This window comes from Scleropages formosus, chromosome 7 (assembly GCF_900964775.1).
Source record: "Scleropages formosus chromosome 7, fSclFor1.1, whole genome shotgun sequence".
Classification (NCBI taxonomy): domain Eukaryota; kingdom Metazoa; phylum Chordata; class Actinopteri; order Osteoglossiformes; family Osteoglossidae; genus Scleropages; species Scleropages formosus.
Window position 1 is genome coordinate 10,538,292 of NC_041812.1, and position 121,896 is coordinate 10,660,187.

Consider the following 121,896-nt stretch of genomic DNA (forward strand, 5'->3'; position numbering starts at 1 on the left):
CGTCTGTACTGATCTATCAATAAAGTGCAGAAATGTAAGCTTAGTACCACGCTCGAGGCTTCCATGCATGTGGGAGGAGGTTCAACCCGCAGAAACTGAAAACATGAGGCCGGCAGTGTCATGGTTGCGAGGAGGCGACGGACCCAAGTGCGGCGACACCGTTTTCCTTTGCTGTCGGACCGACAAGGGACAGGCGGAGAGAATCGTCAACAGCGGGCAGGGGTCACAGCGAACGTCGAAGCAAAAAGGAGAATCTGAAAACCGTAATCCAGGAACGAAGCGAAAAGATCAAAACACCGGGAAAATGCTGGGACAGGGACACAGGGTCAGGGGTTAGGAACACAGGCGATAGCACAGGAGAGCACACGCGGGTGAGCAGATGGCTCGAAGAGGTTCCACAATCTGGGCAGTTTGGCGTCGTCCTGTTGTGCTCCATCTCCCTAATCAGCCACAGGTGCGTCGGGTCGTTGCAAGGCCGTGGGCGTGACAGGCAGTTTCGTTGCCCTTGCAGGTCAACACTGAAGCCTGTCTACATTCTGTCTTTCGTACAGATGTCTCATGCTGTCCTTCAAATTACATTAAAAAAGATTTGAAAATAAAAGCAAAGGTCGAGGAAGTGCTGAGAAGGTCTTGCCAGAAGAACGATTCTCATTTCAGACACTTTAATCTATATAACTGTCAATCGCATTATTCTTACCACATTCAAAGGGTGAAACTTAATTGTAATTTTTCTACACTTTTGAAATTAATAAAATAAGTTAAAATAAGTACTTTTTGTGTGTACCAAATCCAGCGAACAATCAGAGCAAAAGAAACTTTTTAAAACATAATTGTCAGTTTCAAGTTCAACAAGTTCAAGTTCAACAAGTCTCAGCATCACCCTCCCCGGTTTGCGCTGGACCTCCCTGCAAAGTCATACTCTCCGAATCTGAAATCTCCAACCTCCTGTTATCACGTAGAGTCACGACCTGCTTGCTTGATCCGATCTCATCGTCACTCCTACAGAACATCTCCCCGCAACTCTCCACCTTCATCTCTAAGATCATTAACTCATCTCTAAGATCATTAACTTCTCGCTCTCCTCTGGCTGCTTCCCATCTGCCTTCAAAACTGCTCTCATTTCACCTTTGTTAAAGAAACCCTCCCTGGATCCCAACTCAGTCCAAAACTACAGACCAGTCTCCCTCCTCTCCTTCCTGTCTAAAACTCTAGAGCAGGCGGCCTGTGATCAACTATCTGAATTCCTTACTTGGAACAATCTCCTTGATGGATATCAGTCTGATTTCAAAGTTAGTCACTCCACAGAGAGGGTGCTTCTGGCGGTGTCTGATGCTCTTCAATCTGCTAGAGCCGCCTCCCTTTCCTTGGTCCTCATCCTTCTCGATCTGTCTGCAGCATTCGACACACCGGATTCCACTCTCCTCTCTTAGCTTGGGATCAAAGGAGCACTAAGATGGTTTGAGTCCTACCTATCTGACAGATCCTCTCAAGTGGTCTGGTGGAGCTCCCGTTCTTCTCCTCTGCCTCTCTCAACCGGTGTCCCACAGGGCTTGGTTTTGGGTCCTCTTCTCTTCTCAATTTACAGCTCCTCCCTCGGTCTGGTCATAGACTCCCATGGATTCAAATCCCACTGCTATGCTGATGATAACCAGGTCTTCCTTTGCTTTCCACCTGGAGCATCAGACATTTCCGTACACATCGCTGCCTGCCTGTTGGACATCTCTGCATGGATGTCTGATCACCACGTCCAACTCAACCTCTCCAAAACAGAGATTCTGAACCTCCCAACTGACCTGTCCTTCTGTCACGATCTATCGATCAAACTGGACAACTCATTCATTTTGCCTACCTCCTCAGCTAAGAGTCTGGGAGTGACGATTGACTCAAGTCTATCGTTCTCTCAGCACATCAAAGCCACAACCCGGACCTACAGATAACATCCTCAGGATCCGTCCCTACCTCACAACAGACTCTGCCCAACTACTTGTCCAGGTGACATCCCGTCTGGACTACTGCAACTCTCTCCTGTGTGGCCTTCCTGCTACTACCATCAAACCTCTACAGCTGATACAGAATGCTGCTGCACGAGTTGTGTTTGATTTGCCAAAGTGTTCCCATGTATCCCCTCTACTCATTTCTCTGCACTGTCTTCCTATAGCTGCCTGGATCAAATTCAGGACCCTAGTTATAGCCTACAAATGCATCAATTAAACTGCTCCCTGCTATTTACAAGACTTGACCAACTGCTACACCCCAATCAGACCACTTCACTCGCCTGCTTCTGCTCGCCTGGTGGTCCTATGCATGAAAGGTAAAGTGTGGAGGTTCTCGGTTCTGGCTCCGTTGTGGTGGAATGACTTCCCCCTCTCACTCAGAACTGCTGAAACTCTGTCTACATTCAGGAAGGGTCTGAAAACTCACCTTTTCCGGTCTCACTTCTCCCAAGATCTCTCCAGCTCAGGTATGGTGTAAATGTTCATGCACTGGAAGTTTATGATCATACCCAGATAAGTCTTTACACAGTCGCTACTCCTGTATTGTATGTAAATGTTTGTGTACCTTAATTTAAAAAAATGTAGGAAGATGATCAGGATTAGTCTGTCCTGAGTTTTGCGCACCTACTCAAGTGATGAACATCGCTGCATCAAGTGGAAAAAAAACAAACTAGGTTTACATAAGAATCACATGTCTGCAACCGTCTCTTTATCCTAATGTAAAGTAGACATTGTATTTTCTCTGAGATGTATGCTGCTTTGGAGAAAAGCGTCTGCTAAATGAATAAATGTAAATATAAACATAAATGTAAACTACATGTAATGTAATGGATGCAAATGTGTGTAATGTATGTAAATCAGTATGTAAATGTATGTAAATACGATGTATGTAAATGTAATTTACATTTAATATAATTTGCATAACTGTGTTCCATCGTCACTAGTTTTGGGTGCAGTAAACGGTTGTGGCCACATGGAGGCACTATAGTCATAGTGCAAGGCTCATACATTTACTCTACTGTCCTGATATCTACTTTGAAAGGCAGCAACTCTCTGCAGAAACCTCTACTGTATGGAATAACTGAGCTATCCTTTTGTCGACAGTGATGGGGTGTGATTCGCTCAGCTGCTGCACAGATGGGTCTTACTGTAAGAGCAGCAGCGGCATGCGGTCAGTATTTGTGCGGCATCACCCAGCTTCTCTAAGGCACCATGGGATCTGGACCTGCTGACGGGTGCATGTGACATCACATGCCCATCTTTGCAGAAAGGCTCTTTGGTGGGACACACTCCGCCCACTCGGTCTGAACTGGGGCATTTCCTGGGGACCACAGTGAAGCACAACAACAACAGGGCTGGAAAAACACGCCAACGCCTTCTTGTGAAACCTGTCAGACGTGCATCCCCTCTCCTGGGTGGTGGACCTGAGACACGAAATGCAACCTGTGGAAATTCCCTCTTTGGCTCTAGATCTTTCCTCTGCTGACCTGGCCAGCGATCAGAGAGGGGAGAAAAACAATAGAAATGATTCCACTCTCCTTGTGACACATCTTGATTCTATGCATTTAGGGGTTGCATCCAAACAAGTGCAACTGTCCCAAAGCTGAAGACAATGAGACTTACCACGGTACCCCCAAACTCCACCCTCAATCCTCTAGATAACAGCTGCTATGGTGCCCTGAGCCCCCTGCATTCTGCCCAAAATCACAAAAACAAACAAGCAAGCAAACAAATAAAACATCACAGAGACTTTCTAAATCAGCTCAAATGTTGCTGTAATGGAGACAAAATAAAAAATCGCTCATTATCGATTCCCTCAAAGCGTATTCATGGAGAACAGGGAGCAAAAACTCAGAAGTTGTCAGTTTTATTCTAATGTTGTTTCGCAGTTACAGCATGATTACAGACTTGCCGCAGTGTTATTTCAGTGTTATCAGTGTTGCTAGTGTAAATGTGACTTATAGTGTTGTTACATTGTTCTTACAGCGTTCGTATGACGTTATCAGAGTATTACCGCAGTGCTGCTACAATATTATTACGATGTTAGTTGTAGACGATGTCCACCTGCTTATGAGGGACTTGACCGGCTGCTGTTCGACACTGTAATAAAGTGCACGGAGTGTAGGAACAACCTGGTAAATCAGCCTTCAGAGTAAACAAATCATATTTAAAATACCACATCTTACTGGACATAACAAGTAACGGCAGCTTTAATCTTTTTTCGCTGTTTAACTGCATCTGAGCCCTGGACGTCATGAGGACTGTCCTGACTACCACAGTGTTTATACTCTTAATTCATGTGTCATATGTGTTTTTCACCCCAGCAGAACAAGTGAAATGCAGTGAACAGGAGATGGTTTGTCAGCAGAGGCTCCACCTCTGGGTGAGAAAGAGCGACGGAGGGGCCGGTGCTTCTTCAGTGTACAGCTACACCTTGACATGGGATGGAGTCTCCTCCCCAACCTCCTCCACTTACAGCCAGTCAGGGACCTGCTGCAGGTGCCGCCACCGGCGAGATGGACCTTCTCCTCAGCCCAGTGGACACAGAGATCATCAACGTGGTAGACACGTGTCATCCCCTTGGGGAGCAAGGGGCATCGCGGGAAGAGCGCCTCTCTCAGGGGGACACGGTTGACCAAGGGGAGACTCAGAATTTGGGAGGCAGGAAACCCGTGGCGGGAATCCAGTGGATGGACGGCGTCACCTATGGGACTGTCTTCGACCTGCTCTACTTTGTCAACCTGATTTCTAATGGACAGACAGAGTCCCTCGCACACCTGGCCAGAGAGACGGGAGTGCTGCTGAACAAGGTGGGTCCACCAGGATGTGTTTGTCCTTCACTGGGGACTGAGGACTGTCCGTTGGTATGGGGAACATCTTTCAAATAGTTAAGTTACTGTTTGCATTCAGTTCCACACCTACCTGTATTAATTGACGTACGTTTTAACTTTAGAAATGTATAAATAAATTTATCATTGTCACATGAAACATAGGGGCCTGGGACGGCTGGACCCAAGTGCGGCGTCGTTTGTCCGGAGGCGATGGATGAGGCAAGTTCTCGGTGTTGGGGAGAGGCGAAGGGTCGGTCGATCGGCGGTCAGGGTCAGAGCGAAGATCCATGGGCGAGGTCAGAGGAATTAGCGAAGGGTCGGTCGAACGGCGAACGGGACAGGAATGAGGATCCGTGGACGTGGTCGGGAAACAAAGCAAAGAGTCAGAAACCGGAGGACGTGAACGAAGAGCTAGCGATGCTTGTGAACGAAGAGTCGCGAGAAAGGGCGGTTGTCCCTGACGAGATTCTGCAAAGGTCTCTGAGTTGTGTCTTTTAAAGGGTAGGTGCTGAACTAGAGTCAGGTGCTGTCGAATGAGTTGTGGGCGTGAACGTGACAATCCTGAATCCCTCCATCATCAATGAATTTTTACAAGATAATTTCAGAGTCACTGCTCTTATGGAGCTGCTTTAATTCTCACAACCTGTTGCCCTCCTTACAGCAGGGCTAACTCTGTGTGTGTGTGTGTGTGTGTGTGTGTGTGTGTGTGTGCGCGCATGCTGTTCTCTGCAGCCTTTGGGGAAGTTGAGCTGTGGTTTTCCTCCTCGCTGTCTATGTAGCTCTGCTCAGAGTGCTGCCCACCTGCTGGCTCTTCGCCTCCGCCTCCTCGGTGCGCCGCAGTCACATGGAACCCCTACGATGGCGAGTGTGTTTTTCTGTGCCGCTGCGCAGGCTGGGAGTGGTTGCCGGGGGAACTGATGCGAATGGCAGATAAAAGTGTAGCTGCGGCGCTGATCTCGATGAAGCCCTCGAGAGGGAGCGATGCTGCTCAGAACGTGCACCTCTCAGGCGCTCGCTGTGGTGCTCTGTGGTTGGCCAGCGGTCAACGGTCACGCCGGGATGGCGCTAACTTCAGTCGCTCCCGTTTCCACGCAGGCTGACTTGGTCCCGAAGGAGGGGCGGTACCGCATCAACTCAGATGTGTTCCTGTTTCCGTGGAAGCCGACCTTCCGGAACCCCTGGCGGGGCCATGTCCCCAAGGGGACTTTCGGAAGAGTCCACCTGGCACAGGATACAGAGACGGGCAAGCGAATGGCCTGCAAGCTGGTCAGTAATACCATCGAACACCTCTGCGACTGCGAACGTGAGGAATTATGGGAAACTGGTGGAGCTGGACTTGCTTCAATGAGCAGCTTAGACTCTCACATTTACAATTAATCCTCGCTCGGGGGGGGGGGTCTGGCCATGCAGTCATTTGACCGACAAGTCATTCTGATATATCTGATATGTGATTTTTTAAAAATAATTTGAAATGGACAGTAATCTTATTATTATTAAATACTTACATATTGTTCAATTTAACATATATTATGAATTTTATGCATGGAAAAGACTTCAATATTTAAATCATTATTTACATATCTATATATTTAACAATTCGGGTTTCATTTTGCTGATTAACAAACCAAAAATTGATAATGATCATTATGCCGTGTTGGAAGGTGGCACGGTGTCAATTACTACAATTCCTTACCAGATCCCCATCTATAATTTTATTTATAATAATATGTAAAGTAAATTGGTTGAAATATTGAAACAAGTGATTTTCAAAAAGCAATTTTTGTTACGCTTATGACATTTTTCCCATTTTTTGAAAATTCTGGTAAGTGTATTTAAAAAAACAGCATCATGATGCACTGGACTGTCCAGCCATTCCAGCATTCAGTCGCCTGAGGTTCGGTCATGTGCTGATCAACTGTATGGGAATAAACAGCAACTGATTATCATCTGGCACAGTTAAGTTGCCATTTACTTCAGGAGTTAAAAAAAATGAAAAACCATAAGACATTCAACGTTTGGCCCGTGCACGTCGGCAGATACCTTTGAAGGACTTCAGATCATCCGAAGTGGAGATCCAAGCCCGTCTCCGGCACACGAACGTGGCGCAGCTCTACGGCGCCGTGCTCTGGAACGGGACTGTGCACCTGTTCATGGAGGCTGCCGAAGGGGGCTCCGTGCAGGAGAAGCTGGACACCTGGGGACCCATGAGGGAGACGGAGATCATCTGGATCACCAAGCAGATCCTCGGGGCCCTGGACTACCTGCACTGCCGCCGAGTCATCCACCACGACACCAAGCGTACGCTGAAATGGGTCATGGGGGGCCTTCTTTCACCTTTACTGCTGTTTAGGTGTACCATGCTAGACATCAAGCACGAACAACCGCTGAGTTCGCACGTGCTACGTGTGGTTCGGACAGAACCTGCCAGAGGAAACTAGTTGAAACGGAAAAACGTTCATTGTTCGTTCTATAATACTCACATTGTAGTAATGGACATATGATATAATATGAATCCTTCAGTCAATTCCTGCAGTGAGCATTTCGCCCTGCTCTGAGGTGTCCAACTCGACCACATTAACTACAAGGCGGGAGGAGAAGCAGGTGGCCGGCAGGTGGTGTAGTGGTTAGAGCTGCTGCCTGATAACCAAGGGACCCAGATTCGATCCCTGCTCCTGCTGTAGCACCCTTGATCGAGGTACTCATCCTGAGCTGACAGAGTAAAAATTACTCCGTGGTATAAATGGGTAAATCACTGTAAAGTTGATTATTAGACAGTAACCTTGGACAAATGGGATGTTCAACTGAATGAGTGTAAAAGGAATCCGCTGCGATTTTCTGTTCCTCAAACGTATTCACACCACTAGGACACTTTCGGACCTCCGACTGTCTGCGCTCTAAATTTCGCTCCGTCTCTCCTCGGCAGCCAGCAACATTGTCCTCATGTCTTCCAAAGCAGTCCTGGTGGACTTTGGGCTCTCGGTGCAAATGAGTGGGGACATTTTCTATCCAAAGGACTTTCGAGGGACGGAGGTGAGTCCCACAGCAGGGGGGTATGGACAGAACATGCAGCAAACTCTAAGAACCTCTGGCGTGCGTTGGCCTCAGCGCACCTCTCCGGCAGGCCGTCCCCGAGGGATTCTCCGCTTTACCGAGATGCTCCGTTTGTCCGCAGATGTATATGAGTCCAGAGGTGGTCGTCTGCAGGGGTCACAACACCAAGGCTGACATCTACAGCCTGGGGGCCACCATCATCCACATGCAGACTGGCTACCCGCCCTGGGTCAGAAGATACCCCCGGCCCGCCTACCCCTCCTACCTCTACATAGTAGGTGTCTTCTGTGACTGGTAAATAACAGTTCCTGCAAGGTGCACTTCCTCTGTACGACCTCACATCTAATATCTACTATGATAACTGGATGTTAGAATTATTTCCAGCATCAGCATGTTAGCGTGGGTGTGTCCCCTCCCCCTCCAGCCTTTCGTCCTGTGTTGCTGGGTTAAGCTCCGGCTCCCCGCGATCCCGTACGGGACAAGCGGTTTCAGATGGTGTGTGTGCATGTTAGCATTTACTAATAACAGGTAACAGAGCTGATTTTCCCAGTGGCTTGCAATCAAAGGACCTGGATTCAAATCCCACTCCTGCTGATTATGACACTGTGAATCAATACAGTAAAAGTACCCTGCTGTAAAAAAGGCTCAATCAGTATACAAATCTCACACTAAGTTGATTTGGAGAAGTGTCAAACAAATGAAAAAAAGAGTAATGAATAAATGAATAAATTAAAAAAAAAAAACTATGACCATACTCTGACTATGACAAGTCAGTTATGACCATTAAACTCTAACTTATCTGGTAATGTGTAAAAATGTGCATATTAACAGATTACAAACATAATTTAACTAGATAATTAATGATAAATTGTGCACAGAATGCAGCAATTTCTTACCGTGGTGTTTGAAAGATCAGTGTGTATATGGAAAGCAGGACAACCCAGCAGTGGGCAGTTCCGCTGAAATCTTACCCTCTCCACTGACCGCAAATGCAGCGCAAAAAAGAACAACATACTTCTCAGATTCTTAACACAAGGATGCAGCTGGAAAATATACATGATTAATGCACAGATTATACATATAATATAAATGTTGCGTTACTATTGGAGGGATGAGGGGGTGCGGTGGGTTGGACCGGGTCCTGCTCTCTGGTGGGTCTGGGGTTCAAGTCCCACTTGGGGTGCCTTGCGACGGACTGGCGTCCCGTCCTGGGTGTGTCCCCTCCCCCTCTGGCCTTATGCCCTGAGTTGCCGGGTTAGGCTCCGTGACCCCGTATGGGACAAGCGGTTCAGAAGATGTGTGTGTGTACTACTGGAGGTTACTTGGGATGTCAGTATGTAGGGGGATTTCAGTATATTTAAATATTTTATTAAATGGAAAATCAGTCTGTTCAAAATTGCATTGAAATTACATTGAAATCAAAGACTTGAGTTTTATTTATTCATCTTAATAGTAAATTATTAGTAAAACTTGATAACTAAAAATTATGGTCTATGGCACATCTTCCTGATGAATTTTAATAACTGTGCAAATAATTTCATCTGCATGATGGCTCAGGTGCTCTGGATGCTTTTTTTGGACAATGGACTTGGACAGTGGTTGCTTCACTTCTGAGAAACACTGTAACTTGTTATCCTGGTTTTGTGCTGATTGCTTCCAAAAATAAAATAAAATAAAATAAAAAGTTTAATAAATGTAAGCGCTATTTTTAACTCTGCAAATTATCTAGGTTTCCTGGACTGAGGTTTGATGTCTGAATTGTAGGAATTTCCACAGAAGAGGACGGTGCTGCACTTGTGAACCCATAAAGACAGATTTCTTTTCATTCACGTCGTAAAAGAGAGCGTGTCCCTTTCTCATGACCATGGAGATGGAAACTAATGGATGAAAGTCCACTAAAGCATGGAGTCCACTAGAAAAAGTCACAGTGCGGGGTATCTTTTTACCTTCAGTACTAGGGTAAGTGCATGCTGCTCTTCCCTGCAGATCCACAAGCAGGCGCCACCCCTGGAGGACATCGCGGACGACTGCAGCCCTGCAATGCGCTCTTTTCTGCAGCTTGCTCTGGAGAGGCACCCTGGGCAGCGTGGCACCGCAAAGCGGCTCCTGCGCGACAAGGCCCTCCACCCCCTGCGGGAGCAGCACCCCCGCTGCTGGAGCCTCGACTCGGTCCTTGGAGAGGGGTCCCGTCACCCGGGACAGCAGCGCAGCCAACTGTGTGACACTCTTAAAGGTACAGACCATTACAACCAGCTGTGTGACAGTGTACCACGGTAAGTTCACGGTTGACCCTTTGATGTTCTGTCCACTCTTTTTCCTGTAGACTTCTCCCTGTCCACCATGAGGACATGAGGATGATGAGGATATGAGGACTTCACGATGACGAGGACAGAGGACGAGGACTCCCTGTTTGCTGAGCTGGACTCTCTGGGCGACGATTACGCCCCCCTGCGCACACCGCCGGCCTCAGGCTACGGTTGAAGCCAGAGACGATGGGTGGAAGGGGTGGGGACAGCTGTCCTTCACAGAGCTGGAGGTCCTGGCCGTCCCAGTAGCCCTGGTGCTTGAGGGACGAAACACACCAAGATGAGATAAGAGACACATGAGTCGAGTGTAAACGTCACCGGCGCCTGCTTATAGCTTCCTGTGATTTCACTCACGGGGTCCAAAGCAGCACTTCACACATGAAGAACAACTTTAAAAACAAGTTGTGTGTGTGGCCAGAAAGCAGATTTTTTTTTTTTTTTTTTTTTTTTTTGTTAATGATTTTTCGTAGTGACAGTTTTATTCATCGTGCTGGAAATGGGAATCACACAGAATAAATAAGAAATAACCCTGGGAAGCGTCGCTGTAGCCCTGCACAAACTATCTTACAGCACAAAGAGCTCCAGGGCTTCTGAAATACCGGGAAAATATTCCATTTGTCTCCACATTTCCCCAATCTGCCGTTCATAACCATATGCAGGAACACGTATTTGCAGCAGAGACCAAAACAGCTGTGCCAAAACCGTTACTGAAAAGGAGCAGTTACGCACCAGGTGGTGCAAATGTGTGTGTTCTGCGCTGAAAAGATCACACACACTTTCTGTTCGCACCTCTGTGACACGCTCGAACCTTCAACCCCCCACGGAGACGCACTAATCATCGGGCTAGTTTACCCAGGTGTTGAAGCGTACGATTGCTGTGCTTCCTGTGTGTACTGCGGTAAGGATGTTCTGCTGAAGTCTCAGGCCAGGCCTGCTTAGCCAACGGCAGGGGACACGTTCCCCTCCCCCGCGGTGTTTCCAGGTACCGTGTTCCGCTACCTTGTCTTGCGTTACAGCACAACACATCATATCGTGTCGGGGCAGCCGAGCCGAGCCGTGAATAATTCATTGTTCCTTCACCCTTTCACAAACACCGGGTTCCTTTGTGGAAACAGGACTCTTATCTGCTTCCTGTGTGTCTCGGTGATGGTACCCCCCCAGGTTGTTGGTTCGAGGCTCATCCAGAAGCACAAATAAAAACAGCAGCAGACTGAGAAAAGTGAAAAAACAGATGAAGGAAAAATTGGTTGCATCTCCGCACACACGTCTGTCCAGCCCGAGTTGAAATCTGCACAAACGGTCCAAGGACGGCGCCCCCTGGCTGTGAGAAGCAGACTTCAGGAAGGAGGTGAATGGAAGTAAAAGTCGTGCCGAGCCTCAACATCACACCGCATCACTGAGATGATATTTGCTTAGCTGACGTTTCTCTCCAAAGTGACTTACTGTGTAGTTTTTAAACTGAAGCAATTCAGGGTAAGTACCTTGATCAAGGGTTCTAGAGCACGAGCACAGATTTGAGCCCAAGTGTTTTGAGTGAAAGGCGGCAGCCCTAACCACTGCACCACCTGCTGCCCGCACACTTACGTTACAGACTCAGTCGGCTCCAATCTAGGGAAAGAAGGACGGTGACTACTCTGTCACTTAACCCTGGCGAATATTTTAGTTGTGACTGTCTTGTTAGACATACAAAGAGGTTCGGATGAGGGAAGAATAGCAGACAAACGAGTCTGTCCATCACAACGTGCAAAAAGAACAGTCCTTTCTGTGGTGAAGGGATCTCCGGTATGATGGACAAATTGTAGATATGTCTCCATCTTCAACCATATCTCCATAATCAGTTAGAAGACTTATCTCCGTAACCCTCCTGCAACCTGGATGGACAAATGTGATTCATCTTTTCCAGTTTCCTTGTCTGGGCATCTTATAAGCACTACAACACGCCTCAAGCCGAGAATCTAACTGAATGCCAGTGACAGGTTAACACAGTATTTTTCCATAGCTGTGCCCCCCCCCCCACCAGCTGATCAATCAGGCCAGCGGGAAATAGACAAAATCAAAGCTGCTGTTCCGTGGTTCTGGAGAGCCTGGTTGCCTTTCTGGTTGCTCCACCCCGCAGTTTCTCACAGTGTGCTGCACCGTGGCAGGTCCACATGAGATGCGGAGACCATCCCGTGCACAACCTCGCGCTGTTACAAGCGAGACTGAACCACTCCCTGATCAATAGACGCACAGGGAGAGGCAATGAAGACCATGATTCTACAGTCCATTCAATCTATGGCTTTTCAGTTCAGACCTAATTTTATTCTGGTACTGACTTCAAACTGACTTAAGCGCAGTAAACAGATCTCAGTATGCCCCCTGAAATACAAATTGAATCATTAGTTCACTGGACAATGAAAAATCATGCTTAATTTTGTGAATTTGATACAGAGTTATGATTATTAAGGACATAATAAATAAAACAAAGGCGCTCATAAGTCACAGGACCATCATAATAAGTTTGTTCTGATTGTAGGGTGGGGGGTGCGGTAGCACGGTGGCGCAGTGGGTTAGACCAGGTCCTGCTCTCCAGTGGGTCTGGGGTTCGAGTTCTGCTTGGGGTGCCTTGCGATGGACTGGCGTCCCATCCTGGGTGCATCTCCTCCCTCTCCGGCCCTACGCCCTGAGTTGCTAGGTAGGATCTGGTTCCCCGCAACCCTGTATGGGACAAGCGGTTCAGAAAGTGTGTGTGTGTGTGTGTGTGTGTGATTGTAGGGTTATGTTGTATTTTCACCAGCAGGGGGCAGTATTTGATAACTTGCAAATGGTGCTCAGGTAAGAGGCAGCATTTCACTTTTATTCAAATGTGAGAAACAAAGGCCACCAGTGGCTTCTCCATCAGGGCCCTAACCCCTGAAAGAGAGTCAAACCCTGACTTCCACAGTCCGCAATGCAAGGAGTGCCAATGGCTGCCAACGGCCCTGGTGACCCCTGACTTCTGTAACTGCGGCAAACTGGTACGGTAAAGAAACACAGCGTGACCTGTCCACCTGAGACAAGAATCAGCTGAAGCTGCAGCTTTCTGGTGTGAGCACGTACCCATCCTCTGACGGCACCGGCAAAATTGTGAGGTTCCAGGTGACACAGAAAAGCTTTGCGGTGCCTTTGCAGTGACAGACACAGGCTTTCCGTGTAGATCTCTGCTGTTAACAGGGCGCTGAGCTTAAGTGTCATGGGAAAGGAAAAGAACCACCAAGCACTAAGGACACAAAGCGGAGGACAGAACTTTCTGGAAGGACTCCATCAGTGTGGTCAACAAGAGCGAACATAAATTCGGTGGAAGTTTGGGGGGGTTTGATTCCTTCCTACCGATTCGACTGTAGACCTTCCAATTTCAGCATGTTGCTTCACGATATACTGTCACCTGGGGAAGAAGTTTGTTAACTGTACTGAACTAAACAGGGACTGTACAGTGACCATACAGTATGGTCCCATGAGGCTCCCCTCCTCGGCTCTCTCCACCGCCTTCTTGTAGCTGCCCGTGTCACGTTCAGCACTTGGTTATGGTCGACAAAACGGTTGCAGAATCCACACTGCGATATCTACAGGACTGATCACTCCTTATACCTCAGCAAGAGCACTGTGGTCCTCCAGCTCTGGTTGCTTCGTGGTCCCGCTCACAAAGGGTTCAAAACTGAAACTCTGTAGGTCACTTTTGTTCCTGATATAGTGAGATGAGCTCCCTCTGTTCCTCAGAGCTGCTGAATCCCTGCTAGCGTTCAAAGAGGAACTCAAACCCATCTCTTTCAAACCCATTTCTCTCCTGATCTCCTGACAGCTACATAAATGAGTCCAACACCATCTGCTAAGGTTACCTATGTATTTGCTATTTGAATGTCTCTTTTATGGGCAGCTACTTGAGGGATGTGAACCAGCAACATGGTGGTAATTGACAGACAAGCTGTGCTTTGATTATTCCATGTCTGTGTCTCAAGCTCTTAGTCTGTTGTTGATCCACTTTGTTTACTCTAAGTTGTACGTTGCTTTGGATGAAAGTGTGTGATTAATGTAGACCTTGTCAAGATGCAGTTTTCCAGGTACCACAGAACCAGAGGGTCCATCATAGTAGTTTGTGCACCGTTCAGGAGACAGGACTTATTCTCAGTTGGAGGCCTAATATAAAGTATGTGGTTAAGGCCCTCTGTGACTCGAACCTGTGCGTGGTGAGTGTTGAACCAGACTTGGAATCAACCGTACAGGGGGCACCACAGAGCCAGTCTCCTGTAGCAGTGACCCAACGGGGCCCGTCTAGCCAGGACTGCACTTCGAGGATAAGTCGCCAGCCTGGAAGGAAGAAGAACTGCCATCAGGGGAGAGGTCAGAGGTCACAGAATGAAGAGCTTTCATACTATTCATACCTTCTCCCATCCCGTCTGTGGAGCAGGAGACAGGAAGACTTCCTCTGGAGCCAGGAGCCTGAATCAGACTCTATATCCTCCAAGCGCCAGAAAAACATGTGTGGGAAATGATAACGTGCCACTGGCATTTTTATACGTTAACAATGAGAATTATCTGCTAACCCGTCAGATGACCTCACGCGACCTGCCAACGGATGGTTTTAATTTACTCCTTGTTTCACTGTGCTACGGTCGTACAGAACGGACGGGTTTTGCGGATCTTCATTCTTCTTTTCTGCCTGACTTTATGTTCAGAGATTTCACACTTCAGGCATTTCCCCCATATGTCCATCAGCTGTTAATGTGACGGATCCAGCTCCTCTGGTCCATGGGGTTCGCCACATAGGTCAAAGGTCAGCCCTGTCTTGACCACACTTTCTGTGAGAAGAGCCCGAACGTAAATGGGAGCTGGACCAGGCGGTCCTCACTGAGGCCTGACACAAGATCAGATGAGATGGACAGATGAGGCGTGTGTGCTTGAGTGTCTGTTATTAAAATCAATGAAAATAAAACATTTTAATTATTATGATAGGATTGCTCTCCTGTCAAAAAGTAAAAAAAAAGAAACAGATGTGATGTAGGGCTGGACCCCCCCCCCCAATAAGTCCAGTCACATGAGGATGAAATGTATATAGAAATTTTGGGAAAAATGTGAGACATACTTTTAATTATGCCAACCTTTATTCTAATAAAATAACCGAACATGAGGAAATGCATTCAAATTTATTTGTAACCTACACAATTCACAACCAGTTGTAAGCTGTATGATTGCAGGATGGATGTTGAGGTTATTGCACTAATTTTTTCTTGCTGACACGATGGGAGAGGAAACAGGTTCTGCTGCCTGGGAGCTAATCGAGCCTCAGTGCCCCCTCCCGATCACCCTGGGGCAAAGAAGGACTGGGGGGGTCTCTCTACTCCACTTCCTCTACCATCTAAGCTCCCATTTCCACCACTGGCCATTGCTTATTTTTCTTCCACTTTCTTTCGTCTGCCTGATGGACGTCCATCGTAGACACCGCCGGGAGGGCAATCGCTCTGCCGGATCCTCCTGTCTGACCTTTGGTGCGGCCCAGGGGCTCAGAGGGTACGGAGAGGTCTGACCTCTTCGCTCCTGGGTTTGATGGGCCTTTCTAGCAGAAAGCAGGGGGTCGAGGTCCTTTCGCTTGTGTTATTTGTGGAGTCAAATTGCAGCATCACCTCCTGTGGACACGTGGTGTTGTGCTTTTGGCTCAAAGGCCAAGTTCACCCAGTGCTGACGTTCTACAGCATCTGGAAGCGCCGGGCGCAAGTGGCATGCGACCGGTGTGCAGCAGTCACGTTCTCCGGCCGCCCAGAAGATGGCAGCCGCAAATGGGATGCGGCGCTGTGATCATCCCGGACCTGAGCAGCTTTCTGGAAATTATTGACATTGATGTATGTTTCAACTGCTTTGTGTCGCTCAAAAGCAGTGGACGCTCTTTCAAAGAAGGCTGAAGAAAAACAAATATTTACATAGACGTAATTTATTTTCTATTATGTTTCCAAAGGATTACTTGGATCCATGGAAATTCCTGCGGGATTAAAATTCTTGTGCCGTGTTTCTTTGTGTTTGCTAGATGGGATTTGGGTGGCAGGCTTCCTACATGCTCCATCACAAATGAACCAACGTCCCACTGGTGACCAGAGGAGACCAGAGCAGAAACTTGAGAACATCTTCTATTGTTTGTTGGTCTGCAGTTTTTCCAGCTGACATCCATACCAGAAACTGGATTGCCCATATCAGTGGGCTCCGCTCAGGCATTTTTGCATCTATTGTAAAACCACAAGTTTTCATCTTTGCATATTTATGAATTCAGCTGGTAACCAGCAGGAGCAAAGCCTAAGAAGGCAGATGATATTTTAGCAGAAGCAGAAGATGATTCCGGAGGCTCTGGCAATGAAGAAGCTGCTGTTGTGTTGGTTGTCACTTTACACCACGGTTAACCATGTCGTCTGTCACATGACGCACTTCCTCAGCGCTGCAGCTCCACGGACAGTGATGGCAACATGTGGAAAATGGTCTTTCTGGAGTCATGCATTGACCTCACCTGGGCGAAAATAAGTCCCGTGTAGAAGATAACGATACCGCCCTTGATCTCGCAGTGGAAGATCTCAGCTCTCTTCACACTGTTGTCTGAATGCTTTATCAGCGTGGGGTAGAAACACAACCTCAGGCTGGAATCCCGTTGTTCTCAGTGGCGTTTTCACTGGACGCCAGTGGTCGAGTCTTTAAGGGATCATATTTCCTATTTGGGATTTCTTCGGCTCTCCAAGTGGCTCTTTGCCGTAAAGATGGCAAAAGAAGGGCTTTTTTCAGGTTTCAATATGGACATCAGCCTTGTTGCACCCAGTCTGAGCGCTGCGCTGGGACGAGGGCCTTGCTGTTTGTCTCTCTCTTTGCACAAACGTCTCAGTGGCTGGAAGAGCAGCCGAGTCCCCGGTGATCGCTGCGGCGATAAGAGAACCAGTCAGTCTTCCTCATCCACTGTTTCCCAGTAGCCTCCTCGAAATATACACATTGCGGGAATGTGCAAAACACTGTCAGTCAAGGAGGAGGTGCCATCCTTGCTCACTGCATAACTGCAACCAATTTAATGTCGTTCATACCTAAAGAAAAAACTTGGTTTTATACGCATTACGCAAGTGTATTCAGCCGACATCCAAAGAACCGGCGCCCTAAGGTGGAACTGCTGATGAACAGTTAACTCACATTTACATTTATTAATGCAGAAGTTGCCTGTTTCCAAAGAGACGTACAGTGATTATTAACCGGTATTTCGCTCACACACCTCTGTCCGAGGTGACTGGTTAGGGTTAGATACACTACAGTAAAGTACTTACAGTCATCCACACATTTATACAGTACAACACACATATGTCCCGATCAGGGTCGAGGCGAACCGGAGCCTAACCCGGTAACAGAGGGTGCAAGGGACACATCCCGGATGGGACGTCAGTCCGCCACAAAGCACTTCAGGCAGGACTCAAACCCCAGACCCGCCACACAGCAGACCCCGGCCAAACCCGTTGCGCCACCGCACCCCCCTCCACACACTCACTTTGGTAATTTAGAGTCACCGTCCCACCTGAAACACAAGTCTTTGGACTGTGGGATTGAACCCATGTGAACACAAGGGGAACCTTTATGGTTGAAATACGGTCAGAGGTACGATCACTCATGTGAAGACCTCAGTCCCGTGTGTGAACAAATGTAACGGTACAACTTTAATTAGAGTGACTGCTTGAAAACTTCTGCCAGAGCCCTTCTGCACGTCACCTCCAGCTACTCTTTTGCAGACAAAAGCCAGATGCTCACATATGCGTTCCTGAGGTTCATTTAGGAAGCTCACAAAATTATGTCAAATTGCATAAAGTCAAGAGAGAGCCCAGGCCAGGCTTGGGGGGAGGGGGGAGCGGGTGCTCTGATCCACCCCCACAGATGATCACGCTCCTCTGTACAAAGATTATATTGTCCTCCTTTGGTGCCACCATCTGAGTCTCAGTCAGCTTGGACGTGGCTCCAGCCCCCCGCCGGGCGGACATCCATTTCTTGGGACGTGTGCAAGAACCTTCCTGGATTAAGGCCAACGAAACACTGCGCTGCACATGCTCTGCAAACATCATGTAATTTTACATCTCATTTTAAGTCATTCTGCTGCTATATATATTTAAATTATACAGTATATACATTTAAGACACACATTTTTTTGTGGGTGTTGCTCCGTTCAAACTCTTCATGGTCCGACTTACTGCAGATGGAGACGGTAACGTGGTACCGGAGGCTGAGCCGCAGCGGGTTGAGTGCGGAAGAGAACAAGGAAGGGTCGCTCCGAGTTGCGAGAAGGACAGCGAAGGATGACACACGCTGGGGACAACGTCCACTGCAAACCCTTGTGATGTGCAAAGCAGTATGGGAGATGACTGTGCTGTGGGGTCTCAGACTCCGGTTGAGAGAACGGCAGAAAATGTCACCCACAAAGATAGGCCAAGAGCATAAGGAGGTCTGGAAGATGAGGTTGGAGACCCAAACAGAAAAAGTATTGTAATAATGTGCATGATGCCACTGGTAGCCGATCAAGAAAGGTCTCAAACCCATCTCTTTCAGAGCCGGCGCTTTCCTGATCTCCTCCCGACAGCTACATAAATGAGTCCAACACCATCTGCTATGACTATCTATGTACTTGCTACTTGAATGTCACTCCTCTAGGCAGCTACCTGAGGGATGTGAACCAGCAACATGGTGGTATCAGACAGACAAGCTATGTGTCAATAATCGTGCGTCTGTGGCGGAAGCTCTTCATCGGTTGTTAATGCACTTCCGTCTACTCTGAGTTGTTTGTCTATTGGGGTGAAGTGTCTGATAACTGTAATGTACATGTAACAGCTACAGGTCAGTATGGGAGCTCTCACATCATCTCTGTGGGAGATGTTCTCATAGCTGAGGGTCCTTGTCTCGCCCCTCGTTCACCCTCTGCGGAGGAGATGTCTGCACCGGATGCTTTCGACCCGGAGCGGCAAGAACGCCTGTGGCAGACGTTTCACTTCACATCTCTCTCTCATCGACTGCCAGAAGCAGGAAACTCTCACACATGAAGTCAGGCCACCAATTTCTTATTAAAAACACGTGGCTTTGATGGCTACTGTTCCGGAACAATCCCACCGTGCCCTGCGACTTGGCTACTGGGGTTCAGCACAGAGATCTGCGACACGATGCCTTTTCCAGCCCTGCCGTCCCTCATGATTCATCTCAGATGCACGGAGCGCGACCTGGCTGGTGTGTCGCCGGGTCCCTGGAGCCACCAGCGTCTGCAGAACTCATCAGAACCGCCTGGAACACACACACACACACACACACACACACACACACACACTCACACCCTTTCCAGCTCTGTCACTTATCACACCATAAACTATTTCCTTTGCAATAACCGCCTTCTTTACGCCCAGCAATACTGACCTCGTCTTTATATAACTTTACCACATTACATCGCTACATTCCCTAAAAACTGCCTTTTCCATCTGTATAAAATGAAAAAAGACTGAAAGTGCACATGAATGAGGTCAGCGGGTGGGGAAGTGGCAGTACAGTGGCTACCGCATTCCACTCAAAAGACCGGGGTTTGAATCCCACCTCCCACTGTAGCACCTTTAATCAATAGCGCTTACCCTGAACTGATACAGTGACAAATACCCTGCTGCATGCATGAGTGAATGAGTGCAAATAGTTTAACAGAGGACAAAAGTATCAGAAAAATGAATAAATGCAAATTTGATGATGACAGTACATCTTGAAAGTTGGGCACAGTCCAAGAGTCAAGGGCAACTTCATGAATTGCGCATACTTGCTTCGCCAAGGCCGTTTCTTATCAGCGCTCACCAGCATGAGACGCTGCGGGAGACGTCCTCGCCCACACGTCCAAGTCCTCGCTCCGCTGCCCCACGTCTGACTGTCGCCGGGCTGCGATACGAAACAACATGGGCATCATGTGAGTGCGCTGCTCTTCTTATCTCCAGGCGCATTAATCATCTGTATTTAGTGCACAGACGCAACGCATGAATAAATGTCAAGGATCTGGTTTATAATTTGCGACTGCAGAGACGCTGACAGATTTATGGAGCCCTAAACTGAACTAATGACTCACAGGCATCCATTCAATTTTTCACTGCTTGTATGAAGCAAATTTCTTTATTTCTCTGTTAAGCATCACTCATCCCCCCTCCCAAGAAAGCTATATGTCTTTGATACATTAAATAAAAAACACTCTGTCCATCCATCCGTAGGAATACTACATAACATTTTTGGTTGATAAATATATTATGGAATAAAAGGCAGAATAAAACTGTCACCCTAACATGCAGGTGTGCAAACACTGCAGGCAACCACACACACCTGGACCCTGTGTACAAACGTGCTCAAACCGCACCACTGCAGACCTCATAGGCAAAAACATACACATGCAAACAGGCATGTAAAATCACAGCAGGGTTCACATACAAATACATGATGTGCAAACACGCACACGCACTCGCAATAATAGTAACAGCTCGACAATAGTACAAGAAAACCATGGCATTGACTTCCACATGATCTGCGTATTCTCTTTGTGACACGCACAGACACACCCACACACACACACACACACACACACACACACACACACACAAGGAAATTATAAGAACTGCGGATCTAGCATTCTATAAAAAACCCGTTCATCAAAGACAGCCATTTATTTAATAAGGATGTCCGAGTAACTGCACTTTACAGAGTAATAAAAGCAGCCAAAAGCTTTCATTCACCACAAGATCCGGTTTCCACACAGGGCTGTGATTAGATATCATACTTCTCCGGATCTTCACGTCTTCCCACAACTTGAGCGCATTAACCACCTAGGAAGTTTTCGTTTTCTCTAAACTCCGTGTTTTGCCTCTAATAATGAAATGGAAAAAGGCAGAAGGGACAGGAATCCAAGCTGGTGCTTTTACCGCGCCGCAGTCTGGGTTCGGAGTCAACGTACAATGGAGCTCACGTGCTGGACGCAGTTTGTGCATGAAAACATTATAAAAGGGTATTATTGAACAACTGGGTATAGAACTGCTTTTAGTATAGACAAATTGAAAAAATACGTTCAGAAAATTAATAAAGAGATCACTTTGCCAAAACCAGGTATGCGTAATAGAAATTGTAATAAATTCCCTTGGAGGGAGGGGCTGTTCTCACATTTTCTATTTTCTACTAATGAAATATATTATGTGTGGTTTTCACTGGGCCAAGGAACACAATTACATTATTCAGTTGCACAGTAGACTCAATAGCTGGAGAAGAAGTGGCTGTTCGGATCACGGCAGGGGGACAGCGCAACGGGAGGGTCCGCAGCAGAGTCCAGCCCTGTAGGGCCTGCTGCTGTCGCTTATCATCTTTGAGCAAACACCGCCGTGCCCGTCGCGTGCTAGCCGGACTATAAATATTCCACCATTGTCGATATTACGGACAGGTGGGGCTTCGCCGAGCCTTTCTTTTTTCCATGGATGCCATCACAGAGGCGTTGCCGTGGCAGCGCATTGCGGTCATTTCACTGTGCTGAGTCGAGTACAGGTACAGTGACATGAAGTCCAGGAATCCTTGAATGTAGTCACATTTAACAGTTATTTAACGTTACCTTCCTCCCAGGTGACTTAGGCCTGCATGCTTAGCTACTTCCCTTGATTTATCCACTTACATGGAAGGGTTATTTTTACTGTACTGGTCCAGGGTAAGTGGCTTGGTCAACAGTAGCACAGTGGGTTCAAGCCGGGATTTTACAACTGCTAGATGACAACTCTAAGCATGATGCCACCCTCTGTCCTTAGTTAACTGCCATACTAACCCTACAGGTCATGTAGAGTAAAAACACTTGTGAACTGTGTATAAGGGGGGCTTGCTGTGCGTATCTATGAGGTCTTTAGCTTGGACTCCACTGTAGGAGTCCTTCCTGGTGATCTGGAAGAGCTGCACGGAGCCCCCTGTTCGGGCACTGTGAAATAGGACTAATGTGAAGAAAGGGGCAGAAGAGCAATGTTGTCATGTGGTTGTTGGCATCTGTGACTGTTTTAAGGTTTCATACGCAGGGCTTTACGTAGGAGCTGGGGAATGGCAAGAAAAACATAGTGCATCTACAGTGAAAACCCCAACCTGAATCCTAACCCTGAGGGCCAACCACCTTGGTCTAGTACAGACTCTTAGTACTGTTTCTGCCAACACACAGCCTGAAAACAGCGTTGGAAAATTTTGTCCTGTGTATAGCGTGCACCTTTCAGACATTTTTATGGATATGATATGATTTACAGTTATCTGAGTGTATTCCAGTGGGCAGAGGGGTGCCTGTTTTCAGTGACCAGCCTGCGGGGGATGGCCAAGAAAAAAATGGAAAACTGAGATGCTTGGGAGGAAAACATTTTATCGGCCGGTAACAAAAGTGTATTGTAAGTGAGGGGGCCGGTGTTGAGTCCCTGGGGCTCCAGAGGCCCTGTTTGTGGTTCCACCCCGAGGCCTGGGGCTTGCCCACGCAATTCCTCCTGGCACCAGGCTGTCCAGGGTGGGGAGGCACGCCTCGGTCCCTGTCGCAGTATTACTGCTCCCTTTGTTTCCAGCGATGCCCCACGTGTTGCTTTTCCTGGGGTGGGGGGGCTACTTTAAAATAACCATCGAGGACAAACGTCTGTCCGTGTGTCTGTCCTGGGGAGCCCGAATCCTGCCGTGCTCGCCTGTGCGCGGCAACCGCAGAAATTCGCTCAGGATTCCCAGGCTCCATGGACTTAATTCCCCTTTAACGATCACAGGACAGAAGGAAGTGGAGATTTTCAGAAAGAAAGAAAAAAACACCGAAGTTCACGTGGGAAAGTACACTGATTCCAACTGTGCTGGCATTATCAGCAGACTGGAATCAGCGAGGGGACAAAAACATATTTAGAGCTGTGATAAGTGAGTAAAACACTACTGGTGAGCTCACCTGTAGTCGTTTGTTCGGGGCATCATATCACCAGGAAAAGTATTAAACGTATATCCAAGTGTTTCACCTGACCCCTTTCCACAGAGCAACTGACCATGTGGTTTGTACACTAAACAGTTTACAGTGATTTACCCATTTAAACTGCAGTGTGATTTTTACTGTACCGGTTCAAGATAAATATCAAGGGTACTACAGTAGGGGGTGGTACTCAAACCCAGGTCCTTTGAACGCGAGGAGACAGTTGTAATCGCTACGCCACCTGCTGCCCCGACATACAGCGTGCCAGCGAGCATATATCAGTATGGAAGTGCTGTATGTGGGTGGCATGGTGGCGTAGCGAGTAGTGCTACTGTCTCACAGCATGTGGAAGGTATGAGAGGTTGCGGGTTTGATCCCCACTCAGTCTGTGTGGAGTTCACATGTTCTCCCTGTGTCTCTGTGGGTTTTCTTTGGGTGCTCTGGTTTCCTCCCACACTCCAAAGACATACTGTTCAGGTTCACCCGCAGTGTGTGAGTGACAGAGAGAGTGTGTTCCACTGATGTATGGATGAGTGACCCAGTGTAAGTAGTGTATCTAGCAGTGTAAGCTACCTTGGTGAATAAGGTGTGTGGGCTCATAACACTACAGAGAGTTCATTGGAAGTTGCTTTGGTGAAAAGTGTCTGTTAAATAAATAAATGCACGAAACTGAAGTAAACATTCATTTTCAACACAGGGTTGTTATTTTCCTGTCCTGTCTTCCACATTTTTCTGCCTCTTTTAAACCAAAACTCTTCCAAATGAAACCATTAATTAGCTGGTTTGGAAGAAACATGAATTGGAGCTGTTGAACCCTCTTCCTCTGTCGTCCTTCACCTGTCATGTTGTGACCCATATGAATGAATCACTGAAATGAAATGAATCATTGTCATATTCAGTTTCAGTACAAATAAAAACAAACAAACAACACCAGGTGTCATCATCCTGTTTATACGGTAAAGTCTTTAATATGTACCTGCATGATAGATCGTTTCCACCCAAAGCCTTTAATAACTTTAATTTGGCTGGAAGCTCAGTCTGCCAGTTGTGTTGTACTGAAAAGGCACGTCGGGACCCACGGACGGCCGCTGTCTGTGCAGTGACCGTCAGTCGTGCAGCAGTGTACGCAGGGAGACACGCAGTTCCAGTTTATCCACTATTTCTAGTTCGCAAAACAAAACAAAATTCAAACCTTGCTGACTTTTTCTTGATGTCCAGGGACCTACAATACAGTCACATTTAACGATTTGGCTTAGACTTTTTTTCTAAAGCAACTCACAGTGCTAAGCTGCTTACACTGATTCCAATTTATACACACACACACACACACACAGTCTGAAACCGCTTGTCCTGAGTGGGGTCATGGCGAACCGGAGCCTAACCCAGCAACACAGGGTACAAGGCTGGAGGGGACACACCCAGGACGGGATGCCAATCCATTGCAAGGCACCCCAAGCGGGACTCGAACCCCAGACCCACCGGTGACTGGGACCCAGCCAAACCCGCTGTACTACCGCACCCCCTAGCCATTTATACAGAGTAGCTTCAAGTGTAGCATTCAGAGAAAGTACGTCGATCAAGGCTACTGCAGCATAAAATGAGATTTGAACCAGATCCTTCAAGTCCAAAGACAGCAGTATTAACCACTACGCCACCTGCTGCCCTTACAATACAATTTACTCTTGTATATTCTGGAAAACAGGCTCTTTCACAAGGTTACAGACAAATAAGACACCATTACGTGTAGCATATTTATTATTATAAGAAATATTTATATTTACATTTATTCATTTAGGTGATACTTCTCTCCAAAGCAACCTACAATGTTAAGCTAATTACAGTTATTCATTATTACTATTATTATTACTAATGTCCTTGAAAGTTTCTGTCCTTGAAAGACCAAAAACCTAAAACAGAAGGACCTCATTTAAGGCAAAACATTACGCAGAATTTCTCAGTTTGTCTTTAATGATACAAAGCTGACTGTTTATCGCCCGGCGACCATGAGCCGCCGGCGAGATGTACAAGGCTTGAGGACGGCCTTGCAGAGAGATGAAAGAGTGTGTGAAGGGGCGCGGAGGAAGGCTCCCTGCGCCGGGCCCTCAGCCGACACACATTCCTCCGGCTGCTGATCTAATCGGAGGAGAAGCGTCGCCTCCAGGTCACGGAGGGCCGCGATCCCACCCTCGGACGGGGACCTCAGCCATCACTCGCCCGCACAGCTAGGGATGCTTTCAGGTCACTGCCTGAGCCGCAGCTGTGTGCTTTCACTCGTGTACGCACACGCACACACGCAAATCTATGGCCATGATCTGATGATCACTGCACAGTGAACATCAAACAAAGCTCTTTGTCTTATTAACCGCAAACTCCCACAGGGGTGACCAGTCCCGGGTCCTGGTCCAGCAGCACATTTTTCGTTACTGGGGTGTCGGAAAAGATCTGTACTTTATTTCCGGGCGCCGGATTTTGTTTGCGGCTCCGAGTGCGCGACCGCGAGATAAGGCCCCGTTCATGTGAAACTCTGCCCTCCTTAGCACGGAAGCCCCGGCTCTGAGGATCTCCATCATCTGCCGCTTCCTCCACACATTCTCCCTGAGAAACATGTGCCGCAAAGTTCGAATCCCACCTCTCGCTAATCGAGTCACTTCCGCCGAAATGATACAGTAAAAACGACCCTGCTGTATAAACGGCTAAATCACTGCATGTAGCTTAACAGTGTAATTCACTTTGGAGAAGCGCATGAGTTATGTAAATAAACAGTTAATTAAATACACAACCAGCTATAAAGATGATGAACACACTGAATTCTGCAGGACTTCTAATGTTACTTTGCAGCTGTGTTATATTCTACAGCTGGGATTTATATGTATACTCAAATTGCATTCCATTGACATGTATTTACTCTACATATCTATTAACCGCTGTATCTGCTCCTCATCCCAAGGACCTCACACTATGGATTCTGACCAAGTGAATGCAGGAGTTTTTATTATCACTAGCTCAGAAATAAGTGACTCATGTTCTGATGCAGTGCTTGCAGTGTGGCACCAGGCTGGCTTATGTTCACCCTGAACCTGCGCAGACCATATTTTGCTTCTGGACACCCGTGTGGTGAGACGCTAATTTAAATGAACATTAAATGTCGCCAAGTCGACTCTTGGTGACGGTTTGAGCGGTTCGCTGCCGCCTTCTTCCATGCACGTCCGTGAACCGTGAGATGACACACACGCGAACACGTGGCGACCGCGCCAGCTCTACACGCAGAGAGCCGAACCGGAATCCGAGATCTAACAGCACGGTCCAGGAGCTACGGGGCACCCATGCGCCACAACCCGTATTAGTAAAAATATCATGTTTTAATATCATATTCCTCTGTCATTTTGCTAAGAATGAGAATAGTTGGTGGGAATTATGTATGAGCTACTTTATAACTGACTACTTTAAGCGCCCAGGACTCAGTCCTGTCTCCCCTAAAATGAGAGGGCAAAATTGTGAGCGCTGACCTAAAGGCACCCGGAGACGGTTAACGCTCTGACAGACAAGTCACTTGACACACGGAGATGTCTGTGTCGCCAGCTCAGTGGCTCTGATGGCTCGATAAGGTCTTATTTTATCTTGCACTGCTCTTGTGTTTGTGTGAAAATAAGCGTTCTCTCCCAGCAAACAATAAATCGGTTTGACAGCAGTACTGAGACTAAACATTTAGAAGGAAATTTATTACTGAACAGCCATAAACAAGCCATTTTAACATTTTCCAATACATTTCTTTTCAAAGATTCAAATGTGAAAAAAAATGTATTTTAAGCTGAAATTTTTTTTTATTGTACCAGATGGTAAATGTGATGCGGAGCCAGGCACGCGGTGAATATGAAGTTGAATGCTTGTAAAACAAATATGCAGAGACATACATGTGCAGGGAGGCCCTGCCTAAACAAACTGTATGAGTTTCGTCAGGGAAAATTAAATTTACTCTGTGTAGACAGTAGAAAGAGTCAGACAAAGGGAGGACAAACAGGAGATCCTTGTCTGTGACCTGGTCTGATTGATCACAACACGACAGGGTCAACAGTCAAAGGAGTGTTACCTGAGCTGCATGCAGTGTGTGTGTGTGTGTGGGGGGGGGGGGGGGACAGAGAGTTTCCACACTGGTCAGGGAAAAGAATGATCAGATGGCCACTACCTGTTGCCTGACTGTAGGGGATAGCAGGGGAGGATATGAGAGCTGCGGGGCTGGGGTGCTGGGGGTTGGAGCGGTTAAGGAGCGAAGGTCACTAATGCACTTTGGAACGCCTGGCTCCAGTCTGTGCATTTATCAGACGGCTCAGGAGAGCCAGGCAGCTGACCGTGTGTGTGTGTGTGTGTGTGTGTGTGTGTGTGTGTGTGTGTTGTAGCTGACTGGGATAATCACAGTGCTGTGAGGAAGGGAAGGCTTGGGGGTGTGGTCATCACATGTACAGGGGCCAATGAATGCTGGTGAACAGCACGCGGTTAACGTCATCCACTGAATGTGCCTCCAATAGCACCATCCCCACTCCACAAACCCTTTTGTTCCTGCAGCTTTTCTGTAATGTCATTTCTGTTGATACTTTTGAATCTTTATTCTCTCCCTCCTCAAAGGGTAATAATCTCACGCGCACAGTCTGAAACCGCTTGACCCAAGGAGGCCCGTGGCAAACCGGAGCCTAACTCGGCAACACGGGGCATAAGGCTGGAGGGGGAAGGGACGCAACTAGGATGGGACACCACTCTGTCACAAGGCACCCCGAGCGGGACTTGAAACCCAGACCCGCCAGAGAGCAGGACCTGGCCAAACCCGTTGCGCCACCGTGCCCCCCACCAAAGGTAATAATAAAAATATAAACAATTTTTAATTATCTCATGCCTTTGATCAAGGCAGCTAACCATGCAAGATACAATACACTACTTATGAGTATCAAGAGAGCAGTTTAACACACATTACGGGCTCTTTAAAGTCACTAATCCACCTGAAATACCTGGGAGGAAACCAGAGCATGTACAGAAAATTCATGAGAACACGAGGAGATCATGCAAACGATACTTACACCAAGCCAGATTTGAATCTAAATCCAAAGCCACAGCCCAGGAGTTATGAGGCACTAGTACTACCTGCTGTGCCAGCATGTTGCCCTCCCTCTGAGGGTGGTATCTTGGACTCCAAGACTGGTGTCCCAGACATCCTCGACTCTTTAGCAGTGGTGTACGAAGACGGGATGGGTGTGAGAGGGAGGGTGAAGCCAAGCTGTCTGGCCCCCACATCAGAATCTCCAGACCACCTACGGACGTGAGGCTGCAGCACGCTTCACACCCGCGGGGCACCCCTCAGGCCGGCTCCCGCGTCTGCAGTTCGCACCTCCAGGGAGGCCGTTAGCACGTATGCGGCAGGTACTGAGATCAGGGCGCCGGCTCCGCTTGGCCCTTTCCAGTGCTTTGTGAGGCCCCTCCCAGTCGAGACACAACCTACTTTTGAAGTTCTTCGCACCACTCATCCACCATCGTTCCGTCTACTCGTGGCTTGGCGAGAAATGATTGGATGCTTTCAATCACTTTTCCTTTTATAGAGCTGGGGAAATTAAGCGTCTAGCAGAACCTTCTCCCCAAAACACCGATTCCTGGAGCCCGTGTGGATCTTGTTCTAGGGCTTCGTGACTGACAACAGTTACGTTTACATTCACATTTATTCCCTTAATAGACGCTTTTCGTCAAAGCGATTTCCAATGAACTCTGTGTAGTGTTATCAGCCCACGCACCTCATTCACCGTGGTGACTTACACTGCTAGATACACAACTTACACTGGATCACTCATCCATACACCAGTGAAACACACTCTGTGTCACTCACACAGACACTTTTAGAGTCAATAATCCACCTAAACAGCGCTGCGGAACGGCCTGGAAAGGGGCACATCCCCCAGGAGCGAATGGCACAGACAAACTGACCGAACCAGCAGGCTGAGAAAGTGCAGTCAGTGTTTCTTCACAGAAACGAGCTGCCAGAAAGGAAAATATATCTTAAATATTTTTCCAGCAATGTAACTTCTTTATTGAATCTGGGTGAGATTTTTCTTTGCCAACTCTAAACTGAGTTTGGCGGATGTGTCCCGGAGGGCGAACAAGCAAGGAACTGTTTTGCTGTTGTTTCCCAGCCAACCGCGGCTGGTCGGGAGAGCTTAAGCCCCAGAACAGACTGGCCATCATCGCTGTCGCCGTCTAGCCACCGCCCTGGTTGGCAGGTTGTTTCCGGAAAAGCCAGGTGTTCGTTCATCTTTTGTTTGACAAAGCGAAGAGTGGTTTTACTGCCCGCTTTACTGACCGAGAGGCGCCCGTGTGGCCCTTTCTCGGTACACTTTGATATTTCACAAGGTTTGCTGAGAAAGATGTCCCTGGTGACCATGTGGACAAATGCTGGGAAACATGGGAAGATGGTCACAATTCAAACAAATATAATTTTAATACAATTACGGCGGGTCTTGTTCTGTCGGCTCATTGGAATCTAAACACTCCCACGCCATGTCGGAAATCTGCCCTTTCCGCATCAAACCTTTATGATCTGCACTTCGGGAATAAACATCCAATCTATTTGCTAGAGGCATATTTTGTCAATTATGAACAAATAAATGTTTGTTTAAAATTAAGGGTGAGAGACAAAAACATGGGGCTGTTAACAATAACAGAGGCCGGACGTTTCCCACACCGTCGCAATTTTTTCGGTTCACGTTAGGGGCCTCCCGCGGGTGGGGTTGTGTTCGCGAGGCCCGGAAAAGGGGAGCAGAACGGAGCTTTGAACCCTTGGCTGCTTTCCTCCGCACCCGAGGCCACATGGGGCTCCGGCGTGTTACGCTACGTGTCTCTTCCCATTTCCCCTTCCTCTCTGGGCTCTCCAGCTCCATGTGAAACCGAAGGTCGACATGTTCCATGGCGGCAACCGCCCCGGTGCGGCGTCCTCCCAGCACTCGGTGTGCTGTACAAATTAATGGAAGCAACCAGGGAGGAAAAAACATCACGCTTATGGAAAAATATGTACAATTTGTGACCTCTGCACTCGTAATTTCTCTTAATCCAATGAGTTCTCCCTGCACAGCCCCTATCCTCTTCCCAGGCACCCCATCCCAAGGGTGGCAGTGTAAACAGAGTATGAAAGTTTTTGTACGGTTGTGAAATGGACTTTTTCTGAGAATGAGTACAAGCAGAAAGAGGCATATGGAAACTCTGTATTATTATTATTGCTGCCCTAAAATTGACTGTTGTCTCATACATGTTGAATCCTGTCTCACATTCTATGCGTCCGGGATAGGCTCTGGAGAATGGAACTGGACAAATGGTCAGCGATACCGGATGGACAGATTGATTATTATGCTCCAATAGGGTGATAGTGACTCAACATTTGGTGGCATCACTGAGTGTTTGCTGAGGAACGTGGCCCCACTAATGTTTTGCCCTCATAACTTGCTGTTTCAGTATAAAATGCAGTTATAAATGTCAGCAAAACCTATGGCGTGTGACATAAACACAAGGGCCATGTGATGAGTTATTTTTTTGCTCACCTGAGCTGAACCCATCTCCCAGGTATCGGGATGTCAATGGCCAAGACCAGGCTGCTCATATCTTACATCATCATATCCCTGAAGGAGACTTCACTTTTAACAGTTGCACTTCAACACTTCTGAGAATGTCCTCCCAGCATTAAGACAGACACCCTCGATTAATCTAAGAGAGTCACGTGGCCCGACTGCCGCTTCCCAACTGTGTCACCGACTGCCCGGGGCCTCCTAAGTGGAGTTATTAAAGCGGATGTTTTGGGGTGAGTGTGTTTAATTTAAAGGGCCCCTATTTACAGCCGTAATTAAGTGATTTACACTCCCCTGCTTTCAGCAGTTGACCCACCTCCGTTTCCAGAGACGTCCGTCATCTACGGAGCTCATTCTCTGAACGCACAGTTTTGGGCAGGGGTGAATCTGTTTCTGATTTGAGGACACATTGAAAGAATGGAAGAAAAAAAAAAACACAGTGCAGCTACCACCGAGGAGCTAAACGCTTCCATGTGCTTGTTTTTCTGCAGGGAAGTTTCTGTTTTAGCTAAACAGGCTATAAAGCAAACGGGGCACATTGATGGGAGGGAGCTGTCAAGAGGGAGCTGCCGGACCCTGCCAATCAGACGGTGCGCCGTACGACTCCCTCGCAGCCTCATTGGCTGCCCGCAGTGCCCAGATGTCAGCGTTTTAATTATTTTTTCACCCATTAGCGTAGTCGTTGTTTATGGTTGTGAAACGCAGGAATGTGGGCATGCGGGGGAAGGGGGACGACATGGGAGCGAGCTGGTTGGTAAGCTGAGGGTGAGCTGGACTGCAGCACTGTTCAAACACGCAGGATTAAAGAGTCAACCACTAGTTCCTCTCATGGGGACCCCGGGTGTCTCATGGGAACCTGAAGCATGCTTTACCACGGTAACCAATGTACCTTCATGCATGCACAAGTCTAGGCATGTCAAAGAAAGAAATGATCAGGTCACCCAAATACAACTGATCCTGGGCAGCAGGTGCTGCACTGGTGAATGAAGTGGTTGCAGGTTCGAGTCCCAAGACTGGGAATAAGATCAGTGCGAAACGGTGGCAGGACCAGACCTCAGTCTTCATCATAGTACGAACTGCGGCTGGGAGAGATGGCTGGCGTGGAAGGTCCTGTACTTCCTACCCTTTAAATGTGGGTAGTGGAGCTGTCCTCTGTGCAGCGCTAACACAAACCTTCTGTTGGAACCAAATAAAAGAAGCCCTCATAGCGCTGCATTTGCCTGTGGTAAAAACACAGTGGAGACCTCCTTATGCCAGTTCTTCACAGGACTCTTGGCTCAGCTCTATGTCCCATCCACAGGTTCTCTCCCATTAGCAGCAGGGAGCACAGTGGTTAATGAGTTGAACTTGTGATCAGGGCAAAGGACAAAAACTGTTGATTTACCCTTGAGCAATGTCTATATATCTATCTATCAATCGATCTATCTGTACTATAATGGGTCAAAACCCATGTTCGAGCTCACAGAACAGAAATGTTGAGGGTAGTCTTGTGCCACCGTGCCATCCAAGAACATGACATTGCAAAAAATAAACATAGAAGAGTGAGACAGAGGCCATACCAAACAAAAAGCAGTTTTGTTGTGTCTAAGTAATTTTGAACATGTGTGTAATGGACTGACCACCTTCTCATGCTGTCTTGGGATCTGTCATAAAAGTAACGAGAGGAAGAGATACAACCCTGATCTTGCTTGCCTCACTGCTCCAGATGGGACTCCCTGGTGTCTCCTGGGGTTTCATGATCCCTTCCCTTGGCTTTGTTTTTGTGTAAATAAACTCAGGACTTGAGTAAGCCTCAGTCCCCAGCCCTGTGTTGGTAAGAATGTGGGTCTTAAGATTGCATTACTGGCCACATTGAAGGTGTCCAGAGCAGTTACGACACTGGACAATGTTTTTCCACAAGATTTTCTACATGTTTTAAAGATTAAGCAGACATTTTGCAACTTTGACACATAAGTGTAACCAGGATATACATTTCTCTGCTGTTTTTGGAACTACATTTCCCACGCTCCCCTTCTTCCTTCTGTCATTCATCACAGATGTAATGAAGTATTGACACAGTCTGGATGTAGAGGAACTTTTTTCAGCTCAGAAACATGTGGAAATAAGGAGTTCTATTTATTTTACCCCAGTTGTCATGAATACAGTTCATTGTACAAGCAGATCTTCAGGAATATGTGTATTATCTACAGTAATTAGTAATATATTTTATACACAGGGGCAGTGCAGGGGCACAGTGGGTTTGGCCTGTGCCTGCTATCTGGTGGGTCTGGGGTTCGAGTCCCACTTGGGGTCCTAGTTCCACTTGGGGAACCATCCTGGGTGTGTCCCCCTGACCCCCAGCCTTGCGCTCTGTGGGGCCGGGTTAGGCTCCAGCTCCCTGCAACCCTGTTTGGGACAAGTGGCTTCAGACAGCGTGTGTGTGTGTGTGTGTGTGTGTGTGTGTGTGTCTTGCTTAAGGGTATTACAGCAGGAGGTGTGAACTGAACCTGTCTGCTAGGGATCCTACCACCACATTACCTGCTTGAAAGGCACAACAGCCAGCAGCACGTCAGGAAGGAAGAGAAAGGAGGGGGAGACAAATGCACTGAAATCATGCTTCGGCCAAGCCGCCCAGGTGGCATCAGACACAGGTGAGTGTGTGAGGAGGCTGTCTGGGAGAGCATGGCCCTCTAATTCAGCCAGGCCCTGAAACACATTATTAGGAGATACGCTGATCTGCCTGGGCCTTTTCTTTAGCTCCTTTCATCCACAATTCTGCCTGAGATCTCCTAAGGGTACTTAGCTCGGAAAGGGGTGTGTTTCAGAGCAACACCTTTCTTTTTGGTGGGAAATAAGAAGCTGAGACTGTATGATGATATGAAGTACAGTAGTGATATAATAATCCATAGCCAAACTTGAACACCGGACATTAAAATACCAGCGGCAGCATGCAGGTAGAAACTAATTTAACACAGATACACCTGTATATTTGTAATCCTTTTGCTGTTTCCGACTCTAGGCCCAGTTTACTTAGATATAATAAGATACATCCCTGCAATTAAATATATTGTACTCTTTGCACGCACACACAGTCTATAACCGCTTATCCCCAGTGGGGTCGCAGCAAACCGGAACCTAACCCAGCAACACAGGGCGTAAGGCTGGAGGGGGAGAGGGTCACACCCTGGATGGGACGCCAGTCCCCTGCAAGGCGAGTCAAGCAGGACTCGAACCCCAGATCCACCCGAGAGCAGGCCCCGGCTGAACCCGCTGCACCACCGCACTCTCTGTCTGATGTTCAGTTTGTCGAAATTGTGCGAAGAAGCAACCTTTGTGTCAAATTCCCCATCAAATTATATATGTGTGTTTGGGGGCAGTTTCCACGTATACCTGTGTGCGTTTCTGCGAGCGTGGTAAGCAGGTATTGGAAGTGTGTTCGGGTTTTGGGGGAAGAAGATCAGTGCAGTTCTTATTCTTCATTACTCTGGGTGCAGATGCAGAGGACTGTAGTAACCTTGTGTCCTTTGAAAAGAGGAGCACTAATAAGTGTTTGCAGAAGGATCCAGCAGAGAGAGAGAGAGAGAGAGAGAGAGAGAGAGAGTTAAAGAGTTAACAACACAGCAAAGCAGACACAGGCGTGCCAGTAAGCAGATCCCTGCAGGCCAGAACCAGGTTACCATCATCCACGTAGACCACTCATTACACTGGACAGTAATGACAGGTAGACACAATCAATGGAGGAGAGGCGGTGGTTCCTCAACTACATGTTGTTGAATTATCCTGAGCGCTCAAAGGACGAGAGCAGTCCTTTCAGGGACTCACATGCCTGCTGTGTTTTATATTCTGCCCGTCATGGAAAATAACAGAGCTGGGAGATTTAGAAAATAAATGCTCTCACCCTACCCACCCCACCCACACCGCTGTGAGACCTCCCCAACCTGCAGTTCTACCTTTGTGCCTTGACGCTCACCGGTTTAATTATAAACTTGGGCACAAAACACATATTCAGCCTGGAGTCTCCTGGTCTGAAATGAGAGACAAATATAACCCCTTTAGATTTTAAGCAGTCATAACAGCCCCACCCACTCTTCAATCTTGCACATGCGCGCGCTCGCTCGCTCTCTCTCTCTCTCTCTCTCTCTCTCTCACCCACACACACACCGCTTAGTGTCAAGTCTTCCAGAGGCTCCTGTTTCTGTTCCTTGTGATTTCAAACCTCCAGCGGTGCTTTTGTTTAGAGTTCCGCTCTCGAAATGACGAAACGTGAAACGAAGGTTAGGGTTACCAAGGAAACCACAGACTCTAGTCGGACCTGGAGCATCCGGCTGTCCAGCCGCCTGACTGTCAGGGAGGGTCATCCTCACACAGATGGTGATTCTTGCCTGAAGCACCATCAGCAATTCTAACCATCCGTACAGCAAGAGAGTCTCCTCTGTAGGTACCAGTGAAGGAAAACCAATAGGAACTCGTTCATGTGGCCATATTTTTTTGCTCTACTATTAACCATTGTTCAACTAACGCTTTTCTTCAGGTACGATGTTAGACATGTACTTTAAGACTGAACAATACAGTAAAAACTCAGGGAGTTCACCACCAAGGCCTGAGATCCCAGTCAATCAGGCACTGGGGTGTTTTATACTCACCCGTTGACCCCAAGCGGTACCCATGTTCCTGAGGTAGCCCTTGAGGTGGGAGGAGGTGGGAGGGGGTGGGAAGGCCTGGTGGAGATACTGAGCAGAGCCCTGTAAAGCCACAGGGCTAAGAGGCAGATGTTTTAGAGCTGTTGCAAGGGGCGCACGCACGCATTAGCACTGCATGGGATGTCTTCCATTAGGGCCATGCTGCAGGAGCTCTTTAGGCTTCCAGACAGATAACAGCCACTTAAGTCCTGTTAGCCTCACCTGTTCCTCATTACGTGCTCCTGCAGGGATCGTGGCCCCGCCTGCAGGGGGCATCGTGTCCTCCCCGCTTCTGAGAGACCAAATGACTTTTCGATCTCCCGCTGGGCCGATCCCTGGAGGATGGGCCCCGTTCCTTTCCGACGGGGCTGCTGCCGTTCTGCGTGCTTCCCACGTTCCTCCAGGCTCAGAAGGGACCACCAGGTGCGACTGTACTGCGAGTGCTCACTGAAACGTCTCCACGCGCATCTCAGGCCTGGGATTGTGGACTCTGCACCTGAACTTTCTAAAACACCAGGATCAAAACAGGCAGCAGCATCAACAGCAGGGTGGGTGTGTGTGTATAAAAGATGAGAATGACATCCTGCATTGTCCCGGGGGGACAAACTTTTTGATGTTTCAATGAAACTTCCCACGATTGGGAGAAGAGTAGAGAACCTGAATTCTGACTTCGGTCCAGGTCTGGATAGTATTTACATCTGGACCAATAAACAGAAGAGAGACTTTGAGTTCAGTGTAGAGCCATGCATCTGCAGTTGACATAACCTGTTTACCCAGCATGCACTGCAAACCATGCTGCACCTTCACTTCAGAACAGTGGAAGGGCACACTTTGCGAGAAGACAGGGTGGAGTCAGCAGCTGGGGGTGGGTTTGAATCAGGAGATGTTTTATAACCCCGAGGCAGGGCATTCTGCTGCTTTGGTGAAGTGCTGTGCAAGTTGCCCTTATCTGGGGAGATTAAGGCTCGTCTCCCTGGGCTTGAGGAAGGACGTCCTGCAGAGAACCAAGGGGCCTTTTAAAACCCATTATACATAAAAACCACCTGGGGGGGTTATTTCTTTAGGCCTATATGACTTTATGTAAGATTTCAGTGCATTTGTCTCCCCCTCCTTTCCCTTCCTTCCTGACATGCTGCTGGCTGTTGAGCCTTTCAAGCAGGTAATGTAGTGGTAGGATCCCCAGCACACAGGTTCAATTCACACCTCCTGCTGTAATACCCTTAAGCAAGACACACACACACACACACACACACACAGTCTGAAGCCACTTGTCCCAAGCAGGGTTGCAGTGAGATGTTGCCTAACCTGGCAACACAGGGCCCAAGGCTGGAGGGGCGGCAGTCTGGCGCAAGGCACCCCAAGCAGGACTCGAACCCCAGACCCACCAGAGAGCACGACCCCGCCAAACCCACTGCACCCCCTTGAGCAAGATACTTACCCTGCAATTCTTCCAGTGAACAAAGAAAGAATTTCCCTGCTACAGAAATGGGGAATCACTGTAAGTAGCTTCACAAGTCAAATTAGAGAAGAACATTAGATAAATATAAAGAGTACAAGTCAGGGCATGCTTATCCCCTTATGATCCCCCTTAATGGGGGGGATGCACTCTCATTCTAGTGTATCACACTGCACAGGAAAGAGCAGCATCCTGGAAATCACTGATGCTTCCTCACCAATTAGCATTTAATAAAATTCACCTTATTTTTATAGAGTGCTCTTCTCACACAGTGAGAATGTTGAACAAAGAATCAGACAATACACAAAGGTTGGCTATACATTAAGTTACTACAGTAACTTGTAAATGCCAACTGGCCAAAGAGGGGAGGAGAGAGGTAGGAGAAGAGGAAAAAAAAAAAAAAAAAAATCCCAAACAAAAGTCAAGGGAAAAAGGAAAAAACCCTCCAGGGGTCCAAGTGCCAGTGGCTCCCCTCCCTTCCCCTCCTGGCCATTCTAGATAGTACTTTTAAGCTATTTATAGCAGCACCATGGTTCGTAGATGCTAATAAGTTAACAGTAGAAAGAAATAGTACTCTAACTCACTGGACTACCTGGGCCTTCCCCCTGCTCAGTAAAAGTACAGCTGAACTCATTATTACAGATATGATTTCCTATAGCTCTGTTTTTTTCTTCTGGAAAACTTCACATTAACCATCTTTCTCAGGGCAGAACAGCAAACAACTTCATGCACTAGTAACAGTCTTGGCTTCTGCGGTTAGGCAGCGGTCACATGTTGGCTTGACAGACACACAGCTCTCTGAAATTAGAGAGTCTGTTGACATGTTGACGCCTTGAACCCGCTCAGTTATAGCAACCAGGTGTGTGGCTCACAGCAGGATGCGAGGCATAGATGGCACAGCAAGTAGCGCTGTTGTCCCATAGTACCTGGATGGTGCAAGAGGACATGGGTTCGATCGCTGCTAGGTCCGCGTGGAGTGTGCATGTCCTCCCTGTCTGCATGGTTTTCTGCAGCTTCCTCCCACAGTCCAAAGACATACTGTTCAGGTGGATTGGTGACCAAGTCCTCCATAGCGTGGGACATCGTTTCACCAGTGTATGGCCGAGTAACTCATTGCAAGCAACGTATCAGTGCAGGTCACCTTGGGTGAATAAGGTGTGGGCTCATAACGCTACATGATGTTCATCAGAAGTCACTTTAGAGAAAAGCATCTTGTAAATGAAATAAACACGGCGGGAGGGGGAGAGACACCGAGGGCCACAAGAGCTCACTTCTTATCCGGAGCTAGGAAGGCATTCCATGGTGCGAGGACCTCCCGTCTCCCCCCGTTCACTGGGGTGTCCCACTACTCCAGAGTCACAGGCCGGTTCAGCTGACGTGTGTTCAACCAGCAGCCCTGCTGTGTCAAAGCAGGCAGGCGGCAGGGAACTTGAGAACTGGTTTCTACCACACTGCACGTTCAAGAAATCAGATAAAGTAAATGAGGAGAAAACTGAACACACACACACACACACACACACACACACACACACACACACACACACACACACACACACACACACACACACACACACACACACACACCTCACTCAACACAGATGCAGGGCTCTATTTCTCTGCTGTTTGGACAGGATAGCCTCAAACCCTGCAATCTTCTCAGCCCATAATTAGGCTAAGGCCTTGACTCCCTCGCCGGTGGTTTGGCTGCATTCGGTGTGTGTCAGAGTGTGTGTATGTTTGTGGGGGGGGGGTAGGGCCCTGGTTTCAAGGCTAAATTACAGCCCTCCTGCTGAGGCGCCAGTTCAGTCCTTGTATTATTTCTGTCTTCTCAAGGAGGAGTTGGAGGGAGGGGGGGGGGGGGCGTCATTTTGTGTCTGACGACGTTTTCTACTTTGCGATCATGGGTGCAGGATTCACAAGTGCCTGACCTGGGGCAGCAGACTGGTGTTCAGTGACCAGGCCACCCGTCGCACACGTAAACTATTCCAGAACCGTTACTTTCATTGCCCCTGCGATAGCATTACTTCCTGCCCCTCAACCCACCCCCACAGACCCCCACTGACAGGCCACACATCCATCATCCACAGAAACAGATCTCCCATCCAGTAGCCGAATTTCATCTGTATGAAACAGATGAATGAAAAATTTGGACAGCTTTGCAAGCCTATTCAAACAGTGAAAACATTTGCAGTCAAGAGTTTTATGAGAACCAAATGAATCTAGTCGTTCCAGAACTAAAGCGATATGGACAATTCAGTGCTAAATATGGAGCAGAGGCACAGGAACGGGAGCTGACTAGAGCCCATCGCCAATACCGTGGTATAGGGCCCTACCTAAGAGTAGGACCTTCAGGCAGGTTGCAGCAGGATTTATGCAGAGGCCACTAGGCGTTTCATAATTAGCTGGTATAATTCTGCTCTCCATTTATAACAATGGATTAATTTTTTAATTAAGCAAATGAGCATCGCAAACTTGTCATCTACTGATTTAAATTTTTTTTAAGCCAGAAGACATTCTGAAACTTTAGCACTGCACAGGCCTGCAGAATCATTTATTAGAAGTAGTGTTGGGTCATAATCCAGGACATGGGCCTGCACACAGCACATTTCTGAGGGAGCCACAGTATTTTAATTTTCATATAAAGAGCTTTGGCAGCAGCAAATACCTATTTAGAGAACAGCGGTGAAGACTTATGGTCAGTGCAGGATTGCATCAGAGAAAACATCACGAGTTATATTAAAATGGGTTGAAAATGACAGAGGGAGGAGGAGGAGATGGAAATAGACTTCATTACAGTGGAAGAGACATTACAACAGCCCTGCAGGCACTCACTTCTATAGACCTGTGCCACCACCTTAAGAGATATGCAAAAATGGCCCAAATAAAATAGACTTCCATAAAGTCAATATTTTAAAAATTATGTACACCAGCTGTGTTGCAGCAGTCAAGATTCAAGTTTCCTAAAGGTATAAACATCCAGTAGATTTTTGAAAGCTTTCATCACTAATCCATTGCCTAAAATTTCTTTGCAAAACAAATGTGACCTGTTTTATACATTCAGTCTTCTCAGTACCCATCTCAAGCATTCAACAGTGTGGACAGACAGACCCTCTGGAAACCGCTGAGGCTTTATGGAGTGCCAGAGAAAAAGGACCAACATCAGGAAGTCCTATGAAGGACTGACCTGCAGAGTGCTCCATGGGCATCAACTCACAGAGGCCTTCCAAGTGCAGACAGGAAGGAAGCAAGGACATTTGCTGTTGCCTATCAGCTGGGTCATAAAAGCATCCATAGGCCAAAAATGAAGTGGGATCCAGTGGACTCCTTAGAGTAGACAATCTAGCACTTCTCTCTCCCACACACACACACACACACACACACACACAAGACCAGCACAGTTGTAGAAAACTCAGCATACCTGGGCCTTAACATCCACAAAGGGAAGAGCAAGATCCTAAAGATCAATGCTGCTGCCAACAGAAGCCCCATCACACTAGAAGAGGGGAATGTCATATCTTGGCAACATTGTCAATACAAAAGGTGTAATGATATTAGAGTATGGATTGGGAAGACAAGGGCAGCTTTCCTCCAGCTGAAGAAAGTTGGGAGATCAACTGATCTGAACATCAACACGAAGATCAGGCTCTTCAACACGATCGTGAAGCCTGTCCTACTTTATGGAGCGGAGACCTGAAGAACCACTGCCACAACCATGAGGAGAATCCAGGCATTCAACACTAGTCTTAGAATGTTTCTTCAGATTCACTGGTCCAAAACCATTAACAGCACAGAACTTTGGCAGCAACCGGTGAAGGACACACACACATTTTCTGAACCGCTTGTCCCATGCGGGGTTGCGGAGAGCCGGAGCCTACCCGGCAACACAGGGCGTAAGGCCGGAGGGGGAGGGGACACACCCAGGACGGGACGCCAGTCCGTCGCAAGGCATCCCAAGCGGGACTCGAACCCCAGACCCACTGGAGAGCAGGACCCGGTCCAACCCACCGCGTCCCCCTACCTGGTGAAGGACAAAATACTCTAAAGATGCTAGAAATGAGTCAGCCACACCCTTCAAAAACTTGCTTTCAGTGTCACATGGCAAGCCCTCACCCGGAACCCAGAAGGGAAGAGAAATCAAGGCCAAACAAAAAAAAAAGCTTGCACTGCAACAGAGGCAGACACAAAGGAGATAGGATACACCTGGAGACAAGAGATTGGCTCCAGACCAGGATGCCTGGAAAGCTCTTATCAGTGGCCTATGCCTCAGATGGGGCCAAAGGAGATGACACAGCCAGCCAGTAGATGGCAATAGCAAGTACCCAAACAGAGGTGGAGTGTGAGACCACCTTAATTCAACTTACTTCCACAGTGTTTACAGCTCCTGTTTGCTTTTGTTGTCTGTCAGTGATAAATGAAATGAGAAATATGTCTCATGTTTAAGGACTTAATTTACTTTAAACAAACCTTTACAGCCCATAGTATTAAAGTTATGTAAATTTGCTCATAATATGCATCTAAATAGCTTCATATATTAGCTGCAAATACAAAGAAGCGCTGCAACAAATAACACCCATTCCTACCAGAATATCACACTCACTGTAAGAAGCCAAAACCCTTCCTAACCCAGACACACAGCAACTCCCCCGTTTTTTTAATTCCACTATCACAGTTCTCAGGTGTCCCCAGTTAGCCAATCAGATATTTGCACCAGATGAATCCAAATTAATTCAAATGGATTTAATCCAAAAATGATGTAAAAAGAAATATATCTGTAAAATGAAATATTAATTAAGGATATGTTTTAAAGAGCTGCCAATTACTAAGTGTTATTGCTATAGTACTGTAATTATAATTATTATATTGGTGTAATTTGCATCTCATTAAAATATAAGAATATCACTAGTGATTTGTGATTAGCAGTGATTACTTGTTTGGAGTAACAAACAGTAAGCAGGTTCTCTTAAATTTATAAATCCAGCAGGGAATAAATCATATTTCTACAAAGAGTTTTCACAACATCTTTAACCTCGTGTTGTTTCAAATGGAGTGTGGGTATATTACAAAATTGTATAAATAAATGTCATAACAGGTAATTGGGTTTTTCATTTTTCCAGCTGTCTCTTACTGCCAATGTTTAATGTGTTATTTGGATAATAAATTAATTTGAAGATATTAAAACACATACACATCCTTCTTCCAATCGTTGATGTGTAAGGCTGCTTGTGGGGATTTGTGGTTTAGTATTATATTGCAGGGATTTATATGAAATTACACTGCAAATACCAAAATTTACAACACAATTACAACATTATAAGAAGCATTTGCTCCAAAACAGTAGATACGAGCTTATGACTATTTATTGAAAAAGTAGCACTTTTTACACTCCTGTATCATTACCATACTGCATACATAGCCGCATGGTCTCGTTTCCAAGTTCTCGCACCCCAGACACTGGCATTCTTAGCTGTGCTGATGAGGGGAACGGGTGTTACACACACTTTCTCACGGGATTAAAGAGAAAAACATATGGACACGTTGAGTTGCTCACCAGGTGCGCACTCACATCCTGCCGATGTTTACAGACTTTCATATGAGGGGACAGTCTTGGCTGCGTCCTTCAGCTGATACCGACTCAAACTGGACTCTCCCCTCCCCCAGCCAGGGGTCTAAAGGAAAACCACGGTGCACACATTAGTAAATCAAACTATTCTGAAAGAGGATCATCTGTGTTGAGATGAAAAATTATGCCTTAATGTATAGGAGTTGGAGCATCACATTTGCATACAATTTGAATATTATTTGCATTTCCGATGAGCCTTAAAATAACATAGGTATACATGCACACACATAGACACACCGGCTGAAACCGCTTGTCTCGAGCAGGGTCGCGGCAAGCCGGGGCCTAACCCGGCAACACAGGGCGTAAGGCTGGAGGGGGAGGGAGCACAACCAGGACGGGATGCTAGTCCATTGCAGAGCACCCCAAGCAGGACTTGAACCCAGACTCACCAGAGAACAAACCCTGGCCAAACCCACTGCGCCACTGCAGCCCCCAAAATATGTATATTATTCTATAAATTACACAAATTACTGCATACCTCAAGCACTATTAGAGGTCAACTTTCCTGTCGGTCAGGGGAAGTGGGCAGGGCCTGTGACTGACCTCTGACCTGATTTACAGCCATGCCCATCCCCCACCCCCACCCCACACCCTACTGTGAAAACTTCATAATAGAAGAGACCGGACGCCCTCCTCCTGTCTTCAATTTTTGCCATCAGAATGACCGTAAAAGCAGCAACCTGCAGGCACAGGAAGCACGTACATCCAGAGGAGCAAATATTTATATGAGACGCCTGCTTAACCAATGTCCGTCGGGGGTACGGTTGCATCCGAAGGCCTGCGGACACCCAGAGCCTCCCAGCAGGGCAGCGTGGGCGATGATTCATCTGGGTTGTTTACCCAGTCGTGTCCTTTGACATTTCAACTACTCAAAAGCTGTCTTGGAAGAACTCTTTTCCATTACAAAAATTCTAGTCCAACTTTATTTGAAATTTATAGCCAGATGCTTTTCTCCAAAGTGACGTACATCTCAGTGGACAGAGGAGCATCAACAACCGATGAAGAGCTTGAGACAAAGACACATTATTATTTGCACACAGCTTGTCTGTCTGGTACCACCATGTTGCTGGTTCACATCCCTCAAGTAGCTGCCTATAGAAAATTTTCAAACAGCAAATACATAGACAATGACAACAGATGGTGTTGAGCTCATTTATGTAGCTGTCAGGAGATCAGGAGAGAAGTGGTTCTGAAAGAGAGAGTTTTGAGTCCCCCTTGGAATGCTTGCTGGGATTCAGCAGCTTTGAATGACGGAGGGAGCTCATTCCACCACCAAATTAGGGGCAAAGCTGAGAACTGACAGATTTTGCAATTTTGAATAGTCATGGGAAGGATTCAGCAGTTCTGAAGCACTTATGCTGAACCTTTGATTCTCAGTCTTACTAACTTAAAAAAAGCACTTTTTAAACATTCATATCATATAATGACTCACCCATCTGGCAGCAAATGGAACAAACATGGCGTTTAGCCTTCAATTCACTGGGAACCACAGCAGTGGAATGCAAGAAAGAAGCAGCGACTGCAGCGGGACTCCTTCCAATAACCAGTATGACTTTTTAAATAGATTAAATTGTTTAAGTCAGAATCAGACGCGATCACTAGTTATTTAGGTCAGTGTTTTATGGGGTACCGGGTCATGGTAGACCATACACACTCTCCAGCTGAGATCCCTAGGTTAACGCAACACGGAGCTCATGGATTGTTTAACCTCTTTGGTGTGTTATTACTAGCGGGATAACAGTCCTGACGGAGATGAGCTGCATTGACTGAGGGACTAATAAAGGCTGTAGGATGACGGGTGGTGGTGGTGGGGGGGTCCGTGCGTCTCCTGATGTGACCACATACCCAGGCATTTAAAAGCCCAGCTGTGATTTCAGCTTTCTTTCCTCTCCAAACCATGACAGACACACACATACACAGCGGTAGCAGGGTTATAGTCAGGCCGCTCCCCCAGGGGGTTGGAGCTACATTTGCAATAATGGAAAATGAATGTGACATCTTGAATTGTTTTTTTTTTTTTTTTAAAAAAAAAAGAAACCTCACTGAAATATGTCACTGCAAAAGTGTGACGACAGAAACTCGTTACACATAAAAGGGGCTCATCAGCAGCATATGAATTAGTTTTGCATTAACAAATATGTCCAGAGCAAAGTATTAATGAATGAATGAAGCAAAGGAGGAATAAATAAGTGAATAAACACACTACTACAAAGTAGAAGCAGCTGGTAGAGTTGTTGTCAGAGCAGTTGTGTTTGGACCCAAAGGTTGCAGGTTTGAATCCCACTGCTACTCTTCTTGAGCAAGATACTTTAAATTGTTACAATTACCAAAAAACCCAACTCTATAAAAGAATAAATAGTCATAAGTCTCTTAACATTATAAGCTGCTTTATAGGAAAGTGTCAACTAAATATATTACATATAATAAATGTAAATATGATTGAAGGGGGGATAAGGCACAAAAAGCAGTGAAATTAGAACACATCCCCCATCAATCACACAATATATGAACACCCTCTAACCTTCAATGTTCCTGCAGACCCACCACCCCATCTCCCCCTGTTTCGTCCAAAGCTGTCCCAATCGAGAAGCTCAACAGCCTTGCTTGGCAGTAGGTGAGACCCCCAGCAAAGACCATGTGTAAAGTACACTAATCATATACCCAAATACATGATTAGTCTATCACTTCCAACCCTTAAAAACTGAATTCTGCTGTTAGAAATTGAAGCCTGCTGTTCCACTGAAGATGCAAGTCACCTGCAACACACACACACACACACACACACACACACACACGTTCCAAGCCAAATAAGCAACACCGGAGCTTATATCTAATTTCCAGCTTCATCCTCTGAAAAGTATCATAAGAGTTGCTTGAGTTTGGTAATCTAAAGTTATGCATGCTGGATCCCTGTGTTGCTCGCAAGTTATAAATTTTAATTGCACCCCCCCACTTATTTTCATTATAGTTTGCTGTGGGGCAAACTATTTTCACCTCCCCAACACATGGCAATAAAGAGCACCCAAATACAGTAGAGGTGTGGACTCCATTCCAACGTGTTTATGGCTGATACCTGGTGTTCCTGAGTGCCTGTAATCAACAACATAATGAAGAATATCGCATGTTCATAGGGCAAAACAACCAACAACTGGTATTGAAAGGAGAAAGTATTTTTATTTTCAGCCATTTTAAATTAGTTTCAGTGCATCTTCAAGTTGAAAAGGTTTAGAAAATTTGTCATAGCTGTATTTGAGATTTTTACAAAACCAGATGACCAATTGTTTTGTTATAAACCTTTTGTTGACTTATGTCCATTCTGATGGCAGATGGGTTTTTAAGAAGCCAGTTTATGTTCTGATGTTCGCTAAAGAAATAAAGCAAACTGAGGTTATTTATGAAAACAATATATTTTCAAAATATTTACAAACAGAATCCAACCAGTGACAACTGTGTACAAACTAACACTGATTTATACACCTTCAGATCCTTGAGTTCGACACCCTGCTCAGCTTAAATGTCCCGTTTTCTGCACAAGCAGGTTATTTCATATTAATGTGCAAATAAAACAAACATCTGAATCCTTCAGTGATCAGCAGAACTCCAGGACCTGGCTGGATCACAGATCTTCTCGAGCATGCTCAAGCTCACTTATAGCTCCTTGTGGGATCAGCTCTTATTTCAAGGAAAAGGCTCCTCAGAATAAAGAATTAACCAGGAAGGACGACAAAGTAGGCGATCAGACAGGAGCTCCGGTTTAGTCCAGAAGGTAGATCAGACCAGCTCCACCTTGCCCTGGTGGTTGTACACACCCCATTGCACTAATGAGAGGATCCCGTCCCTGCTGAGGTCTGGCGGCCGTGTGCCATCGCAGGCCAGACACACGCTATCTTGAGTCCCCACAGGGGTCCCAATGGGCTTCAGCTTGGTCAGAGGGGCCCCCTTCCTGGTGCTGTGGAAGCTGTGGTGGAGGTGGGCCACTGCGTGCTGCCGATGGACGCGCAGGCGGCGGTTCTCACTGCGCAGCATGCGCAGGGCCAGCATCACCAGCAGTGCCAGGATGAGGCCCCCTGCAACAGGCACAGCGATCACGGCGGCGCGGAACCACACCTCTTTGGCCGACGCCAGCTCCTGCACCTTGGTCACGAGGTTGTGGCTGCTGTCCGACTGGTGCCGGCTCCCGACATCTAGGGAGGAGAAACAGACGAGGCGTTGAGGGCAATGACGTGTCAAGAGTGGTGGCGTAGTGATTACGGCTGCTGCCTTTGGACTCTAAGGCTGCAGGCTCCAATTGCACCTCCTGGTGAAGGTACTTACGCCAAACTGACCCAGTTGTATAGAAGAATAAATCACTGCAAGTCACTTCGTGGAAAAGCAGCAGCTAAATGAATAAATGCAAGTGAATTAACATGCTACTTCGCATATAATCTCCATAAGTCAAACTTTATCCACTGACCTCCGCCTCGTACTCAACAGTACAATGGTAGATTCCTTCTCCCTGTACCTGAAGGAATATTCAGTCCCAGCTTTCAAAAGACAACTAAGGAAAGGACATATTTACACAGGACACCGCTGCAGTTTTATCTAATGGACACAGACCACTTACTGTTTCCAAAAAAAAAAAAAAAAACAGGGAGAGGCTGTGGCTTTCAGCTTCTCTCTTCACATATTTATACAGCTGGGTGCTTCTCAGAAGAACTTTGTTCAAAGTGAAACATCTTTTTGGAACTACAGTTCAACCCCCCCCCCCAAGATTAGACTAATATGGAAGGGGGCTGTCTTGATGTCTGACTGGGATGTTACAATGTGTTACGTAGCTGACTTATAAAAATGATTGTCATAACATTTATAGAAGAAAATTAAATTCATGCATCAAACAGGTGAAGCAGAAGTGCTGTAATATATTGTAGGCATATCTCCATTTGCTGCAGGAATGTGTCAGTATTGCATTATAGGATGTGCACGGAATTCCACGGAACTGGAATTTCATGCACTTCCCATAATCATAATTCACGCACATGGAGTGTCAGTCATATTGGATGTGTTATTTAATCAAATGATTGCAGACACAACAAATTAGCAGGATGGTTCTTTGGGGCATGTACGCACATTTCAGCAACAGTGTGCACTTTTAGGAGGTTGTTCACAAATGTGACATGCTCAGGGGATCTCTGCTCGGTTTATTTCTCATCCTGTGGAGAACTGATCAATTAACAAGAAGCGGGAATTACCCCGGAGCAGTAACTCTGACCTGGACTTTTCAAGAGAGACAAAACTGCCCCGGATTTTTCCTGTGAATGGTCTGGAAGCCGGAAAGCAAACGCAAGAGGTGTAACGCATTTTGTATTGTTTTCAGGGTTGCATGTCACTTTGGAGAAAAACATCTGCTAAATGAATAGATGCAAATGCCAATGTGTTTTATATTGTGCTATCATGGGCTGGTAGTTTTATAGGTGTTTTACAGGGGTTTAGCGATATTTCTAAAAAAATTTGTTTGGTGAATTTGGGATGGCCTGGGTACACATCCTGCCATTTAAATTAGGCTTTTAATATCAAAATTTATATTGGCACCATTTACAGCAAGATATTAATTTTTGTAAATCAAGAGATACCTGTACAGACAGTTGTATGTGTAAATATCAATAAGTGATTGTTATAAAAAGCACAATTTTTTGTTTTTTTTTTTTTTTATTTCCTGTTATCACTTTTTCCTATTTTTTGTAAATTCTGAAAAATAATATTGTGATGGACCATACTGTCCACTCATTACAGTATCTGGTCACCTGAGGTATGGCCATGCATGGATATACTAATTACATCATTATTTCCCTCAGGTGCTCTGACTTCCTCCCACAGTCCAAAGACTGGTTTCAGCTGCTCAATGTGTGTGTTATACTGCTCCGATACAGAAATGTGCGCATATATATGACTGTAAAGTTTACTAGTGTATCCAACACTGAAAATTACCTTGGATAAAGGTGTCAAAATAAAAATTACAAATGAATAATCAGGTCAGCTGGGGGCATGGTGGCACAGCGAATAGTGCTGCTGTCTTACAGCACCTGGGTGGTGAAAGAACGTGGGTTCGATCCCTGCTCAATCTGTGTGGAGTTTGCATGTTCTCCCCGTGTCTGTGTGGGTTTCCTCTGGATGCTCTGGTTTCCTCCCACAGTCTAAAGACATGCTGTTCAGGTTCCACCATAGTGTGTGAGTGACAGAGAGAGTGTGTTCTACTGATGTATGGATGAGTGACACAGTGTAAGTAGTGTATCTACTAGCAGTGCAAGTCATCCTGGAAGTTGCTTTGGAGAAAATGTCTTCTAAATAAATGGAAATGTTGTCATTATGAAAGAAAGATAAGCAGTTTGAATAAATCAATTTAATTCTCTATTTTCTCCGGTCCCTTAGAGAAGAAGCATGTAAATATGACAGTGCTCTTACCTGAATGTTCGCCCCTGGGATGCGCCAAGTCATGAAGGCCCCGATAGTTACACATGTCTTCATGACAACACCGGAGCACGGAAGGGCCTGGGGAGGTGCACATGCTGGCTGAGGGGTCCACGGGGTCCACACACCCGTGGATGAGAGGGGAGTTCACGCTGTGAGGGTCCAGCACCCTGGTGAAACACGCACCGAGTGCCGACTTGCACATGTAACCAGTGGCCACGCAGTGGGGAGCGTCGCAGTAGCACCTTATTTCTCCTGCCAAAGAAAAACACCAATTACAGACAAAAAACAGGGCACAATTATAAAATACACATTACTCTTTCATACAGCATTATTAACAGTCACCGGGGCAGCAGGTTAAAGATATCCCTTGATTATCAAGGTCCAGGTTATTACTCACAATATAATTCAGCTATTTATGTTATTGATTCAGACAGTTTCACCAGGCCTCTTTGTAATACACAAACACAGAGCAGTCGAAAGCTTTGAGAAGAGAAGGTGCCTTTGGCCTTTCCATAGAAACACAGTATTTAGAGGAATCCAAGGCTTCAAAGATAGGCAGTTGTTATGGAAAGTAATAAAACGCAGAGTGACTAGTTTGTTCATAAAGGGAGCAGCAGTCCGGTTTCACATTCCATCCTCAGGTCGGCTCGTCCAACACCCATGATTTACATTTATACGTATATCTACTTTCCCCCTCTGTGATTTATTGTGTTAATCTGCTTACGCTGATTTGCCCAGTTTACTCAGATGAGTATGTTTTACTTTATCAGTTCAGGGTAAGTGCCTGAGGAAGGGCACCACAGCCTTCGATTGCAAGCTGGGACCAACTAACCCTAGACCATCTATCCCCCCCCCCCCAGCTCTGATCAGTACTGGACAGAGTGACAAACTGTGGCCCATACATACCTCACTTTACTGTAAATTCACAGGGGTCAGATTCAATGGTCATTTATAATTACCCTGGCAATGACCTGGTAAATGCTTGATTTCAACAAAGAGCTAAGCTGCTTATTTGTAATCAAGGACTCTTTGGACAGTGAGTGAGTGGGTCACACAGGAGCATCCCAGTGTGCAAAGACCAATTAAATTAGGTCTACTACAATAACCCAACTATTTTACACTTTACTTTTTCTTAAAAGAAAGAATCCAGGAAGCAATATGGAGACAGCTACGTGACATAATAATAAGTAATAATAAAGTTACCTTTTGTGAGAAGAACAGCCATAGCGCAAAGTTCCAGCTGAATCCAAATGGACATTAAACTAGAAGAATGACGACCCATTTAGAAAGGAGAGAAGGACCAAAAATCCACTTTTGTTTTGCCTTCGTCCTTAAGGAAGGTTTCCTTCGAGATGCATTGGGCTTCACAGAGGCTGTGGACTCCCCAGCGCGTCTCCGGACGAAACCAGGCAACTTCGCCCGACTTTTACAGCTCTGCGTTAGGCTGCATTTTTGTTCGGAATTCGAGTAAGGACGATGTTCGTAAATAGAGGACACCTATAATTAAGTAACATTTAATGATTCCGTGAAGCCTCCGTGATGATGATGTTCAAAAACAGCCCAGGGGAGTCTCAATACATTCTCCATCTACGAACCCCACATTTAAAAACTTCGCACACAACGCGTCCTTCCCCTCCCGCAGTCCAGGGTTCGAAGATTTGAGAGTTTCAGCGTCGCCTCTGCTCCTCCTACATGACAATCAGAACCCCGCCCCTTAATTTAATATTCATGAGCATCGAGACGCTGATTGGTTCGCATTGCGGTTCCTATCAGTCGCGGAAAGAATGACATCTCCAGAGGCATGCGCATGGTGCCGAGTAGCGATATCCGAAAACATCTGATGTGGAAAATGACACGACCGATGTAGTGTGTTTCAATGAGGTTGGGAAGGTGTTATATCTTAAACCTTACCCTGTAAAGTAGCCTGAGTGTGTTAATTTATAGACTTCAAACAAAATTTCGTATATTAAATTTATCCTAATATCATGGTTTTTGGTTCATAATGCTGCAGCGCGCTTGTTTGATTTCACATTATTATTACTATCTTCTGCTGAATGTCCGGGTTGTTCTGGTTAAGGGCCATTCCTCACCTGCTCTCGGGCGGACATCTTCTACAGAGCTCATCTCCAGTTTATCATCCGTCTCCTGTTGTGTAAACGGGCGGCGATGAAGCTTGTGGCGCCAAGGAGGCGCGTACACGCACACGCACAGATAGCGCCTCGCAGCCCTTTATTACACAGACAAAAACAATTCCGTGTAAAGCACGTGTCTGATCGATATCAAGAGCGAAGGCGGTGGCCCCATAGAGCGGCTCTCGGTGCGATATATGATATAGCGCCTTTCATCCAACGAACAAAATGATAATGGCCTGATCGATAGCAGCAACACATACAGTAACAAACTAACAAAAGCACTTTTTACAGAATGCATCTAGGTTATGTCTAAAATATAAATAGTTTCCGGAAGGTGTGTCTCTGAGGTTTATCCCAGCCCATTGTAACTACGTTAAATCCTAACATTGTTTCCTAATTTTCGGTTAACATAGTGAATTAAATAGACAATGTTCATATTCCCGCTTTTTTTCTGCCTTGCACAAGGTTTAATATTTTCCACTTAACTATTAAATTAAGCTTTGAAAGCATATATCATCCGGACTTCTGAAAAGTGCAGTGAGGAGCAGCCTCTGTACGATGTTTGAACTGAATTGATATAAATGTACATATAGAGATGTGTAACTAGACTGCATACTGCCCTCTACTGGCCGGTACAGTAGGTTCCCAGTTATTTAAAACTAGGTTGCTCAGAAATTTATTTTAAATGTCAAACTTTCAGCATTATCTACGGGAATCAAACATACAATGTGGCTGTAAATCTTACACTTAAAATTTTGCTCTTTTAAAACATCTGAGCTACTAAATTAGTCCAAATGCAGGCTTTGCAGCAGGGCACTGGCTCTGCCTGACCCCCAGCTACCTGGGGGAAAACACATGGATCAAACCTGCAGGGCTAAAATGGAGAGAGAAAAAAAAAGTGTTCACATGTACAAGAAAAGCCATATTTTAGTCTGTGTTGCTTGTGTCAGATTTTTGAATTCACAGTAATTCATATTCTCCCATTTAGAAAAAAACTCTTCATCCCACTGAATGTTTAGGGTAGCAGAGGGTATAGCAATGACAGCCATGGCTTAGCAACAAAAGGACCTGGATTTGAACCCCCCTCCTACTGTCATAACCGTGTTCAAGGTCCTTACTCTGACTTGACAGAAAAGTTTCCCTGCTGTACAAATGGGTAAATAGCTTAGGTTTGTACACTAAATTTCACCAAGACACAAAGATTTTAATTACAACTTGGGTCCACTAACTGCTTCCTTCATACTCCTGCAGTTTAACACTATAAACTTGTGCCCCCTGTGGGAGTTAGAATGCACCTCTAAACAACCAAAATAACCAGAGTATTAGCTTGTTTAGCATGTTTATTACATTACATACATTTCACATTTGACCTTGTGACCTCACTGCCCAGTCCCTGCCATGTGAGGTTCTGTGACAGAGTTGCCTTCTCGGGGGTGTACCCAGCAGCACACTTATTCCATCGTTTCAGGGTGCAAAGGAAAATGTGTAGCAATAATTTATGAATACAACATATCAGATATACTAGTAATCACTGCAACTATTCATAAAACTTACCTCTTACCACTTGAGCAACTGTACATAGGAATGAAATCTTGGTTTAACCCAAGGTGCCTTGAGAACCTAAAATTTGCTTGCTTGGTTACTTTGAAAGTACAGTGAAAAACAAACCGGGAGATGGGAAATAAAAGAGGGGTTAAACACAGTAGGTGGACCCTGCCCTCCTTAGGCCCTGGAAAAGTATGGCGTTACACACGGGTGGATGGGGATGCTGTTCTCATCTAACTTGTTTGGATGACACTCGTCAACATGGGCCACTGGGCGACCCTCTGACTCCTGGCTGGTAGGGTCCCATCTGTGAACCACTATGGATGCACAGTGACAGTCCCGACATGTGGAACAAGGCAGTAGTCGGGGAGGGTCTTCTGTTGCAGCCATTTCTGCTCTTCCCCTTCCAGGATTTATTTGTTAGTCACAGAAAGGTTTATTTAAAAAAAAAAAAAAAAAAAAAAAGGAAAAAAAAAAAATTTCAAGTTGGAGGTTGGATAAAAGCAGATCAATACAGCAGCCCAGTCACTGGACTCTGGCTTTCCAGCCTCTCTTGGTTTTCTCATACCCCCAGCAATGGTTCAATCGTCTGCTGACAGACAAGTTTACAGGCAGGTTAACATGCGGAGTGCCTTAAACAAGTTGACCGCCTTGGCATTGGTCAGTCTGGAAGTCAAAGCCCTGGTCAGCATGGCTTTGAGGCCTCACTCTAGAAAACATATTTACAGCATGGACACATCTACAGGAAATCTACATGTCCAAGGCCTTTCACAAAGCACACCTGGCATGACCTGGCAGCTTCCCCACCCATCCCCTCCACTGCCCAGGGTCTGAGGCCCATCAAACTGCAGCTCACAAGTATTAAGACTGGGCACAGACAGTTCCCGAAGTCTGTCAGATGACTCCACCTGTTTTTCACACCATGAAGGAGTTTTGATTCTTCAGCTTCTCAAGCTCCTTAATCTGTTGTCGCAAAAACAGTATCCTGTTTGAATGAAGAGCATAAAAAAAAAAAGTTTACACACTCAAGGAAAGTCAATCCCATCACACAATGGTCTTGTTCCTCAACAAGCAAAACCACAATTTTCTATTCAAGCAAATAGGACAAATACAGCCCAAAAGACTGCATACCCATTGCCATTTAGACAGTAGTCCAACAGCTCCAACTACACACCACAAGAACAGTCAGTTACCCCCTGAAAACCAGAGGTCTAAAACAACCACCTATTCACACTGCTAAAAGGCTCAGGGAATTTAGAAATGGCCCTGGTAGTCAGGCACACCATTGATTATAGGAAGACAGACTACAAAATACAAACCATATGAGTTATAAAGAACAACAGTGGCACATAGAGTCAAAACCTCAACCCAAGAAAACCTCTTAATGAGGTGGAATGCAGAGCCTCTTCACTGGTGGAACACACTAATGTAGCAAAGGAAGAATGGAGCTCCAGTTCAGCAGCTTTCTATCAAAAATGACTGGAAACCCCATGTGCTAAAGCCTCTTTTTAAAGGCCAAGAATTTATTTACTACATTACAGACAGGTTTTACTTATAAACACCTTTAAAACTATGTAAGTTCTGCACCCAAAGACAAACCTTTATCAAAAAGAATTATATTCAAGCAGAAGATTGTATGCTTGGCTTACACAACAAATGGCACAAGGATTTATTACCTCTGCTCACGCAGCGTGGCCTGGATCTCACACACCCGCACTAAGGATCGCAAGTTTTTCAGTTCTGTGCAAATTTCTGACATATAGATGCTTCCCATATTGAAGGCTTCTTCTCGTAACCGTGATGCCTGAAATGGCAGACATGGTATGCATTACGATATCAACCCAATGTTAGTTTCTGAGAAAAGAGCAACTGCCGCATGATCAAAACTTCCCACTTTCAGTGAAAAACCAGGACCTTATTTGCGCAGAGGGAGCTTCACTGAAGGTGTGAATACCTGCTTCTCAGCATGGTCGGCTGGCCAGCCCTGCACATGCTTGATTAGATTCTCATTGAAGTGAGATGCCAACGTAGATGTGAAGGTGCATGGGGGCCTCACAAGTGCTGCGCTTGGTAATGCTGCTGTGCTGGGAGCTGCGCTGTTGCTGCTGCTGGGGACGTGATTTGGACCTGGGGACGGACTCCTCTGACTGCTGCAGAAAACAAAGAAAATCGGTCCTAAACCATCATAAATTACATATATAAAGTTCTAGTAGGGAAGCATGACATGTTTCAAAAGGTATGCTATATGCCACAGGAGCCCTCAGATAGAAACTGCAGCTAGGTGGGAAGCACTAATAGACTGTGTGAGACCGATAAAATGAGCAAGTTTACTTTTCCACTAAAAGGTCATGTTTTCCCCTTCAGCTGTAAGAAGCTGTACAAAGTCATTCTTTCTTTTATTCCCTTGCATATCATATCTGGGAGAAACATCAAGCACTTTTACAATATGGGATACCTCTGCCTCTGGAGGCTATGTGGAGACTCCCGCTCAAGCTGCCTGTCGACTGGGGCTGGCTGCTGTGGTACAGGCTGGGGTACTGGTCCTGGTTTCACCACCGGTGTGCTGACCTGGACAGAGACAAAGACAAACCATAATTGCTGTACTGCATGTCTACACCACAAGAGCGTGTGGAAAATCCTGATGAAAGACAGAGCATGTCTTGGTGTGGGCTCACCTTCGGCTGCGACGAGACAGGAGGTGTGTTGACAAGAGGCTTGATCGGCACAGTGTTGGTCTGTGGCGTGCTGATCCTTGGAGAGACATATGATCTCGGTGACGAGGCATCTGATGTTAAGGACATCGGGGACTGGTTGGACTGCTGGGCTGTTTAATCAGGTTGGGTTAAGTATGTGGTAAAAGTGTAAATTAAAACAAATGCAAATGGAAAGTTCACATTTTACCGTCAGCAGTTAAACTCAAAGACTAACAATACTAATAAAACAAATGCAGGACACTTAGAGAAGCTCCCATGCTTCCTTCACAGATCAAGATGAACACAGTTGTTAATTTGCAGATTGCAAATAAAACGTTAGCAATAACCGGACTATTAAGTTAACTCAGATTTTAATGAACTCCAGCTGCATATCACTGCAGTTTTAAACTCAGCATTACTAGCAGGAGCCAAATAGTTTAGCATGAGTACACCTCAAGTCATGCACTGACAGACTCAAAAGTTTTCTAATAGAAGCAACTAACTCGTACTTATTTTCAAAACAAAATGACAACACAGAAACAGGAACGTGATCAGAACTTATTTGACAATTATATTTGTTAAACATTGAAAGTAACAAAAGTCACGACTGAAGTTTTACAACAGACAAATTAAGCTGCTCTCAAAAGCTAGAGGTGTGTGACTGAAGTCTTCCAAAATGTGATGGTACCTGGACCCTTTACTACAACTTTGCATTTTAATATACAATTTAAGACAATACACCAACTCCTCAACTTACAAGCACAATTGGGACTGGCCATCTGTTGACAACCTGTTGTGTTCACAGCTCCAAGGGCACAAACTTTTATAGACCGTGTCTAAGTGTTACATAGATGACTCGATTCATGTGGAGTTTGCTTCAGGAAAAAAAGGGCGACTATAGTAATAATACTACCTACAGATTACTTTCATTAAATCTGAAGTACAACTGCTTATTGAAAAATGCGGCAAACACCAATTCAATCGCACTTGACTGATTCATGCGCAAGCTTCTTGCCACTTTCAGCTTTGTTTACCACCGCTTTGGTCTCCATGGTAACAAAATCTGTTACAATAACCAATACTTAAGAAAACCAGACAAGGTTTGAACACTGGAAGTGAATTGAATTTAGGCAGTCCCACATTCCTACTGTTTTGGTGCAATTTACTGGCATAAAGTGTCTCAGTGTGTAAACCCAATAGTTACATTACAAATTCAAATAAATCACGTTGAGCAAGTCCATACATAATTAACTAAAACACCCTATTTATTTTACAATGAAGACTTAAGTTCTCTTTAGCTTATGTTTTTGTAAGTATATTACTCAAAATCATAAAATGTGATACTTTTGTTAATGTGAAATGTTTCACATTTCAAAAAAAACAAGCTTGAATCTAAAGTCAAAACAGCTACGAATAACAGAATCTTCCGAGGAGTTGACCACAAAACACTGACCAAATACCTGAAACGTGTATGACCTTGACTGCTGTCATACCTTGAGTGGACAGCTGCGCAGCTTGGGAAAGCAAAGTAGTGATGTTGAAAGCAGACGGTCCTGCCGTGAGAATCTTATGAAGCATAGACTGCAATGAAGCTTGCGTGACAGCGGCTGTGAGAACTAAAAGGAAACAGGGAACAAATACAGAAAGACAGAGAGGGAGGGAGAGAGACACATACAAACGTAAGAAAGGCTGCTCTTCACAGGTCCAAGCAGCTCTGGTTCAACATGGAGGTTTACACATACTGGAGTACACACTGTGCAGCCAGCTGTTGCTCTCAGAACCGAAGCAGAACTAGAGACCGTTTGGGGTCACAGTGTTCCGATCTGAGTGCATTCAAGTGAGTTTGTTGAAAGGTGAGCAGAAAGTCATGCATATCTGCTACAAACACACACACACAAACAGTCCAAGCATAGTCACCTAGTCACCGCTGGAATTACAGACCAACTGAATGTCCGGCTGGGAACCTAACCCACGAGCCACTTTTAGAGACCATGAAACCTGTAAGTGCAAACAGGACTGAACCACAACTCTACTCGTTTTGAGGGCAAGCAGGAGGAGGCAGGGGGAAAAAAGGCACTGATCCAGGTAGACAGGTGCACACATTATCTACACAAATATTTCAACAATATTTAAGATGGGAAATTTGAAGACAACCAACAAACAGATGACCAATAAAAACCCAAACTGCTAACTACATCCAACAGTGCAGAAACAAACTGGACCATGATTTATTTCAAAGCAAAGTTTTGTGAATTTGACGTTCATCATACTGTGCTCCGACTGCATATATAAGTAGATAAAGAATAGCCTGAAGTCATGCACATCAAGTTATGATAAACACTTTCTTTACATCAATAAGCGACATCTCAATACCACAAACATGAGAATGCAATTGATTTGAGCATCTAAAACACGACTTAGGCATTCCAAGCTTTTGATCTGATATACTTCAGTCTTGAGGACAAAACAAATGTAAATCTTCCAGGCTTCCGCAGACTGCTCTGGACTTACTCATTGTCCCCTTGATCAATGTACCTTAAAATGCTATGGAAAAAATTGCCCATGTGTATAAATGGGTAATACTACACAATAATTTCACAGACCCCTGGATTTACTCCAAGTAAAATTAAAGTCAGACTTCAAGAGCTTACCATTTACTGCTCCTACCTTTAGAATGTTCCATTCTCTGCCACTCTGTCCCTGCCACTCTTGTTTTAAATAGCACTATCACACATCTGTTTCATAAATATATATTAACAAAACTTACAAAAACTAATTCAATTTAACCTTGAAATGAAAGGGATGGACATGATAGCACGATGGATAGTGCAGAACCTGCACAGTGAAATAAGCTCAATCCTTGCTCAATCTGTATTGGGGATCACAATCATTACTACAAATATTCACATGCCACCAAACCAAATAGTAGTAAGAATTGCTTCAGGCTCCTAAAAACATAGGACTCACAATAACCCACACACATGCATACACAGTGAGGAATGACATGCAGGAAATAGAGAAGGCAGACAGATGTAAGCAGCGCTCAGCTGGAGGGGGAGCTAGGTACATGGTGGGCAGGGTCAAGGTGTGGACAGAATGGAGCCAAGGTTTGGGCAGGGTAGAGCTGCATAGTATACCCTGAAGGGTGCTATGCACAGACCATACAATGTTTTTTTTTTCCTTGGCTTCAGCCAAAAACATGAAAAAAAAAATCAATTCAAAAGTCAAAAAGTCAAAAATAAAGCTGATTCTAAGATCAAGTGTGGGGGGGGGGGGGGAATATAATTTCCCATTGTGTGGCTACTGTTCAGTTCTTCTATTTGTAAGCGTTTGATTAAACAAACTAATGACAATTTTTAAGTGCAGCTGAAGCCCATCTAACTTCCAGATAAGTTAGCCAACACAACCTATTCAAGACAAACTCAGACCATTCAATTCAGCATCTCCACAGATTCCAGTGAACAGATAAGTTGTGAGTGCAGCACCATGAATGGATCCCACTCCCCAATCCCCCCGAGCTCCCTGTTCTTTTTCACCTCCAACTACTGGCCCACCCATGCTACTACTTCAAGCATGGTATGAAGGGTAGTCTCACCTTCATTGATCTTGGCCACATCCACACTGGCATTGTTGAGCTGCAGTGTAGCCTGCAGGGCAGGCAGTAGCTGACGAAGAAGCCCTGGATCCTGCAGTATGGGCGGGGGTGCTGGTGACTGTGGAACTGGGGAGACTGGTACCGCTGTGGTTGCTGTTGCCGTGCTTGCGGGGGTCAGGCACACGCCTGACACTGAGGACGTCGACTGGGATGTGCAGGAATGAGATGTTGATTTGTCCAATGGCGCACACTCTGTGGACAGGACAAAGGTAAAGCAAAGTTCCAATCCAAAGGTGTATGACTGCATTCTCCCTAGCAAATTCCACACCATACCTTAAACAGGAAGTGAAGCTAGAGTTTCAGGAATGTGATACTACAAAATCTCTCCTCCTGCATCACTTCAAGAGTGCACTTGGCAGCACGTGTATTATTTACACACCTTCTCCAGCAAAACTTCATTGGTAGCTGTGATTTAGATTACCAACACCGTATGTTGGAAGTCAACCACTCTAACATGCGGAGCCAAACTTACTGGTTGTGCTGAAGCCACTACCACTGCTGGCTGCCACAGCCGTGGCTTGCAGCGCTTCCCGTCTGTAATCGCGGTCCTTAGGGAAGCTGTTGACCACAGCGGGCTTGGTAGCTTCTCTTTGCCGCTGCTCTCTGTGACGAAAACAAATAAGTAAACGAAAACAGAATCACGAGGCCCCCCTTGTATGACTCCACAGAAAGGTAATTAAATATAAGACACCTTTCCAGCCACTCTTTGGGCTTTTCCCACTGGGAAACCTCAGTCCTGCAGTTGTAGTAGTACTTTTTCCCAGAAGAGCTGATGTGTTCAGACCAATCATCTGCTGGATCATAGGACTGAAGGGCAGAGATACAAAATACCAGTTATACATTATTTAAAATAATAAAAGAACTCAGATTTAAGGAGGTTTCAAACATGATGCAAGATCCTGCAAGACTCCACCAAACCAACATGGCGGATTTATGCATCCATCTGCATCAAGTGTCTTCTATGGAATACAGAAAAAGGGAAGCATTTACAACTGTTTGCCTCGAGACAGCCAAACAATTTCTTTTTTTTAAAACTATTACTGTAAACTAATCTACTACTTTAAAAAATGTGTATTCAGCCACATTGTGAAGGTCCAGTGGAAAAATACAAATGCCACCAAATTGGAAAATGAACCAGGTACAACCTTATAATTCAAGAATAAATTACAACCTTGTAATTCAACAACAAATCAAGAAGCTGCTGTTATAAATTTACTTAGATTTTATAAATCTCCATAGCACGGGAGGAAACGGTATCATAATCCTTATTCTATGATGTGGACCCTATGCATTCTAAGCTGAATCTAGCTCCGCAGGAAGCTTTAACTATTTGTGACAATCACTGTAAGTCAAAAGCATCAGGGGAAAAAACAATAGAGTATTATTCATCTATGGTTAAGAGTACTTATCAGATGGTCTTGTCCATCCTACATTTGCTATTTAGAGCTGGGTGATATTTCTGACCATTGCCCTCACCACAGAAACAATGCAAATAGTCACCTACAGCAACAGTACAAATTCACACCAAAGAATCTGAGGTTTACCAGCAAAATCAACATCTTAGTCTACATGAACTGTCAGTAACACTCTTTCCAATCTGCTTAAAGAAAAGGCATGTGTCAGGCTACGAGCGAGAATATATGACACCGGCAGAACAGCTACGATATTGTAGATATATAAATGGTGAGATTAACTGAATATGGCAAAAAGCTACAACAGCAGCTAGCAACTTTGAAGCATGTCTCAAATCTGAATCTGCCTGAAGAAAAATGCCTCATTAAGACAAAAACTCCCCAAGTGCTTTCAGAGGTTTACTATACCTGCCTAACACTTTTGCTGCTGGGAAAACTTCAAGAAAACTAACAACTCTAATTCTGATCAGTTTAATAAATAATAATTTAACAGGGAGCAATACTGGTAGACACCTAGAAAAAATATTGCTGCGGTTTCACTTGAAAGCTGGCACCCAGAAACAAGGTACACGTCACAGAGGGGCAAGACTTCTCTGTTCACTCAGTAGAAAGAACTGGGAGATGAGATAACAGGCACGGCACACAGTAGTGTGCTTCACAGTGCCTGGGCTGTTTCTGGATGCAAGTCCAAGTCCAGTTGATTCTGTAATTAATCCAATTACAATGGCAGACAAAAAAACCTTCACCTTATTATCACTTTATAACTGAATAGGTCAGAAAATTATGGTTGTGTTGAATGAGGAAAGAAGTGAGGGCAAAGAGTTTGCTTTCATGTAGGGGCAAAGGAGCAAAGCAGGTTCACATGTAGCAGAGTGAAGGCATGCAATTCAAAGGTTAGAAGCTGAAAGAAAACCTTCCAAGGTGGGGGGGGGGGGAATCAACTTTCTGCTCAATGACAGCAAAACACTTGTCAGAGAAATCGCTTCACTATAAAATGATCAACTGCTGACACACAAAAACTTATGTCAAATGTTTACGCTACAAAAGCAGCCAACTGAAAAAGAGGACGATACCAGAAAGTAGTCATGTATTCAATGAGACATACTTGGCTGAAAATGGTACCGAGAACTAGACGCATAAGTAAATCTTGGGTGAGAGTGCTGTTAAAGTTTACTATCAATATCAGCAATAAAAGTGGACTTAAACTTTGCTATATTGAGGAAATAGGCGTTGGGGTCACTAATTTAAAATACACATATCCATTACTATTCAGTTAATGGCTACAAACTCTTCTAATTAAAAGAGACTTTAAATCCTAACACATACTATAATACCCTGAATCTGAATGGCCAGAAAATAATTTTCAAAAATGGCCAGTTTTTTTTCATTTTCAAACATTCAAGCAATTATTTTTGTTCATTTGCTTTTAGAGAATTTAATCTGAAGACTCAAACCAAAGCACTTATGAAATGGATTCAAATGTACACAGCTACCACTCGGTAATTAGGTTTCTGATAAACAATTTCAAAATACAACTATATGCTGTCTTCATGCACTTGAGAAACAAATGACTGAAGACCTCAAAAAATCCAGAATCCCCAACATTACCGCAGAACTGGTGATTGCCAAAAATACAACCACATCGGCAAGGCAATGAACCCCCCCACCCTCTTGGAGATAGTCTTAACAGCAAGAACACCTTAGTGTTAGTCAAACAGGTGCAATCTCCCCTCAACCACCATTCACAAGAGGCAAGGACACATCTCCAGTGCTATGAAGGCTGCAGGAGTAAGGTCACACTTGTTTTTGGAGTCTGGGCTAAGCCCTGATTGCAACAGGCAAGAGATGCCATCTTAACCATTCAAACAGGGAGATCCAAAGAGTGCACTGCACACCCTGATGCAGAAAAAGAACAAACGTCCCAGGAGTCAGGGAGGGGGCACACTCCACACTTTTCCATTTACTCTCAATTTGAGTGAAAGACAGTACTATGTCAGGATCAGGCTGTTTAGAAGGGATACTTACAGTCTCTGAGGTTTTGCCTGGATTAGAATTTGCACTGTGAAGAGTGCTGTGATTGTGTGAATTTTCTTGTGGAGAATAACTGGTCCCTAAAAGAGAAGGAACAGAAATATAAGGATCTCCATCTATCTTCAGACTTTAGATCACCAAAAAAAAATGAAGTCCACAAATAATGGCTTGTATGACCCATTCACTGATAATGCCTTCAACGTTGAAATTTACAAAGAACTGCAGAAATTAAATCGCATTTTAGCACCATACTGATGAAAAGGGAGCAATTAGCAAACCAAGTCCCTAGACAGATGGAGGTAAATGCAGCCTCTCGCCACTGGGGCCTCGTAACTCTGGCAACACCAAAGGTAGGGCCATGAGAATTCGTTTCAACAGCTCATCTACGCTGAAAGAATAACTACTTGTAAAACAATAATAAAACACACTGCAGACCTTGCTTTCCCTCATTTTTAAGCTTTTTTTTTTTTTTTTTTTAACTAAGTTTAATGATTGGCTAAACATACTCCAAAAGAACTAATTTGCTTTAATAGCAAATTTGAACAATTCTAAAACATTCCTTAAAACTGCCATACATGGTTTGCTCTGCCAATAAAGCACATGCAATCTGACCCATCTAAGTTTGATTATATTTAAATGTTTATTCAAATTATAATTAACATTAATTTAGCAGAAAAACTCAGAACTTTGGTTAATTAAATATTACCCAATTATTTGTTTTATACAGACAGATTCCTGCATCAACTCAGGACAGGTATCCTGATCAGTCTTACAGAGGGAGGTGGAATTAAAATAAGGGATCTTTCTGCTTTTAAGGTGATGATCTAAATTCCTAAAAGCAATGCCTAAATTAGCTACACGAGGTCTGAGATATCTAAAATAAAATCAGTTCTCCATTAAATTATATTTGCAAATGAAATGACAAGGAGTGCTACCTTACCTATTCCACTGACTTCAGAACTTGCGTACAACTACTTTAATGGGCAATACAAGAATTTTTTGGTTCAAAACAACGATTGTTGAGAGGAAAAAACTAAAGCAGGAGAGCTATTCATGAATGTTTAGAGAAATTAGACACTATATATCCCATTTAAATTTCTTTGAGTAAAGCTGTTTTCTGGCTGTTCTCTGCTCAGGATGACAGGAACTAGGCTGGCAGTTCGATTTGAACAGACAGGCTATTGTTCATATTTAATTCAAGAACAACACAGCCAGTTCCTTCAGCGTTATGGAGATTAAGAAAGGCGAAAACAAGGTACCAAATAAACCGTTATTGGTCACCTGTATAGATACAGACCTTAACTTCTTGTACTCTGTCTTAAAAAGATCTACAGATTTGTAGACAATACCAAGATTCCTTTACTAGCTATTAAACCCAAGAAACCTGCAAGCTGCGAATGCTGTCTTCAAAATTGTACATTAGTCTCATAATATCCATGATCAGACTGACAGCAGAGAAACCAGTTCAATACTGTACAACAACATTCTGAAAATAATCTTCCAAATGCTTTCTTAATATAACAATACACTATTCTATATCAGCTTCATAAGTTATAAACAATGTTTTACTCAAGTTACTATCCTGTATTAAAAGGGACTAAAGATTACTAATGAGGGCCTTCGGACTTGTTTCAATCCCTACACCCTTGTGAGAAGTGTTCCACCTCTGACTGGCTCTTTTGTCTCACTCGAAAGGCACCAAATTCAAAAGTCTGAGGATGTAGGTGAACCAACTCACTCAGAACAGCTGAAACACTCCCAGCATTCAAGAAGGGTCTGAAACCCATCTTTCACACCCATTTGTCTCCTGATAGCTACATAAATGAGTTCAACAGCATCTGCTATGATTAAGTATTTGCTATCTCAATGTTATTTCTATAGGCAGCTACTTGAGTGAAGTGAACCAGCAACATGGTGGTATTAGACAAAGAAGTGGTGCTTTAATAATTCTGTGTCTAAAGATCTGTCTTTATTTGAAAAACTTATTTATTCTGAGTTGTATACTACTTTAGATAAAAGTAACCATCAAACCAAATGTAAATGTTTAAATCATAGCCATTTAGAAGCCCAGCAAAATCCCACTATTTATGTTTCTCCTGCAGAGTGGATATCGTTTCAATGTTGGATAATTTGGCAGTCTAACCAGAACAAGATGCAACTACTGGAAATTACCTAAGTGAATGCTGCACTCTCGTGAAGGTACTCAGTGCTTTTAAAATGGACAGGTTAGCGATAAATTTCCGGTGAGAACAAAATTGTTCATAGTCCCGCAGCGTCTATTCCTGTCTCACCTCCGTCCCTCTCTCTGAGCCGGTGCGCCTGGACTGGTTTGGCCCTGCTGTGCCCTGTACCAACATTGTGCTTGCCGTCTGGACTGTCAGACCGCCGAAGCACTTTGCAGGGTGGGGTGGTGTCCGAGGCCTCTCGTGTCTTCTCATGACGATCACTGCTGGGGTGACTCTTTGACGGGTACTTAAGGCTCTGCAACACAAGGACACCATAACACCTCACGTACAACAACATTAAGACACCATAATTCAGTAACTATGACTAAATGAGAAAATACTCATCAGAAATGCAGATAAAAAAAATGGGGCCAGCAGGTGGCAACAAGGCCAGAGGTGTCAACTTGTAATGAAATGATCTCCTTCAATAAACTACTCTGCTCTTCTGCCCTTGAGGTACTTACCTTTAACTGTACATACAAAAAAACAAATACTTTAAAAATTACTCTGAGAAATGGGAAAACCATAAGACTCAGTGTGCAAACCTCACAGCTTCAGTTGTGTAAGTAAATGTAAATAATGTCTCAAGTGACACTGCGCAGTATCTATACATACTCAACTAGTACAGAGTATATTATGTGTAGAAAACATTACAATAAATCAACATATATTATTGCCCTGAGATTGTCGTACCTGTAGCCCTTTACCCATGATTCTTTTAATTAATAAGTAGTAGTACTACAGTTGTCAGAGAAAATGCAAACCTGACAATAGCGAAATTTAACTGTTTTATGTTAGTTTGGGAAATGTCAACCGACTTGCTGTATTAGGTAAGCAGTTACAAAGCATTCTAAAGTAATTTAAAACGCTGTCAGGCTACCGTGACCATGAGCTAGTTTCCCTCACAGGCCTAGGACGTACGAAAATACCACAACAAATCACATGAGACCGAAATTCGACGCCCAAAATTGCTAAAGACAATATGAAAACGGCAATGTCACATTATGATACAGTTAAAGACTGAAAATGTGATTAATGACATGGAAAGGAACTCTTCTGGCCGTGCTCTCCCGCACTGAGGCCTACACGCCCTGGCGAAGCCTGCGGTCTCAGTGACATGTCTACGCCGTGTTCATCTGCCACTTTCCGGACTCAATTCCTTTACACCCACCTGGTAGGGCTGCGGGTCCCTGCGCTCGGTACACCTGTAAAACCCAAAAGCAAAAAGCGAGTCAAAGAAAGAGAAAAGGGCGCAACGTCGGTGTTCGGAGGCGCTTTTTTAAAGCAGCTTCCTCCGCCAAGTTTCCACTTATTTTGGTTTCGACAAAAATGGCGGATTCATAAGGAGCGAAAGACGCGAAGCTCTTTACCCATCACTGAGTCTCGGCGGTTTCCTCGCATGCATTACCATCAATGCCCTGTTAGTGTGTGTGGAGTGGAGGTGAAAGGTGGCTAGCTTGTTCTTTCGTCCTGTTGCGGCCTGTTTCGCTTTCTTGCTGCTTTTTTGTCTCCCAGCGACTCGAGCTCACTTCGCTGGTCGGAAAAGCGCCCTCAGCCCCCTCGCACTCGCACATACTGAAACTACAGCCCCGCCTACGCCTGCGCAAAGGCGACGTGCGTCGGGACGCCCGACATGACGCAATCAATGTCGGGCGTCCCGACGCATGGCGCGACGCACTAGCTCCACCCACACGCTCTGTCACGACCACAGTCACGTCTCGGACACTGACAGTGACCATTCAGAAGAGGGATTGGATAATGATGTCATAATAGGGCGTGGCTTGCTACAGAACAAGTTCTGAGAGATGAAAGTTGTGTCAGTGTGTCTGAATGGTACTAAACCGGGCCCGGTCATTATTAGTAAACTCACAAAATGCCTCGTCTGTCTTAATAATTGCATTCCGTGCTTGTCGTTAGCATTCCTGTATAGGAATGTGTACAAGTTGAAACGATTTAAATTGAAAAGTTCGTAAAATTGGTGCTTTTCGTTGAAGATCTCTTGACACCCGGCTAGTATGATTATACGCAATTCAACTAGTAAGCATTTTATGTTACATCCCGGGAAAACATTATGAAAATTGCGTTTTTGTTTTGGCACAAAACGACATACAGGAGATAAAATCAGAACGTTAAAATATGCATCTTTTCCCTTCTATAAAAGTGAAGTGCACATTCATCCGAAGTTATGTATTCCTATGTCACAAAAGGCTCTTACCATTTTCACAGCCGCTGTACCTTGAAACACCTGATCTTCTTTGCCGCCCCGCGCTCCTCCGTAGCCGTTGCTCTTTTCATTTCGCGTGTGACAATATTGACATCTAGTGGACACTTGCGAACATTGCACCCTGACCCGCTGGTGAAAAACAGTCACTGACAGGGTGGAAACTTGCAGACAGATCAATATGAAAAAGCCCCATCTGAGGGTAGACAATGAAATAAATAAATATGTTATGTTAAATGTGGAAATAGATTTTTATCAAGGCTTACTATGTAGTATAATAATAATGCTAATAATAATGCTAATAATAATAATAATGATAACATGATAATATTTCCAGGTAAACTGTTTTATTATAGAGCTGGGAAGGGTGGATTTTCAGTTCAACAGGATCACTCTGGTGACATAAATCCAGCATGCTGCTCTCTCTCTCTCACACACACACACACACACACACACACAGAGAGAGAGAGAGAGAGAGAGAGAGAGGATTTGGGAAAGGCAACAGATTTATCTGAGCTAGAGCCTGTGACCAGCATCAGAAAACCATAAAAGAATTAAGAGAAGCAGGTATCACATGAGGTAAGTTACTTTATTCCATCTGAAGATGAAATACTAATTTGTCAGCAAACTTACTTTTGGTTGGATGGCGGGTAACAACTAAAATCGTTGTCCAAATTACATTCAGTCAGAATATGCATTATATTATGTGATTTTTGTTTGTTGGGCTTTCTTATGCAGGATTATTTTGAAGACTGAATTGCAAAGAGTTGTTTATGGTCTATGTATATATGAACAGTACATTTCTGATTTGTGTTTTTTTCATTTTTGTAGTCAGTGATCTTAATTAAAATACCAGCACCTGCTTTAATCTGGTTATATTGTTTGCTGGGTAAATGGCTGTGTGATTGTTTCCATATTTTATGTGTCTTCATGCAGCAGATGCCTCATATGAATAATGTGTGATAGCAGTGTGTCTTCGAAGGGACGCAGCCTGATGTATTTACAACTACCTCAACATACAGTATATATTGTTTACACAAATGCTGACAAAAGTTGAATGCCACTATGGTCCTGTATATACACAAGCATCTGAGGACTTTTTTTCCCATAACTTTGGATATGAAAAGTACTTTGGCACAGAGGTGTCAGCGAGCCTTTGCACTTTATGTGGCCAAATGACCATTAAGCTTTTATATTATTTTGGAAAATGGTGTGTCAGGTGAGACATTTTAAAGACCTTTAAATAATTTAAATTGCTAAAAATGTTTCAGATAAAAAACAACAACAAGATGATGATGATAATAATAATAATAATAATAATTTCACATATAAGTTGCTTAAAAAGGATCAATGAAATAATAAAATAAGCAGTCAAACAGTCATCCGGCTGTATATGTGAGTAAATATGCTGCTGAAACAGGGCAGTGGCACTGGAGCGGCACTGGATGATCATCCCCTCCTCCTCCCGACCCCAGGCGCTCCTCTGTCCCAGTTCAGAGAGGATGTTAAACCAGAGAGGCGCAAACAGGCAATGCATTAATCTGTATTCCGTCTCAGACCCAATTTGGGCAGTTCACAGTACCCGCTGTACCGGCTCAGACCAGACGGATGTCATCACGCTAATCGATGTGTCTCCATCAGCAGAGAGACGAGGCCACAGTCATGGTCGGACTCTTCCCTAAAATTGGGACTCGTCTCATGTGTCCCATTTCAGCTGCTGCAGATTCAATTGAATAAACTCTGGTTATTTCCCCTTGAGCTGAATTTCTCAGCAAGGAGCTTGAGCTCAGAAAGTTAGTTTCTTTGAATCTTCTCCTCTTGTCAACCTGCATTAGCAATAACCAGCAGCCCAGTGTAGGGCCACAGTGGTCCAGACTCTATCCCAGAAGGATAGGGCAGGAGGCAGGATTCACTCCGGGCCCCTCAGCTCACAATTTCCTATTGTGAACCGAGACACCGCTGTATTTTCTGGTTGCATCTATTCATAATTTTGGATTAAAATGCAAAAATGCACACAAAGTCACAAATACATGAATCAAACCTGTTTGAAAATAAAAATACACACATTGTGCGATGCTGACAGTGAGCTCAGCCACCTCTGCTCTGTTAGATTTCTTCAGTCTCTGAGATGTTATTATTACTGTATTGCTCCCTGACTCTGTCCAATGATTTGTGAAAATAAAACAAAAAACTGACTTCATTCATGACGTTTGAGGTGGACGCTTGAGCCATGCTGCAGGGGCTTTAGGGATCCTGACAGATGGATACTGACCTGGCCTCCTATCTGTTTAAGTTTACCTCAGGTGTCCACTAGGTGGGGGTAGCATCCCAGGAAGTGGCTCATTGTACCTGTCCAGGGAGTCCGCTGGGGGTAGTTCGGTCAAACTGTTGGCGGGGCCGGGGTAAAGGGGAGTTGCTCGGGTGCAGCCCCTGCCCAGCCGCACTAAAAGAGCACTGCTGTATGGAAACTTCAGAGGTCAAAGGTCACATACAGACTTGGGGGTGACATTCACATTCAGGCTTCCGGATAAGGATATTCTTCAACCTTATCCATTTCAGCTAAACTGTTTTTTTCGTCTGCAGTTCCACCATTCTATTTTTATTATTTTTGTGGAGTTTCTCCACATTCATGAGAGCTCTACTCTCTTTCATATGGCAGAACGGTGTTATTTCTAGACCTTCCTGACATGTGATTTCATCTTTTCTTTCCTGTGTTTTGCTGTCAGAGGCCAGTGCTGTGTTCAGGCAAACAGTTGTTATTTTTGTGTAATTTTAATGTTATTTTTGTTATTTCCTTACAGTTTGATCTCTGCTTTTTCTGTCCGGAAAACCCTCACACCAGCGTTTTGTGTTGGTCCCACACGTGTCCCGTGTGTGATGTTTTGACACAAGGGCAGCTCAATTCTGCTCTCGTTCCTTCAAGGTGGAACTGCTGTTGGAGGGAAGGCATACTGACTCGAGCTGAACAGAATTGCCCTGCCCGCAATCCCGTGTGATACTCTGAAGATAGGAATCATGCCAGCCTTATCCTCCAGGCATGGAGGTGATACAGGTAAATACTGTGATTTTCTCTAGAGCGCTGCCCTGGAGGCTGCTGACCTCAAGAGGCCTGACAGCTGCATGAATTCAAACCCACAGCCCACAAGCTGTGAGGCACCAAGTGCTATCTGCTGCACCACCATGCCTCCCCTGATTTTGGACAGCATTCAATTAAATTTATTTTTATAGAGTGCTCTTCTCACACAATGAAACAAAGCACAAGATTAGCTGTACATTAAATTATTAAATTAGGAATTAAAACAATAAAGTAAGCCAACTGGCCAAGTAGGAAAAGAAAACAAAAAACTCCCAGGCAAAAGGCAAGGAAGAAAAATAAACCTCTTGGGGTCCAAATTCTAGGGGCTGCTCACCCCTCCAAACTGGCTGGTCTCCTCAGGCCTTTTCGGAGGGGAAACAATGCTCAGAAAAAAGAAAAGACTAATTACTGTTTTACATTCAAAGACAACACACAGAGTTACAGCAAACAGGAACTGACATGATGGATGGTTATGATGCATATGCCAAAGCGAACAGATGAGTCTTAAGCCTGGATTTAAAGGCTGAGACAGATGGGGTGTTCCAGACAACATCTGGCAGACTATTCCAAAGTTTTGGCTCTCTATAGCTAAAAGCATCGCCTTCTACGGAAACCTCATTACGCACAGGTACTTTAAGGTAACCCACATCTGATGAACAAAGACAACGTTTTGGAACATAAATGTCAACAGTCTTATCGAGGTAAACTGGAGCAGTGCCATTTACTACCTTAAATGTCATGAGTAAGATTTCATAATCTACATTTAACCGGAAGCCTATACAGCAATTTTAAGAACTGGTGTTATATGGTCATACTTCATATTTCTTGTGACAGATCTGGCAGCAGCAATTTGTATTAGCTGTAGCCTAGATATAGTGTTGCATGGATAGCGTGATAACAGAACATTAAGATAGTCAAACCTGCTTGAAACAGTTTCTCAGCATTCTGTCTACAGAAAAATCATCTTACGTTAGTTACATTGCTCAACTGAAGGAAACATAACAGAATGGATTATAAACTCATGCACTTGTGTGTACTGATAAGGACGTCTATACAGCAGGGTACTTTTTACTGTACTAATTCAGGGTAAATACCTTCCTCGAGGGTACTACAGACAGAGGTGGGATTTGAATCCAGATCCTTTGAGTACTTGACAGCATCTCTAACTCCTGCACCGCCTAAATTTAAATGAATAAAAGTAAATGTAATAATTTAGATGACTAATATTTACCCTGTGACTCTGGTTATTAGTACTTAATCTGAAAATAACAATTTATGAACAATTGCCAAACACAATACCTATAGTTAGAAAAAAAAAAAAAACAAATGAAATGTTCTTATTACGGAATAAAATAATTTTCATGCTAGACTACATATTTTTGTATTTTCTAATGCAGGTTGTGCTTTTAATATTGCATTGACAATATCTATAGTAAAACAACCTCAGACTGTAAAATCTGGCATGTAACAAATTCACTTCATAATATGGTTTTCAGTTTTCTGTGCACTTGCACAAAACTTTCCAAATTAAGCTCCAATAAATGAAACCAAGAAGTAAAAAATAATCTAAAAAAATCTGAAAACCTGCTTATGGGGTCTCACCGCCAGAGCTGTGGAAAGAGTCTCCCAGCATCGTTTCACTTTTTTTTGTACTGTTTGCAGCTGTGGTGTAGTGTTCTTTGGACCCACAGAGAGGAATTCTTTGGTTAATGGCACCGTGGGTGTCGGAGGAGAGAAACCTGTCTGGTACAGTAAGGTCTGCAGCCTAGATGGCAGCTTTCCGTACTGGAACCCCCAGAAATTTATACTCAGTAAAGTGATATTTTCTGCTAGTGAAGATAGATAGATAGCTAGATAGATAGATAGACTGGTGCAAGGCTATGTTAGAGCGCAATGTGAAAAGTGCAGAGCAGAAGGTGTGAAGCCACGTGGTTTCTGGTCCAAAGGCTTTTCATTGTGGCCATGTGTGTTTCAGTGGTCCCGATTAAACTTTGGAGCAGTTTCTGTTTTGTTTTCAGAAAAAGAGGGGCAGGCAGTGGCGTAGTTCAGGAGGAGCGTAGTCGACAGAAGCTGCAGCCACCTGCTGCTCCGACAGCCGTCTCCACCCGCTTCGGAAAGTCTGGGATCTCATGTAGTCTCTGCGGCCTCATGGTTGGCTCTAGCCATGATGGAATCGCTTACATTAGGCATGTTTGATATTGGAGGTGCTGATGGAAACGTGATGCTGTTGGAGCAGCGATGTGGTGGTTTGCAATGTCTGGGTCTGCGGGTTCTTCTCTTTTCATTTCCAGCCTTCACAAGGGTTTGATAATTTTTTTGTGTCATTCTGCCCTGACCCTTTGGGAGTATTTGACCCCACCTCTCACTCCCTGAACACTGAACCGGGGAATGTCTACCAACTAACACTGACTAACACTGACAAGCAGCTGTTAATGTGGTAATCAACATGAAACTGCCCTCCCAGTTTTCCCTATAGCTCAGTATATGATTATTGATTATGTATTCATACATAAAATAATGCAAGACAAGGGAAACTGTAAGTGCTTTTGTGATGGAGTGCAGGAGTAAAACCTGCGGTAGACTCCCCACCTCCAGATTTGTTTCCTCATGAGTGTGAAGGCTTTTAAGTCCCCCCCACATATCCTACCATTCAATAATTGAAAAATAATTTTGTTTTAATGAATCACAGTCTTTACTTAAAACCATCAAAGTTAAGGGCTTCCTTAGGCTCATGCTAACAAGTGCAATTTTTAGAGAGGTGGCACAAAATGGGGATGTTCACTGAAACAAGGCCCGGCGGTTACTTTTTCTGTGTTGCTGTGCTAAAAAAATGCCAGGCATCTGGAACCCTTGACGCTAGTGCGGGCTCATGGCAGACAGCAGGTTATCGATTTCCAGCGGAGTTCTGGTGCAATGCCACGCTACTGTAACAACATGTCCACGTCGCTCTTTCCAGCTGCTGTGTATCAGGATGGAAATTTCCATCTTCTCAACAAACAGGGCGAGGGGTGGCAAATTAAAAACACGCATTTGTACTTATTCGTTTCTCCTTTATAGCGTAGCGTTTGCCTGGAGGGAGGTGGGATGTTACACTGGTGGAAGAAGTGGGATAATCCATTCTGTCCTTGCTTTTCTCCTCCTATGCTGGGACACTGCGCTGGGGTATTAAAGGACTGAACCAATGTCCTGTCGTTGAATCCTAGAGTGGTGCTCCATAATATAATATACAGATTATATTAGCCACTGTGGATTAGAGTATTTCTTGTGTGGCCCAATAGAGAACTGTTCTGATCAGAACCAGTCCTGGATGAGACATGCTTTCAAAAGGGACAGTGAAAACCAAATGCAGCAATTTAACCATTGTGGTAATCGTGATGTTTGCCAAACCTGTGCGGGTGGAATTCTGGTGCCTCCCCAGCCCCCCAGTGCATCTGGTCCAAATGCGGAATCCCACCTGATAGCTGTGGAGAAGGGGGACCAAAACTGCTTAATTGCTGATTTAAATCAGATTTTAATGTGATTTTATTAATTTCTGCTGTTTAAACATTTTTTCCTTTCCTGTGATTTTAGTTATTAGTCAAGCATGAATATCATCTCAATGTTTTTACATTAAAGAATAAATAGTGACCGCAGATTTTTAAAGAAATGTAATGTCCATTTAAGTCTGACAGGTTTTTAGGGCTTGGGCCTTTTGGTGACTCTTTTCACACTGGTAAATTTGATTGACCTTAATAACTTGTTTTACTTGTGCTTTTACATACTGTCAAAGGGACACATTTTGGTTTTTAAATTTTGAATTGCACTTTATGCAACATGGTTTTCATGTGGTTTCTTGAAAACATATTAGTATCTGTCATTTTTAAAGAAGCAGTAACAGAAAACACACACACACACACACACACACACACACACACACACACACACACTCTTTCTAAACCGCTTGTCCCATACGGGGTCGTGGGGAACCGGAGCCTAACCCGGCAACTCAGGGCATAAGGCCAGAGAGGGAGGGGACACACCCAGGACGGGACGCCAGTCTGTCGCAAGGCACCCCAAGCAGGACTCGAACCCCAGACCCACCGGAGAGCAGGACCTGGTCCAACCCACTGCGCCACCACGCCCCCTGTAACAGAAAATTATTAGTATAAATGTGCAAACTGAAGTCAGTACCATAAATGCTGATTTCAATGTCAATACCATAAAAAGGGATCTATTTTGGCAGGTAAACTGTCGCTGGACTCTGGTAACTTAGAGATGATATTTACCTAAAAACTGATCAAAACAAAAGGCTTTGTTTAAATTTGTGTAAATTACTCACTTTAATTAATAAATGGAGTGTTCATTAACACGAACACAAATGCGCAGGCCCTGCGGCTCTCTCAGGGGACAGTCCGAGTGCTGCTCTCCAGTGACTCCGTTCTGAACTGGCGTCGGGGTCCAAGGTTTTACCTTAAATGAAGTTAAAAAGTGTTTGTCTGAAGCGCAGCTCTAACTGAGAGCACAGCTCATCTTTCCTCCCTCTTTTCGATATATTGGATTGCAAAAGCAAACATCTTGAAAAATCATGTTTCAAATATCCCCCTCAACTGCATCCAAATGCTTTTTGGTGAAGCTTTGGAACTGTGCACCTTTTCATTTATTAACCCCCGACAGAATTATGATCCAGCTTAATCACTTTCTCAGCACCTGCAGATGGTAAAGTTAGATATTTATTTTTATATTTATTATCCGTGTCACATTCCTTTAGCCAGACAAATTATGTAATTACTTAGGGATTTATGATTTTTTCTACAGGTTGGAAAATGTATTATTATTTTTCACTGCAAAAATACCATAGAAGAACATTACCAAAAAAAGATGCATAGAAGCATTAATAAACGGCATTATGATATTATTTTTAGCACAACTAAGTCAACACTACACGTCTTTGTACTTTTAAATCATTTATGACAAGTAAAATGTACTCGCGGTTGGGTGTACTTTATTTTATTTAAGTGTTCTATGTAGGACTTATGGCTGTAACTTTTATCACTTCCTCACACCACTGAGGCAGTTCCCCTCATTAAACCGTGACATCAGAGGGAGGGGCTTCGGATATACAAAGAAGCTCCACCCACTGTTTCACATGGCAAAATTGTGATATTTTGTCTTTTTCTATTCTCATAGCGGAAAAGCTGTCACATGTACTTTTCACATGTGCACAAGGACTCCTCTTGCATGAGATGTGGTACTCAGTGAAAGTAAAGTGAAATTTAAGCGAAACATTGCAAATGTGTAACTTCATTAAACAGCGATATCATGATTGATAGAGAAGGGTTTTGCAATGTAATGCTGTCAGAAAAAAAAATAAAAAAACACTTTTAATACCAAGACCAAGTCTCAGGAGAGCTTGACAAAATTCAGTTTATGCATTTTAATCTCATGTGACCCTAATGAGCTTTAAAAATCAAACGAAAAAAAAGTGCCCCCCCCCCCCCCCCCCCCCCCCCGGCTGCAATGAAAAAATGTGTTTTCTCCCAGTTTTCAGGTCAAGAGCAGGGCAGTGCACAGGTCCTGGTGAACAGGGGGGATATGCTTCTACCATACCCCAGCCCTAGTCTCACCCGCCCCCCTGTTCTACGAGGACCTGTTCAGATTGCTTTTCCTCTCTTCCTATCCCGTCCTATCATGCAATGTCCTTCTAAATCTTTCATGGTGTGACGTTCACACCTCCTGGGAACTTGTGAGTGAGGGTTCTGCACTCGACCCCCAGCACCTGCTTTAATGCGTTCCCGGCTGCCGTTCGGCGAACCCAGCGGTGCACTTCGCACCTCTCGACCTCTTGGTTAAGGGCTACATTTCCTGTCCCAAGTCTCCCTCGTCTCTCGCTCACTTGTACCCGAGAGTCAGGGGCTACCGTCCAACTGTGTTTATTTTAAAGTGTGCTAAAAAGCTGTTCTATCACTAGTGTCCAGTTGGGGGCGATCATAGATGATGTAATTTTTTTCTCCTGTCCATCCATGCCAAGCTGGAAATTTGATTCTGTAATCAGAAACTCCTTCAAGGTCTGTTGCATCATAATGTTGTACTTCCAGAGAGAAGGTTTTACGCTGGACATGCCTGCCTTATTGTGAGTTCAGAGTGAACAGGTACAGCCCTGCGGTTCTTGTGCACGTGATGCATAATTCCCACCTGGACCAAGAGCGTGTGTCTGCAGTCTTGTGAACAGAGAGGCCCTTGCTGTGTGGGACAGAGTGAGGACTGACCCTCTCTCCTCCCTGTCTGTAGGCCCCCGTAAGCTCCTGGACTCCCTGCTGCTGCTCGCCCACAGCCACGAGGAAGGCCTCTTTCTGCAGGAGCTGTTCAGGGAGCCGAGTCTCCACCTGCTCCTCATAGTAAGCTGTGCTCAACCTGTCCTTTGCTCCAGAAGGAGTGTGTTTGATGCTCTGTGTACATGCATGTATTTAGCAGATGCTTTTCTCTAAAGAGACTCATAATTTTTTTTTAACCCACATTTGGATAACTTTACTGAAGCAATTAGGGGAAATACCATGCTTAAGGGTATTACAGCTACAGGCGGGATTTGAACCTGCAACCTTTGGGTCCAAAGAGAACCACTATACCACCACAAATTGTCTGTTGTCCACAATTTGCTCTTTAGACAAAAGTGATACAATAGACAGACAGAGAAGGAGGTCAGCATGGGTGGCATGGTGGTGCAGCAAGCAGTGCTGCTGTCTCACAGCGCCTTGGGTGGTGTGAGAGGATGTGGGTTTGATCCCTGCTTGGTCTGTGTGGCTCTATTTTCAAGCAAGCAGCAAATCTATACATAAAGCTATGTATGATTAAAGATCCATGGTGGAGGGTGAAGTGAAGAAGAACATCTCAGTGGGCAGTATACTGGCACAGTGAGTAGTGCTGCTATCTCACAGTACCTCAGTGGTGCAAGAGGACATGGGTTCAATCCCTGCTCAGTCTGTGTGGAGTTTGCATGTTCTCGCTGTGTCTGTATGGATTTTCTCCAGGTGCTCTGGTTTCCTCCCACAGTCCAAAGACATGCTGTTCAGGTTCCCCCATAGTGTGTGAGTGACAGAGAGAGTGTGTGTGTCCCACTGATGGCTGGATGAGTGTAAGTGTAACCCAGTGTAAGTAGTGTATCTAGCAGTGTAAGTCACCCTGGTGAATAAGTTGTGTGGACTGATAACACTACATAGAGTTCATTGGAAGTCGCTTTGGAGAGAAGTATCTGTTAAAATAAATATCTAGATAGATAGTGATGCTGAACTCTGACATAAAGACAGATGTGCACTTCAAACCCCTGTTCTGTTTATGTGACCCCCCCCCCTTTACTCTTCTTCCTGTCTCTGTGCCTTGGTCTTCCTCGCTGTCTATCTCTCGCACTCACAATGGCTCTTTATGTGAGCTGTACATACAGCGCCAGTCAGACCGCGTGGCCCGGCGATGAGCTCGCTCGCTAGCTGCCCTGTCTGGCAGCCTCCGCCACTAATGGATGAACCACATGTTGTCTGTGCTCGTCTGGAGGAGTGATGGGAGGGACGCCAAACCCCACCTCCCCCACTCTTCCCACAATGCCCCACCAGTGACAGCAGCTTCGCTTAGGCTGCCAGTCTGAGATTCTGGGGCAGAAGCCCATCATTTATGTGGACAGGTTGATTAAACTCAGCAGCACATAATAAATTTAATATATTGTATATATTATTATCAAGCGGCACTGTGGCACAGTGGGTTGCACTGGTGTCTCACAACTCCTGGCCTGTGGGTGTTTGAATCTGTGTTAGAATCTCGCTCAGCCCATGTGGAGTTTGCATGTTCTTCCTGTGTTCATGTAAGGTTCCACCAGGTGCCCTGGTTTCCTCCCACAATCCAAAGATATGTGTTTCAGGTGGATTGGTGACTGTAAATTAATTGCAGTGAGTGTGAGTGAATGAGTGTGCGATTGCCCTGCGGTGGACTGGTGTCCTATCAAATATGTTTCCTGGTTCACACGCTTTGCTTCCAGGATAGACTCTGGGCCACCATGACCCTGCGCTGGACAAGTGATTTGACAATAAATGACTGGATAGATATTATATGAAAATATATATGTCTGTGATTTCAGTAGGTGCTCATTACACTTAATTTATTAATTTAGCAGATGCATTTCTCCACTGATGATGATGATTATTATTATTATTAACAACAACAACAATAATAATAAAAATAATACACACACACATTTTCCAAACCGCTTATCCCATATGGGGTCGCGTGGAACCGGAGCCTAACCCGGCAACCCAGGGCGTAAGGCTGGAGGGGACACACCCAGGATGGGACGCCAGTCCGTCGCAAGGCACCTCAAGCGGGACTTGAACCCCAAACCCACCGAAGAGCAGGACCAGGACCAACCCACTGCGCCACCACACCCCCCATACTACTACTTGCACACTTCTAAAAAAGTAGAATTGCGTACAGACTCGATCTAGGCAACATGTTTGTTAGTTTGTAATGTGCAGCTTTTGCTATAAAACAGCTGTCTGGCTGAAGGATGCTTTCAGGGGAAGGTCCACTTGTGAGAGCACAGTGGGTGAGAGCCAGGGGCTGTGTCAGGGACAGGGTCCTGAGGCAGTCAGGTGACCCAGAGGGGTGGAGCCAGAGGTCCAGCCTAAGTGCAAGCAAGAGGGAAATACCAGAGCAGAGGTGTCACTAGCAAGGAACTGATGGCCATCTGAGCGGCGATGCAAACAGGCCAGAACCTTCTGGACGAGTTCATCGTTATACCTTCCTCAGGCTCACTGAAGAATTTGGCAGTGTATGCAGCCAGTTGTGGGCTCCTGCTAAAAGATTTGAATCTCACGAAATGCTGCAGGACCTTCTGGAGTAATGTTGATGTTTATTTATTGCAAAGAGTGCAGTCTTTTTATGTTCCTTTTAGTTTCTATTTTTATTTTTTTTGTATTTGATCTGCACTTTTCTTTGTCTGTGAAGGAGGAAACACTTTGAAGGTCTACACTGGTTTGCATGCCTTTGCAGCCACAAATAAGAAGACTTGAAACCCAGGACTGTATCCATTGCTGGCTGGATATTTAGCTATAAAAAAAATACCTGGAAGAAATAAAACCCTGGTGGTTCCTTAAAGGGTTCTCTCCATCCATTATCAATACTGGTTATCCAATTTAGGGCCATGTTGGTCCAAAGTCTATCCCGGAAGCACAGGGTGTGATACAGTGTATACCCTGGACGGGATGCCAATACATCACAGAGCAATTGCACATATTGATTCACTTACGCACACACACACACACACACACACAAGAAAATGTCCAAGAAGATCAGATCTGCCCTAACTGGCAGATCTCACTGCCCATTATGGTCTTTCTTTGGTTTGTCTTAACCAGGATTACGTCGCTATTTTTTGTATTTCCCCTTCTGATGTTCTAACATTGTTTACAGCCCGGCAGCAGTCATAAATCACTGCAACTCACTTGTTTAATAAGTTCTGAACGGGCAGGACGTTTCTTTCACACACTTTATTTTATGAGTAATGAAACTGGATCCAAAAGCTAACAAGCTAACTCAACACAGAAGTTGTGTGTATATTGCTACAGGGGTCGCAGGGGAATGGCAGTCCCCCAGACTGGTTATAACCTGGCTCTTGATTGGACGTCACTGTGTCTGTGTCGTATGTTAAACACACGAGGCCTCATTAACCTCGTTAGCCTCATTAGCCTCATTAGCCTCATTCTTCAAACATGGCTCCCGCTCAGGACACCGGGGCGTGCAATTTCTTGTTGCTCTTTTTCCCCTTCTAAGTCGATACAGTGCCAGTTTCAGTAGTTTGGAAACTGGCTCGTGGTAAAATGGGTAAAATTTTCCAGTCACTTTTAACGATAGTGGTAGGAAATTGAGGGTAGAATGTAGAAGACGTCCATCAACTAATTCACAGTAGTTCTCAGAAGGGGTACAAAATCAGAAGTCCCAAAGCTCTCAGTTTTAGTTGATGTGGTGCAATGAGCTCCTTCTAGCCCTCAGAACTGCTGAATCCCTCCCACCATTCAAGGAGGGTTTCAAAACATATTTTTTCAGACTCATTTATCTCCTCATAGCTTCATAAGCTTGTCGCTACTTGTGTAGTGTGTGCGGGCAAAAATGGTGGTATTGACCGTTTAACTGTACTTTGAGAATTGTGTATCTGTGTCTAAAGCTCTTCATCTGTTGGTGATGCGCTTTTGTTTACCTGAGTTGTAGGTTGATTTGGAGAAAAGGCCCTGCCAAATAAATAAATATAAATGTAAACCTAATGCTGGCATCAAAAATTAAAAAAACCCTCAAAGCACTTCTTTTCATTCTGTCTGCTAATATTATCCGAAGCTGTTAATGCAGGACCACAGGGAACAAGGCTGTCAATTTGAAACGTTCCCTCCATCAGTATAGAGATGGGGATATTCCCTGAGTCCTGAGTGCAGATTCAGTGAGATGGCAGCAGGACAGTCTTTCCAGGCACTGATGGATGGATGAGCCAAAATCTGACTGCAGTTAGGGCCTCCAAACTCTGTCTGTCTTCTGTGCCTGGTTCCTTCCCCTTGCATGGCATTCAGCAGATATTCGGTCCGTGTGTGAACGTGCATAGTGAAGCGTTTGCCAGATTCGCTGCTGGAATACCGAAAGCACTTTGCGAAACCCAGAAATCGAAGGACTTTCAAAGTCTCCAGACTTACGACATTCGACTTACAATTTTTTCGACTTTATGATAGTGAGCTAGCTGGGAAGCATCAAAAGAGAGTATCGCTCCGCAAATTGCTTGCCCGGGAAAAATCTAAATTTGCCGTACGGTTTCTACTGAATGTCTATCGCTAGCTCACCATCATAAAGTTGAAAAAATTGTAAGTCGAACCATCGTAAATTGGGGACCACCTGTACATTTATGCATTTAGCAGATGCTTTTATCCAAAGTGATACACTTCAGAGAACAGTACAAACTGTGCATTACATCAATAGGAGGATAGATTTGGATGCAGATGCGTGATGCTCAAGTACAGTCAATTTATCACACACCATCATATGAACTGGTATACATTGCACGAGAAGCCGCATATAGGCTTTTATAATTATGAAAGAAATTGTTATTAGAAATGATTGAACATAAACACGTACATGCTTATCATGCACTTACAAGACGTACGTTTGCCCTGTAACAAAATAAAAAAAAGTAATTAAAAATAAACTGGAAAATTCTTGTATCTTATATTTATTTAGCAGACACTTTTCTCCAAAGTGACTTCCAATGAACTCTATGCAGTGTTATCAGCCCACACACCTTATTCACCGCAGTGATTTACACTGCTAGATACACTACTTACAGTGGGTCACTCATCCATACATCAGTGGAACACACTCTCTCTGTCACTCACACACTGAACCTCAACAGCATGTCTTTGGACTATGGGAAGAAACCAGAGCACTCGGAGGAAGCCCACACAGACACAGGGAGAGGATGCAAACTCCACACAGACTGAGTGGGGATCGAACCCACATCCTCTCACACCACCCAGGCACTCTGAGACAGACCATGCCACTCATGTCTTTGTCAATATGTCACTTGAGTATTTGTAATCCAAAAGGTCGGTGTATATAACATCCATGTGGGCTTAGCACTGACTTGATAGTGTAATGGCGAACACAGTTTTTTTTTGGCTGTTGGTAAGAGAGAACAGTACACTTTGCTGTTTGGACCTGAGTTTGAAAGCAGAAGACAACATATGTGGTGACGAGACTAAGGTGGCGCTGAGGGTAAGAGCCGCGGATGGACAGATGGTGCCTTTGCTGGTTCAGAGACAATGGGCCGAGAGCAGGATCCATCCAGAGAAACAGGGTCCTACAGATCGGCACCAGTTGGGGACACAACACGCGATACTTGGCCGTCAGTTGCTAGAAGAAGTGAGAGAAACACACTCTAGTTGAGTGTTTTTGAACGCAACATTCTGGTCTCTGCGAGGCGCAATGTGCAGTTTGGGCAAAAAGCAAGTTTCTGGCATGAAACACACAGTGCAAGGTAAAAATCCAACATCATTTGACAGAACTTCTCTGGAGTTACATTAACGTACATTAAAAGGGTCATTCATTTTTGGGAGTGGTATACACAGGGAGGGGTGTCTTGTTGGGCGACTTTTCTCATTTTAAGTCTTGTTAAAGGGAATGGAAATTGCTGCCGTATTTTCTCCAGTTTAACCCTGAATTTAATAAACACCACGGACTCCGAGGTGTGTGTTTGCACTGTTTTAAAATAAAAGAGCACGATTATTCCTTCGCTCGTCATTTCACACGTAAGCGCACGCCGACAGTTCCCAGTAAATTGCACCATTTCATCAGCCACAGAATAAAGAAAACAAACTCATAATTATAATTGCGTGTCTTTTTTTTTATTTCTAAAATACACAGTGGCTTGACTCGGCAATGTTGTCTGGGCGATGTGGTTTGAAGACTGAAAAAATGGAAGAGAGGAGCAGACCGTTCGCCATCGCACGGCAACCCTAGTTCAGGAGTCAGAAGTATTCGGCTGGTTGTGCGTTTGAGAGGATGCTTGGTGTACCGCACGCTGGTGGCTTAGAGTCCACCGGAGGGGTCACACCTGCCATAGAGTGAGGTTGTTGAACCCCCATTTGGCGCCAGTTGGTGGAAAAAGGTGGAGGAAGGGACCTGGTGGGGTTTTTGGGAAAAAAGCACATGTGGGGCACGGCAGTTTGGGGGCGTTTAAATGTGTCGCGCATGACTGACAGCTAGGTGCGGCCATGGGCTTCCATTAATACTTCTCTCCTGAAATTTCATTTGAACAAACTCCAGTTGTGAACAACACATCAAACAAACGTTCTTGAACAAGTGCTTGACTCTGATCGGCTGCCAGCCTCTCAGCCTCTCAGCCGCTCAGCCGGTGTCCTTCTCATCACGCATACGCTCTCGCTGTGAAGGGCATAGGAACTGTCTCCCGGCTTCCGCGGATCTCGAGGGCTGCTGCTCGAGCGTGCGGTTGCTGATGGATGAAACCTCCTGCTCTGGCTCACGTTCCCATGCTGTCATTGTTTTTTCTGCCGTTCAGACCAGGACCGGCTGGCAGTTTTACGTTTCCATATTGGAAAAACTTTTCATTGCTTGACTTGTCCAAGGTGATGTTTTTCCAGAATAACTTCATTTCTGTCTGACACCACAAAAAAAAATCCTCATTTATAAGGAACAGTGATTTATAGAAGTACTGTTTCCTTGTTTTGGTGATCTGGGATGATGGACAGGGAGTGTTCAGAGACAATGTCAGCTGCTAGTGTAGGTGTTAGAGGTGCTGCCTTTGCACCCAAAGGTAGGACAGGTTTAAATCCCATCTCCTGTTATAGTACCCTTGAGCAAGGTTCTTACTCTGATTTGCTCCAGTAAAATCACCCTACTGTATAAATGGGTGAATAATTGTAAGCGCCGTCACATTGTAAGTTACTTTGGAGAAAAGCATCAGCTAAATGAATAAATGTAAGTGTTGTCCCATAGGATGGGGGTCTCAATGTAAGTAGTATTTACTGTATCATTAAAGGGTTCATCCTTCTGCTTACTTTGATTCACACGCCAGCCTGTGTGCTTTCTCTCTGACTGATCCAAAAGCCTGTGTATCTCTGTGTGTGTGTGTGTGTGTGTGTGTGTGTGTGTGTGTGTGTGTGTGTCTGTCTCAAGCTTGACGATGCAGTGTGGCGCTGATGCACCTGGGACCCAGCTCAGCAAGACCTGCTCTCTTTTCAGATCCATGAGCGTCTGCAGAGGTTTGGAGAGCAGGGCCCCACCCCAGTGCAGCATGGGTCCGAGACTTTGGCCAGAGACGTAAGTGTCCCTGCAGAGCTCCTACTCTTAATCTCTGACCTCCTGGTGGAGGACAACAACAACAGTGTTGTTTTGCTCTCCCGTCATTTTCCCCGTGAAAACTGTCGTCTTGCCATTTGCCAGTTGAAGGCTGCAGTGGTCCCCACCAACATTTCCCAGAGCACGTCTCTATTTTGGAGAAGTATCACTTTTCACAGTGCTGTCTTTCAGAGGAGCAGCCTGGGATTACAGGACACCTATCTGAAAAAAATCTGTTGTTTTTGCTAGAAATAGACCAATGTCCCTGTCTGTAGTTTGATGGGTCCGTCTCTGGGTGAGGTAGAGCAGGCTCTGTCCACAGGACATCAGCACATGCTGAAGGAACACAGTAAAGCCGTGCCATCCGGGTATTGCTGCTCCCTTCTCTGTGCCATGTCTCCATAGCTGTGGAAGAAACCAGTGGAAAGTGTGTGTTCCCGAAATTCCTAATTCCAACAGGAACAGAACACACCCCAGGAAGAGCGCTGTGCTCCTCCACCTCTGGCCACTTGGTGGTCCCACTCGCAAGGGGTTCTGATGTAGTGGAATGAGCTCCCAGTGTCCCTCAGAGCTGCTGGATCCCTCTCAGCATTCAAGAAGGGTCTCAAACCCATCTCTTTCAGAGCCACTTCTCTCCTGATCTCCTGACAGCTACATGAATAAGTCCAACACCATCTGCTATGATTATCTATGTATTTGTTATTTGAATATCACTTCTATAGGCAGCTACTTGAGGGATGTGAACCATCAACATGGTGGTATCAGTGTCACGGTCACCACGCAGCAGACAGGCGACAGACCCAATTGCAGGTGCACAGGTTTTATTCAAGGGGCAGGCGAAATCTCGTGGTCAAAAAACAGGCAGAAAATCAACGAGGAGCGAACGTCGTTTCAGGGAGAATCCAGCGGGCGTAGTCAGACAACAAGCCGTGAGTCAGGGAAACCGGGGAGATGAAGGCACAAAGCAGACAGACGCGGGAACAAGGATCACAGAAGAACTCGAGCACGAAGGCAGCGATGCTGCATTTGACATAGGCTGAATTGAGGTTCTGCGAGCCGCTGAGTTTATACCCCCGTTCCTTGGTCAGTCTCAGGTGTCTCTGAGTTGTGTGGGAGTGGGGGCGTGAAAATCAGACAGACAAGCTGTGCATGGATAATCTTGTGTCTCCGTCGAAAGCTCTGCATCTGTTCTTGATGCACTTTTTTTTACTTTTGCTGTTCATCACTTTGGAGAAAAGTGTCTGATTAATGGATGAATATAATCCAAGCAGTAGCTATAAAACAAAAACATAAGCATGCAACCACAAGGTATAGCACGAAAAATACACACACACACACACATTTTCAGAACCGCTTGTCCCATACAGGGTCACGGGGAACCGGAGCCTACCCGGCAACACAGGGCGTAAGGCCGGAGGGGGAGGGGACACACCCAGGACGGGACGCCAGTCCATCACAAGGCACCCCAAGCGGGACTCGAACCCCAGACCCACCGGAGAGCAGGACTGCGGTCCAACCCACTGCGCCACCGCACCCCCTCGCACGAAAAATAAAAAAATGGAAACAACCAACAGGACAACACAAAACAAAAACGTAGTACAAGAAACAAATAGTACAAGAAACAAATTAAGCTCAAAACAAACTCAGCTCAGAAAATGTAACAAAAGAACCAGAAAACAAGCCAATGAGACAAAGAAAATATGATAATAAGTGCAATGCAGCACAGGACAAAACACTAAACATGAAAACCCAACGAAATAAAGAAAACAAAATAATAAAAAGCTCAACATGGAAAAACGAACTTATAAGAAACAAATACAACACTATAAAGTAACAAAGGCTGAGGCCACTTTGTGGCTCCCGGGTTCGAGCCCTTCGCTCCGGGCCTCTTCGGTGGCGCTTGGCCTGTGCCGTGCTGGTATGTAGGCAGGTTTTTCCCACATTTCTCTCTCACCAACTTGTATTTGTTTTGTAAAATAAAGAGGACAGTGATCAGAGGAGCAGTACTGGCACCTGGAAACTCCCCTGAAAGCTACGAAGAGCCAAATTACACAATTTCAGGATGTTTGCAGGAGAGAGAGGGGGGAAACAATGGCATTGAATCTAGAGCAAAGTAAAATATGTGAAAAAGTGATCAAAATCCTTCTTGCTGTCGTTCGTTTTTCTGACGATTTTCTCCAAAGCAACTTGCAGTGTCAAATTCCACCGATTTATCCATTTATGCAGCAGGGTAATTTTTACTGCATCAGTCCAGGGTAAGTACCTTGTTTAAGGCTGCAGGAATAGGGATTCTCACCCAAATCCTTCCAGATGCAAACCCGTCCTTCCTAAACACAGGGTTTCATAACAAGATGGAAGACTTGCTTTGAAGTGGCCCCATGAGGATCAGTGGATCACGGGGAAGATGTATGTGCCATGTGTTGGATGGATGTGCGGATGAGACTCCAGCACCGCTCACAGCCTCCCCCCTCCCACAGGTGGCAGACGATCTGCGGTCCAGAACAGCATCGGCGGAAACCGCAGAGCTGCTCGGCCTTTTGGACAACCCCCACATCAAGGTGAAGTGCACACAGTCTCGCACACTTGTATAGAGTTGCATTCATTTCTTTATTTTTCACCTTTTTCCGAAGCAACTTACAAGTTTAAGCTACTGACAGTGATTTACCCATTTAAAGTACAGTTTAATTTTTACTCTGCCAATTCTATTAATGGGTGGCGTGGCGGGGCAGCGGCGGGTCTGGGGTTCGAGTCCCGCTTGCGGTGCCTTGTGACGGACTGGCATCCCGTCCTGGGTGTGTCCCCTCCCTCTCCAGCCCCACGCCCTGTGTTGCCTGGTTAGGCTCCGGTTCGCCGTGACCCTGCCGGGAGCGAGCAGCTTCAGCCAATGTCAGCCAGTTCTATTAATACCTTGATCAAGGATATCACAGCAGGAGGTGGGACCTGGTTCCTTCATGTTGCAAAGCAACAGCTCTAACCACGATGCCAACTGTTGGAACCTAGCGTTAATACAAAACATGGTAACACACACGCACAACCACTCGGTGTCACACAACACGTGACATCACAAGCCTGTCTGCCGCTTTAATGTACCCGCATCACTCATACAACAGAAGCGATGATGGGGATGATGGGGAGCTGAAACACTGAAATGAACCCCATCAGATGGTTACCATGGTGTCAGAAAAACAATACCCTTATGAACAAGGCATCGCACGCCAAATGCAATACAGGGCAGAAAGAACTTACACAGGGCTCGTTAACGTGATGAACGACATACATGTAGCGCTTATTGGGAGAGCGGGGATCTCTTGAATCCGTTATAAGTGACAGGCCGAACGAGACGACTTTGATATATTTGTACGGTTGGCCCATTTGTCTCCAGGCATCAGCTCCTCATTAAAACACTCCTGTTGTCCCCAGCGAATCCTTGGCTGATACGAACAGAAATCATATCTGCAAAATGTATTTGTCTCATATGAGTGAATTTACAGCTGACAGGATGATGGCTCAGCACAGCAAAAGTATGTCTGTGACATATTTATCATGCAGCATGTAAAAATTAGAGAGGATGTTACGTAAAGTGCCACACTGTGTATGAAAAGGAAATTTACAGGCAAATATTGCCAGGTTTCTACTGGAAAATTCCCTGTACTGCACAAACTGTTCAAAACATCGACTGCATGGTTCAGGCGTATTTATTAAGTTAAAGAATGATCGAGCGATGATGGAGACCTCAGGGAGTGTGGGGATACTGACTGCGAGGTCAAGACTGACGTTGGGGTAGGGGTGGGAGCGCAAAGCAGTGCACCTTTAAAATAAATGGTTATAATTTTAAATTTAACAGCGAGAGAAGAAATGCATCACTTTAATGAATAAATGTAACTTCACTGGATACTTTTATCCAAAGCAAGTTGCTACCGACTGTGATTTACCCATTTATACAGCTGGTTAATTTTGACTGTTTCAGTTGAGACTAACACCCTGATGAACGGTACTACAGCACGAGATGGGATTCAAACTGGCCATCATTAAATTATAAGACATCTCTAACCACTGTGCCACCTGCTGTTCTCATGCTATTATTACAAATACATGGCAATGATGATGTGTGGTTTTGACATTGACCCCACATGGGCATAATCTGCGGTTCTCGTGGCTCAGGGGGTCCAGGTAAACAAATGCAAATGTGCACATGGAAAAGCAGAAGGACGTCCGGAGTGCGTTTCTCCAGAAACGAGTGCTGACAGTGATAAAAGCGCTCATTACAAGGCCTGGCTGGATCACGGTGCAACTGTTTCTCATATTGACAAGTCCATCACGGAGCAGGAGGGTGATCGGACTTTGGGCCGGCCCCAGACACGTTGGATCTTGTTTTTTTCCAAACCTGCAGACCTTTTCCTAATGAGGTCTCGATGCCAAGTCTGAATTCCTGGTGTTTCCTGATGGGCTCAGCGATCAGCTTTTCCATCCTCTTGTCATTTGAAACAAAAAACAAAAACATATTCTAAGTAATAATGTAAAGCACTCAGAATGAGGACATCAGTCAAGCATGATCAGGCAGCAAGTGGGCTTATTTGTGGCTTGAACTGTGTTTCATTTGAAGATGTTGACGCAGAATGAATTATGGGAAAACCAAAGCCTCCGAGACAGCTTTGCACTGACAAGTGGCTCTGAAAGTTTTTGATCAGCACAGGTTCAAGGATCTACCTGCAGACACAGATTGTACTCTGCTGATGCATATTTAAGGTTTCACTCCTTATAGCTTGGTGATCCTGACCTTGTATTGCTCCAGTGAAACATCTCTTGATTTAGTTACTGGTTAGGTTCTGTAAAAATCTCAGATAAAGCTATAATACATGAAAAATCACACACACTGACAGAAACTGCTTGACCCAAGCGGGGTTGCGGCAAGCCAGGGCCTAACCCGGCAACACAGGGCGCAAGGCTGGAGAGGGAGGGGACACACCCAGGATGGGATACCAGTCCGCCGCAGGGCACCCCAAGCGGGACTCGAGCCCCAGACCCGCCAGAGAGCAGGCACAGGCCAAACCCACTGTGCCACCACACCCCCCTACATTACATGAAAAATATTTAGCATATTTATTTATATTTCTATTAATACTGAGCTGTTTTAAAACTAATTTCAGATTACTAAATAATGAATTACTAATTTAAAACTAGTTTCAGATTATTTTCAGATTACAGAAAATGGAAATACTTTGTTCACACAGACTGCTATTCATTATCAGTTGTACATCCCATAATGATGTGCTGTCTTTCTGATCTTGTTAATGATGGCTGACACTGAGGACAGTCAGGCTCGAGCTGTAAACACTGTGGAAGCGAGTTGAATTGAGGTGGCCCTACAAGGCCACTCTTTTTGGCTGCTCCTTACTGCCATCTATTGGCAGTAGGATATATGAAGGTTCAGTGTGTTACACAGATTGCAAAAGAAATTTTAGAAAATATATAGGAAATATAATTAAAGTAGAATATGTATCTTCAAAAATACGTAATTCCACCATTTGTAACATAAGGAGCCAGTGCAGTAATAATAACAATAATAATTAAGATGCAAGAAATTCCTCCAGAGAGCTGGGACTGAAATGGTGAGGTTAAGAGGCCTGGCACAATACCCCGAGGAGCAATGCGTGATCGACAGGTAGGGGAAGTCGAACAGCGGGGAGATGTTGATGCTGGTGCGCTGAATAACATTTGTTCCTTACTGAGGAGGGACACGGGGGCAGCTGGGGCAATGAGTGTTGCCAGAAAGGGGCAAAAGTGGCCCAAGGGGTAGTCCCATCTGCGGCGTTTTGGGAAACCGGAGAAAACCAAAGTCACCCCACAGCTCTACTCTAAATTAGACGGGAGAGGAAGAAAAACACAGACATTGCGGGGACTCATTGAGCAAAAATATTGACTCTTCCCAGTGCTTCCCAGCTCAGCGTAACATGGTCTGCTGAAGTTTACCATGGTCCGAAGGTTGTGAAGGCCCGTGTACAACAAGTGGCAGTAGAGGGGATTCCTGCAGTGATGAATGAGATGGTGCTATTTGCTCCAGCCACTGGAGCTCTCGCAAGGCCATCGTGAAGACAAAGTCGCGCCTCCGGCTCTTGCACCCCCCCACCCCATGTGGTCCTCCTTAGGAACATCTCGCAGGCCGTGGTGCAGTCAGCCCCTGTGCAATAAAACATTGTTTTTCAAAAAGATTTATTTTACTGGTACATGTGGCTAGAAGATGTTCTTCTTTCGAAAATGTAAAAATGTTTCCACAGCAGGGAAGTGAAAGATATGAAACATTGCAGAGCTGAACAGCTTATTTATCTGTCATGCATGTAAGACCTTTCGATTGGCTGAGAGCATGATGTCTATTATTATTATTCTTATTGTTATAAAGAAAGAATGAAAGCTTGTCATTGAGCACTGACCTGGTGGCTAATTAATTGGTCCTCTTACAGTTATTCTCTTAAACGCTTTCCTTCATCACTTGTCCAAATGAGGGTCACGGTTCCTCTTTCATTTTTTTTTTTTTATTTATCTGACTAAAGCTTCTTACAATGTAATCTACCTGTACTAATTACTCATTTATACAGCAGGGTAATTTTTATAATATAAATTCAGGGTAAATACGTTGGTCAAGGAGACTACAGCAAGAAGTAGGATTTGCACCTCAAGGGGTCCTTTGATTTCAAAAGCAGTAGTTTTAACAACTACGCCACCTGCTGACCCCAGCTGACCTGCTCTGTTAAACTTGACAATCATATTTGGCTCAGGCAATTTCTATTCAACCTTTCTAGTATCTGCTCTACATTATTGGCCAAGAACTGCACTGTGCTTTTTTAAAAAAAGTGTTTTGGTAGTTGTCCGTGTGTTAATTAATGTCCCCATTAATATTGCACGATGTGTAGATCTCAGCATCTCCTTATATGTTGACGCCTTTAAAAAATGTGTCTGGGAACTTCCAGCGCTGTGTGCCGCCAAGCACCTCACCGGACCTGTGGGATGGGAGACGGGGGTTAGCTTTCGGCCGGCGTCTGGTTCCGAACCCACTCCGCTCCGTCAGTCAATAAAGTTTTGTCTGATTCATGCAATCGATCACTTTTCACAGCACGATTTTTCCATAAGTATAAAAAAAAAGGTACTTCTAAAAAAAATCACAAAAAAAAAGAAAAATGACCCAAGTGGAACTGGGGAAAAAATCTGCAAAATTCATTCCCCTGGATCATTCCTGCGAACAAGAAGTGATCCTGGAAAAGAGCATAAAATACAAACAGGCGGCTGTGAAATGTAGCAGAATGTAATCCGTCCGAGCCGTTCAAGGTGTACAGCTGCTAAATACAGTAAAATGTGTAAGACGAACCCAAGCCCATATGTCTGCCCCAGCAGAGCCTCCTCTTCACCCACGACGCGGTGGCATGGAAGGGGTACGACCCGGTGCTGCCGCCGTTACCCGAGAACCTCAGTGGTGAACAGGACTCGGTGAAGATCGTCCGGCTGGTCAAGAGCAAGGAGCCCCTCGTAAGTTCAGCTTCTCGACCTCCATCGGGAGTATGACCCCAGAGCACCTGTCCATCACATCTGTGGTTTTGCTGGACGTTGAAAAAAAACGCTGACCCCGACACCTTGTGTAACGGCAAAATATCGTCAACCGGTATTCTTGGCTTCTCAGGGAAACATCACTGAAGTGCCAATTCAATTTTCACTTGCTGAATGAGCTGTATTCCGTAATACTGATGAATCATGGCGATTTTTCCATCTGCTACTTTGTGTGGAATTCTAGTAAGATGTTTTTTTTAAGGCTCACGATCTTTCCACAAATTCCTGCTTTAGTGCCGCTGAAACAGGAACTGCATCATTCATGCCAGGACCATGAGCTAATCCGGCTTTTTTCTACACAGGCGTAAACAAATTGGTCCCCTTTGTTTTTTTCACCAAAAGGTCTTGCTTGGTGACATATTTTATTAAAATAGTGTGTTACTTTTGGTGTTTGAACCAACTTTGGTCCTTGGTAGTGCAATACATCTGGCCCGAGTGATTAAAAAAGCTTTGAATGGCGGCTCTGAGGGTACATTTATAAAGTCATAAGCATCGGTGAGGGAGTGGATGGGACACATGGAATAGCTCCCTGTGGGTGAATATTACTCATCACTGGCCATCACACCTTGGATGCCAAACACCTTGTTATTTAAACTGATTAAAAGGCACTATATACAAGATGGGCTTCTTGGCAGACGCATTAATCCGTGGCGACGTGCAACCATAGTTTATACTCTATAGCTTGATTTTTGTGAGATTTATAGGTTAAGTACCACGCAGTTGATTAGAAGTCCCACTTTTTTGGACCTGAAACTGAAAACTCTCAGTCAGGCTTCCAGCTTCTTCCCAGGGCGACAGCCTTGGCAACAGCGAAAGAATAAATCCAGGGAAAGTGTTTGGGTAAAAGTCACCAAGTAAAATGCAACCAGCCGTGGTCCATTTCCAGACCTTTTTCAGATTTTTTTGCAAGTATATGTTTTTTCAAACATATGATACACTGACTTTTACTAACATAAATTCCCACCTCCAATTAGGCACAGACACAGTACAAAAATGAATGCTGGATGTCATTTGCTTTGGCGTCACTGAAGTTTTTTTTTTTGCAGCCTGAGCGTCTGGTAAGACCATGTTTGTGGCCGTTTTCTCTCGGTGATGGATCAGGTAACACAACATATGACGTCTGTCACGTCATTAGAACTTCATGGCTTCTCTGCTTCAAAAGCATCTTCGAGGGAGTGGCTGTTGAAGGGCTTTGGTTAGAAAAAGGGCGAGAAGAGCCTGTGCTGTCTAACCGTCCCAGACTGATGGATTGACCCCAGTGGATGCACTTTCCCTGGATTAGTGTTCAGCAAGATGAGATTTAAAACAAGCCACACATGCGTCTCTCTGCGTTTCCTCATTGAAGTGTTCATATTTATTCATTTAGCCGATGCTTTTCTCCAGTGCGACTTACAGTACTTATAATTATTTATCCATTCATATGGCTTGGTAATTTTACTGGATCAATTTAGGGTAAGTACCTTGCTTAAGGCTACTACAGCCAGAGGTTGGATTCAATCCTACAACCTTGTGGTCAACAGGGAGCAGCTCTAACCACTCCGTTACCAGCAGCAACAAGTGTTCGCTGAAACCTTGAAAGCCCCCTGATATTTTTTACACACACGTCTCCATCACGGATACATTTTACGTGTGCTTTTCATCTAGTGTGGTGGCTCTGTGGCTTGTCGGTGCAGCAGATTAAATTTCCCAGACTGCAGATGTGTTGTAACGCCCTGCTGTAGTGTGTTCCAGGTGGAGAGGATCTGAAGAAAGAGGAGGGCTGGTGTTTGGGTAGGGTGGGCACTGAGGAAGGCACTGAAGTAGGGTTAGGATGGACATAGAGACTGAGGTGGAAATAATGCTCACTGATGGAGATGGAGATCAGGTTGAATGTGGAGGTTGTTTGGAGGTATGGGACAGTAGGTGAAGCTTGAGGTCAGGTTGAGAGATGGGATATCATGTGATGGTGGAGATCCGGGTCAGGAGACGGGACAACGGGGGGAAGATGGAAATCCCTTGAAAAGGCAAGAAAACAGGTGATGGCGGAGACCAGGCACAGAGACTGGATAACAGGCAATGGTGACGACAGGACTGAGTTTGACGATTTTTCCAGTTTGATGGGTGGTCAAACCCAGCACATCTGTAACATCTGTAATTCTTGCAAAATGTGTTGCTAACTGTCTTTTCACAGAGACTGTGTAATTAATAAACTCGCTTTGGTCTTGGATGGAGTGTGATGTGTTGGGATGACTGTCAGAGAGCTTCGAGGTCACCGAGAATGTAATTTCCACATAATTACCACAAAAATGACAAGGGATTGGGACAAAGGCTCTGGAAACAGAGAAGAGTTTATAAACTGCAGTCATAACTGTTTAGTTGTCCTACTGAGGCGGCATACAGGAGGTCAGCTGGGGGTCAAGGTGGTCGGATTTAGGGAATTAAAATTTACGCCCCTCTTTCTGGCTACATGATACAACCCCTCACTTCTCCAGTTTAACTTTGGCCAAAACCGTGCACCTTATTCTCCAGAAACCTATTGTAAACAGGTTATAACTATAATAAATGTAATTAATGTTTAAGTAATGTGCTTTGCCCTGTGCCTGCTCTTTGGTGGGTCCGGGGTTTGAGTCCTGCTTGCGGTGCCTTGCGATGGACTGGCGTCCCATCCTGGGTGTGTCCCCTCCCCCTCTAGCCTTGCACCCTGTGTTACCCGGTTAAGCTCCGGTTCGCTGCGACCCCACTTGGGATGAGCGGTTTCAGACAATGTGTGTGTGTGTGTGTAATGTGCTTTGTTAAGAAAAGGAGGAGCCAAAGAAGCAAACAAGGTTCTTCATGAAAATAATATTAATATACTATCAGAGTGTGACAAAAAGAAGGTGAATGTAGATTCCATGCAACACTGTGTATTCACTGATTTAGCTTTCTTCAGATTTTTGACAACTTTAAAAATCAAATATCAGAACTTTCAATGACAACTTCAAGAACACTGTATTATTTGAACCTGAAGAACCTGGGTTCAAATCCTACCTCCCACTGTAGTACCCTTGATCAAGGTACTTGTGCTGAATTGATACAGCAAAAATTACCCAGGTGTTTAAAAGGGTAAATCAGTTTAGCTTAGTGTAGAAACCTAGTATGACGATAATAAAAATAATAAAAACCAAGTTTGTGGTCGCCTTTGGAGTTGTACATTAATCCTTGGAGAGAAAAGATCTTCCAGGTCACACTGTCAAGCCGATCAAAAACCCAAAGCAACACACCAGTAGCCCATCATTCTGAAACAGGTGTCCTGTCTGATAAGTTACAGTGCCTGTGGGAGTCATGCATTAAAAATTCATGTCCTCACCTGAAAGGCTGTGCACTGTTTTTCACCACATCCTCCCTGCCACATAGATTTCTTCCCAACTCCGACGAGCAGCAGTAATGATCTGGTATAGATGGATTTTGCTCCAATTCTCCTCACGCCGAGGAGATTAAATTATAGAAGCTTGGCTCCCTCTGCAATAACAATCAGAAGCATTTGCGTGTCAGAGATATAAAATAGTAAGCTACAGTCCTCCAAGAAGCTTGCACATGTGGCTCTGATCATGCTGGAGAGCAGCAGAACTGAGGAGCTGGAGGCTGCCTGCTCGGTAATTGGCCGCTCTTGCCAGGATTGATGCAGGTTCCATGGCGATGGATTGCTTTCCAGTGTATCAGTTGAGAGAGGCGCAGTCTCCGTCTTTACTATCTTTTTTGTGGGCACAGATGAAGAATGAAGATCCCTCCTCACTGGGGAGTGTGGCTACCAGCTCAGAAGGAGCCTCAGTAGTGGTAGTTTTGTAAATTTTGGGTTTGTTTGGTCCTCGGTGTGATGTACAAATACGGCAGAACCTACACACAGTTTCCTATTATCAACCATCATTTATCTGACGCCTTTCCCAACGTGGCTCGCAATGTTGGGCTTGGACACAAAGCTACTTGCAGAGATTTACCTATTCGAAAAGGCTAAAAAAAACACGCAATCAACTTGTAATAAAATAAGGAATGAAGGGCTTGGCTGCTCAAAGACCCCAGTTGTATGTGAGATTTTGAGAAGATGGGAGAGCGCACTTCAAGCTTAAGATTTTATTTTTCGGGATGGATGTGTTTCAACAGGAAAGCCTTTTTCAGTGTTAGGTAAGTTTTACTGTATCAGTGAAGCATAAATACCTTGATCAAGGGCAGGAGATGGGATTCAAAGCTACTGCAATGCCGTCATGCAAGGTACTTACCCAGAATTGCATTGAGCTCAAAGTGTAAAGTAGCAAAATTGAAGTTATATCGACGAGGTGCAACGGGGACATACGCTGTGTGAAGAAATGGAGTATAATTGAAGGAGACACATTGGCCCTGTCAGTGAAAGAGTGTTGAAATGTATCATTTGATTGAGTAAAGAGCGGGAGAGAAAGAGAGAGCCTCTGTGGGCTGAAAGTCAAGCGAAGATGGTGTCAACGGCTTCTGAACGATGTGAACAAAACCCAGCTGTTTCTTTCTGCCTGATCCTTGGGCTTTTTGGCCTGGGTTGGTGAGAACAACCTCAGCCTCCCCACCGCCCCTGGTCTGAGAGAGAGCGACCAAACCATTAACTCAGCTATTTCCTTGAACCAGTTACTTTATTCACTGCAGTTATGTGATCAGTGCAGCATTCAAGCCAGCCAAACTGACTGCTGATCACAGTGATCCAGTGACCGAAACCGGTGACCTCTCCATTAGTTGTGGCTATGACCATACAGTAACCACAGACTGGAAGATCTGTGACACAATGGTTGAAGAACTGAACCCATGACCTAAAAGGTTTCAGATTTTAAATTTGACAAGGGAAGTTTGGCCCTTGGGACTGGACTGAAACTGCCAAATGAAATACCAGAGTTACTTTGTAAGTTATTTTGGATAAATTCCACTGCTGAGCAATTAACTCATATTAGGCAACAGATAATTTGTTTTGTTTTTTTCTCTCTTTTTTCCAGGGGGCCACAGTGAAGAGAGATGAGCACACAGGGGCCATTGTTGTGGCTCGCATCATGAAGGGAGGAGCTGCAGACAGGAGTGGTGAGCTGCAACCATTTGTGGCCAACTTCGTCTGCTCAGTCCTCAGCCATTGATTATTATTTCTGTTCACTATATGGGGGACAGATAAAGTGACAGTAGGTGGCAGTTTGTTCTGGATGTCCTGTGCTCTTCTGGGCTGTTCAAAGCCATGGGCCACCAGTTTAGATAATACCATTTTGGACAGGTGTTGATTGGTCTATGAGCTTCATGGCAAACTTGACCAATCAACCACATATGAAAACACTGAATTATGTTCAGCTTTGAGGTCAAGGGTACAGAGGAGTATTGTGACATATATTTATGTATCTAGGGGGTGCAGTGGCACAGTGGGCTTGGCCGGGTCCTGCCCTCTGGGGGGTCTGGGGTTCGAGTCCTGCTTGGGATGCCTTGTGATGGACTGGCATCCCATCCTGGGTGTGTCCCCGCCCCCTCCAGCCCTGCGCCCTGTTTTGACAGATTAGGCTCTGGTTCACCGCAACCCCGCTCAGGACAAGTGGTTTCAGCTGGTGTGTGTGTGTGATTTATGTATCTGCATGTGTGTATCTGTGTATGTGTCGTTGACATTTCTGTTGTTTCTGTATGTGTAGATGTGGGTGTGTGGGCATGTGTGTATGACTGTGTACCAGCGCTCATGTAGCTCCTGTGTGTCTTTATCGCAGGCTTGATTCATGAAGGTGATGAGCTCAGGGAAATCAATGGCATTCCCATGGAGAACAAGAGCCTGGAGGAAATAATTCCAATACTGGTACAGCCGCATTATCATTCTCCCGCTATGTGGAATCCTGTCTGGGTCCCTGGTTTGCAACAGGACATTATCTGGTCCTGTTTTTAGCATGACTGATCCATGTTGTCATCTGAGCCTTCATGTTGACATACTTCTCTGTGCAATGTTAGTCCTCTGTGGAGTGGCTGTGGACCTTTAATCTACCAAAATACACATGTATTTGTTTCTTGAACATGTACATAATGGCCAAAGTGTCCTCCGGTCAATTACTATAAGGAACCATTTTCAACAAGCTCATACCTGTGTTCCAAAGGGTGTCAAACAGCAGGAACTTCACATTGCTCTCAGTCACTTCTCAGTTTAAATTTAGTGATACAAAATTGTCAGAGCTTCTTTGTCTGACAGGCTCAGTCCAAAGGGACCATAACATTTAAAGTGATACCAGGCAGCAAGGTGGAAATGGAAACCATCAAACCCAAGGTAAGCCTCCCAATGGATATTAATTATACCCTGCTCTCTGACTGGCTGAAATGAGACCCGCTGAGATGTCGCACTATGTGTGGAGCTGTTTGGTACCTGGCCACTAATGGTCACATACAGGTAACCTGCAGACAGCACAGCCATTAAGCAACTTGAATCTGAAAGGTCACAGGGTCAGATCACCAAAAGGAGCACTCTTTTGGGTTGATAAAAGTTTTGTGTATATCTAACTATGAAATAGACATTGATATATCTCACGGTGGATGTAAGGTCAAAGGTTTAAGTCCTCTTGCCGGAGCCTTATCACAAGGTGCTTGGTGAACAAGTTTGATAAGGAAATAAGCTCTTCTTCATCAATTACCTGAGATGCAGGACACTTGTGGGTGGTGTTTGCTTTGATGCAGTAATACTGAGAAGAGAGTCCCATCTAGAAAGGGTTACTGTGGCACTGGATTCGATAGAGAAAACTTTTATCTTCTCTCATCAATGGCAATAGGAAAACTGATGGATGGTTTTTCCTGGCCAGTTGTCAGTAACAGAAGATCCTGCATTGTTCCTCTGGTGTGGTTCAGGTAGAAATTCCCTCTGGAGTATCGTTTGGTAGAACACTGAGTGTGTCTGCTTTATGTAAGCGTTTTCACAGTTTAATAACTTTAGTATGACTGCTTTACACCAAGATTCCAGCCTGAAAGAATGAGCCAAAACTCTGTCTTTTTGTGTCAACCCAGTTTGTTTTTTCTTTTTTTGTTGCTGCTACTATAATAAATACCTTGAAGTGCTGCTAATTGGGTGCACATGTGTAAAAGGAAGATGGAAAATCTCAGGGTGAGGATGAATCAGAATATTCTGCTGAGCACTGGGGCCAGACTTGGTCCTCTCCCCCTCAGACTAAAGTCCCCGTCATTTCTGTCCATGGCAGGCAGCAACACAAGTGTATCAGATCGCTCTGGTGTCAGTTGCCCCAAGGGCTGTTGATTTTCAGTAAGGCTATAGCTTGAGGACCAGCCCAATGGGGTCACTTGTATTGTATAAATGTGGATTTTTGTTTCACCTTTGATCCAACATATTTTAATCACCTATGGTAAACAAATCAATTACTCTATAAGCTGGTCAGTTTATGCTGGAGGCAACTCGACTGGATCCGCACAGAATATGATTAGAAGCCCAAGTTTATAAAATTCCATCCATCCATCCATCCATCCATCCATCCATCCATCCATCCATCCATCCAACCTTTGTCAACAACTGCTTGTTCCGAGCAGCGTCGTGGCGAGTCAGAGCCTTACCCAGCAACACAGGGCACAAGGCCGAGGGCGGAAGGGACACACTCCTGATGGGATGAGTGTAGAAAATTGTCTGATGGAAACTGTATAGATATGAAGCCAGGAACTTTTTTGCTGAATTCAGCGGCCTTTCCTTGCACCTTTAATCACTCCTAATTGCAGACTAAGGAACGAAGCTCTAACCTGGCATTCTTCTGAGCTGGCTCATGGGCTTTGACACTGAGATGACACTTCGATGGCTCCAGAGCTGGTAGAACCTGCTGCGGGAAGATTACAGTCCACGTTGACCTGAAATAAACCTTGCTGGTATTTTGCTCATCCCTTTCAGATGTATGTTAGGTCTCTGTTTGACTACAATCCTAATGAGGATGCAGAAATACCATGCAAGGAGGCTGGGCTGACTTTTCGGAAAGGGGACGTCCTTCAGATCTTGAGCCAGGATGATGCATCTTGGTGGCAGGCTAAGCACTGCAGCCTTCCCAATGCTCGGACAGGACTCATACCTTCAAAGCACTTCCAAGAGAGGTGAGCTTCCGTGCCATGTGACACAACAGAGCTGATCTCATTCACCCAACGGCCCCCTCTCAGCCCAGACCCCAGTCTGTAGACTGGAATCTGTCACCCATTGTGGAACGAGACCTGAACGTGTTTGATTCCTGACAATGTAAGGAGTGACTGTTTCCTTCTTGAGGCCAAAATAGTTTGGACTTCCGTGGCTGTCAGAAGCTGACATTAGTTATGAGAGAAACCGACAGTTTTGGTGCCGGTCCATTTTGGAAGGTGAGTGGACGGAAAACTGTGCCTCAGTGCTGTTGGACCACATGCCATGTGTTCAATACAGAGCTCACAGATGGAACACTTTCTTGGCATTACTCCAGGGCTAAAAAATTCAAAGACTTTCAAAGACATATTTCAGCAGAGATCGGACTGACGGTGCCATGTTTTCATGACGTCCTTTGATTTTGATCGTTATTTTGAAAATACTAAGTGTTCATAGCTAGAAGTTGTCAAAGCTGATGGATCTGTTTTTGTTGTCACACTCTTCCAGCAGGAGGTTTGCATTTCAGAGGCCTCCAGCTCTGCTGCCAACCCAGACCCTCCGAAGCCGCAGATCATGTAAGATCATGTCTAGATGTTGAAAACTCAGACTTCTTGAGATGTCCTTCAATGCTCAGAAGGTTCCTTTCTGTCCCTCTTGACTGAACTTGCAGGCACAGAGACAGGGACATTCGCAGCTGATATTCCTCTTTCACCCTACAAAAACAGCTCATCAGAACTACACACACTCACAAACAAACACTGAAGTGGTTGGGCTCTTCAGACGACCTTTCTGACCCTGCGTTTTCTGGGGTTCACAACAGCAGTTTCTGGAGATCCAGACTACTCTTTGGGAAACCCTTTCCCAGACTCAGCACAATGTTGCTACTTATTGTCAAAGAAATAATGGCTTCGTAGGAGTCTTGGATCCCGTGGCTAGTGCCATAAATTAAGCCAGTTGTGTTTTATACATTTAAAAAAAGTGGTTTACTAAGTGTAAGCTTCTTGGCTGCTGGGTGCACTTTATGCAGACGGCTAAAAACTGAGCGGCCTATTCACCCATTTTCGTGAGATGTGTGTTACCTTGTTGTGAACTCAAAGCTTTCAGCACTAGCTAGGCAAGGAGTTTTTACTGAACTGGTCTAGTAAGTACTACATATTCACAATATGTTTAAAAGCACTGGTTCCTCGTTGTGTAGTATTGGGTTAATTGTTTTAAAATGTGCTCAACTCTGCTTCCTTCATCATGTATTCCAATTTTACTTTTAAGTACATAAAGAGCATCCAAACAAAATATGACTAGGACTGTCTCAATCGAACTCAGTTCCACAGTGTTTAAAGCTTGTGCCTGGTGTTACTGAGTGCTGATAATTTATAACAATATGAGGAATGTCAACCATGTTTATACGATAAATCAGTTGGGAATATATAGTAGTTTGTGGAAACATGTTTTCAGTCATTTTATGATTGATTTAATTAGTTGGCATTAGTTTGTTTAATCTGTTTAACACACACACACACACACACACACACACTTTCTGAACCGCTTGTCCCATACGAGGTCGCGGGGAACCGGAGCCTACCCAGCAGCTCAGGGCGTAGGGCCGGAGGGGGAGGGGACACACCCAGGACGGGACGCCAGTCCGTCGCAAGGCACCCCAAGCGGGACTCAAACCCCAGACCCACCGGAGAGCAGGACCCCGTCCAACCCACTGCGCCACTGCACCCCCTATCTGTTTAATAGTTGATTCATTTTAATTTTTTAATAGAAAAACTTGAAAGGGCAGGTGGAAACGTAGTGGTTAGAGCTGCTGCTTTTGGACCCAAAGGTTGCAAGTTCAAATGTCACCTCCAGCTGTAATACCCTTGAACAAAGTACTTACCCTAAAATTGCTCCAGTAAAAATTACCTAGCTCTATAAGTGGGTAAATAATTGTAAGTTGCTTTGGAGGAGAGCATCAGTTACATGTAATATTGTAATTGTACCTTAGAGTTGATAAAATAGCAGGGGGTGTAGTGGCGCAGTGGGTTTGATGGAGTCCTACTCTCCTGTGGGTTGGGGTTTCGAGTCCCGCTTGAGGTGCCTTGTGATGGACTGGTGTCCTGCCCTGGGTGTGTCCGCCCCCTCCTCCAGCCTTATGCCCTGTGTTACCGAGTTAGGCTCCGGCTCCCCGCGACCCCGCATGGGACAAGCAGTTTCAGACAATGTGTGTGTGCTGATAAAATAATTTAATCCTTTTTACATTTGTCATAGGTATTGCGGACATTTTTATGGAACATATCCTGTGAATAAATAGAGAAGTGTCTATGCTATTAGGCCCATCAACCTGAAGCACAGGCTAAAAGCTGCAGTGCTGTGAAAAAAAAAAACATTTAATCCTTACCCTATTTGCTTAATTTTTGTAGGTTTTTATCACTAAAATTATCAGATGTGTTTTATCACCTCTATTGTTTTAGGTCATTTCTTTGGTGTGTAAGACAGTGAAATGAATAGAGGTGTGAAAAAGTAACTGCAGTCAATAAGTGGTTGAGACACCTTTAGCTGCAATGACTACCGCAAAATGCATCCTGTAGCTGTTTGCCAGGTTCTCACACTACAGCAAAGGAATTTTGGCCCAAGCCTCCCGAGTTTTATGCTTGTATGCATCTCCTCTTATCAACTTGACTTTTGCTGCTAAGCATTCAAGTATTCGAAAATTGAATTGAACAGAATTTGCCCAAATCAGGCCTGATTGCACTGATTAGGTTGATAAAAGTTAGGGGGCTGACACTGACACCGTCTCTCCAGACATACATGATGCGTTCAATTCTGGTTGTCAGTCATTGAATTACTATATGACATCATTGTTATAATCTCAGGGTGCAGTGGCGCAGTGGGTTGGACCACAGTCCTGCTCTCAGGTGGGTCTGGGGTTTGAGTCCCGCTTGGGGTGCCTTGTGATGGACTGGCGTCCTGTCCTGGGTGTGTCCCCTCCCCCTCCGGCCTTACGCCTGTGTTGCCGAGTAGGCTCCGGTTCCCCGTGACCCCGTATGGGACAAGCGGTTCTGAAAATGTGTGTGTGTGTGTGTGTGTGTGTGTGTTATAATCTCCATGAAACAAGTATCAGTATGGTGAATGCATTTCATTTCATTCAAATTCCGCTTAAATGGCAGGTTGAACGAGTGTGTTTTTGTGTATATACCTGTGCATACCTATGTCTATGTTGGGTTTTGTGTTTATATGTGCATCTGCATGGGTTTGCCATGCGCGTACAATCTTCCCCTTCTTCACTGAGTGTACATTTCTTGACTTGGCACCAGTGTTGCCCCTCTCTACCAGCCATTGCCTGGTACAGGGAAGGGTTCCTCAAGGATAACTTTGTCTGCAGTTCATTAAAAGCCGTAGGATTGCTTTGTGGAAAAAATAAGAAATGTTCCCGTACGGATGGGATCTCTGGTAGAGCCAGGAAAAGAGACGAGGCAGGTTGTTGATGGGTGGGGGGTTTTGAGAATCCCTTAAACTGTGCATCCTCATGCCTCTGTGTAGCATGGAATAGCAACTCCAATGTGGACTCATCTGTCATTTTCCATTAGACGCTCAGCCATGATGGGCGGGTGAACTGCCGCTGTGGTCAGCTGGTCCTCTGTTCTCAAGGATAATTTCAGGGCTCTTTGTCACCGCTGAGCCGCGGCTGGTCAGAGCGCCAAAGCAATAACATTGCTTCAGTTTGCTCAAACATTGACTTGTGCTGCAGTTAAAAAAAAACCTGATCCTAAACAGGCTGAAATGTTTATTTTGTCCTTTAAATAAGCAGGTCATTTTCAGTTTTTCATTTCTCTTCATTTTTTTCTCATTTTAGTTCCATGTCATTATTATCTTGTTTTCATTGGGACAGTAGATTGGGCAGATGAAAGGGCTACTGAATGCTTGTCTTCAGTTGCAGTCTCCAGGGATAAAACAGCTAACACAGTTCTAATGGATTGCAATCTGCATAAATTTTGTCTTAAAGTTTCAGCTGTCAGAAAATAGATAAAAACAAAACCATCATACTGGAAATGAATGGATTGGTGAAAAGATGCAACATTTGTTGTTGCAGTGCACTTACTGGGCTCAGAAATGCCTTTAGGTATATCTATAGTGGAGTAAAACAAATACAGTAAGCTGCAACATCTAGATCAAAATACAAAAATGGCCAAAAAAAATACTGCTCTTATTTAATGTCACTGTTATCACATGACTTCTTTTATGAAAATACGTGGTTTAATATCTGTGTTCTTTACATTTCTGCATTCTAAGATGATGCGAACATGGAGTATGGTAAGTACTTCTCTTGAACCTTTCATTCTTCCTCCCATTTCAATGTTTTTTCTGATGTTCACTGGGTTCTTATTTTTCCTCATGCTCCCGAAAGACGAAGAGCCGGAAGGTACATGTTACTGAACCTAGTGAATGTCCTGTGCTATATGACTGACTGAACATGAGAGTTAATCAAAGTTCTCATTTGCATGGCCACACCCCCACGTGCATTCATTCCTGGGGAAATAGTCATATTTTGTGTTTTAATTTCATTCCCACGATGTTGTGTGTCTGTTTTGCCTGCATGTAAAAATATTTGTTTGTGTTCCTTGACTCCTATATGTTGAGACTTTTCTTCAGTTTACAGGAAGCATTTTGTAAACACATAGAAAGACAAATAGTTGTAGGTTCTTATTGACACTTTATTCATCTTTTTTTTTCTGTTGAGTCTTGCTTTGTTTTTCCCCCGCTTAGAACCAGATTGCCATGGTTTGTCTCTGAGCACTACTATAGGAGTTATAATTCTTTTCTCACCCACCTTTTTGACTTTGCGGCCTGAACAGAGGAGGTGGATTACGGGGCCATCAGTGGCATACACATTGGTGAGTCTTTTGAATTAATGATCCTTAATGTACTCCTGTTTTGCCATTTCAGATGGAACACAGCATTTTTATAAAAAGAAAATAAATCAGTGTTTAATTACTGACAATGCAGCTTTGCAAAATCATTGGAATGGTTTGGGGTCGACCTTAATGAGTTAATGAAGATTTAAAGCCCTGTTGCTCAGTTTTGATTTGCATTCTCCATACAATCCTCTTTGCCCCATTGAGATCGACTTTGGCTGAGTGGTAAAAAATACCTCATCGAATGAAAGAGGGAACACATTTTCGACCTTTTTTGCTTCTCATGAATAATGCCAGTGGGCATATTTTTCCTTTTTTGTGCCTTTTTTGCACTTCTAAGGTTACACGGGTATCTCTGAAAGCATTACTAGCGAAAAGCAATGTTCCATTCCTCATCTGAGTCAACGTGGGTCTTTCCATTGAGGTGCTTCTTTCAGCACAACGTAATTAGGGCCTGTTGTTCAACCATTTGTTTTCAATTCCTTTCTTTGGTCCTTGTTGTGTTGTCTTCGGCCATAGGCGCATTACCAACCTCACCAAAGTTATAAGTCCGTCAGTGCAATAGAGTGTGCTGCTTGTTTTCATTCATGCCTTTTGAAATTTCCAGCATTGCTGGCCATCCTCCAGCACAACCTACTATATACTGTAAGCTGCTATACTTAGGTCTGAAGAATTAAATTGATGGTTTTGCATTGGTTTTTACAGTACCAGTACACTTCCAGGATCCATCACACTTGGAAATTGCACTGTAGAACCTTGAAAAATCCTTTTATAGTGAGTTTGGATGGGATTTATACCCACAAAAGGGAGGTGAAGGTACTTGGTGAAGCTTGGCCTTTCCCGGTCCTTGCACTCCATGACCCGGTTTCAACCTATGACCATTGAACTCTGATGTTTATTTGGTCATGCGGTCACCATCAAGTTCCACTGTTGCTCCCAGCGCAGTTAGTCCTGTCCCGGTGCCCACAAGCAATGAGAAGAAGCCAGAACCCGATGGGGAATTATAGGCTCCATCTGCGTGCAGCATGTGGCATGCCACCTCACCTGCCAGCGCAGTTTGTTCTGGACATGCGGTTGGGGATTACGGGAACACACTGAGGGTTTTCCGATGAGCGTTGTGTTTCCTCAAGAGCACTGGGTTCTCAAATGTTGTTTTTTTTCTTCCTTCCATCCTATTACTTGGTAATGAAATTAGTCAGAAACTTTAAAAAAAATATTGGCTGGCTCTACATAATTCTTCAGAAACCTTTTATGCAGAGTTGATGATTTCCTTAGGGCTTCAGGGAAAAATGTTTCTTGCCACTTAAGCCATTCTGAACACAGGAGAATGGTCACTGGGTGGGTAAAGGTCCAAGGGATGTGCAGTGCTATTGGCATAAAGGATGGTTTTGCAACTTGGAAAGGGATCTCCTTTGAACCTTAGATGAAATATTTCATTTTCTTGAATGTGGAAGTATGTAAAGCTAAATACCAAAAAAGAGGAGAGCTTGATTATTATAAAACCCTTTCGCTCTCATCATAATCTAACATCCATCAGAAAACAAACTGCATTAAACAGCCAAAAACACTGCAGTAACATACTGGAAGAGACATAATGCCCTTTAATCCAATTAAAACATACGGATAAACAGTGACCCATTGGAATTATGTATTATTTAGATATTAATATTATTTATTATTGCAGATAAACATTTGCTATGAATTTTACCATTAAATGTTTGCTGCCAGAAAAGTTTTTTCAGAGGCAGTGAAGATGAAGACCATAATCTAAATAAAAAAATTTAGTGTGTAACTTTTTCATTGCACTAAGCCCAGGCAAAGGGAGGTGCGGTGACAGGTTTGGCCAATGCCCACTGTGCGGCAAGTCTAGGGGTCCGAGCCCTGCTTGGCGTGCCTTGCATGCCTTGGTGCGTCCCCTCTCCCTTCGGCCTTGCGCCCAGTGTTGCTGGGTAGGCTCTGGCTCACTGCGACCCCGCTTGGGACAAGCAGATGTCTACATAGTTGGTTAAACCCCGGCAGGAATTTGGCTGTGGGTTGATAGCTCTGTGAAAGATGATTCTGTTGACTGAATGTCACCTATAATGTGCTACCTTGTGTGTTAGCTGACATTTATGTACAGACACCCCTCAATTTACATAAATTTGACTTATGGAAATCCAGATTTACGGAAAAAATTCCCAGCATACACATTATTTATGGATATTTTACGCAAAACATCTGAAATACATTAAGTGCAAGTCAGTGTAGTCAGACAAGGCAGGAAGCTGCATCTTCCCAGTTCCCCTGTGTTTTGAGCTGTGAACGCATCTCCTATCATTAGTGTAATGCTTTTTTTTTGCATATTTTTACCCATTTCATTATTCACAATGCTTGGTGCTAAATGTGCACTGGAAGGAAAATGAGAACTGTCGAAATTCAAAATAATAAGGAAGTATGAAGGTGGACAAAGATCATCATCCATAGCGCAGGAACCAAGTTTAACCGTATCGACTATAAATACGATAGTGAAGGATGCTGCATGTGTAAAGGAGCACATGATGATGGCATGTGATGATGTTGAATGGTGGGGGGGGGAGGAAAAATCTGACGTAGGTAACTTTTGACTTAGGTTAGGGGTTGAAGAACGGTCTATTTGCATAAGTCGAGGGGTGTCTGTATGTAGATGTTCCAGCATCAAAATAGCTCATGGACAAAATGGATGGGTAAAATAAAGGATGTTTGATACAGTTATACTTCACTGGGGGGACATCAGAAAGTTTTCATTAGAGATTTTAAAACTTGAGATGACCTCTTTCCATGAATGACAAAGTAACAGCAGAGTACATATTTTCTGACATTTCATTTTTTATTCCTTTAGCGGATACCTTTCTCCAAGGCAAATGTAAATGTGAAGTTTGTACATTACGTCTTACATCAATTTACCCATTTATACAACAGGGTATTTTTTACTGTATAAATTCAACATAAATATCTTGCTCAAAGATACCACCGCAAACTCAGGACTGGAACACAAGACTGCCCAACCAGCTGCAAGATGACATCTATAACCACTACACCATCTGCTACCATGTATTCATAATGCTTTTCTTCTATGCATGACTGTGATTTGCATCACTGTCCTGTGAAACACTTTGAGTCACAGAATCTGACATGGGAGTTTAGTATCTATTTTCAAGCAAGCAGCAAATCCATACATAAAGCTATGCATGATCAAAGATCCATGGTGGATGGTGAAGTGAAGAAGAACAGCACAGGGGGCTGCATGCTGGCACAGTGAGTAGTGCTGCTGCCTCACAGTACCGGGGTGGTGCAAGAGAACATGGGTTCAATCCCTGCTCAGTCTGTGTAGAATTTATGTGTTCTCCCTGTTTCTTTGTGGGTTTCTTCCCACAGTCCAAAGACATGCTGTTCAGGTTCACCCACAGTGTGTGAGTGACAGAGAGAGTGTATTCCACTGATGTATGGATAAGTGACAGTGTAAGTAGTGTATCTAGCAGTGTAAGCCACCTTGGTGAGTAAGATGTGTGGGCTGATAACACTACATGGGTTTGTTGGAAGTCACTTTGGAGAAAAGCCTCTGCTAAATAAATAAATGCAATGGAACATTACCCCATGTCTTTTCCTGGTTCACACACGTCAGGAGCATGTAGAGATGCCATACTTATAAAGGATTTATAAACTCATAGATTTCAGCCCCTGTCATGCTTGCTCTCTTCTGCAGTGACTTTAAAGTCACTTCCTCATGCTTTGAGTATCAATAGGCCACAGTGTTCATATTGGAAGCAGACTTCTAAACAACCCTCGCCGATGCCACTGTTGATGCCAACTATGGATATACTCTCCAGTCAGCTAATTACTTAATAAACTAGAGTAAAGTAATAAATTAGCAATCCCATTGAATCCCATTGAATCTGTCAACTCCTGTAGGCCTTCTTTCAGCAAGATCAGCTGTGGTCTGCATATGATGGAAACACCTGTCATCAGCTGACTGCAAAAACAGATTGGAAAAATGTGTGAAAAATGCTGTATGCCCTTTCTGGAAGCTGTCTGCAAGATCTTTCACAATAATTTATGTAGTTAAAACCCCCCTTTTCTTTGGTTCAACTGATTCTTCTGTTCTCTTGTATTCTTCTTTCAACAAGAGCTGGTTGACTTGGCTACCCTAAGTTTCCAGACCATCAACACAAACTTTTATTGACAAAGTAATGTAGAAAATGTTTGTCAGGCTGTTATAAAGCTACAGCGATACCAAAGTGCTTGGCTGTATGCTGAGGATTTTGCGTTATTACCCATTTAAAAAAAAAAAAAAAAAAAAAAAAATTCCCCTCAACTAAAATGTATTAGCAGAAGAAAACAAGACATATGGAACAGTCTAGAAGGATTTTTGTGATTTTGGACGATTGAGGTTACCTTTACTTCAGCTGGAAGGAAGGCAGTGGGTTGCACTGGCCAGCTGTGTCTGAGAAACACGCACACACAGACACACACACACACACACACACACACACACACACACCTTCTGTCCACTGCAGAAAACAGGCATTCTAGAATGCCAGAGATTCCGAAACACTAATCAAAAATTGTTGTTCCATTTTCAGTGCAGATATGCTGTCCATTCAAATGTCATACCCTTTTCCCAAGCTTGACCGAATCTCTCATCAATTCACTCAGATCATAATATTGTGGGTGCTGATTTTCTTATCTGCTGGATTAAAAGTGATATGTTTTTTCAGAAAATGGCAGCAGCTCTTTCCTGGAATTTGAAGATGAAAGGTGGCTGATGTGTGGGCAAAGACCGTGACCGACCGATGCGGTCGGAGATGCAACTGAACAGCTGTTACAATCAGTCCAGTGTACTTCTTGCACCACAGGCTGTTTAAATACAGAAGAATTCCTGTTGTTAATGTGGTGCTTCCATTGCTGTGGTGCACGCGGGAGGACACAGGATCTCCTCAGGGCATCAGCGGCCAGCTGGCAGTTTTGTGGCAATGTGAAATTGTGGCATTAAGAGGACTAGATCAGATATTTTTCCCATCTCAGCTCCAAGTTCTTGTTCTGCCTTAATCATCTACAGACATCTCCACCTCCTGTGCTCCTGAGTTCATTAATCACTGCATAAAAGCCCTACTGTGCAGGGCAAGGAGCAACTATTAGGTGTTTTCACTTTGCCACTTGGATTTAGTCCACCAATCTGCGTCATCTGCAAGAAACCAGTTCTGTCATCCTAGGATCAGTTTCTTCTAACAAAACTTCCATCCTTTTTATAGGGCAAACATGCATATGATGCACGGACCCCAGTAAGCCAATAAGGCACGGCAAGAGAAAAACAATGGAAGACAGCAAAAGAATATTACCCCTCCTCACAACACACTCATTAAATACATTAAAGAGAGCAGAAATGAGTCATATGGTAAAAGCACATTAACATCCCAACCCCCGACACACATGCTTGTCACTGTTGCTATCAGACAATGCACCAGACACCAGGCAGGATGAAAGGAAAGCATAGAGGCGAGAGAGACAAGTGTATGACATAATCGGTGGAAGAGGTATACAGGAATGTACAATAATATGAATAGCACAATATTAAATTTCATGACAGCTTGTCACTGAACAAACAGAAAGCACCAAATTACAACCAGACTGAGATTTCTCTCATACACACCTATCATTGTACAGACATCACATTCTCTCACTTTAAAAGCAGTGAATTATTTTTAACCCCAACCCAAGAAAACTTGTAAAAAAATGTAACATTTGAAGCTTTTCCAATTTTATTTTCTTTTTAATGCTGACTAATTTGATAAAGGGGTTGAATAATGCTCTCCTTTTGCTTTGCAGCTGGCCTGCGGAGGAGTTTCAGGCTCAGCAGCAGACACAGAAAGGCCTACAGAGCTGTGTGTGGGAACCGGTGGAGTGAATGCTATGATGCGGATGAGATACTCACGTACGAGGAGGTCGTCCCCTACCGCAAGCCACCGTGGGTGCGCCCCAGGCTATTTCTGCTGGTTGGTGAGTGCGTGACACCTAGGGCTGTGATCTACTGTTGGGAATGCTGTTCTTCTCATGGGAGATGTCAATGCTGAGTCTGATGCGCATGATGCAATCACTTTACCTAGAATGGTGAGCGAGGCATGGGTGGCACCATCACTGATGCTTGCTTGACAGCTGACCCTGCAATTGCATGGATGACACTTTCACTGTCCTTGCAATGGGCCACAATGTTTCACTGACATCAATCTGGTTCCATCCGTCTAGTCTGCAATACGGATCTTACAAGATGATCCATCTGGACTCCAACCAGTTTATTTTGTGACTCCATGCTGTGATCATCTCAGAAGCTTAACATGGGTGTGTATGCCTATAGCACAGGTCCAGAAAAGTCCCAGACAAGCCACAGCAGACCACTTCTTAATGTCCGCCCTAATGGAAGCAAAGAAGTGTGGGTACTTATTTATAGTTAGGGTGAGCGCTCGGTATGGCGTCCTGTCATCAGAAAGTCATTTGGGGTTTTAGGCTGGATGGTTAGCACAACCCCGCAGAGCTGTTGTGTTTGAGTCATTTCGTTTACTTGAGGCCAAACCACTTCAGTCTAAGGACACAAAGCAAAACTTACAGCACAGAATTAAATCTGTCACTTATACGTATGTAATTTTCCTCAGCCTTTGTCCTTACATAGAAGATTTTATTTGTGAGAGGTAATTTCTAATTACTTTCACGTAGGCCTATCCACATAGATCACCTCTACCTTTGAGGTCAACTTCAGAAACTGTAGATACTATGTAGTTGCAGCTGTTTTGCTGTTGTAAACACCATCACATTTTTTTGACCGGACGTCTGCTGAAGGAATTACAGCAGGTTGTCTGCGCAAAATTTTTGATTCCCGGACTGGGATATGGTAAAGTGGGAACTGAAGTTGATACGAACACCTGACCTGACATCAAAGGGGTCTGTGGGCTACATTTGCTTTTTGAATTACCTGGATAATTTTCAGTTTTATTGGTTGACCAGGAACTGTCTTGACACATCCATTGCTCATTTTTGGTTCCACAGTTGTTCAGGGCAATGTCCAGGAAAGATATGCTTTATGCTTACCATTCTTCTTCATGGCTCTCGAACCAGGTTTTCCTTTAGAAGCGTCTCAGTTAATGTTATTTCTAAAAGCCAGACGCACAGAGACCTGAGGAAACACGGACATTTTCCCTCCAAACATGGCAGCTAGCCTCTATTTGGTTTGGCAGCTCCTCCCTCCATTAAATGGAAGCATGGTCTGTGTTAATCAGAAACTGTTTGCACATCATTTTTGATGTGTGCTATTCAGTAACACATATGGTCATCCTCCAAAACAGAGAATTACTGGATACACCGTGACTGTCCTCGCTTCAGCTTGGGCTAAACACAGACTTGAATGTATGCAAACCTCTGCGTTGTGACAAACTGGGACCTATCTGGCTCCACTGGATTGGGAGCAATTTCGAAATATTCGTTTTCTGTATTTAGTCCTAAATTGAACACAGTGAGTACACTGACAGGCATTTTAGGTTATAAGATGTGATTTTCACCATGACATGAATCTCCAGTCTTCTGTGGACCGACTTAAATGGCAGGTTGTAAGTTATTATAAATAATTTATATTTAGCTCTTTCCTTTGTTCAAAGTAATTTACAATGCTAGGCATTGTACACTAAGCTACTTACAAGTGTCTATCCATTTACACAACAAAGCATCTTAGAAACAAAAATAGACCGACTATGGGGAATTGTCACCAATTTACCTGAAACACATGCTAAACTGAAGCATCCAGAGGAACTCTACACAAATGCAAGGAGAACATTCAAACTTTACAAAGACTGAGTTGCATTTGAACCCACCCCTCAAGAGCTATGAGGTGCCAGTGCTACTGAGCTACCCAGACGTTGAGCATATTTGACTGTGTTTAGGGTAACAAGATGGCTCTGAAGTGCACTGTTGGATGGTTAAGGCCTACCGCGACTTTGGCCGAAGGTCAGACCAACTTTTAGGCTTTAATTCATTTATATTCTCATGGCTCCTGATCCACCAGGGGAAGATTCTCCAACAGGGGTGAGTGCAGATGTAAACCATAGAGTAGAATGTCAAATTAAGTTACTGTAACGTCTCAGCTAATCTCAAATGGGGTGTAGAGTCATAAAAAGTGCCTACAGGGCTGTATATGGCATATCTATTTTTATTTTTACAGCAACATACAGGGCAGCACCTCTTTGACTAGAAGTACCATATTTCTTGGGTTCTGATGAAACTTCAAGACAAAAACCATTTACAAATGATGGTAGCATTCATGTTGCCATTGTTTGTGTGTTTAAGGGTGAAGCCCACATTTGCTGGTAAGTGTTACATGAAGACAGGCAAGCTAAATCAGACCAGTTACAGATGTGATCACTAATGGGTTTGCACCATTATTTTGAAGAAAAACTTTGGGGATAGAAATCTGGAGTAGGAAAAAGAAAATCTGTATTTACTGAAGCAGGTCCAGGGTCTGAATGGAGGTCCAAAATTCAGTTCTTGAACACCATTTCTGAGTGGTGTTCCTGGCGGTTTCTAGTGCTTTCACAGCTGCCGTTCAGCCACCAATCAATCAAACTGCCTCTCATTAGGAGGTTAATTCCTACCAGGGAACTGTGCTGATATTGTGGGGTAGAGTTGGTTCTCCACAGAATTAAACGAGACAACTGCTGTTTTCTTTGAACTTCTCTCCTGGAACACTGTTTCCCCTTCACACCAGCAGTGGGACCCGCAATCTGTTTTGATTCCACCATGGAAAGGAACATGCGATAAGCCCAAGTCATTTCATGCACGATTTGGATGGCCAGGCATCCCAGGAATCCCAGTCAGTTGCAGTTTCTAAAAACAGAGGGTCCATGTCTACATTACAGTAAGGACTACTGTTCGCTACCTTAGGATGTGTTGTTCCACTGGGTTTTGCGCTCTTCATCGACTCAGGTATTGCGTCTCGAGTACCATTTGCAGTTTGATTATGCCATGGAGTACAGCACTTGGTAGGCTGACAGATGTGTGCCAAAGGTCAAAGGTCATTGGTTAGGGGTCACATTTTTGAAGAGGTAAAATTCTGCCGCCACAACCAGGAGTGACTGGCTGAGCTGTTGAAATGATAAAGAGTTCAGCTACACTCCGTGAAGGAGGAAAAAATTCATTAAGTCTTTAAGGTTGTTGATGTAAAACTGTGTCCTCTATATCCGCAAGGAAAGCCCTCTTAAGTCTTTCACCTGAATTTTTACCTCAGTGTCAACAAGATGATTTTTTAGTAGCTTTTGATCAACAATAATAATGATTGTTAAACTTGACCTAGGAATTTACCTATGGGTCCAGGATTTCTCTAAAAGTGTCTTGCACTGCATTTGTGGGCAATTCATGTCTCACCCGATGCCTTTTCCTGTGTTTTGTAGGACCTTCGGGGGTTGGTCTCAATGAGCTGAAGAGGAAGCTGGTGATCTCCGATCCCCAGCGATATGGCGTGACCGTGCCCCGTAAGTGTGCAGTTTGGGCTCTTTGGGCCTCAGATGTTCACTGGTTCTAAAATGCAAAACATAGTTCATCAACACAACAAACCATGGACGCAACATTCCTAAGATTTGTAAAGGGAGACAAAAAGTCTAATTGTTAGTCATGATTTACATCATATTTATTTGGGAGATGCTTCTCTCCAAAATGTCATGCAACTCAGAGTAAACAGAAGTGCATCAGCAACCAACCAAGAGCTTTAGACACAGACACAAGATAATCGACACGCAGCTTGTTTGTCTTATACCTCCAGGTTGCTGATTCAAATCCCTGAAATAGCTACCTATAGAAGTGACATTCAAAAAGTAAATACATCAATAATCATAACAGATGGTGTTGGACTCATTTCTGTAGCTTTCGGGATATGAGAGGAGTAAAGGGTCTGAAGGAGAAAGATTTGAGACCCATCTTGAATGCTGGGAGGGATTCAGTAGTTCTACTTAGCAGCACCAACCTTTGGACAAGAGTGGACAGCATTAGTGTACTGTAACTCTGCCTGGGTCAGTCTATGATGTTCAGTAAGGGGTCACTGTGGATTCTTAATAGTAAGTGACATTTATCAATCCTCATGGAACTGAAGTCCATACTGGCAAAGGAACAAAACTCCTTTTTCTCTTTTCACTGACCTGTTGACTGCCTCATTGTCTGGAACTGGTGTACATTCTCCTTCCCCACCACGAGGGGCAAATGACAGCCTGCCTCACTGCTGTACAGCATTCAGCCACTTAAAGGAGACTGCCACTGTGGCCATTGCTGCCACTGCTGCCACAGTGAGGAATAAGGTTTTAACTTGGCAGATGGTGATGTCAACATGTTGGGATTCATTATTGCCATGATTTATGCATTCCAGTAGAAGTAACAGAGCAACTGTGTGGCACACAAGTAGGTGCTTCTAGGAGGTGGTCGGATGTCAGTGATGAGGGCAGTCGTGAGCATGTACTGTATGTCTGGTACTTGGAATGTTGCTGGCATTAAAGTACCACTGATACATCCTTCCTAATGCCTATTAATGGCTCATAAATATGACCTGTTATGTATCACTTGCAAAACGGCCTTGTGAGATGGTGTTAACCGAATGAATGGACAACAGAAACCATGTTATCATTTTGCACTTCATGTTCAATGTATGGGTGGCGCAGTGGGTTGGACTGCAGTCCTGCTCTGCGGTGGGTCTGGGGTTTGAGTCCTGCTTGGGGTGCCTTGTGACGGACTGGCGTCCCATCCTGGGTGTGTCCCCTCCCCCTCCGGCCTTGCGTCCTGTATTACCGGGTTGGCTCCGGTTCCCTGTGACCCTGTGTGGGACAAGTGGTTCTGAAAGTGTGTGTGTTTAATGTGTTGTTTTTTGGTGCAGCTTTGAGGACACTGGTCCTCTGTATCCTTTCTGACAAAAAGATCTCTCTCCCATGAGATTCTTGAGGCATTTTGCTGCCATGACAAAGAGTTTGTACAATGAAAAAGCAAAAATCAGAGCAAGCACTGAAGTGACAGCTGACTGGCCAGTACTGTGGAGGTTTCAGCCAACTGGAAGTCTGGTTAAGAAAGTTGTGGTTGACACCCTGTGTCTTGCCCTCTGTGTTCAACAGACACAACCAGGCCCAAGAAGGTCCAGGAGAGTGATGGCATGGAGTATACCTTCATCCCAAAGCACCTGTTTCTCACTCAACTTGTAAACAACAAGTGAGTTCATGACCCTAAAGCACCACTTGGCATGGCAAAGGAATACATATATATATATACATTTAGATATACATAGTGATGGGCCAGGTGGCACCCAGGGAACAGATTCCCACATTAGTGCAGCAGCCACGAGGCCCCACCCTCCGTTCCATTTCCTGTGCAAATGAAACTGTTTCCTGTCCAAAGGTTTCCTGTTCCATTTCCTGTCTGAAGGTCATTTCAAGGCTTAAGTGGATGTATAAGTTTCTGTTTTCCAGAGTATTTATAGAAATAACATGATTAGTAGGCCTGGTGTTTCATACAGCTGTAACACAGTCATGAGCAGCAGCGATGAATGTTCAGCAGAAACGAAGCTTAACCCCCAGGATTCAGTAAAAAGTAAAAATTGCAAAAGCTTAATGTCCATCCATCCATATGTTCATTCTTCAGTTATCAATAACCACTTGTCCAGTGCATCGTCAAGTGGTCCTGAGCCTATTCTGGAGTCACAGGCCATGAAGTAGAGCACACCCTGCACAGGATGCCATTTCACCAAAGGGCAGTCACACACACTACAGGCATTGTCAAACCCTCATGACTTAATCTGACAGAAAAATATACCTGTAATTTAGGGCACAAATGACACTTGTACAGGAAACTAAAAAATAAAAAAAAATTTTAAAAATAAAATAATAATTTTCTAGGAACATTTCTGGAGCTGTAGATGTAGACTTTCCTTTTCCTCTTTTGCTATCTTTATCAAATTTCATTCTGAAACATCGCTGCGTTTAAAAAATTACCATGGTTTGGCAGAGAAAACACAGTGGAAATGACTTAGAATAGCAAAAATGTTATATGGGGCTTCAGGGCTCAGAGTGAAACTATGACCTTATATGAGAAAAAATGACTTTGAATCCATCTCACAATCTTTATGCAGATGCTGGGTGTACATAAAAATAAAGTTAGCTTATTAGAAAATCTGATCAGAGAACAGCTGAGATGAGTGAAGTCTTTAGCTGCCAATCACTAGTGGTGCGGAGACTTGAAGACAAACCTATTTTTTATGATACCAGTAATCATTGAGCTGCATTTTCATCAATGCTGTGTTCATGATATTGCAGAAATCTAGACCCTTTTTTTCTTTTAAAGCTGCAAAAATCATGTTTCCATGCAGGTTCATTGAACATGGAGAATATGGTGGCCACTTCTATGGAACCAGCCTGGCAGCTGTGCGCTCAGTCCTGGCCAAGGACAGGGTGTGTCTGCTGGACGTCCAACCACAGGTGAGTCCTGAGAGGTAGATGGTGGTGTTTTATCCTTCTTCCATTTAACCGCTTGCATTCTTCAGCCTGAGTAACAAAGCTTATGGTTTCATGCTCCGTACATTTTATTGCAGATGTCTTTCAGCTAAGAGACCCACGAGCCCCAGGGTTCTTCATGGGAACATGATTTGAAAATCATTGTGTGCTACCTGACCATATGCTGTATTCTTTGCTATAACAGATTAATGAAGTAGCGGACAAAAACACAGCTCTATCTTCCTGGAAATGTTAACTATTTTTGTTGCAGCTTGGTGACCACAACAGGGTTTGAGGAACATTTTAGATGCAATTACTTATAATTTTCCCCTTTTCGACATTTCCTCTTTGGCTTCTCTAAATACGTGCGGCCGGCTACGCCCCTGCAAAGTGGACCGAATGTCACTCCTGCTGATTTTGGGTCTTTAAAACCAAATGGAGACCTTGCATTGGTTTTCACTGTGTTTGTTTTTGCTGGGACTGTAGCAGCGTGGTCCGGGTAGTACCGCCAAATGGACCGTACGTGCAAACTGGCAGCAGTTCCTGCTCCAAGACACTTCCTGCCATCATCATGCTGGCTTCTTGTAATCATGTTTTTGGTTTTTAGTGGTGGGTTTCAACCATGGTGCAAGTAGTCTCCAGTGTCTTCAGGTTTTTGGGACACCTGGGCACTTTCAGGACAGAACTGAGAAAAGTATGCCCATATATTAATACTAATATGTCTCTGAGTACAGAACTTTGCTTATGGGTTAATGGTGACTGTAAAAATTGGACCACAGTTGGTCTCCACTGTGTCAGAATCCAAGCAGGTATCTAAAATGTTCAGTCCATGTAGGTGAAATACCAGAATGAGCAAGAATTGTCAGGTTTGGTTCTCATGTACAGCTGCCTTGCACTCCCCCCCCCCCACACTGTGGTCGAATGAATGCTCTGTGTTCCATCCCGCAGACGATTGTACACTTGCGGACCCCAGAGTTCAAGCCCTTTGTGGTGTTTGTGAAGCCCCCTCCGATGGAGCGTCTTCAAGTCACCAGGAGGAAGGCCAGGTTGCACTCCTGGCAAGATGAGAAGGGACAGACAAAGATGTTTTCGGTAACACCAAACAAGAGATACACACACACACACACACACACACACACACACACACACACACACACACACACACACATTTTCAGAACCGCTTGTCCCATACGGGGTCGCGGGGAACCGGAGCCTAACCCGGCAACTTAAGGCGTAAGGCCGGAGGGGGAGGGGACACACCCAGGACGGGACGCCAGTCCATCGCAAGGCACCCCAAGCGGGACTCAAACCCCAGACCCACCGGAGAGCAGGACTGTGGTCCAACCCACTGCACCACCGCACCCCCACAAGAGATACATTCATGGTGAATCTGTTATTCAGATGAGGTGTAAAATATTAGAACACAGAGAAAGGATAGTGGGTGGATTCATTAATCTGACATAATGTGAAGCATTTCGGAGTGTGTGATCTGAGCTGAGCGATTTTAATATTACTATTACCAGGAACAGCAGGAAGCGTAATGTTTAGAGCTGACTCCTTACACTTGAAGCACCCAAGTTTATATTGTATCTCTTGCTGTACTACCCTTGATCAAGGTACATATTCTGAATTGATGTAGTAAAAATTACTCAGTTACACAAAGGGGTAAATTACTAAGTAACTAAGAATTACAAGCTGCCTTGGAGAATTACATCAGCTATATGAATACATAATAATACAGATACATTCTGTATTCTTCTTTACAATATAAACATATGAGAGTTTAAAGACTATACACTATCCTGTAGCCCTAACTATTATGCCTGATAAGGAGAGACAGCCTCAAGTGCTGGGCTAAGAAAGGCCTTAACAGAGGTCCTGGTGAAAATCAGCACTCCATCATACACTCTCACACTTTCAGGATGTGTGAGTATATGGGGAAGAGTGTGATGTCCAAACCACACACACAACATTTGCCAGAGTGTTGGTGCAATGCTGCAGTGAAGACAAATAAGTCCTGCAACACGTACCGTGTAAGCTAAACACACGTCTGTGACATGCTATTTTTTAATGTTTAAAAGGGGACAGTTGGACAGGTTATTTATAAAATCAGCATGAATATATTCTGTGTTTACATGATGATGCAGTCCAATTTCTAAAAATACTCACAAAGTAGCAAAAAGATCAAAATTTCCCTCTACCACTACTGTTACGGACCATTATCTGACACTTTACAGTACCATATGAGACTTGTACATTATGTTGCTTATAGTTCTTTATTCACTGGGTTGTTTTACTGTATCAGTAAAGTATGTAAAATGAAGGTACTAGAGCAAGAGCAGCGATTCAAACCCGGGTCCTTCAATTGCAAGGTGACAGCTCTAGCTATTGCTCTACTGCATATTAATGGTTAATTTGTTAATAAACTAAATTCTTGCCTTTTAGTCATCGCAGAGTTGCTTGTGTAGTTATTAAAAATATTATTTAAATCAGCAGAGATTGAAAAATGACTCCTTATAATAATGATACTCACATTCATTAGCCGTTTGTCCATGACAGAGTTGCAATGGTCAAGAGCCTATCCCAGAATCATTGGGTGCTAGGCTGTGAGGTGTACACCCTGGATAGGATGCAAACCCTCAGTATTTCAAGCAATAAAAAGCTGAGATCTTCCATCTGTAAGAAAAAAGGCCTTTTTGGTGAAATGGTGTGTTCTGTCTGACACTAATTGCGTTTTTCAAGAATGCAAATGTCTGGCCTGTTTAACTAATAAAATGACTCTCCCCCTTAGTATATTCTTAAAACAGACCTGCCTCAATTGTTTTAACCTTGGTATTCATGTCACTTGTGTAATGGTGATGTCATTAAGTTTTAATGTTTTTCAACTTCTTGTCTAACTGTACAAAATAATAATGGCAGTCAGAATGAGGTGGCAGTGCCTGTATAACATCAGTATTGTTGGTTTTATTTAATTTCTACATGACATTTAAGTCATAGCTTACACTGACCAACCATGTTTTTCCATAATTTACCAGTATGCGTGGTAAATTATGTTAGATTTCTTTTCTTTGGAGTGGACTAAGTGTATGATGAAATAATGTTTATTATACTTTTTTTCTGAAAAGTAAAAGTTCCATAAGCAGCACAATAGAACAGCGGGTAGGACCGGTGCCTCACTGTCTGGGCTGTACGATTGGATGTGGCTTCGAATCTGACTCAGAGTACAAGAAGTTTGCGTTGGTTTGCTCTGGTTTCCTCCCACAGATTCCAAAAACATGTGTTTCAAGTGGATTACTGACTCTGAATTGCCACTAACTGAATGAGTTTGTGGAACTTGCCTCAAACACTATGCTTCTGACATAGGCTCCAGAACACTGCTACCCTGCATTCGCCAAGAAATTATTGATAATGGATAGATGAACAAACCGTAATTTTAAATGGTTTTAAAAGCAATGATAAAACATAAAAACAAAGCCATGGAGTGTTTTTCTGGAAATCTAAAGCAGAGTGATCTTTTACGTTAGAAAGCCATACTGGTTTTCACTGCACGATTTTTACCAAAAGTCAGTCCAAATAATAAAAGACGCTGCCTCCTGAATCAGACCTGTTCATTTCTATGACAGTTGGACTTTATTTGAACCAATAAAAGTGTAACTCCCATCAAGAGTCTGACAGGGTGTGCAGTAGCCAAACCTCCCAGAGCTCTCCATCAACCCCAGAACACTGATAAGGTCTTCCACTGGGAGACACGACCTCTGGGGGATAACCGCTGAGTTCGAGCACCACATAGGATGAATGAGGAGTAGGAATGGGAGGCGGAGCCAAAACGCGTGTCAAGTGGCAGACGTCTGACCACATTGAAAAAGCATAAGATGTCAGCGCAGATCGATGGCTGTGATTCCAGCCAAGAAAACATCGTTCCTGTCTGAACACTGAGAACCAGACGTGCTCTAGAGCAAAACCTGAGGGGTGAAAGAACAGGACAGTCTTTCTGTGTGTGTCTGACTTTGTGGTTCTGAGTAAAATTTTGCTCTAAAGGAAATGAAGCTATAAATCTGAATTGGAATCTGGGTTGTGAAAGTTGTTATATACATGCATGCTCCCACTTTAACTATTGAAGCATCCTCACATCATGTCTTCTTGATCAGGAGGAAGACTTTGAGGAGATGATTGAGTCTGCCCAGGCTATGGAGGCCGTATATGGGCACCTGTTTGACAAGGTGATCGTGAATGACGACCTTGTGGAGGCCTTCCACGAGCTGCAGGCTACGCTGAAGAAGCTGGAGACGGAGGAACAATGGATTCCTGCTGCCTGGATGATCTCCCGAAACATGCAGTGACTTATGAAACGAGGGACAGGCTCTTCAAACTGTGGCCCCTCAGAAATTACACCCCTTTGGCCATAAGATTCTCTGGGGAGATTATGTTTAATTTTTGGAATGAGCTTTTCATTGCACTTTCAGTTTTCCTTCCAAGCGTTTGCTAAAGCCTTGTCCCCCAAACTTGGTCCAGTACGGTGATTATGTTTGAGTGTGTACAGACGGCAAATAGCAGTCCTCCCATCCAAACTCCTCTGAGCTTGTGCCAAGAACGGACTGTGCCGCTGTAGACCTATACTTAGAGCATCTGTCGCATTCGTATGTGGAAACTGAAGGGATTTTCTTCTTAGGGCCTTGAAAGGACCCTTACTTGGGAGAAAATGGGAACCACCTCTCCTCGACAGATTGGGTGAGGGTCTCATCTCAGATCCTGGTCTGAGATCCCTAGTTGGACACATGTGTCACGTCAAGGCTGATTTTTATGCAGGAGGGTGTGTATTTCAATTAAATTAACGATCTATATCCTGCTGTGCTTTTCCTCTTGTTTGCCATGCCTGGTCCTCAGCCTTTGAAGCTACTTTCTTGGAGTACAGTAAACTGCCAGGCTATCGCTGGCTTCCCTCTTGATTTCTTAAATGTACTTTGCTCGCAAGACCTCCCTTAATCGCCATGCGGTATCTCATGATCTCTTGTTAAGTGTTTCTCATTTCACTCGGGAGCAATTTTGGAAAGTCCGCCATCCTTCT

At 44.6% G+C, this 121,896-nt stretch overlaps 4 protein-coding genes across 5 annotated transcripts; 2 read left to right on the forward strand and 2 right to left on the reverse strand.

The window, feature by feature from the left end:
* The first annotated feature begins 4,510 nt into the window (after positions 1-4,510).
* Positions 4,511-10,228, forward strand: LOC108937580 (mitogen-activated protein kinase kinase kinase 8-like). The gene is made up of 7 exons (XM_018757596.2): positions 4,511-4,804; positions 5,921-6,091; positions 6,862-7,123; positions 7,749-7,855; positions 7,998-8,150; positions 9,863-10,109; positions 10,200-10,228. The coding sequence occupies exons 1-7, from the start codon at positions 4,511-4,513 to the stop codon at positions 10,226-10,228; spliced, it is 1,263 nt and encodes a 420-aa protein (XP_018613112.2).
* A 35,426-nt stretch (positions 10,229-45,654) lies between these two features.
* On the reverse strand, positions 45,655-50,584 carry LOC108937612 (BMP and activin membrane-bound inhibitor homolog). The gene is made up of 3 exons (XM_018757631.2): positions 50,117-50,584; positions 48,905-49,165; positions 45,655-46,650 (listed from the first exon to the last, which is right to left on the reverse strand). The coding sequence occupies exons 1-3, from the start codon at positions 50,193-50,195 to the stop codon at positions 46,238-46,240; spliced, it is 753 nt and encodes a 250-aa protein (XP_018613147.2). The 5' UTR covers positions 50,196-50,584; the 3' UTR covers positions 45,655-46,237.
* A 1,783-nt stretch (positions 50,585-52,367) lies between these two features.
* On the reverse strand, positions 52,368-66,204 carry LOC108937609 (WW domain-containing adapter protein with coiled-coil-like). 2 transcript variants are annotated; one of them, XM_018757628.2, is made up of 13 exons: positions 65,977-66,204; positions 65,778-65,811; positions 64,673-64,862; positions 62,376-62,461; positions 59,630-59,745; positions 59,411-59,541; positions 58,879-59,130; positions 56,777-56,899; positions 55,266-55,414; positions 55,046-55,158; positions 54,545-54,740; positions 54,267-54,394; positions 52,368-53,575 (listed from the first exon to the last, which is right to left on the reverse strand). In XM_018757628.2, exons 1-13 carry the CDS (start codon positions 66,015-66,017, stop codon positions 53,506-53,508), a joined length of 1,629 nt encoding a protein of 542 aa, XP_018613144.2. In that variant the 5' UTR covers positions 66,018-66,204; the 3' UTR covers positions 52,368-53,505. The 2 variants fall into 2 exon arrangements, with proteins under 2 accessions (XP_018613144.2, XP_018613145.2); XM_018757629.2 differs by lacking the exon at positions 56,777-56,899.
* Positions 66,205-69,842: 3,638 nt separating this feature from the next.
* Positions 69,843-121,171, forward strand: LOC108937581 (MAGUK p55 subfamily member 7-like). The gene is made up of 18 exons (XM_018757597.2): positions 69,843-69,879; positions 76,171-76,277; positions 83,635-83,733; positions 86,229-86,309; positions 91,138-91,269; positions 96,315-96,396; positions 97,056-97,141; positions 97,526-97,600; positions 99,212-99,408; positions 99,932-99,999; positions 100,095-100,160; positions 104,260-104,298; positions 110,161-110,331; positions 113,763-113,843; positions 115,461-115,554; positions 116,708-116,816; positions 117,780-117,923; positions 120,980-121,171. Exons 1-18 carry the CDS (start codon positions 69,843-69,845, stop codon positions 121,169-121,171), a joined length of 1,860 nt encoding a protein of 619 aa, XP_018613113.2.
* The last annotated feature ends 725 nt before the right edge of the window (positions 121,172-121,896 follow it).

Bases quoted from the DNA above. Each gene is read 5' to 3' on its own strand.
- LOC108937609 (XM_018757628.2), bottom strand. From the start codon at position 66,017: ATGGTAATGCATGCGAGGAAACCGCCGAGACTCAGTGATGG. The intron at 65,812-65,976 runs GTAAAGAGCTTC...TGGGTTTTACAG, and splicing joins CCGCCGAGACTCAGTGATGG to GTGTACCGAGCGCAGGGACC. The intron at 55,159-55,265 runs GTGAGCCCACAC...GTCTCTGTCCAG, and splicing joins CTGTCTCGTCGCAGCCGAAG to GTCAGCACACCGGTGGTGAA.
- LOC108937612 (XM_018757631.2), bottom strand. From the start codon at position 50,195: ATGGGTCGTCATTCTTCTAGTTTAATGTCCATTTGGATTCAGCTGGAA. The intron at 49,166-50,116 runs GTAACTTTATTA...TTTCTTTGGCAG, and splicing joins GGCTGTTCTTCTCACAAAAG to GAGAAATAAGGTGCTACTGC. The intron at 46,651-48,904 runs GTAAGAGCACTG...TCTCCTCCCTAG, and splicing joins TCCCAGGGGCGAACATTCAG to ATGTCGGGAGCCGGCACCAG.
- LOC108937580 (XM_018757596.2), top strand. From the start codon at position 4,511: ATGGACCTTCTCCTCAGCCCAGTGGACACAGAGATCATCAACGTGGTA. The intron at 4,805-5,920 runs GTGGGTCCACCA...GTTTCCACGCAG, and splicing joins CGGGAGTGCTGCTGAACAAG to GCTGACTTGGTCCCGAAGGA. The intron at 8,151-9,862 runs GTAGGTGTCTTC...TCTTCCCTGCAG, and splicing joins ACCCCTCCTACCTCTACATA to ATCCACAAGCAGGCGCCACC.
- LOC108937581 (XM_018757597.2), top strand. From the start codon at position 69,843: ATGCCAGCCTTATCCTCCAGGCATGGAGGTGATACAG. The intron at 97,601-99,211 runs GTAAGCCTCCCA...CATCCCTTTCAG, and splicing joins TGGAAACCATCAAACCCAAG to ATGTATGTTAGGTCTCTGTT. The intron at 99,409-99,931 runs GTGAGCTTCCGT...ACACTCTTCCAG, and splicing joins TCAAAGCACTTCCAAGAGAG to CAGGAGGTTTGCATTTCAGA.